Here is a 144,179-nt window from a genome sequence, read left to right on the forward strand (position 1 = left end):
TAGACCTCTCTTCCCAGCAGTTGATATTCATCCTGTGCTCAGGCTGAAGCTGACCACAGTCTTTGCTCCTGCCAAGACATAACTTACTGTTTTCCTGTGGTCCAGGCTGGCCTTGGACTGAAATTGTATAAAACTGGTTTTTTACTAAGGCAAGGCCTGGCTGGCCTGGCACCAGGCTAGTCTATGTGCCAGCATGACTGGAAAAAATAGGATCTTAAGGTATGTTACATGCATTGCAATACAAGTTCAAATAGTAAAGCACAAAGCACTGCTTATAACCTGTGTTGTGATCAACTCAGATATAAAGTCAATACTTTAAATGACTGCTGCTTATGGGAGGCAGTAGCCAGCCTGCTCATCAGTGGAGTCCACGACAGACTTAAACGAAATGAGAACATTTTTAAAGCTCAACCTGCTTTCTAGGGATGCAGTAACAAAACCAAGCTTTGAGTCTTATGATTGGAAAATTTCAGACATGATTAGATGACTTGGTCACTATAGAAGTGTATATATATAACCTTAAACTGGGTACTTTTTGACATCTGTCCATCATTGAAGTTACCATGGAAGTGTTGCTTGATTATAAGTTCTATAAACTTGATAAAATTGTATAAGTCGTTGACCTTTTAGGTTGCTGGGGTCAACAAAAAATTGCAGTACTAGAACGAAGATGTTAAGCAAAATTTAAATTTTGAAGATTGCTGATCCTCAACCTTTCAAAGTCTGGGATTGTCCCTTAAATGTGATAAAGGTGCTAGAGAAAGCCTGTAAAATTAAGATGTGCCAGACTGGTGCACATACCTTTAATCCCATCATTCAGGAGAGACAGGTGGATCTCTCTCTGAGTTCAAGGCCAGCCTGGTGGTCTATCAGAACTAGTTCCAGAACAGGGCTGTTAAACAGAGAAACCCTGTCTTGAAAACCCTCCCCCCAAAAAAAGGAAAAAAGGGGGGTTAAGATTTAGCTAGATGGTGATGGCACACCCCTTTAGTCCCAGCAGAGAGGCAGGTAGATCTCTTAAATTCAAGGCAGGGCTCCAACAGTTCTCGTGGATGATAGCAAAGACTTGTAAATTTCTAGAAAGCTGTGTCAAGCCAGTTGGTGGGGGTGCACACCCCCCCCCCCCCCAGACAGGGTTTCTCTGTAGCTTTGGTGCCTGTCCCGGAACTAGCTCTTGTAGACCAGTCTGGCCTCGAACTCAGATCCGTCTGCCTCCCAAGTGCTGGGATTAAAGGCGTGTGCCACCACTGCCTGGCTGGGGGTGCACACTTTTAATCCCAGCACTTGGTAGGCAGAGTCAGGTGGATCTCTTGAGTTTGAGTCCAATCTGGTCTGAGTGAATTTCGGGACAGCCAGGGAGACCCTGTCTCAAAAGCACAAGTCAAAACAAAAAGTTATACCAAAAGGTACTAAGTAACTAGCAGTTACCAGTTATAAATTTGATAAACCTCGACATAAAATACTTTGGCAAGTAGCAATTCAGGTTACAAAGACCAGAAAAAAATCCCAAAACAAATGGAACACCCAATCACAAAAATGCAACAGACAGGCCGGGCGGTGGTGGCGCACGCCTTTAATCCCAGCACTTGGGAGGCAGAGGCAGGCGGATCTCTGTGAGTTCGAGACCAGCCTGGTCTACAAGAGCTAGTTCCAGGACAGGCCCCAAAACCACAGAGAAACCCTGTCTTGAAAAACCAAAAAAAAAAAAAAAAAAAAAAAAAAATGCAACAGACACCAAGTTTAAGATTTTTCTTTTTATTCAACTTTAATTTTATATATGGAAGATAATAAATTTATTGGGTCAATAAGTGTTTAAGGTATAAGCTGTAAAAATATATATATATTTGAAACTGTAAAAGATCCAATTTGAAGGTAATAAAAGATTTTACAAATTTTCTGATAAAATTTTTACTTAACACTCAAAATTTAGACTAGAATTCTCCAAAGTCAGATTGACAACTTTTAACGTTGAAATGCTGGTACATAATTTTAAAAAGTTCCCACCACGCAGAAGAAATTTATGCTATTTATTAATGTGTACCATATTGAGGTAAGTTTATGTGTCAACTGGTTTAGTCACCTGCACTATTACTGTAAGTGCACAAATAACCACTGGCTTTCTAAACCATGCAGACAGCTAAGGCAAATTTGCTGTTCTTATGTTAATGGATGTTTTAAACAAAAAGCACAATAAATGTCAAGGTGTAGGGCATGTGAGGTCATGATTTTCTTAAACTTACTGGCAATAAGCTCAATAAGCTTTAAGGTTTTAAGACTTAATTGATTCAACCTAATAAAAACAGTATTTACAAATACACACTTATTCACAAGCATATAAATCAAAATATTGTACAAGAATAAAACTTATGTGCAGTGCAAATTCTCTGTGCCACAGGGTGTTTTTTGTTTTTTTTGTGGTACTAGGAACTAAACCTAGGTAGGGCCTTACATACTAACTAGCCAAATGCTCTTAACCACTGAACTACATTTCCAGACTTCCTTTCAACTTATTTTGAGATAGGAGTTGTTCAGGCTGGCCTTGAACTTATCCTCCTGCCTCTGCCTCCGCCTCCCAAGAAATCAGGATTATAAAAAGTAATCAATGCCAACATTTGGCCTGCCTGAATAAAGATTTCAGGGTCAAAGGCTATATATACCTTAGCATTTTAAGTATGTTCTGGATAATTTCGGTAGGTTACAAAGTTTAATTTCATTTTACCTATTGGATTCCAATGGAAGCATCATAGATTAATTTGGTATTGGAAGAAGATGGAAAGGAGCACCTGGATATACAAGATACAACCTACTAACAGGACAATACATAATTTAAAAGGTAAAATACAAAATTGAAGTCACAGGGAAGGCAGTTACGACTTTTAGATGCTTTTGGAACTGCTGACTACAATTTAGTAGTCACTGAGGCCTCCTTCCAGAAACTATGGCAACATGCAATCTAAGTATTTTAATAAATAGACACACACATACCTACCGCAAGCCCCACACATATACAATCATACACAGTTACTCTTATAGTTGAAATATTTCACTTGTTTTGGGGTTAGGCAAATTTAATTTGCCATTTTCCAGCTCAGCAGCTTCAATAAAACCCAGTTTCTAGAAAGATGACAATATTTCTTATACACATACTGTGAAATCCAAAAATAGTTTTGGTTGTTTTCAGCAGAGGCAGAGAAATAGGTCAGGAACTGAAAATTCCAACATCAATAAACCTCAGGGAGTTGAGTGATATTTTACATTCTGAGATGATTCAGTATGAATTACAGTTTCTTTGTATTTTTATCCCCAAGAGTTACTTCATTGCAGCTTTCACCAAGTCATGATTTGGGGAAAAACTAGAAAGTTTCCAGACAGGATCTATTTCCCCAGTACTCTACCAAAATTTGTGTCTTATTTAAATGAGAGGCGCTCCAAAACATTTCCTGCACCACTCCGCACTCATACTTGGCGGGGCATCGATTTTCTCTAACTTTTCAAGAATCTCTGAAGATAGACTTCTGTATGCAAGTCCATATTCATTGTCAAAAGCCTCTGAAAAACATTTTCAAAAATGCATTGTAATTTTTTAGTCAAAAGCTATGTACTTAAAAACATGAGTCATGTGACACAGATTATTTTTAAATTTTTTTTGGGGGGTGGAATGGAGTAGGGAATACATGTCACAGTGTATGTGTGGAGGTCAGAGGAAAAGTTGAGGGACTCAAGTTTTCTCTATCATGTGGGTCCTGGGGATAAACTTGGTTATCAGGCCTGGTGGCAGACGGCCTCTATCCACTGAGCCATCTCACCTGCTGTTGTTTTAAAACAGTTTTACAGCCCACACTGCCCTCCAACTTGTGATCCTCCAATCTTAGTCCCCACATGCACCAGGCCCAGCTAGAGAGAGTAATCTGTTTTGCTTTTTATTTTTATTTTATTTTATTTTATTTTATTTTATTTTATTTTTTTGGTTTTTCGAGACAGGGTTTCTCTGTGGTTTTGGAGCCTGTCCTGGAACTAGCTCTTGTAGACCAGGCTGGTCTCGAACTCACAGAGATCCGCCTGCCTCTGCCTCCCGAGTGCTGGGATTAAAGGCGTGCGCCACCACCGCCCGGCCCTCTGTTTTGCTTTTTAAAGAAAGGCTTTAGTTTAGCTTATTCCAGAGGGATAGTTCACAATGGTGCAGAAGGCATGGAAAGATGGCAGGGTCGGAAGCTGTCTGATCACATTTCAGCCATTCTAAAGGCAACTATTTACTCATACCAGCTTCATTTTTCTTGTCCCTGTATGCTAGGAATATGGCCTAACACTTCTACCAGCTCCATTAGAAAACAAAACCCCCCTTCAATTTAGAAAATAAAACTGAAGTCTTTTAAATAATTCCCCATTAATCAACTTACCAATATCAATATTTTCTCTTCCAAGAGACACTAATGATAAGAAAAGGATTTCTCTGTATAAACTCCTATAAAAAGAAAGAAATTTTCTGAAGTGGTCAACAACAACAAATAGGCAAATAGCAAACATTGTGCAGATGGAGATTTTGGTTTGGTGACTTTTTAAAATATTTATTATGTATACAATATTCTGTCTACATGTATACCTACAGGCCAGAAGAGAGCACCAGACCTCATTACAGATGGTTGTGAGCCACCGTGTGGTTGCTGGGAATTGAACTCAGCACCTTTGCAAGAGCAGGCAGTGCTCACCATCTCTCCAGCCTTTGGTGATTTCTTTGTGACTAGAGTTTCACTATAGCCCAGGGTGTCCTGAACTCACTTTGCAGTGGAGACTGGCCTCAGACTTCAAAGTGCTGAGATTACAGATACAAACCAGCACATCTGGCAGTATACAGTGAAAACATATCAATTCCATACTTGGTTAGCAGCTCTGTAATTCCTGCTTTCACGTAACACCTTGGGTATGTGTGGCATCTTTGAGGAAGCTGGTTGAAGGGTATGCTAAACTCTGTATGTAAAAAATATCCTATGAGCCACTAACTCCAATTTTAAACTTTTAAAAAGAGTTAATGAGGGTTGGGAGGTGTGACTCAATCACACAGCACTGGCTGAACATGGACAAGACTCCCTGGGTTTGAACACCAGTACCATTGCTCTAGGGCTGTGGACAAGTGGCACTGTGTTTGCCCAGCATACATGAGAGCCAAAGTCTAACCCTTACCTAGCATGGCAAACATCAAACAAATGAGGTGGACCTGTGAGATGAATTTTCTATCATGGTGGAACAAGCACTGTGAGTTCAAGGTCAACCTGGTCTACATACTGAGTTCCAGGTCAGTCATGATTACATAGGGACTTACATCCCAAAAAAGGAGAGGATGCTGGGGGTATTCATAGCGTTTGATATAATTATGCACCCCTCCCCTTTACAATGCTTCCACAACAAAATGCACTTAGTCAAGATGTGAATGTGTACAGATCACAACAACAAGGATGAGGAGAGTAGTTCCACACTTTCCTAAACTGATTCTACATCTAATCTCAAAGTATCCAACAAGAAAAAAATTGTGAGGTCATCACAGGATGGCACAAGTTGTACTTACATGTGTCAAAGTTTAAAAATTCACTGCCTCTGTGTCCCGAGTGCTGGGATTGAAGGTGTGTGTCAAAAGATTTCCAGTGAAGAGGAGAAACATTTCCAAAATGTACCATACACCTTCATCAAGGACTTACCTTGCTAAGATTTAACCTATTCTCTTTGACTGACTCACTGTCAGACATGAACGCATATATTTGAATATACTCATTTCTTTTATAATTACACACCATAAAATGTTAAATTGAGTGGCATCAAGAAAAAGATACTGAGATCATTACCTTTGTCTTTTCACATCTGGCTTCATTTGCTGGGAAAGCAGATTGATGGGTTTCAGAACGTCATTCTGCTGAATACTCTGCCTGATAGTCTCAACTAAAGCGCTGGCTGCCTGCTGCTCCTCTGATGGTTTCTTCTCAGAATCTAAAGAACAAGACATGGAGAGCAGGTTTCCCAAGCAGTAACAAGGTTTCCAGAGCTATGTCATCTTGAGGTCTTCAAAATCACCTCCTATTTGCCAGTAAAAGCATGTGATAATGTGCTTACTAAAACATGTAACCCTCTTCCCTTTTCTCAAACTTACAGCTTCTTCCCTGGGGCTGGGGTGTGCTCCACTATATTCCAGAAACTAGTAGGGAAGGAACAACCTTTATGATTGTGAGTACACCAGAAGGGAACCAGAAGAGAAAAAAATAAAAATCAGAGGCTGGGCAGTGGTGGTACACACCTTTAATCACAGTACTCTGGAGGCAGAGTCTGGTAGATCTCTGAGTTTAAGACCAGCCTGGTCTACAGAGTGAGTTCCAGGAGAGCCAGGACTACACAGAGAAAATATGTCTCAAAAAATCAAAAAGGAAACTCCAAGCTAGGCAGTGGTGGTGCATGTCTTTAATCCCAGCACTCAGGAGACAGAGGCAGGCAGATCTCTGTGAGTTCAAGGCCAGTCTGTAGTCTATGAAGATTGTTCCAGGACAGCCAGAATTATAGAATTATTACACAGAGTAACCCTGTCTCGAAAAACAAAAACAAAAACAAAAAAAAAAAAAGGAAAAAAAAACTCTGTATCTCTCAAAGACCCAGGAACATCAGTGCTGGTACCACTTTCCAGGCTCAAGCAAGCACCTACACGGGATAAATAGTTTGTCCAGCAAATGGAACCCTCCATCTTATAAGTTTTCTAGAATGTTCCAATGAAAGGCTCTGTCTCTTTTGTACAGCCAGGGCACATGTCCATTCCATTCTTACTGGCAATCTCCATTCTTTCCATGGCTAGCCCTGCTCATAGTGATATTTTATATATATATACATGTATATATAATATATATATAAATAAACCTATTTTTTTCCTCCTAGCAACTTGCCTTCTCTGCTTCCTCAAGAAACAGATTCCTGCCGGGCGGTGGTGGCGCACACCTTTAATCTCAGCACTTGGGAGGCAGAGGCAGGCGGATCTCTGTGAGTTCGAGACCAGCCTGGTCTACAAGAGCTAGTTCCAGGACAGGCTCCAAAGCCACAGAGAAACCCTGTCTCGAAAAACCAAAAAAAAAAAAAAAAAAAAAGAAACAGATTCCTGAGGTCTTCAGGATGGTAGTTAGCCAAATGCTTCTTCGGACATAACTCCCATTGAGTATGAGCCCACAGACTCTCAATTCCCCCTCCCTATGTTGTCCCATGCCAACAGGAAGTAGCCCATATATCCAAGAAAGTCGGGATGTTTAGCTGGAATCTCCAGTCCCACTCTAAAGCCTGCCCTCGCAGAAAGACCTCAACTACAGGGTATTTAAGCTGCCCCCTCCTCTAGACCTGCTTCCTTTCCCTGCCTCACCTCCGGGGGACTGGAAAGGTCACACAGGAATGCTTTGCTCAATAAACCTAGTCTTTTTAATTTGGCTTGATCTGGCTTACTGCATAGGTAGAGAAATCTATGATTGGGGGTACAGAAAACCTGTTATCTAGCCTTGACTGTCCTGAACTCACAGAAATCCACCTATCTCTGCCTCTTGAGACCTGGGATTTAAGGAATATTGCTACCAAGCCCAATCCTGTTGTGTCTTAGATTCTCTTTTACTTACTCAAGTTCCTCCATGAGACATATAGAGGTTCTCCTGGTTCCTGGTGAAGGTTGATATTATCCCATAACAGTTGTATATACACAAGTTTGCTGTCCTGGGACAAAGATGATAGAGGAAGCTAAAAGAGATTAATAAAATTAGTTTCTCAAATAAAATTTTAGCAGTAATAAAATTTAATGAGTTTTCTTTTTAACTCTAGACCCAAAATTCTAAGCAAACATTTTAATTTTTATCAATACCTGATGATAAACTGCCTTATGATTTTCTGGCATATAAGTTTAGTTTTTCTGACATTATAAATGGTACAAAGGCATAGGAGAAGTTAGCCATCATTACAACGAAGTCTAGTAAAACACAGTATGAGAGTGTCTATAACTTTACAAGGTAACTTCTTTCAATCACTACCTGCTAAACAATTCAAACTAAAATTTGTAATATTTAAGAAAGACTGTGCTATGCGCCAAGTGTGTTTGGGGCCTGGTGTCTCCCAATGTAAAGTATCATAAAAGTACGTATAAAATGCAGCTCCCTGTCAACAGTGATCCCAATAAGGGCTTTAGGTGGCAGGTCCTGGAGGTGGCCTGAGTGTGATCACTAGTGAGGCATTTACTTTACATAAATTACATAACTTCCCTAACTGTTAACTAATTCTCTGAAAGTTATGGATGAGACTTTTCAAACAAGACAGTGTGCATATTCCAGGAGAGACGATGACACCTGACGATTAAAGCTTCTGTCTAGCCAACTGTGCAGCTAGACAGAGAAACCTGAGTCCAGGCCGTATAGATATACACACGGGAACACTAGGCACAGCTCCAGGAGCTCTATAAGAGAAGATAATCTCTTGGATATCAGTTTTCTCTTCACTGCTGGCTGGGATGTGACTGATAGCCTGAACACAGAAGTCAGTCATCCTGAAGAATAAAGTCTTTTTTTTTTTTTAATATTTATTTATTATGTATACAATATTCTGTCTGTGTGTATGTCTGCAGGCCAGAAGAGGGCACCAAACCTCATTGCAGATGGTTGTGAGCCACCATGTGGTTGCTGGGAATTGAACTCAGGACCTTTGGAAGGGTAGGCAATACTCTTAACCACTGAGCCATCTCTCCAGCCCCCAGAATAGTCTTAAAAATGGAGATCCTATACAGCTTAAAAAAAAAAAAAAAAAAAAAAAAAACAAAACAAAACACATACACACACAAAACAAAACTAGAAGGCTCAGATCCCAACACTGTACCATCCCATCTCGCCTTATCTTACTCATTTTAACTACATTATGCAGTCCAAGTATATAGAAGGTGGTACCTCACCTGCACACCCTCATTACAATGCTCAGAGGTGAGGATAAGTCCTGGCAAGTTGCTAGGAAGGTCCAAACGTCTGAAATACCAAACCAGGTTCCAGAAAATGATTGGATGTTGATTGATGAAAGAGGATGTATGAATGACCTGATCACCTTCATTTTCTAGCAAAGATTCAAGTTCCTTCCGAAGTACTAAAGGACTCAAATAGGGCACAGACACAGGAGGAGGATTGGGCCTTTTTCCTAGATGGTCCTTTAAAAATATATAAAAAATGGACATTATTTAATTCTGTATGTTTGCCAGTACTCTGCAGTGAGATTATCTTTTCTATGCTGTTTAAATTGTATTTCAGGATGATTACTATCTGTAGCAAACTATGCTAATGAACGGAAGCAAACAATGTCACTAGATTATGCTTAAGCTAAATCATTACCGGAAAAAATTAATTAACATCAGTAAACTCTTTAAATAAATATAACAAAATAGTTTTGCTTTGGTTTTTCAAGATAGGGTTTCTCTGTGTAGCCCTGGCTGTCTTGGAACTAGCTTTGTAGACTAGGCTGGCCTCAAACTCAAAGATTTGCCTGCCTCTGTCTTCCAAGTATTGGGATTCAAGGCATGCACCACCACTTCCCTGCAAATGCCTTATTTATTTTTATTTTATGTGCACATTTGTCTGTGTGAAGGTATCAGATCACCTACTACTGGAATTACACACAGTTGTGAGCTATCATGTGGATGCTGAGAATTGAACTCAGGACCTCTGGAAGAGCAGCCAGTGCTCTTAACTGCTGAGCATCTCTCCAGCGCCAAAAGACTTTAAAGACTTAAAAAACAAAACAAAACTGTGACAGTTATTGTTGTGACTATGACAACTCTAAAAGATAGGATAACTGGTTTTTTTCTTTGTTAGCTAGGAGTGGTGGCTGACAAAGACAGAAGTATTGCTTCAAGTTTGAGGCCAATGCAATCAATATATTGAACTCAGGGTCAGCTTGGGCTATATAATGAAAAGTTGTTTAAAAAAAAAAAAAATCCAGGGCTGGAGAGATGGCTCAGAGGTTGAGAGCACTGACTGCTCTTCCAGAGGTCCTGAGTTCAATTCCAGCAACCACATGGTGGCTCATAACCATCTGTAATGGGGTCTAGTGCCCTCTTCGGCCTGCAGGGATACACACAGACAGAATATTGTATACATAATAAATATTTAAATCTTAAAAAAAAAAAATCCAACATGAAACCCCACAACTTCAAGATGGCTATTCCAAACACTGAGAAGTAAGTTCACTGAGATGTTAGACTGGATCTGGTTAATTTTGGTGTCTGATATTTTTTATTTCCAAGTTTTTAAAATAAAGTTAATTTAAGAAAAAAAATTAAAGCTGGGCGGTGGTGGCGCACACCTTTAATCCCAGCACTCGGGAGGCAGAGGCAGGTGGATCTCTGTGAGTTCGAGGCCAGCCTGGTCTACAAGAGCTAGTTCCAGGACAGGCACCAAAAACTACAGAGAAACCCTGTCTCGAAAATCAAAAAAAGAAAAGAAAAAAGAAAAAAAATTAAAACCAAACAAAACATACCCTACAGCTAACCAAGCTTCTAGACTGTAAAGCTCCAGACTGTGGGAACCCCCCTAGTAGTTAAGACAAAGAGTACAGCAGTTTGGGTTTTTTTGTTGTTGTTTATTTGTTTGTTTTCAAGACAGCATTTCTCTGTAGCTTTGGAGTCTGTCCTGGAAATAGCTCTTATAGACCAGGCTGGCCTTGAACTCTCAGAGATCCGCCTTTTGAGTGCTAGGATTAAAGGCCTGCGTCACCACCATCTGGCTTTTCAGCTGTTTTTTAAAAATGATTTATTTATTTTTATTGCATTGGCGTTTTGCCTGCAGGTATGTTTGTCTGTGTGAGGGTTTTGGATCCCCTGGAGGTGGAGTTACAGGCAGTTCTGAGCTGCCGTGTGGGTGCTATTAATTGAACCTAGGTCCTCTGAAAGAACAGCCTGAGCCATCTCTTCAGTCCCCAATGGATCTAGTTTTATCAACAAACAAATTATGAGAAGAAGAAAAAAGGAGTCTACAATTTAAAAACTAAGGTTTACCAACCAATTGAAAGGCATAAACTTTACTTCACCCTGATGCCTAAAAATCACACTCTACCCCCCCCACATTTGACCCTGCTATAACGGCGGAAAGTCAGAACAGAGACTGATGACTGATGACTACCTGGTTTGGGGTATGATAGTAACATTGTGATTATGTCTGTTAAAACCATTTACAGATATTTGCTGAAATAATCACACATAGCATAATGTTGTTTGAAACTGCCTTCAAAATAATCTAGGCATAGAAAAGTGAATGAAGACGTGGTGTAGGAGGGTCTTCTTTCTATGTGTTGCTTTCATTGGCTGAATAAAGAAAACTGCCTTGGCCTTTGATAGGGCAGCCCTTAGATGGGCGGAGAATACAGAACAGAATTCTGGGAGGAAGAAGGCAATGTGGCAGATGCCATGGCTCTCCTCTCCTAGATGGATGCTGGTTAGACTCATGCCGGTAAGCCACAGTCAAGTGGCAATACACATTAATGGAGATGAGTTAAACTAATATGTGAGAGTTAGCCAATAAGAGGTTAGAACTAATGGGCCAGGCAGCAATTTAAATAATACAGATCTCCGTGTGATTATTTCGGGCATAAACTAGCCGGGTGGCGAGGATGCAGCCTGCTGCTCCTCGTTACAACAAAGACGTGCATGGAAGAATGGTCGCCAGCTGGAAACAGGACTTACTTAGCGGAGCTGGGTATGGTAGTATACACACTATCACATTGTTGAGACCTTGTCATTTTTAAAAAATTTCCATATTAAAAAAATAGTTGAAGCTAGGTATGGTAGCACATGCCTGTAATCCCAGCATTTGGAGATAGAAGCCTGAGGATACCCACAAGTTTGAAGGCCACCTCATCTCACAGTGACTAGGGCAGTTGGAGCTACAAAGCAAGACTATGTCTCAAAAAGTCAGAGTGCACACACATACGCAAGTAATGTTAAGTCTTAAAAGGTTTTGGTTTCTTTATGGACTTTTTGGGACAGGCTGACCTTGAACTTGCCATCTCCTGAATATAAGTATGTAGCATCATACCTGGCAAAGGTTTATGTTCCTATGTATGTGTGCACATGGAGCCCAAAGTTTGACACTCTCTACTTTATTTGTGAGACAAAGTCTCTCACAGGTTCAGGGATCGTCCTGCCTCCATCTACAGGGTGTTTGGATTACTAGGCATGTACCATCGTATGTGGCTTTTTCCATCGGTGAGTGCAGGAGATCTGACCTCAAGTCCTCACACTTGTGCAGCAGCATTTAAATGGCTGAGCCATCATCTCCCCAGCAAGCCAGGGTCTTATATGTAGTTCTGCTGGCCTTGAACTCCCTGGGTAGCTTACTTTAATCTGTCTCAGTCTCTTGAATGCCGGAAATACAGGTGTGAGACACCAAAAATACTGTACCTATCACTTTTCACATGATATCATGAAATTATGGAGTGTTCCTTAATTACAAGAGTATACAGTATGACTACAATGATACATACCACATCTTCTTGCAGACTGTTTGGAAGACTAACTGTTGAAATGCCATGAAATGGTCGCTGGGAGAAGTCAATGTTTTGCAAAGGACCTCCAACGCTGTGACTTCGAGTCAAAGACACATTTCGTTTAGATAAACTATTAGGCACAGATGAAATTTTCGCACTTTGGACATCAACACTGGTTTTCTTTATTTCATCACTTAAAAAAAATGAAGCAATGCAGTTAAGTCATGAAAAAAAAACTGAAATATAGAGAGGTACAGTATTTTCTACAGTGAATTTAAATGTCCTGAATCACCTGAGAATTGGTATCCGTTAAGAATTAAATGTGGGGCTGGAGAGACGGCTCAGTGGTTAAGAGCACTGGCTGCTCTTCCAGAGGTCCTGAGTTCAATTCCCAGCAACCATAAGGTAACTCACAGCCATCTACAGTGGTGTCTTATGCCCTCTTCTGGCATAAAGGCATACATGCAGATAGAGCACTCATATACATAAATAAATATTTAAAAAAAGAATGAAATGGGAAGCTGGAGGTGTGGCTCAGTGGTAGAGCACTTGGCACCCATGTGAGTACGGTCATTCAATTTCCACCATGCCTCTCGCCATACAACAAATAAACATTTCCCAAGCATTTCAAATGCTGGTCAGGTAATTAACTGGAGAGGAATGTAAGAGGACATGATATAAGTTAAAAAAAAATAAGGTGCCTATTCGGTTGCTTTATTCAAACATCATTTCATCTTTATTAAACAAAATCTCAAATAAGTACTCATCAATGTATGTAAATACAAGTTTGCTGAGAGGCATTTAATTTCTACCAGGCCACGATCTAACTGAGAACAGAGACAGGATCTGATTTACATTGGCAAGGGGCAGGGACAGGACAGGGTCTCATTGATGAGCACAGATTGGCCTTGAACTTGGAAATCTCCCTCCCTCAGACAGCTAGCTGTGCATCTCCAAGCCCAGCCAGACTGTCTTTAAATATAGACTGTTTACAGGAATACCTCATTTCCGACAGTGAACTCTGTGCACCCTGTGGTACCTTGATTCGACTGTATAGCTTGCTTCTTCTATTATGGTCTGGCTGTGTTTTGAGAAATCCATAAAGCTGATCAAGTCAGGTTCTGCTGAACTGGACACAGGTTTGTGCTCTGAGGGCTCATTTGCCGATGGAATGCTGCCACTTTGCAAACTGTCACCAGACGTACTTGGTTTCAGGAAAAAGCTAAATAAGGAACGCAAAAGAAGAGGAAGAAAGAAAAAGTCTTTTAAAAAATCCCTTTCTCCATAAATGATTTATACACATAAGTTTTTTTTTTTGTTGTTGTTTTTTTTGTTTTTTTTGTTTTTTCGAGACAGGGTTTCTCTGTGGCTTTGGAGCCTGTCCTGGAACTAGCTCTGTAGACCAGGCTGGTCTCGAACTCACAGAGATCTGCCTGCCTCTGCCTCCCGAGTGCTGGGATTAAAGGCGTGCGCCACCATCGCCCGGCTTATACACATAATTTTTGAATGTGGTAAATATTTCAATATTTTTCTGTTGGTTTATGGAACTTTGAACTGTTTTTGAATAATGACAATTGAAAGATCTTCACTGAACTGTAAAAAAAGAAAATCCTTGAGCCAAGGTTAGCTCAGTGAGTAAACAGGCTTGCTATGCAAAGACTGAGTCCCTGAGTTGGATCCCTGAATCCTAAAGAAGAGAACCAACTCCAGAGGATGTTGGCCTGCGATCTCCACACACACACTTCTTTCCGCACATATAAAACATACGCCCATACCCACAATACTTATTTTTCAAAGCAGGGCCTTATTATGTAGCCCTGGCTGGTCTGGAACAGTATGTAGACCAGGCTGGCCTTCAACTCCAAATCACAATCATCTTCCAGCTTCTGCCTCCCAAATACTAGAATAAATGTGTGTGTGATCAATTCTTTTTTTTTCCCCAATCCCTAAGTCCTCAAATGATCTTACTTAGAATTACTGCTTTATAATAAAATAGCCATTAGCTGGAAATCCACAGGGATCTGTTCCCTACTCAGACACACACTCTCCACTCCTCCCACTTTTCCATCCTAAGATCTTCAAAGGAGAGGAATACTGTCCTGACTTCCAACACATGAAAGCAAACAATGAAAAAAGAAAACAAAATATTTCCTAAGTTAAATACATATAAAATAAGCAAGTCTAAAAAAATCTGTTTAAATAAAAATTTAGTAGAGGCATGCTAGCACAAGCATTTAATCTGAGAAAGTGGAGGCTGAGCCAGGGAGACCTGAGTTCAAGTTCAACTTGTGCTACCTGGATCTGACTTTAAAAACTCCCAAACCAGGGGACTGGAGAGACTTAAGAGCACTGGCTGCTCTTCCAGAGGTCCTAAGTTCAACTCCCAGGAACCACATGGTGGCTTATTACAGATAGCATAACCATCTATAATAAGATCTGCATACATGTATACAGATCTCTGTATTCATAATAAATTATATATATATATATATATATATATATATATATATATATATATATATATATATATATATATATATAAAACAAACAAACAAGGGCTGGAGAGATGGCTCAGAGGTTAAGAGCAGTGCCTGCTCTTCCAAAGGTCCTGAGTTCAATTCCCAGCAACCACATGGTGGCTCACAACCATCTGTAATGAGGTCTGGTGCCCTCTTCTGGCCAGCAGGCATACACACAGACAGAATATTGTATACATAATAAATAAGTAAATATTAAAAAAAAAAACAACAACAAACTTCCAAACCAAACCTAGGATGTGGTTGGCAGAAGCAAGCAGGCTTGAAGGCTGGCTCCAGTAGCATCATGTTTCATGCTGACCCTGTGGGGCAAGGTGCTCCACACTTCTAATACCAGGAGCTAATCTATGTTCATCTTTAATTGCTCACAATACCCCTAGACCTCCATATCTGTCCTTATTTTCATCTTCTCTTTCCTTCTTTCCCTGGTTAGGGACTCTGTGATGGTAGTGCCATGCAAAGAATATTATTATCTGAGGTAATACTGTTTTACTCTAGGTAAGGATTTGATTCCCACTAATGTAAACATTTATTCTTCGAATGATATATTTTAAATTTGCCCAGTTCATTGTATGTAATGCCGAATTGTAGTTAATGATATTCACATTTAAATTAAGAAGTACATTAACATCTTCACCTTGTTATTTGATTCAAAATATTTTAATTTTACTTATTATTAATGTGTTTATGAATGTGATGTGTGACCTTGGAGATCAAAGCTAGGTCATCAGATGTGAAACATGAAGGTCATTGTGCTCACAAATAAACACTAGGGGTACTAGAAATGTTAAACACACAGGTTTTGTCTCTTCAGAGAGAAATATAACCTGTTTCCATCCAGAAGGCTGGGAGTAGATGTAGTCAACAGTCTGGTGACCTCTGTGCTATTTGTCAGGCCATACCAGATTCAGACCCTTAGAGTAAGCTTGTCAATCTATAGACCCATCTTTATCGAATATGTCACATGTACTTTACAGAGTTTGAATATACTCATGTCTTAAGCTTTATTGTATACACAGAACTGAGTTATTTATCAACAGGAAAAATTTCAACAAATTTATATTATATATACCTAAAAAAAACCCTACTTTGGGGTAGAGTCCCAAGGTCTGACTCAACAATGACTACTTAGAACTCTGCTGGCTATAGCGGTCACAGAGACACCTACACTTGGGGCTTCAAAAACATTAGTGGCTCAGGCTTTCCAGATACAAAAAACAGTGTGGAGAAAATATAAACATGATGCTCTCTGCACAAGTGGCTTTCAATGCTTGCAGAACCCTTCTAAGTCCATCCCTTAGTATTTGATTCCAAAGAGACAAGCCCTATTGAACTAGGCAGGCTTGGGCAACAGCACTCTGAGTAGCAAGGCAGTATTGAGGAATAAGCAGCATCATACTTAGTGCAGAAGCTGGCCAGTAGGCATAAACAACAGCAGACATCAAGGAATTTCCAGGAAAAGTCAGTGGAGTAACTACTCTCAACCTGTCTAAATCCAAGTTTTCACTGATCAGGGTCTCAGAAGGTATCCCTTTTAGTTTATGAGGGAAGATGGTCAAGGTCCAGACAACAAGAATGCTGAAGGAGAGGATGCTGATAAAGCTACCTCCAACAGTCCTACTGAGATGAAGCTAAGACGCAACTTCATCACTTAGTTTTGGGGGTTTACTTCACTTGTTGACAATTTCCACATTCATCCTGCCAACATCTGAAGTCCCTGGCATGGGATCCAACACCCTCTTTTGCCTTGAGTACACATGAACACACAGACACAACTTAAAAAAAAAAAAAAAAAAACAAACACAAAGCAAGTAACAACACTAAAAGCTGTAAAGAAAAATCATTAGTTAATAGCTATAGGCAGACACATCAGAATAACAAATTTGTCACCAGCACCCCTAAAAGTCAGGAAAACAAGGAAAAATATATTCCAACCCTTGGAAGTAAATACTTGTCAACCAAGAGTTCTTTTCCCTGCCCTAAACCAACCAAACAATAAAGCCAACAACAACATGGAGAAGTAAGAACATTTCAAGACGGAGCTGGCTCAGTAGTTAAGAGCACTGGATGCTCTTCCAGAAGACCCAGGTTTGATTCCCAGCATCCATATGGTGGCTTGACAACCATAACTCCAATTCCAGAGGATCCAATGCCCTCTTCCAGCATTGGAGGACACCAGGCACACATGTATGCACAGACATATATACAACCAAAACATTCATATACATAAAAATTAATTAATTAAAAAGGAGAATATCACAAGACAAACACAAGTCAAGGCAATTCATGACAATTAAGCCAGCACTGCAGAAAATTCTTAAGGTAGTGAAGGAAGACAGTTTCACACACAAGAATACAGGATAGAACACACTCCATGAATGCAACAGAACAGAAGAGAACAGCATAGCAAACCAGTGACCATCCAACACTAACAGAAGTGGAAGAATTACCAAGTGACCAGCCAACCAGAACAACAAACATAACCATAAAGAGCAACAAGCCCTTCTCAAATATAACCTTGAGTGCAAATGGTCATAAGTCACCAATTAAAAGACACAGACCAACAGACTGAGTAAAAATCATGATCCAGAGCCAGCAAGATGCCTCAGTGAGAAAAACTGCTAGCTGTAGAGGTCTAAACAATCTGAGTCTGATTCCAGGAACCCACATAAAGAGATATGTGCCCTTCCATGGAAGAATGGATAAAGAAAGTGTGGAATATATACACATTAGAGTACTACTCAGAGGTAAAAAACAATGACTTCTTGAATTTTACATGCAAATGGATGGAAATAGAAAACATTATCCTGAGTGAGAACCTTCATCAGGCAGTGGATGGAGATAGAGACAGAGACCCACATTGGAGCAATGGACTGAGCTCCCAAGGTCCAAATGAGGAACAGAAGGAGAGAGAACATGAGCAAAGAAGTCAAGACCGCAAGGGGGGTACCCACCCACTGAGACGGTGGGGCTGATCTATTAGGAGATCACCAAGGCCAGCTGGACTGGGACTGAAAATGCATGGGATAAAACTGGACTCACTGAATATGGTGGACAATGAGGGCTGCTGAGAAGCCAAGGACAATGGCGCTGAGTTTTGACCCTACTGCGTGTACTGGCTTTGCGGGAGCCTAGCCTGTTTGGATGCTCACCTTCCTAGACCTGGATGGAGCGGGGAGGACCTTGGACTGCCCACAGGGCAGGGAACCCTGACTGCTCTTTGGACTGGAGAGGGAGGGGGGAGGGGGACATGGGGAGGGGGGGAGGGGGAGGGAAAAGGGAGGTGGGGAGGAGGCGGAAATTTTTAATTAAAAAAAAAAATTAATAAAAAAAAAAAAAGAAAGCCGGGCAGTGGTGGCGCACGCCTTTAATCCCAGCACTAGGGAGGCAGAGGCAGGCGGATCTCTGTGAGTTCGAAACCAGCCTGGTCTACAAGAGCTAGTTCCAGGACAGGCTTCAAAACCACAGAGAAACCCTGTCTCGAAAAACCAAAAAGAAAAAAAGAAATTAAAAAAAAAAAAAGAAATATCTTACACACACACACACACACAAATGTAGTGGTGTAAATGAAGGCAGACAGAAATTTTAATAATACATTCAGCTTTAATTGGGAAAGAGACTTACAGAACCCGAGGTTCCAGCGGAGAACAGGAAAGCAGAAGGGGCGGGGGAGAGCACACCAGCAATATTTATTAGTAAAAAATATCCTCAGGCGACCCCGCCCTACAAGCAAGGTGATTGGCTGGGGCTACCCCTACATCTCCCCCTTTTGTCTAAATAAGATAGAGCCAAACCAAATACAACTATATACAATAGAAACAAATAATAAATACACTAAACATTCTATTCCAAGGAGTCTAAATAATGTAGAGAGTAACTACAATTATCTAATCTTCAACTCCGTCAAAGATATGAGAAGGGAATTAATATTATTTAACAAACGAGGGATATTCCAAATGTGCAACAAATGACAGAGACAACTGACTACCTGGGCAATCACCCAAAGTCTCGTTTGCAATGTTGAGTCAACCAACTTTGGCTAAGGCCTAACATAACTGACATACCATTATTAAAGGCAAGAAACTTTCTTAGAACTATCCTACCCTATCTTGGCAAGATAAGACAATCCTGTTTCATCCACTTATGGATATTCTGTATCAGCCCGCTGCTCATATTACAACACACACACAAAAAAAGAGATATGTGTAACCCTACTCCTAAGGCAGGAAGGGAGGTGAAGGTAGGAGGAATCGCCCCCAGAAGTCAGCTAGCCTGGAGTACTCAATTAAGCAACAGAAACTGCCTCAACAAGGTAGACGGTAACAACAAACTCCTTTCTATAAGATGTCCTGTGACCTCGATATGTGCACCATGGCATACATGTACCCATACTCATACACATATAATATTAAAAATACAATTAATAAATAAAAAATAAGGAAAAGAGGGCCTTTGCCAGGCCAATGAGGATATTATGTCAGGAGTATGATCCAGTATCATGCCTGAAGATAATAGGAAAAGTAGAGAGGAAACACTTCTAAACTCGAGATTAAACAAACATCATCATCATCAACAACAAAACAGACTCTAAGGGAGCTAAGAATGCAGCTCAGAGCATATGCTAATATCATGTGCATGAATGCCTGGGTTAGATTCACAACAATCAAAACAATATAAACAACACCAAAGCAAATAAAATATTAAGGCCATTGATTAGGTCCGCATACTTCTTAATTACCAATTCAATTGATTACAAACTGATTAGCCCATTTCTTAAGTTTACAAGGCTAGGTAGGGCCTCATGCATGCTAGGCCAAGCGATCTACCACTGAGTCACACCCCAGCCTCTTAATTAGTGGTATTTCTATTACCTAGAATTTGTTCATCTCCCTGTACCAGACAGAGGCAACAAGATGTGTTAAAGACTTAATTTAGGTCACCAAGGCGTAAGTTTGTGTAGCTATGTGCACATGTGTATATAAGAGTGTAGTAGATGTAGGATGTGGAAGCCAGAGGTCAACGTTCCATGTCCACTTCAATCACTCGCCATACCTGTATTCTCTCTCTCTCTCTCTCTCTCTCTCTCTCTCTCTCTCTCTCTCTCTCTCCCCCCCCCCTCCCCCCACTTCCTTTTCTTTTATTTCAGTGTCTCTCACTGAACCTGGAGCTCACTGATTTGCTGAGGTTCACTGGCCAGTGAGTTTCTGGGACCTACCTGTCCCTACCTCCCCAGTGCTGGGATTTCAGATGGGTGCTCAGCTTTTCCCTAGGTGCTAGGAATCATGTTTTCTCAGGAAGCACTTTCAAAACCAAGTCACATCTCCCCAGCCCAAACATTAGTATTGAATCATCTATAAGCAGAGTCTAATTTCAAGAATCTACTCCTGGTAACCATACATTAAATAAAACAGAAAAGCAGCCCAGAGAAACAAGATGTGCTTGGACCCAGCTGTGAATGCTTTACCCTAGCCCAAAGAGCCATGGCTTCAGGGCACTTACCACCTGAGGGAGCTCACACAATACTAACCTGGCAGAGCCTCTTAGGTCTTTAAATTCTACATTGAGAAGAGGCAAGAAGTTGCTTTTACAGAATGGGCAGGTTGTATTCAAATTTGAATCATCTGCAGTCCATCCAGCCATTATTTCTTCATCATAAACCAGAGCTCCACAAGCTCTACACTGTGAGCAACTTGACATCAAAACCTAAAGGGAAAATAGAACACTGAGAGTCTCTATGGTGGAAATGAACCTGAATGGTCCACTCTAGTGAAATAAAATGAAATTTTTATTCTATTGGTTTCAACTGGAGTTAACAGCTTTTGTATATTAAGGACAAAGCTACCAGTTCATTGCCTCAAAGGTCTCAAGCATTCATATGAGTATCCACATGGATCCCACTGAGTCCTGTCAAGTGCTCGCATGAGATAAGAATATGTCTAGTCACTTTACCACAGGTACAATGAGTACAGAATCTTTACCTCCATCGCACAGTTTTGATAGATGCTGGACATACTGGTATTCTGTGAAGAACCATGGTCTGATTTTTCAAAGTCCTGCCCTTTGATGTTCCTTGAAAATGGAATTTCACCTAAATAGAACACATAATTTAGAAGAATGTTCTTGATGCTTTGGAAATATATACTGAAGTATTAAGGAGGGTAGTACCATGAAATCTGGTATTTACAGACGGTTCACTATATAAGTGTGTATGAATATAAACATTGATAAAATTAATAAAAGTTGATTACATCTAGGTAGAAGATATATAATTGCTTATTATATAATTCTCTCAACTTTTCCAAATGACAACTTGGATGATTAAAGGTGTATACCTAAAAAGCCAGTACGTAAAGAGGGGAATTATGGGTGCAAGCCTGTGCTATGTGATAAGGTTCTGTCTCAAAGAATCAGAAAAAAGGAGAACAGTTGTTTTTAATTAAAAAGGTAAAAATTTTCCCTCTCTTGAAATTGCAATTGTATTCCTTAAAATCCTTCAATCACTGATTTACCCACAGAACTAGTTAAAGAAATACATATTTCCAAGACCCCATTTCATAAATTCAGTCATAAAGGCTTTAGCTAAAGGCGGAGGAGAGGGAAAGAGAGGGGGGAGATATTCCCTGACTGATTCGGTAGACAATACATGGTAACAGTACTTAGATACATAAAATCAGAGCAGAATGGATGTGTGGGGATGAAGGGTTATAGGCATTTAAATTAAAACTGAATTCGAGTGGTAGAACTGCCGCCAGTATGCAGAGGCCCTGATTCAATCTTCAGCACCACAAAGAAGCAAAAGCAAGCAAAAGACCAGGCACAAAGGACACTTTTCCCCATACCTGTTGGACACTGCAGTTTCCCAGCATCTCCACTGCTGCTGCTACTGCCGAGGCTTGTGTTGCTCTGGGTGAGTTCGCTGGGAACCAGCCCTGAGATACTTGTATTAGGCGATACATTCTCTCCCAGTATATGATCTTCTAGGCCGGCTGGGAAACTATAATCTTTATTAGTTTCTTCCTTTAAAAAGAATAAAACCCCACATACATAAATATCTTCTGCAATGGAAATATACTCACTTTTACTCCTTTTAGAATCAAACTTCACATCTTAAAGCAAATAACCACTATGTTTTTTTTTCAAAACTTTAAAGTTATCTCACTGACTTTTAAAACTTACATAGTTTAAGATATTTAAAAAAAGACCTACCCCAGATGGGGTGTCCAAAAACTGTCCCCTCACCAAGTGACATACTTCAAAAAAGACTGGGTTATACCCTAGGTGAACTAATTACTCACTTATGTCCTATAACCTAATGAGTAAATCTCTAGCCCTGTGACTCTACTAGAATCTACACTAACAGAGTCCGAGTCTAAATGACCATGTAAAAATCTTTTCTAAATAATTTCGGAGAACATTTCAGAAATAAAATGGTTCATTATGTTCTTTCTCATAATGCTCAGCTAACATCCGTCCCCCCCTCCAAAAAAACAAAAAACACACACCCTGAAGGATAAGCCAAGGGCTAGTTCTATGTTCTAGGCTGGCACTCTACCAAGTCAGCCAGGTTAACACCCTTTTAAAGTTATTCGGTGTTGTGTGAACTGATCTTGTGAAGTTCTCCAAAAACAAAGGCTGAGAAGGAAGCTAGATGCTTTAATGCTAAGCTTGCATGTACAAAGGCTCTGGTACCACACAGACAAAAAGGAGTTTGTTGTCCTAATCCTGTAGTTTTTATTCAGTTAGCACTTTTCCTAGATGCTTTCCCTCAATAAGCCTTCTTTGTCCAGTTCCTTTCCTCGCTTCTTTCTTTGTTACTGCCTAGAGCTTTAGCAATCTGGAATTATCTTAAAGTACTCAAGTATCATACAATTCTGTGTACATGAAGGAGAAACTACAGCTTTTTTTCTATAAGTAGTTTTTTTTTCTATTTCCATTTTTACAAAAAGAAAATCTAATGATTAAGTTTATTCACAACAATGTTTTAAGGACAATCATGCTGTATGAAATCTATGGAATAACCTACAGGGTGATTTCATGTATATTAAGGGGATAACACATGTAAAAGCCATGTAAAAATGAAAGTGCCCACTGAAAGTGGGGTGGTAAATACAAGCAAAAGTAACACTGAAGAGGCTGAGGCAGGAGGAGAATAAGTCTGGAGTCTGCCTGGCCTGCACAATGATGCTCCCATCTCCAAAACCCAAAGAGAAACAAAGTAAAATGTTATGCAAATATAACAATGATGCTATTATAATTTCAAACACTGTAAGTGCTTTCAAAAGTTTTAATTTAGACTTCTTTATGGAGTTATAAAGTGATTCTAATGTTATTTTTGTTAGTTTTTAAATTTTTAAAAATTTTATGTGCATGGGTATTTTGCTTCCATGTATGTCTGTACTGCTTGTGTACAATAAATGTGGCGATCAGGAGATGGTATAAGATGCTCCGGAACTGAAGTTACAGACAGCTGTGAGCTACCATGTGGTACCAGGAACTGAATCCAGGTTCTCTGGAAGAGCAGCCAGTACTCTTCATCATTGAGCCACCTCTCCAACCTCCCATTTCCCCTTTTAAGACAGGATCTCATGTAGTCCAGACTGGTCTCAAATAACTACATATTCAAAGATGACCCCGAGCTCCTGATCTTCATGCCTCTATCTCCCAAGTGCTGAGATTATAGGTAAGTGCCAACATGTCTGGCAATTCTGACATTGTATTTTTACATCATTAATTGTCTTAAGTCACTTATAAAACAGAACACGTATAAAGTTTTAAGATATAAAAATACTCTTAGCAGAAATCTCTAGGTTATACAAACACAAATTTGTACATTAAGTAAAGGCACTACAAGCATTCCTACATCAGACTATGCAGTAGTATATTCTTACCTCATCGTCTGAGTAGCTGTAGGCAGATGCAACAGCCACCCACATCTTACTGGCTACTGTGGCTGCTTGTTTCATACTAGATTTTAGGACATCTATCTTGGGCCCTGAGAGTATATTGTCCAACTTTAGACCTGATAAAGAATTTACTACAGAACCCAGAGAGCTATTTGGTGAAGAACGTACTAACGCTGATAAAGAAGTAGACCGGTCTTTGTAAGTACGGTAAGGAGTTTGTGGCTTGAAACGCCCAGTCAGAGTCTTAGACCTGGACACTGCAGGGGAGCTTTTCTCAATGTCTGGACTGTCTTGGACTGGTGGACCGCGGTCTAAAGGTAGACTTGATCTCCTTTCTAAACGGTGAGCAAATGAAGCAGGGGAGCCAGGCTCTTGGTTTCCCTCTCCATGCAATTCCATACTAGAAGATTTACTACCCAGAGGACTTTTTAGGTTCATGTAACTTTCAATTTCATCAGCCAAATTACGTGAAATTACTGGAGAAAACTTCTCTTCAGAATCAGAAGTTTTTTCTACACATTCCGTGGCTAAAAGAGACAAAGGATCTAGTCCAGTTTCAACACCTTTCCTCTCAATGGTTTTTCCAACAGCACATGAACTACTTCTCTTATTCACGGTATCTTTGGATCCCGCTTTCCTGTCTCTGGACAGGCTGCTATTACTCTCATTCTGTAGACTGTCACGTGTAACCTTTGCTGTAGTCTCTGCAGCAGTATCATCAACCACAGATTCCAGGAGTTCTTGGCTTTCCTCCAACATCTCCAGCACAGGAGATGCTTTGTGCTCAAAATCCCAAGTGCCCTCCGACATGCGAGTCCTAGTATCAGTTGGATGACAATTAACATTGTCAACGCTATGAGTTCTTGAGACATGAAGTGGAGAAGTCTTAGGACACGTCAGTGCTGCTGTGAGGATCTTGGCATCTGCTCCCATCATGACAGCCATTTCACTTGAGTTCAGATCCAAACTGCTCTTCTTAAGCAGCATCCCTGCCCGACTTTCAGAACTAAAGCTACAGCTCCTCTCTGGGAAATGCTTCTGTCTTTTTTCTCCTCTATCACCATTCTTCTTAAAGTTAGTAACCTCACTAAAGACGGCATCTTCAACTGGAGCTTGAGCAGAAAATAGCACATTTGATGTACTACCTAAAGGGGGCAATAATATAGTAAAGTGAAATATCAGTATTTTCTAAAGTAACAAATAGAATGATTATTGTTCTGATTATGCCCAGAGTAAAGCTACAGAGAACCTGGAAGGTGTTAAGCAGCAGCATCTCCCGTGGGGTCTAGCAGTTAGGATGCCTGGTTTCATTGAGAAGCTATAAAAAGGTGTGCAGGAAAAGTACACCCCAAACCTATCCAAGCCTGACTCTCACAGGTAACCCTCCTCTATGTACAGACATATCTGTGAAAACATGCAGTCTATGCTGGATATACCTGCATTGCTCACCCTTATCAACAAACATATGCCTCTGCTTCTTAAAGAGTCAATTTAGGAAAAATATTCTGAGTTAAACAGCAGACTCCAAAAGAAATAATCTCTTCTAATTTAACTTTCACATATCCAAGTCAGCAAATACTTGCCAGGAAGCTTGGGATATAGCTGAGTGGTAGAACATTTACTCAGCATAAAAAAAGGATTGGGCTTACCAACACACATGTGCTCACGCACACACACACGCACACACAGAGGGGTAGGGGGATTTACTCTATACAAAACAAGTTTGTAATTATGGAGAAATCACATATTCGTTACAGCCAAAGCATTACTATATCAAAGTAAAAAGAACTGCTTTAAAGTTAAAAATTAGAAAATTCTACTAAGAAGGCTGGTGAAATCTTGAGTGAATTTTATATTTGATTCTTCAACAAATGTGAATGCCTACTAGTTATTAACTATATGAGGTGCTGAAAACAATGGCAAACAAAAGAGACTGAGTCATTAGAGCAGAGAAAAACATGCCAGAAGCTTGAAAAACCAACAAATGCTTTATAAAAGCAAATGGTCTTTTTTTTTTTTTTTTTTGTGCCAGGTAGTGGTGATACACAATTTACTCTCAGCACTTGAGAGGCAGAGGCAGGTGGATCTCTCTGAGTTCGAGGCCAGCCTGCTCTACAGAGTGAGTTCTGGACAGGTTCCAAAAAGCTACAGAGAAATCCTGTCTCGAAAAACCAAAAAACAAAGACAACAAAAGCTGGGCAGCGGTGGCACATGCCTTTAATCCCAGCACTCAAAAGCCTGAGGCAGGTGGATCTCTGTGAATTCGAGGCTAGCCTGGTCTACAAGAGCTAGTTCCAGGACAGGCTCCAAAGCTACAGAGAAACTCTGTCTCAAATAACCTCCCTCGCCCCAAAAAAAGGAAAAAAATTATTAGGTTCATTTTGTGTCTTTGAGTGTTTTGCTTAAGTTTTACTCTTTCAAACTGACTTTATTAACTACCAATTGTGAACTATTTCTTTTTAAAATAATTTATACTAAATTGTTCTTTAAAAAACTAAAAAAAAAATGTTGATTAGTTAGCCACAAGCACTGAGAAAAGTTTCAAAAGGTTTTAGGGGAATTAAAGTGACCTGCTATACTAAAATTATACTGCTTTGACGCCTTTCTCAACACATGAGGAACAGGTCTTCACAATTACTCAGGCTCTCTAGTCTTACAATAACCTGTTATGCCATGTTTGGTTGATATCCCTGGAAGGCCCACTTTTTTTTCTTTAAGGGAAACTGATAAGGAGTGGATTGGGGGAGTGGGGAGATGCAAAGAAAGGGAGAATGAGGAGTGGAGGGAAGGAAACTACAGTTGGGATGTAATGTATAAGAATTAAAAATGTATTCAGTCTCTCATTGTAGTTCCACAGCTTATTAGCACAGTTTATTTTCAATTTTAAAATGAAACTAATACAGTATCAAAAGTCCCATTACCACCTCTTCCTTTCTTTATGGAATAGATCTTATAAGAACAAGATACAGCATATCAAGTCAGGCATGGTAGTTGGTCCATGCTTGTAAATTACTGTGGCAAAGGATGAAAGCTAAAGGATCACTGCTAGTTCAATGCCAGCCCTGGGCTCTATATCAAGACTCTGCCTCTGCCTCAATTTCTTTATTTATTTACCTGTTTGTTTATTTACTTATACCAAGACTCTGCCTCAATCCCATTCATTCATTCATTCATTCATTCATTCATTCATTCATACATACATACATACATACATACATTCGAGACAGGGTCTCTCTGTGTAGTCCTAGCTATGTTGGAACTCACTATGTAGACCAAACTGGCCTCAAATTAAGAGCTCTGCCTGCCTCTGCCTCCCCAGTGCTGGAGTCTGTTCACATCACTGCCTCTGTTCTTGACAAGCGCAGGAGACTTTATAGCAATCCCATCATCTATAATGAGAAAGAATGACCAAAAAGACCAGGCAGCACAGCAAGAAAAGCACACCGAGTCAACAAGCACACTGCACACCTGTCCTTCAAAGTCAAAACAGGAGACAGCTAAGACACGCCAAGGTTCAATTCCCCATATAACATTTTCATGTAACTTACATATTTTCTCATATCTACTTTAAATTATCACTCCATATTACTTTTGTGCATGTGTGCCACCATGCAATGCTCTCAACTGTTCCTTTGAGTCACAGATTTTAACTTTAATTTTAGCCCACTTACAGAATTCAGGCTCATTAATGGCTTCCTAGTGTGCCCAACAACCAAAATTATTATCATTAAAGACATTGTAGCTGAGCATGGTGGAGAAACTCATCTTGACTGCAAGGTGAGACTCCGTCTCCCAAGTGGTGGAGGTCACTTTCTACTTACCATTACTACTTGTCCTGATGTTGGTGTCAAATAACCCAGATGGAACTTTCACAATACTGCTGCCCCATGCAGGAGGCTCAGTAGGACTCTGAGGTTCTGGACTAGGCTGTGATTGTTTTGAGACAATGTCAGACACATCACACACCTCTGGAAAAATAAAATATTTCAATGTTACCATGCCTACTCTGACAATAATTATCAGAAACCAAAGATTTTTATAAATGGATGTAGTCTCTCTTCAAGTAGGATGAATACATCACTATTCTTCACTGACTTACTCTATCTGGCTTCTTTTATGCCATAAATACTAGGAGTACTGACCGACTGTTTACTCAGTAATAGGGACTAAATAAAGTAAGTAAGCCCTTGGCCTTGACTTCTTTCTTCCACTGTCAAGTAGCTTATTTATAACTCTAGAGCACAAAATAACTGCTACAGCTGGATGCTATGGCACATGACTTTAATCCCAGCACTTGGGAGGCTGAGGCAGGTCGATCTCTTGTGAGTTCAAGGCCAGCCTGGTCTATAAAGTGAGTTCTAGGAAAGCCAGGGCTGTTACACAGAGAAACTCTGTCTGGGGTGGGGAGGTAGTGGGGATGCGGAATTCAAAGGAACCCATGGCCTGAGAATGCAAAGGGTTTGCCTTCTAAGACTGGGAATAACCCTCAGTTCCAGAGCTGGGAAGGAAAAGAACAGGAAGCATCAGTTTTGACAGCTCAGAAGTTTGGTCTCATTGCTTGATGGGCATATTGACTGGCATATGCATGTTGTCCCAGCACTCTGAAGACAGACAGAGGAAGGAGAAACAGCAGCTCAAGATCAAAACAGGACAAAATTTAGTCCTAGTTTTGCCAAAAATTACCCAACAGATGGCACTTTTTGCAAAATTAAGGATGATCTACAAACTTTCTGAAGTCTGCTAAAATCTAAACCTTAGAGATTATCAAAGTCTACTTTAGGAAGTGGGTATTAAGTTCCTAAGAATTACTGCTGAAATTATCAAGTATGATAAAACAATCTGAGCGTGCTTCTACACAAAGCTCACAAGCATCAGCACGTGCCTTTGATGTGCAGCTCTGTGGCAGCCAGTTCTTGTGGCACATGCTCTTCGGGTGCATGAACCTCTGCATCTTCCTTTACTAGCTCATCCTTGGACCCATAGCCTTGATCAGACTGACCGCCTGTTTAAAAGATGTTTAAAAGACAGCTATAAAGAGAAAATGGCACAGATCTATACAATTAAACTCAACAGAAAAAATAAATAAATAAAAATAACTCTCACAAGACACATTTCAAAAATAATGATAAACAATGCTGAGAAGAGCAGGACATACTGAAGACAGTTCTACAGTTGAAAGTACCAGACCTTCTCTTCCTCACCTAAAAATTAAAAGCAATTTGGACAAGCAGTTTGACTCTCTTATGAAGAGGTCTATAGCATATTGTCTTCTTTATTTTATTTATTTACTTTTTGGTAAGACAAAAAAAAAAGAACTGAGCTACTTCTGCAAAAGAAATGTAGGAAAGACAATAAAATCTTTACTTTAAGAAAACAATAAAAGTTTATCTACAAAGGGTAGAGAAAAAGATTTTTTTAACAAAGAGAAAACTTTCTCAAGTATGGTTTCCTGAGCTGATTTTATTTTTAATACATTTCTACATATTCGAAAAGTTAAATCAACAAAATTGGGGGGGACTCTAAAACTGATGCAAATAAAAACTGATACAGCCAACTAATATTATACCTGAAATAACATAAACCTACTATATGGGTCAAAAGGGGAACTACATAACTTTTGAACTGAAGGTTTTAAAATTACATTTCTTTTAATATGCATTGGGGGTAGTGCATATGTGGGCATCAGGACAACAATTGGGAAGTTGATTCTTTCTACCATATGGTCCCAAAGATTGAACTCAGGTCATAAGACTTAGCAGCAAGTATCTCTTTACCCAGTGTGCCACCTTGCCATTCCCTGTATTGAACTTTGTGTCTTTTGACAGTGTCTCCTACAGCCCACGTTAGCCTCAAATTCCGTATGTAGCTGAGCCTTGCCTTGAACTCCTGATCCTTCTGCTGCCATCTGGCCTACAGGTGTCACCTGTACCTAACTTCAAATTTAGCCTTTAAAAACTATACTTGGAGTCCATTCACACTCTAAATATGGAAAAGCTAAGTTGTAGGCTTGTTTCCTACCAGTGTATGTGTGTGGGGAGGGGTTGTAGAGTGAATGTGAAAAATCATTTGACATTTTAAAATCTATTCTTTGACAACTTCATACTTGTGAACAATGTATCTTTATCACACCCAACCCCTCCCCCATCCTTGAAGCTGCTTTATGAATGCTATAGGACTGAGCAAACAACTAGATGTAATGAATCAGGAGACAAGGATTTCAGCATTGGAGAACATAGGAGGTCTTCTGTGTGTGATACTGGGAGCTAAATTCAGAGCACAGTATATGTGAAGCAAACACTCGACCACTACCCGCCCCCACCAATTAAAAAAGAAAGAAAAAAAATAACCGAAGGTTAAAAAAAAAAATCCTGGGCTGGAGAGATGGCTCAGAGGTTAAGAGCATTGTCTGCTCTTCCAAAGGTCCTGAGTTCAATTCCCAGCAACCACATGGTGGCTCACAACCATCTGTAGAGGGGTCTGGTGCCCTCTTCTGGCCTGCAGGCATACTCACAGACAGAATATTGTATACATAATAAATAAATAAATATTTAAAAAAATCCTGTGGCACTGATTTGGAATCAGAGACATTTGTAAAACCTCTGCATATGATGTTTGCAGTCCTGGGCTGGAAAGTCTAAAAGCAGCGCCACAACACCTGGTGCAGCAGCAAGCCAACTGAGATCCAGACTTGGACTTCTAAAATCTAGTCTCCATTAAACACAACTTGGGGGTTGCTGGGGCAGGGCAGAGAAGAATAATTCCTGAGCTGAGCAAGGGAGGTACAAAAATGAGGCAGGGGGTTTGTTGCCCCAGAAAGAACTATAACACACACCTAATAGGCATAATAACCAAATCTAAAGGAACACCCACTGGGCCAACCCTGAGGTGATCTGAGAATGGGTAATACAGCAATCAATAAACCCAGGCTGATGATAAGAAAAAAGGAGTACAGACTGTCCTGAAAATATTAGAATGTCATCTTCTAAACACAGGGGTAAAATCACCAAGTTGTAACTACCATAGTAAAGACCGGTTCAGAGAACATCATCAATGGATGCTAATTTTAAAAAGTATGATTAAAAAAATAAGATATTACTACATGGTCTCATAGTTTACCCAGTCCCCTTAAAATAGCTTATGGTCTAAATGAGGTAAGATATTTACACACAGAGAAACCAGACCACACGGATATCAAGGGACCAAGGGATATGAAGGGCAGATAGGCACAAAACCTCACATATGCAGCATACGAATGGATACTGAGAACCTAAGCTAACCAAAAGGAAATATAAAACACCAACTATAGAACATTCTACAAAACAAAATGGATATTCCAACAAGGTTAACAAGTCACAACCAATAAATACTGATCATCCAAGTATGGTGATCACCTTTAATCCCAGCACTAGGGGGCAGAGACAGGTAGATCTCTGAGTTCCAGACTAGCTGGAGCTACATGAGATTGTCAGAAAGAAATACCAAGGAACTGTGTCAGGTAAAAGGTGACTAAGGAGAAGGGACTGGGTATTGGAGTCCTTAATCACTGCTATTGAGAATCACTAACTTCAGAGCTGACAAAAGAGTTCAGCAGGTAATGCCCCAAGCCTGTCAACTACGGGACTCACATGGTGGAAGAAGAGAATCAACACACACAAGTTGTCCTCTAACCTCCACACTAGTGCGATGGCACACCGCCTATATCCACCCATCCCCACCCAACCCCAGACCAAACAAACAATATTTTTTTTGGTTGGCTTCCTTAGAAAGTCTGTTGTTGAAATATGGTGTCATGAATTGAACAGACTAGGAAAGAGTAAAACTAGGAGTCCTGAGAAGCTCAGTGCCTCTGTGTGGGCACAAAGTGGAAAGATTTCACAAGATAATGCTTAAAGAAATAAGTGCAGGCAACAGGCTGCTGAAGACTCCAAACGTTCTATGGCTCCACTAGAAACCCTAGGACACATGGCCACTGGCCATTTAGTATCTACTGTTTAGTCATTAGAAATTCAGCTAAGGGCTGAGAGAGACAGCTTGGCAGTAAAGAGCACTGTTGTTCTTTTACAAGACCCAGTTTTAATTCCCAGTGTCAGGAAATTTGATGCCTCTTTTGGCCTCGGGGGTGCAGGAATACATGTGATGCACAGACAAACATGCAGAAAACATCTACACATACAAAATAAAACAAAAAAGCTAAAAATGTATGAAAAGGTTTTATAGCACCATCTTAACTACTGTAATTGCTAGAGAAAATACTAGGATATTGTTTGTGTTTCTGTTTTCAGTAAAAGATTAAGTTGCCTTTATAATTTTAAAAACCTGAGGAATTAGGAAAGATGAAGATGTATCTCCTTTCATTAGTATTCCTCATAAACTGAATTTATATCAAAATTACATACTTAGCCTTCTTTATAAATAAAGCTAACTTTAAAATAACTTTATATATTCATATGAAGATACATGAGAAACATTATTTTGTCCAAATAATATACACAATAAAATAACAAATGAAAATTTAATATAACAAAGTATCAGGAAAAATAAAAGATGAAACAAGATAGCTTTAAAACGAAAGTCACAGGGGGAGGTAGGCAAGAAAGAGATCAGCAGTTGAGAGCACTTCCTGATCTTGCCGAAGATCCAGCACCTACAGAGTAGCTCAGTAACTCCAGACTCTCTTCTGCCTCCTCAAGACACCAGGCACACACACAGTGCACACATAAAACACGCAGACAAACACCCATGTACATAAAATAAAACAAAATCTTTAAAAAAAAAAGTTCTATAAAAGTTTCTTGTTAAGTTACAAGTAGAGTTGAGAAGGTTGATTACTAACAGGATGGCAATGTCCAGACACACGCATGTTGTCTTCAGTGGTGCACATGCACTTCTGTGATTGTAGCAAGGCAGTTTCAGGCACAAAAGCTAAGCAGACTTGTGGAAAGAAGTAAGTGCCTCAAACAACTGAAAAATGGATTCTTTCAAACCCATGATACCATTTCATGCAACGATACTTAAACAAATTTTAAAATTATCATTACAGCAAAACATACTTTATTTTCAAATAAGATAACAAATGTTTGTAAACTGGTCAAAAATTGTTACATGGAGATTTTTGAAAGCCTATATATGGCTACCATTATCTAAAGAAAAGCCAAGAAACTGAAAACTGTCCCTTAAAATATAAACTTAAAAAATACAATCAAGTATCTTTCCCCCACCCTTGAATGTCAGCAAACTTTAACCTAATAAATGGGAAATTACCTGAAGTGGTTAACATTCAAGGGTAGAATTAAAGCACACGTGTATCCATAGCTTCAGTTCACAAAAGTCTGTCTGCCCCACACCTTGACAGCCCAGGACAAATGCAGCACCAAGAAACAGCACAGAGTAAAAAGCAGAGCAACAAAGAGCAGAGAAAAGGAAACTTCAGTCATTGAGACAAGGTCATCAGAGGGAGCACAGGAATGAGACTGGACTCTTAGGAGGCCTGGGATACCAGCACCCAGACACACACACAGGAGGATGTGCATCACACACACCGCCCAGTGGGCTCTCAATACAGCCACTCTGACTTCAACACAGAGGTTGTGCCTGTGACTACACACATGTAAGCTGCTTCTACTTCTACAAACAGAAGACCTAAATGCACACATCCTTTTTCAAAATGACTTATTTTCTTCCCTTTTCAGGCACCCATAATTTCAAAAATATAAGTTAAAATTTCAACTTAATGAAAAAGGGATTTATAAATTGTGTGAGTAATGTTCACATTTACTAAGTTGTGATCCCTGTCAACTGTCTCAGACAATTTCATAAACTTAGGATGAACAAATATAAGCATACCATGCTAGCGCAATGTACACTGCACCCCAAAGTCAGTTTGAAACTGCAGGAAGTAAGTGCAGAAGGGTAAGCCTCTCAGCAATACATACTACTTTCAAAGCATTCCCTTTATGAAAATAGTTTGGGGTTTTTTTTTTTAAAAGAAACATTTACACAGTAGTAAATGAAAGGTTAGTAAAATACAGATTTTAGTACCTGTGCTAGAGTGATTGTCAATGGAATCAAGGCTGATTAAGTCTTTGACAAAGACTGTGTGCTCCCCACTGTTAGCATCGTTACAACTATCCACACTGCCATGGCTCACTGTGTCCCCATCACTTCCACCTGCAGCATTCTGGGGAGCTAAAGATAAGGACAATGTAGTTCAATAATTCATGTACTGGTACTGCTGAAACTAAACACGAATGGGCCAAGTTAATTTATAATTACACAACACTTTGCAGGTTTCTGTGACCAAAACATAAGGAAATCTATTTTTAGTTATAATGAAAATATCAAACAGAATTGAGCTTTCTACTTCATAAAATTAAAACTTCATGTCTGTAAACCTATAGTTAAAAACATCTTTCCAATCACATGTGTTACCTGATATTGAAAAGACCTGTGATTTTTGCCCAGTCTTTTTAAGTGGCTGCCTAAATTGGGCCAAACCATGTACAACATTCCGTACTTTCGTCCATAAGAAAATACCACTGCGAGTACTGCTGGGCCATGGGCTCTCCAAAACTACCTAAAGGTAAAAGAAAAGTTAAAATTAAAAAAAAAAAAAAAAAAAAAAAAAAGTTATTTAGGGCCAGTGAGCTGCCACAGTGGGCACAAGCATACTCTGTACGTGCCTCATGCCTGATAACCCAGAACCCTAAGTCAGAGGAAAGAACCAAAAGTTGTCTTCTGACCACCACACAAGTAAATATTAAAAATTTAAAATAAATTAAAGTTTTTTAAAAAATTAAGTTTAAGAGAAGGACTATGTGGAGAAAAGAGAACGTTGCACCATGGGAGTATCAATTAGTAAACCCAGAAAGGAAAACAATATGAGAGTTCCTTAAAAGCTAAAAACTGGCCAAGTGGTGGTGGCGCACGCCTTTAATCCCAGCACTTGAGAGGCAGAGGCACACGGATCTCCATGAGTGTGAGGCCAGCCTGGTCTACAAGAGCTAGTTCCAGGACAGGCTCCAAAGCTACACAGAGAAACCCTGTCTTGAAAAATACTAAACCAAACAACAACAACAACAACAACCCACTTAAGCTACTGAGTATATATCCACAGGAAGTGAAATCAGTATTTCACATAGGCAGCCGTACTCCCAAGTTCACTGTAGCCAAGAAATGGAACCAACCTAATGTCCAGGAATGGATAAAGAGAATGTGGCATATATACGCAATTAAACACTAAGCTTAAAAAAAAGAAAAAGAAAAAACCCTAATCTTTTCACAATAACCTGAGGACATTATATTAGGTAAAACAGGATCTTGCCTTTCACACAGAATCAAAGAGGATAACTCAGAAGTAGTGATGAACACGGGGCAGGGGTGGGGAGCAGTAAAGAGATACTGGGCCACGGTTAGACAGGAGGGATAAATTTAAGAGACCTATTGTCAACATGGCAACTATAGTTAATAATATATTCATTTTGAAAGTTGGTAAGAATAGATTTTAAGTGTTCTCATCACAAAATTAGTAAATGATATATAAGCACAGCTTCCTAGGCCTGGATGTAGGGGGGAGGCCCTTGGACTTCCCACAGGGCAGGTGTTCCTGCCCTCTCTTAAGCAGTGAGGGGTAGGGGGAGGGGAGAGCAGGAGGGGAATGGGAGGAGGGAAGTGTAAATTTTTGAATGAAAAAATACAAATTAAAAAATAAATAAATAAAATATAGTGCCCTGCCTAGCATTACTACAACTTACCTTATTATAATAGCCATAAGTAATAGCATTTGGTTTTATTCTAGCAGTTTTCATTTCAAATAAGACTCTCACTGCTAACACAGGATGAACCCAAAGTCCGCAAAGCTGCATCACCACTCGATAGCACACCTACCAAGAGGAACAGCAAAGCATTAGTCCTCAGCATTATTTGTTTACTTAGGACGTACAGAGAACTTAAAGACACTACGTAACCAGGTGTGGTGGTTATGTGGGAGGAGTTCAGGGCCATTCTCCCATAAATAGGGACTTCCAGGATAGCCTGGGCTACAAAATACTCCTTAGAAAACAAACAAATAAATAAAATAAAATAACAAATCCTATTCAACCTAACAGATAATAATTAACAGTATTAACTATTTCAGGCACATCTCATCTTTTGGAGAAAATAAATCTATGAAAAAAAATGATTACTATTCTCCATAATGTAAAAAAAATTCATTTCTAAAACCAAATATATGGTTTGTTAGGAATATTTCCTAAGCGAGCTCTCTGACGACGCAAAAATTCCCAATCAAGCCAAATCAAAACAAGCCAAATTAAGAAATATCCAGGTTTAATGGGAGATCTGCGCTCTCGGGTGGCCCCGAGGGGGAAACGGGAAGCCGCAAAAAAGCGACCCCCCTGAGGGAACCTGAAATGACCCTATCCTATACTGATAAATATCTTACATATCACCTTAGAACCTTCATCTGGCGATGGATCGAGGTAGAGACAGAGACTCAATTTGGAGCAACGGTCTGAGCTCTTAAGGTCCAAATGAGGAGCAGAAGGAGGGAGAACATGAGCAAGGAAATCAGGACCATGAGGGATGCACCCACCCACTGTGACAGTGGAACTGATTTATTGTGAGCCCACCAAGGCCAGCTGGTCTGGGACTGAATAAGCATGGGTTGAAACTGGACTCTCTGAGCATGGCAGACAATGAAGGCTGATGAGAAGCCAAGGACAATGGCACTAGGTTTCGATCCTAATACATGAACTGGCTTTGTGGGAGCTTAGCCTGTTTAGACGCTCACCTTCCTGGACATAGATAGAAGACCTTCGTCTTCCCGCAGGGCAGAGAATTTGGACTGCTCTCCAGTATCGAAAGGGAGGGGGAATGGTGTGGGGGGAGGAAAAGAGGAGTGGGGATAGGGGGAGGGGACTGGGGGGAGGGGGCAATATTTGGGAGGAGGGGAGGGAAATGGGAAACGGGGAGCAGGTGGAAATTTTAATTAAAAAAGAATAAAAAAAATAAAATAAAATAAAAAAAAAGCGACCCCCGGGGAGGAAGAAAGGGGGACCACGTGTTCTTCTTTTGGGGGATCACTTAAGTACCCTTGGGAGTGGTCCTGACCCCACCTGCTGGGATCTGAAGTCCAGACCAGGCCTGGGGGCTGGGACCTAAGCTCCCAACCTAACATGGTTAAAATATCTTTTGCCCCAATCAGTATGCTTTATGCTCTATGCTAAAGGAACAGGAGTTTCAGGATGGCTGTTTAGCAGGAGGGGTTTGTAAACTAATGTCAAAAGACTGACAGAAGCATAGGAAAGGATTTCAGTAACAAATATTCTGAACAAACAATTTGTATTAGCACCATGAAACAGAATGATAGTTTTTATCATAACTGCTTCATGAAAATGATTGGGCATGTCTTAAAATGACTAAGAGCTAATTTTTTCTTTGTTTTCTCATTTTTCAAGTCAGGGTTTCTCTGTGTAACAGTCCTAGCTGGCCTGGAACTTACTCTGCAGACCAGGCTGGTCTGGAACTCACAGAGACCCATCTGCTCTGCCTCCCGAGTGCTGGGATTAAAAGCGTGTGTCACCATGCCTGGCTGACTAAGAACTAAATTAACTAACTTTCCTACCTTCCTTTTTGTTTTTTATTTTTAAGATTGGATGTTGCTCCGTAGTCCGGGATATGCCAGCCTGAGAACTGGGACAATCTCTTGCCTCAGCCTCACAGGTGCTAGGATTATAATTGTGTATCACCATAACTGGCAGACTCAAACACTTAAAATTACCAAACAACATGTATCAGCATGGGCAAGGGATATATCACACTTGCCAAGCACAAGCAAGGCCCTCAATTCATCCACTACACTGCAAAAAAAAGAAAAAAGGTAACACAGCTTATCTTGTACTTGCCTCATCCAGTGGATCCACGTCTGTCTTCCTCATCTTTATAAGCACATCGTATGCCTGCTGGAGCGCTCTGACCTTAGGGTGAGAAACTCTAACATAGGCAGGGAGACAGATAAACCACAAGCTGTAACAGTGACTGAAAAGACACTTGGCCCACTGTGGTGGATTCATATAACATCTCTTCGCCAACTTATGAGCTGTTTTTATCTCCTATAAAGAGAATAAATATCACTGTATTCATCAAAACCCATTATATGAATGAAGAAGAAAAAAGGGAAAATTTTAATGTAAACTTAGATTTTAAAAATGAAGCATTTTATAGTTTTAGTTCTGTACCATATGATTCCATGAACTGAGGACATAACCCTAAATGGGAGTTGTGTAAGTAAATCTGAGAGACATGAAAACCACGGCAATGGTAAACTGTCTGGGTACACAATGACCAAAGAGTAATTCAAAATCAGATTATAAAGATTCCATGTCTCCATCATGTGTCTGCACCAGACATGCTATCACATCAAAAATGCCAACAGGTGTGTCTAAAATGCCTTTACTCTTTATTCAGTACAGTTTAATGTTAGGAATCTAGTATTTTTATAACACACGTAGTTCCTTGCTCTTACAAAAATACAATGGCCCAATTGCAGAAAGAAAAAAAACTTACTATTTCCCTATGACAATTCCTCAGTATGTAAACATCAAGCAAGAATTTTTTTTTTTGGACACATGTTCATATTTGTGTGCACATGTCTGTGAAGGCCAGAGGTCAACCTCCGGTATCACTTCTCATGTATCATCCACCCTGCTTTTTATTGTTTGGTACTTTTCCCCTTAGCCTGGGCCTCTCTGATTAGACAAGGATGGCTGACCAGTAAGCTCCAGGGATTCTCTTGTCTTTACCTCCCCAGTAATGAGATTACAAGGGTACACCACCCCATCTGGCTCTTCACGTGGGCTCTGAGGCCAGAACTCGGGTCCTCATGCTTGCAGACTGAGCGTTTCACCAACTGAGCTACATCCAGTTTTACTTTTGGACTGTATTGCATCAGAATGTTTTACTTTTAAAAACTGTTGTATGGGCTGCTGATCTGAGTTTTATTTTAAAAACAAAAAGTCACTGCTTGACTTGGCTTAGGATTAGGACAGAATTTCCAATAACTTCTAGACTGGTCCTAAACATATTTTTGTTATTTTGTACTATATATTTATGTAAAATGGCATTTTCAATACTGAAGTATAAAATCAAAGTACTGATCAACTTTGAAAAACACTGAACATGCTGTATATCCTGCAACATTAAATAATCTGTCTAGATTTGATTCTGCATGTAAAAATGGACAAGGACATTCGTCTCATTCGCATGCAAATTACATATATAATTATATTATTATTTTTAAAAAATTTATGCTGCCTGGAATCACATAAAAAATTCTCAGGTAAAAAGGGATCATAAGTGAAAAAAGTTTAAGAAACTTGAGCTCACAGTAACATTTTACACTATTTAAAAGTTTAAGAAACTTGAGTTCACAGTAACATTTTACACTATTTAAAAGTTTAAGAAACTTGAGCTCACAGTAACATTTTACACTATTTATTTATTTTATTTATTTATTTATTTATTTATTTATTTATTTATTTATTTATTTATTTTTTATGGTTTTTTGAGACAGGGTTTTTCTGTGGTTTTGGAGCCTGTCCTGGAACTAGCTCTTGTAGACTATTTTTTTTAAAATATTTATTTATTATGTATACAATATTCTGTGTGTATGCCTGCTGGCCAGAAGAGGGCACCAGACCTCATTACAGATGGTTGTGAGCCACCATGTGGTTGCTGGGAATTGAACTCAGGACCTTTGGAAGAGCAGGCAATGCTCTTAACATCTGAGCCATCTCTCCAGCCCCATTTTACACTATTTAAAAGTCTAAGAAACTTGAGTTCACAGTAACATTTTACACTATTTAAAAGTCTAAGAAACTTGAGCTCACAGTAACATTTTACACTATTTATAAGTTTAAGAAACTGAGCTCACAGTAGCAGTTTACACTATTTAAAAGTTTAAGAAACGTGAGCTCACAGTAACAGTTTACACTATTTAAAAGTTTAAGAAACTTGAGCTCACAGTAACATTTTACACTACTTAAAAGCTTAAGAAACTTGAGCTCACAGTAACATTTTACACTATTCTCCACTGCCTGCTGGCAACTGTATGACATCCATCTTAACTCCTTATCTTCCTGCTTCCAAATGCTGGGGTTACAGGCGTGCACCACGGTGTCTGGTTCTATACTCCTGACTTTTTAGTGCACACCGTGCATGCGTGCGTGCGTGCGCGTGTGTGTGTGTGTGTGTGTGTGTGTGTACGGGCTATGCTCACATGCAGGGATCAGAGAACAACGCTGTAGAACCATTCCTTCTTTCCGCCTTTAGATGGGCTATGGGACAAGCTCAGGCACTCAGGCTTGCACAGCAGGTACCTTCCTTTTCTCAGGCCTTCTTGAGTCTGAAGCAATATTTTTCTCATTCTGCCCACTACTAACAATTAAGATGCCCTAGAGTATTTCTTGTCGGATTTCCACTTAATTCTCCCTTCTGAGTTTATTGTCTACATTGATTCTCTCATGGAGTAGGTTTAAAAATAACTGGTCCAAGGCCAGACACTGTGGTTTATACCTGTAGTCCCAATACTCAGGAGGCCGAGGCAGAAGAATTGTCATAATTTCAACTTATTCTCAAGAACCTCAAAATATCAGTTTATAAAGGACATTATTTTAATGCATCTCATCATAGCTTAATCCCTTATTTCTAGATCAGATGCTGCAGTAAAGTAAGATATCTATCTAGACTGTCCTGTGTTTAACTCCCTTTTGCTGTACTGTACATAAAACACAAAGGAAATACAAATCAAAGCTACAGTGAAATCACTTCATATTCACCAGATGGCAGTAATTGTTAAAAGGCAGAAAATAAGAACTAAAAATGAAACGGTAATATCAGAACCCTTGAACAATGTTAATGAAAATGTAAAATAGTGTAGTCATTCTGGAAAACAGCTTAGCATTTCCTCAAAAGATTCAACAGAGAATTATCATTTAATAAATATAGCAGCTCTACTATTAGATAGACTAGAAAGACAGGAAAACAAACATCAACTTGGTAACCACATACATATGCTTACATCAACATTATTCACAGTAGCCAACAATAAGAACTGTTGCATGCGTATGAACAGATAAACTACTATATGCATGCAATGGAATATTATTCAGTCAAAATGAAGCACTAATGCATGTTGGAGGATGAAAAGATGATACTAAGTTAAAGAAGATAATCACAACATAATACTGCATTATTCTACTTTATGAAATGCCTAGAATAAAGAAATTGCACCTGTAGGAGCAGAAAACAGACTAATGATTACAGAGGGTTTTACGAGAAAGGTTGCAGTGGCTAATGGCTAAAGGATGTGGGCTTTTCTTCTGGAGTTATGAGTTATTTGCATCTCTAAAATTAACTGATGTGGTGGCTGCACAACCTTGAATTCCAGAGTGGAAAAGAAGCTACTGAATTATATACCCTTTAAGTGGGTAAATTGTGAGGTATATGGATTATATCACAATAAAGGTGTGTGTGTGGAGGGGGGGGGGGTGCTGGAACTCAGATATCTACCTGTCTCTGCCTCCCAGAACTGAGATTAAAGGCATGTGCCACCACTGCCAGGCTGTTATATACCTTCCATTTTATTTCTTTTAATTTTTGAGACAGGGTCTCACTATGTAGTGCTGGCTGGCCTGGAACTCACTGTATAGACCAGGCTGACCTCAAACTCATAGTGACCCTCCAGTCTTGGCTTCCTGAGTGCTGGGATTCAAAGTGTGTGCTACCATGTCCAGAAAAGTTATATTGTTTTCTTAAGTCAAGTTTGGTTCCCAAGACTACTCTTAAATATAAACGGGTGCTTTAAACTTCAGCTTTAATTTCAAGTAGAATACAAGAAATAGAGTTTAACTCATGACAGCCACAGGGGGCCTTCCAAGGGCTGCTGAGGATTCTATACCACAAGCTGCATGTCACACACACGTTTTACATTTTCACTGAACAAGGAAGGGGTGGGTAGGGAGGATCTGACCTGTTTGGTTCTTTTAGCCATAAGAGCAGGACTGTTTGTGATGCTGCTCCCAGGAGGATGTCTACTGAAGCACAGTTTCAGCTCCTGTGGGCTGTCAAAAAGCTTACGATCCAATATTGGAAAGCACGTGTAACTAAAATAAAAATCAAAAACAGAACTGCTGATTTAAAATCCACCAATTTCAGTATTTGGATAAGATTTTCTAAACCTCAAATATCCAATAATATTCTTGAAAACTCCTTACAATTTGTTTCAAAATATGAGAAACGACAGCTAGAAGCTACAGAATGTTCTATATGGAACTCTAGCTGCTCCCACCTGTTTGTTATTTTCAACCAGTTTCTGAAAAGAAATATCTCTGACTCCTTCCTTAAAAAGAGAAATTCGTAACTCTTTAAATAAAATCCATATGCTCAAGTTTAATTATATTTGAAATACCAGCTAGTATATTTTATAATCAAGGTTGTCTTTAAGATATTAGTTTATGTCAATATTTTAAAAATTAGTCTTTTTATTTTTTATTATGATTTAACCAGTTCTTTACATTGCTGGATATTATTCAGTTATTTTAGAATACCATCAATTAATTTCCTTTGTATGTGTATCTTTGTTAATACTTTTGCTTAATTCCTTAAAATGAATACTAAATTTAATCAATGTTTCTCAAGAGAACTGGACTTATCTGTCCAATTCTGTCCACCCCCAATTCATCCAATTCATTCCCCCCTCTACCCTCTCACTCCCAGGCCCCAAGTAAGGGTTTTTAATGTGTTGCCCTAGCTGCTATGGAACTCACACTGTAGTCCAGGCTGGCCTCGAACTCACAGAGATCTGCCTGCCTCTGCATCCTGTGTGCTGGGGTTAAAGGTGTGCGCCACCACGTCCGGAAAAAATGAACTTATTCTAATCACTACCAGCTGTCATCAAAATGGGTACACTAACAAATACTCCAGCAGTGCAGCTCAGCCTCCAGTGGGTAAGTTAAAATGCTTCTGTTCAACACTATGGTGTGCGGTTTTCTGAATGCTAAAAATGCTAAGTGGTTTTGGGGTTTTTTTGTTTTTTGTTTTTTCTTGTATGACTGAATCTCCTTGGAAACTGTTTGATTTACTTTGGCAAATTTTCTTCTAGGAAAGATTACCTTTCCCTACTTGATTGTGCCTTATGTGTCAGAACTAAAAGCCTCAACCACACAAGTCAAAATAAAAATGAATTCTTTTTTGGCATCAAATCAAACTAGCATTTGATTAACACACTCAATTATAGGTATAACTCAGTCTCACTTAGCCCTATTGAGATTACAGTCTATTTACAAAGGTCCCTGACTTTTCTTTAGAGAATTATTATAGAAATATAGCCTCAAACAAAAAAAAAACATGTCTGCAAAGATACAAAGAACTATGAACAAATCCACAGGAAACAAGGTAAATTCATTACAGTAACTGCATACAATGATGTCATTAAAATCATAAAGCAGGAAAAAATTTGATAGCACAGAATAATGTTCAGACCTGTCATTAAAGGCCTGAATTACAAAGAAAAGGAATTCATCTTTACAATATACACACATATCTAAAGTTAATAATAAAACAAAGATTATTACAAAAACCACGTTAGATTTCTCATTTCATTTAAGTTTATTAAACTATGTTCCATGATGATTATAAAATGAAAACAAATTCATTGTAAGTTCTGAAGAGACTCTCATCTAAATCCTATCTGTTAGGTTTTCCTTAAACACAGAACGACCCCTAGCCCTCTACTTTCATGTTTTCTTTATCTCACTACCTCAAAGATTTGACAAGTTTAAAACTAAAGTTAGTAGAGGAATCTCAAAAACAAACAAAAAACCCAAACTAAACCAAAACTTTTTCTTCAGAAACTCTAAAGACTAAAATATGGTGAAACATTTAAGTGAATGATATTAACCTCTGACTTCCCTTCCGAGAGGACGCTCGTCCTATGCTGTAATGCCTGGTGGCAACTCCATAGAATGTTAGAGAATCCACATAGAAATTCCCTACACACATTACTAAGTGCATCTCTTAGTAATGGCAAAAACTAAAATTAACTAACTATGTCCAAGTAGCTCTTAAAAAGTTCATGCTACCTGTATTGAGGTGACAAGTGACTTCCATCATCAGGAGGTGGCTCCGGTGGCATTATAAATACAGTGTGTTCACTTTTCTGTGAATCATCTAGCTCTATCAATCTGGTATCTTCTGCTGAATCCAAATCAACCTGAAAATAAGTATGTTCTCCAATTAATGTGCATATAAGCAATATCTAATTCTGAAACTTGACATTTCAATATAAGAAAAAAAAATCATACCTTGTCTGTTTTCTCTACACCTTTATCTGGAAACAACTGAAAGAAGAAAAGAAAAATTCTTAGTGAAAACCTCTACTGAGTTCAATAGTTTTTTTTAAATAATTTATTTAACTTTATTTCATGTGCATTGGTATGAAGGTGTCAGATTCCCCGTGACTGGAGTTACAGTTGTGAGCTGCCATATGGGTGCTGGGAATTGAACCCAGATCCTCTGAAAGAGGAGCCAGTGCTCTTAACCTCTGAGTCATCTCTCCAGCCCTGAATTCAATAGTTTTTAAAAATGTTTAATCCTGATAGTAGTAGCAGTAGTAGTAGTAGTAGTAGTAGTAGTAGTAGTAGTAGTAGTAGTAGAAGAAGAAGAAGAAGAAGAAGAAGAAGAAGAAGAAGAAGAAGAAGAAGAAGAAGAAGAAGAAGAAGAAGAATTATTATTATTATTATTATTATTATTCAGGGCTGAAGAAATGGTTTACTTGTTAGGAATACTCGACTGAAAAAAAAAAAAGAAGAAACTCAGGGCTGAAGCAGGGATTCAACGGTTAAGAGCACTGGTTAGACAAGCACAAAGACCTGAGTTTGGATCCCAGCACCCACATAAGAAGCAGGGCAGCTACACATGCCTGTTACCCCAGTGCAGTGGGGGAGGAGGATAGCAGAGACACCAGCCCAGCACCAGGTTCAGTGAGGGACCCTATGTCAAAGGAACATGGTGGAGTGGTATAGGAGGACACCCAACATCCCTCTCTGGCCTCTGCACATGTGTACCACCACACGTGTGCATACAACTGACACATACAAACATAAACCTTTTTTTCCAATATCAGGGGTACACAAAGACATTTCAGAATGTATTTTACGTCCCATATGCTTAGATTAAAGCATATTTGTCTTGTGGCTTACACAACAGGTTATTCCTTTTCATTAGTTTTCTTTCCTTTGTTTCCTTCCTCTCTTCCACTCTTTGAGACAGGTCTTACTGTGTAGCCACAGCTGGTCTTGTACACTAAGTACACAGAACTTCCTGTATAGTGTAGTGTAGGCTGGCTCTGAACTTTCCATCTTCCTTCCTTAACCTCTAGCAGCGGGACTGCAGGTATGTGTCATCATACTTGACTTTAATAGATTATTTCACAAATAAACCTTAGCAAACATGGTTTCTAAGGCGTATGAGTCACTAAAGGTCAATAAAAATTAAAACATAATATTCAACCATTTATGGATACAATCTCAAATCTTATATGATTTGTATAAACAAATAAGCTCCAAAATCTATTTAGAAAAACTGTGAAATCACTTGGAATGTGGAGGCAGGAAGATAAGGAGTTCAAGTCATTCTTAGTTATGCAGTAAATTCAAAGCTAATCCAGTCACAAGGGACTGGCTCAAAAGAAACCTTGAACAATAACAGAAAGCTCTACAGGTATTAGCAAGTGTTCAGAAAGACAGTAAAGAAGGCACAGTGCACCATTATGCATGAATCCATAGCTTTTTAATAAAACCCATCGCTTCCTGTTCATTTAGCTAAAACTAAATGTTTTAGCTGTTGTGGAACTGCTCTTTACACTGTGTGAAGATGTGTCACCATTTAATAAAAAGCTAAATGGACAATAGCTAGGAATGAGGTATAGGCAGGATTTCTGGACAGAGAGAGCTTTGGGAAGGAGAAATTGCCAGCCAGTCACAGAGTGAACAGACATTCAGGAGAGGTAAAGTCATGAGTCACTTGGCAACGTGTAGATGAATAGAAATGGGCTAATTTAAGTTATAAGAGCTAGGGAACAAACCTAAGCTATAGACCAAGCTTTCATAATTAGTAAGTCTCTGTCATTTTTCATGAGCTGGTGGCCCAAAGAAAAATCCATCTATAATAAACAAAAAAAAAAAACCCAGCAAGAGTTAGAAAGGTGAAGATACATTCTTAACACTGAACAAGCTCAAAGAGTTAGAAAGGTGAGGATACATTCTTAACACTGAACAAGCTCAAAGAGAAAAGTAGATCAAGTATGGTAGCAAGTAGACACCACAGAGAAAAGTTCTGTTACACATAACACACATACATCTGTCTTCATCAGATTACTTTGAGCTAAAAATCCCAATTATTATAAAGTTAAACCAAAGTGGTTTTTCTTAAAGTTAGCATATCAAAAAAATTACCTTCTCAATGCAATCATCAAAAAATGCTAATCCAGTATCTTTATCACTTACAAAACTGCATTCTTCAATGAAACGAATAAAGATCTGAGTTTTAGATAAAAGGGTATAGAATTTTGTATAGGCGCGATCCCGACTTTTTAAAAAACCTGAAAAAACAGAATTGTAACAAATTTTAAAGAGGAATCAATATATCAAATACTACTTTATACTCATCTATATTATATTCCCTATATACACAAACATGTTTATGGAAATTTCTAATAATCATGTAAAGCTCTTCCTGCCTGATCCAACTATGAAGACCACTAATACTAATCTCACTGAATTATGAATCTTCTAAGGAACCTGAGTCCCATGTCCTCATTCTCAGATGCAGTGTGGTGGGGCACGCCTTTGAACCCCATCACTCCTGAAGCAAAAGGCAGGTGGATCTCTGAATTCTGAGTTCAGGTCTACAGAGCAAGTTACTAGACAATCAGATCTCCAGAGAGAAACCTTATCTTTAAAACAAAACAAACAAACAAACAAAAATTCCTCTCTGAGACTCTGCAACCTTTAAACCAAGGGTTAATAGACATTTAAAGGGTCAGTTGTCTTCCTCTGCTATCAGACCATCATTCCTGCATGTGATGAAAATTTCTGTGCAGTTACAGTCCAACCACTGGCTAGTAGCCCACTGTTTTAATGAAGTCAGGGGCCTCTCCTTCGTTCAATGACTAAAGATCAGGGGGTCTTATCAAAGTCTCTTTATTCCTAACATCCTCATTCATCATCACTATTGTGGTCTGGACACCAAGTCTCATATGTAATAATCTCATGTCTTGAGGCCTAGTCCACAGCTGGTGGCATCACTGAGAGGTGACCAGACCATTCCCCAATGGGTTAGCCCATGTAGTTAGTTTACAGTAAACAGTATGTCAGCAGGTAGGCCCATGGGAGGAAGCAGGTGACTGAGGCAGTTCTGGAAAGATCTTGCCCACGGGCCCTTTCCCACCTCCCTCTCCCAGTGCTCTGACTGTCAAGAGCGTCGTTTTCCTCAGCTGTGTTCCTCTGCTGCAGATCTGCCTTAGCAGAGGCCCTATGCTGCTTTTCCCGAGGCTGTGGTCTCAGTGATGAAAAGGTAACTAATACGCACAAACCACAAAATATTCAGGGCTCTACATACCACGGTTCTCAGTGATCCCATTTTTTATTTCAATTTTCTATTTCTTCACAGTCATTATACTCATCAAACTTTCCTTCCTGGTTTTCAATATTATTACTAAATCTCTAATTTCCACAACACTCAGCTCACAGATATCTGTTAGGTTTACTTTTTAAAAAATTAAATTACTACTTACTACGAGTCTTTGGTTTGGTTTTGGTTTTAGTGAGGGTGGCAAATAAAGAAGGTGAGAAAATTGGCTGAAAACTGAAATCACCAATGTACCAATTTTTCTGAAAAGTTTTTAAGATGTATTTATTTGAAGTGTGTGTGTGTGTGTACACCATTTGTGCAGGCATCCCAGGAGTCCATAAGAAGGTGCTGTATTTCCCGGAACTGGAATTCTCTAACATGGGTGCTGGAAACCAAACTCAAAGCTTTTCTATAAAAGCAGTTTGTTCCGCCGGGCGGTGGTGGCGCACGCCTTTAATCCCAGCACTCGGGAGGCAGAGGCAGGCGGATCTCTGTGAGTTCGAGACCAGCCTGGTCTACAAGAGCTAGTTCCAGGACAGGCTCCAAAACCACAGAGAAACCCTGTCTTGAAAAACCAAAAAAAAAAAAAAAAAAAAAAAAAAAGCAGTTTGCTCTCTTAACTGCTAAATATCTCTGTTTTTGAGACAGGGTCTCACTATGCAGCACTGGCTGCCCTTGAACTGACAGATTTGCTTTCCTCTACCTCTTTAATGCTGGGATTAAAGGTGAGCACTACCAAGCCCAACCAATTTATTCTTAAACAGTGAAATTTTAACTATTTTAAATAATCCTCCATAATCTAACAATATTTAAAATGTTGCTTTTCCTGTGCCTTTCTTTTTTTTGATGCCTTAGGGCATTTGGCATGCTGTATTACTCATTCATCCCTACCCTCTTGAGGTACTTATCAACAAATAAATTATTAAATAAAATATAAGTAAATTATGGGGGAAGTGGGGAGAGAGGGAAGAGAAGGGAAGGGGGAAAGGAAAAAGAGATAGAGGGAAAGGGGGAAGGGTGAGAAGGAGGAAGGAGAGATTAGAATAGGCCATATTTTTAAATCTTTAATAATCAAGGTCCATATGTTTGTTCCAGTAACTAATACAGTAACACATCACCTTAAATACAACTAATGGAACTACACTGCCAATTATAACAGACACACTGCATTTCAAAGACAAGATGGAAATAAAGAATGTTAGGCTGTTTCACTAATAATTTAAAATATTTGATTATATGTTGAAATGATACTGTTTTGGACAGACTGGAGGAAATGTAGTTACAATTACTTTTTCTTAGTTGTTATACTTTCATTGTGGCTACTAGAAATTTAAAACTACATTGTAGCTCAAATGGTATTTCTACTAGGTAGAGTAGCTCTTGATACAATTAAAAGAGATGGAAATGTTGAATAACAACACAATGATATAGCAGTTCATACACGTAAATCTAGGAAATTCTAAAGGTACCAACAGTTATAGAAGAAATGATAGCCTGTTTGCATTGCACATTAAATGAAATGGAGTGGAAGGGAATGGATGGGGCAGACAAAATTATTGAACTTAAGTAACACCTATGTGAAGGTATTGTATGAATCTAACAGAGTCGCTGTATCTGGGACAAACATTAGAATAAGTAGTTTTCACTATATCTGGGGTAAACATTAGAATGAACAGTTGTTTTCTAGAAGTACTTGGACCTGAAGAATTGTGGAAAACAGTGATCATTTTCTGTGATTTGTAGAACTGTTTTTCTGAGGGGTGTCAGAGGCTTCGCATGACTTTGGTCACAACATGTTCCTGGTGCACCTAAAGCTCTTGGATTATTGCCTACTGCAAACTATATACAATAAGAACTGAAGTAGCAGGGCATTATGCCTTCCTTTAGAGAAACATATAGATTATATTAGGGGCTTTGGTATGAGGGAATAATTGACCCAAAAAACAACTTTGTGTGACAGTCAATCAATATGCTATGTATGGCTGCTTGATGTTCAGTCTATCAGAGCTGAACCTTCCTGCTGACACACAGGCCTAAACATTTCATCTGGTAGTGACCTCTTTCTTCAACCCACCCACATGACACAGAACACCCATAAACATATAGATTTTGTTTGCATAAAAAGTTAAGCTAAAGCCACTATCCAATTCTGAACGATTCTTCACTTGTTATGTCTGCAGGAAAAGATCTCTAACCAAGTTAGCACTCTCACGGTAATCAACACTGTAATCAGTATTTGTAGTGTTTTGTTGTTTAATGTCTGCTTTCCCTAGAACAAAAATGCTGTGTTGTTTATATACAACCTCAGATCAAGGTCATTCTCGGAGAGAAGGACTGGAGAGACTGTATTAGTTAATGGCCCACTACTGTCCATAGAAGTCAATATTCTATTACTTAAGGCTACCAGCAGCCTGAATATAATCTTAAATTTGATCTTCCTTTTATTCTTTTAACATTTAATTTTCTGGGGGTGGGGTATACAAGCATACTGTTATGAGATGGCCTAAAAAACAAACAAACAAACAAAAAACTGCTCATATGGTAATGTCTTACTCCTATTACTTCATATATGACAATATTTGGAAACAGAATCATTTAAAACAATTACAGGTTTAAAATGGAGTCACTGGGCGGACCTTGCTCTGATACTATTGGTGTCCTATGGAAGGAAATTTAGACACAAAGTGGTAATAAACAGCCATCTATAGGCCAAGAAGAGAGGCCTCAGAAGAAACCTTGATCTCAGCCTAGTTTCCAAACTGTAAACCAGCCTCTAGCTGGGCAGTAGTGGTGCACCCCTTTAATTCCAGCACTTGGGAGGCAGATGTAGGTGGATCTCTATGAGTTCAAATCCAGCCTGGTCTATAGAGTGAGTTCCAGGACAGGCTCCAAAGCTATAGAGATACAGCTTCAAAAAAATATGAATTAAATAAATAAATATCAGTTATTTTCCATTTTATTTATTTTTTTTTTTGGGTTTTTCGAGACAGGGTTTCTCTGTGGTTTTGGAACCTGTCCTGGAACTAGCTCTGTAGACCAGGCTGGTCTCGAACTCACAGAGATCCACCTGCCTCTGCCTCCCAAGTGCTGGGATTAAAGGCGTGCGCCACCACCGCCCGGCTATTTTCCATTTTATAATGAAGTCCTCCAAATTACTCATTTGAAAGAATGCTTCCAGGTTGGCATGGTGGTGCACACCTTTAATTACAGCATTCAGGAGGCAGAGGCAGGCAGATCTTTTGAGTTTGAAACCAGCCTGTTTCATAGAGTGAGTTCTAGGACAGCCAGAGCCACACAGAGAAACCCTGTCTCAAAAAACAAAAACAAAACAAAAAATACAATCACTAAGAAAATTATATGTTTCCTCCAGGAACAAAGTTACAGTTTTCAAAATGAATAAAAACTGGTGCTTCAGTCTGTACAATAACTGTTGAGGAGTCTTTTAACGGCGCAAATTGCAAAACTGAGGGAAGAAAGAAAGACAAGTCCCAGATGTGTCTTCCTGAGATAACGGACTATTTGGGATTGTGAATCCACATAACACATTGGACTCTTCAAATTAAACACCCTCAGGTTATTTTTAAGGGAAACCAATGAATGTAAATTTAAAAAATTCTCTACTAACAGAGGTAGGTTACAGATTATGGAAATTCCTTACAGTTGAATATTAATTTCTAAGGATGTAGTACTTCGTCTGAAATACTTTTGACTTCAGTGAAGGCAAATGTGATCTGACACTTACCCTGTCGATCAAACAATGAATCCACAGCTGTGGCTTTATTTGAAGGAGCTTCTGTGATTGGTCTGAGATATGACCTATACCCTTTTAAAATAGATGCCATAAATCGCAAAAATGTCTCTTGGATTTCCATCTCGAGTTGTGTCATCTTTTTTTGCCAAGAGAAATCTGCTTCAATTGGAGTCATCTCAATTGCTGAACTTTCTTGAGTCTTCCGGTAAACTGACAACAGAAGTAGAAACAAAACAAGGCATTCATATATGATATCTATTTGTATAATGATTGAATGATAATAGTCAAAATAAGGCCCAAACTTCCTTTTTCTTTCTTTTTTCTTTTCTTCTTCGAGATAGTCTTTCTGTATTTTAGCTACGTAGCTATGTATCTGGCTTCACACTCAACATCATCCCTAAGTGCTGGGGTAACTCAACTACACAAGCTGGAACCAGCCCATATAAACATGAGATTCAGTCTCAAAAAACCCTAAACAAACAACTAGGCTAGGGATATAGCTCAGACAGTAGAGTGCTTACCTAGCCCTGGGTTCATTCCCCAGAACTCCACAAACTGACCCTGTACCTCATCTGCAACTCTAACATTTGAGAGATAGAGACAAAAGGATTGGGAGTTTGAAGTCACTTTTAGCTCTCAGAACCGAGGGTAGCAAGGAGGGCAGGGTACAGAGAAAATGCTTAGAAAAAAAAAAAAAAAAACCAACTAAACATTATCTGTTATGTAATAACTAATTAAGCAGCACGCAATATTTAAATTAACAATTATCTTAATATAATCTTAGTCTCCCATTTAAAATACTGTAGGGGAGAGGTTAAAAACAAAAGAATCACAAGATCACAAGTTCCAGGCCAACTTGGGCTAGGTCGCAAAGAGCTGTCTCAAAACAGTGAAAAGGGACTAGAGAGATGGATGGGTCAGTGGTTAAGAATGCACACTGTTCTTCGTGGAACCAACCACCCATGCTGGGAAGCTTACATATCAAAGGAATCTGACACCCTATTCCGGGTACCCACCTGGGCATGCACATCTCACACACATGCGTGCACACAGAAACACTATTAGAAATAAGATACTAAACGTAAGGAAGAAAGAGAGACATCTGTGTTTGCAGCCAGTGTCCTACTCCCTCGTCGTACCCACCTGAGCAGAGCTGGGGATACAGCCTCTTCAAGGTCCCAAGCAGACTCTTACATGGCTTTTTGGGAAGCTGTTTCCAGTTTATGTTCTTCTTTTCATCAGATCTATTAAACCAGAATTTTAAAAATCTGTTATTTATAATTCATTTGTACTAAACAAAATTCTATGTCAAAGTTAAAAGGGGCACTGAAGATGGCTGCCTCCATCTAAGCCTCCAACAGCCTTCACCACCACAGTAAACAGTACAACACTGACTTGAAATCTGACTTCCAAAGGTATGTTTAAATATTATATTTTAAGGGTTGAATTAACTGACTTGAGACATTAGCCTACTCACAGAACTCTAAAATACTATATGCCCAAACCAAGAGCTGGAATTTAACTAAGAAGTAAAGTACACTTAGTTCGTCGTATTCCTCACAGAGGTGTAAGAAGAAATCAAACACATTATTTAACATAGTCTATGACCATAAAAGCATTTTAAAAAATAAAGATGCAGATGGAAGCTAAATAAAAGCTAAAATTTCCAAAATTTTTTACTTCGGAAACATAAAATACAGCAGAGACAATGGCTTTGGGAAATGCTCTTCTACAACTCAGCATGTGTGTGCCAGGCTTTCTTTTAACACTATAGCTTAGTCTTCAGTGACTGGAAACCTACAGACACACCAAAGCTTCACCTGACCTCTAAGACAGCATTGGGTTTTAAAGGCCTCTGTTTTGATCACAACCAAGTAGGGTGTGAAAAGTAAGACTCACTAGTGTTGGCTGAGCTTAGATCTCTGTGGGAAGAAGGTGTTTCCCCTTCAATTATTACAAGTCCAACCAAGTATTACCAGCATGGTCCAAGAATCTCCAAGTAGAAATTAACTTCTAATACTCCCTGGGTGGTAATACCACCAGCACAGAGGCAAATATCGTGTCCTCCCTGCAAAGATAATTGACTGAAGGCACTGTAGCAATCCCATGCTCCAGGGACTGCTAGAAGACACCTACTTTAGCTGAGTATGATGGCAGCAGGGAACAAAGCAAGGAGAATCGCCCCAGTTTAGTATGGATAGCCTGCTCTACAGCAAGTTCCAAGCCGGTCAGGGACAAAGGAAGGGCTTCCTTTTTTTTTGTTTTGTTTTTTGAGACACGGTTTCTCTGTGTTAACAATCCTGGCCATCCTGGAAGTTGTTTTGTAGACCAGGCTGGCCTCAAACTCACAGAGATCTGCCCGCCTTTGCCTCCTGAGTGCTGAGTTTAAAGGCATGTGCCACTGCCAACCTGTGCAAGATCTTTCTTATAAATAAGTAGATAAAATGTCAAATCAACTACGAAATTGTCATGTGTTTAAAACTAACGGCATGTCACATTTGTCACATTTAACTGATCAAGTATTTTTACTTGATGCAATCACATAGTACCTATAACGCTACCTTTTAAATCCCCAAATCCACACTGTCATGCCTATTTGGATTACTATTACCAGTTTGTAACCTGGTTCTAACATTTACTATCTATCTGACTTTGGAAAAAGTCATTTTGAAAGTCTGTTACTCAAATTTCTTCTAAAATTACAATGATAATATACCTAATCTACAGAAATTGCCACATGTTCACATTCTATATTCTGTCTAATCCAAGGGACCATCAACTATAAAACTTGTATTTTTATAGTCATAAGTGATATGAAGCACTGGGTGGTGGTGGCGCATACCTTTAATTCCAGCACTCGAGAGACAGAAACGGGCAGATCTCTATGAGTTTGAGGCCAGCCTGGTCTAGAGAGTGAGTTCCAGCAGGCTCCAAAGCTACACAAAGAAACCCTGTCTTGAAAAACCAAGAGAGAGAGAGAGAAAGAAAGTCTGTTGGGTTGAATGTATGGCACTTGAGGAAGGCACAAAGATCAGTTCAAGAGCACCCTTGGCTACCACAGCTAGCTCAAATTCAAGGGCCAGTCTGGGATATGTGATACTTATACAAACAAAATTTTAGAGCTACTTATGAGACCGAGTGGTAGAGATCAGGCCTAACTCACACCAGACCCTGGGTTCAGTTCCCAGGAAAGGAGGGAAGAAGAGTAGGAAATGAGGGAGGGAAGTGTAAATTCATGAAGTGATTCACTACTTCCAAGTTGTCTATAAATCTAGATATACACAATAATGAGCCACCATAGCTATACAATTTTAAAATACAGTAGTGTATCCATTTCAGCATATTTTAACTTAAATTTTTGTGGGGTTATTTGAGGCAATGTCTCACTCTGTAGCTAAGGCTGATCTGGATCTCATTATGTAGCCCAGGATCTCCAATTCCCGGTGATCTTTCTCTTTAATCTCCCAAGTGAGTTTATAAGCATAAGCTACCGTACTTAGCTTTAGTATTATTTTCTAAGCAAATGTTTTCTTCCTTCCTTTCATACAACTATTCTTCCAGTTCACATGCAGGTATCTTCTCAAACAGATGCACTGCAGTGACCACAACGGCCTGGAGAGAAAGGGTCTCAAATAGCATAGGCTGGCTCCAAACAGACCATACAGTAGAGGGTCCATGAATTTCTGATCCTGCTACCTCTGCCACTCAAGTGCAGAGATTACAGGGATATGCCACTGTAGCATGTATTCAGTACTAGAGAGGGAAAACAGGGCTTCAAGAATGCTAAGCAAGCCCTCTATCAACCAAGCTACATCCCCAACCCCCAATTTTTTTTATCTATACCATTTCCTGCTAATACATCTTATTTCTAGATGTTTCTAAATAGCTCTAATTATATATGGTGGAAACTACACATGTGAGATAATAAAGATGGATCACTTACACATATATCATATTCGTATCCAAGTCAATGCAAACAACATCTTGTGGTGGGTCATGAAGATCAAAGTACCTTGAGTCCACTCCAACTATAAATGGTAAAGGTGCACTAAGCACTCCAGCCAGTGAAAGAGGACAAAGGGGAATATATGGGCACTGCCATTGAAATGGAAAGATCATCTAGGGGAAAAGTTTTTTAAAAATTAACCAAATTCAAATTTGCAATGACAATTACACAATTAACTATTATTAAAAGGGACCGCTGAAAAGTAATAAATATGTTTTAATTTTAAATCTCATTCCAAAATAAAGTGGCTACAAATACTACTGGATTAAAATTCAAGAATAATAATGATCACGGCACACTTAAAATCCTAACAGCTCTCTGCAAGTTAATTCTTCTGATATCTAGACAAATCCCACACGCATATTTTATGGAGAACCGAAGCAAAGAGATGAAACTGCCTCCCAAATCATACAATAAACTTAGGCATTTTACCCACTAATGAGCTCTGACCAAAATTAAACTCAGCGCACAAGAAGATGGGTAGAGTCTGGGAGAGACAAACTAATGTGGGGCTAGGCTTAAGCTTGGCGGTAGAGTGTTTGCTTAGCATACTTAGCATCCTTGGGTTCGAGTTCAAGCACCACACTAAAATTTTAAGTATAACAAATAATTAAAAATTAAGAAATCTCTTGAGAATCACTTCAAGATCTAACAAAACATTTTCTACACTTCAAATAAACATTTAAAATAATTCAACTTCAGTGAAGCTTGACCTCTTTAAAATAAAGAAGATATAAAACATTCTGAGAATCTCAAACAAATAAAGAGCCAGGCATATTGAACTCATGTAATTCCAGAGCAGATACAGGCAGATCTGTATCACTAGCTATCCATCCAGGATAGCCAGTGAGAAAAATCAATCTCAAAAAAAAAAAAAAAAAAAAAAAAGTGTAATGTGGAATTTACCAAGTCTCTGATCTCCATACATACACACACCCTCATCCTCATAAACACATGAACACAAACATATGCACACACAAAAAATTAATAGGAGTTTTAATTTACAAACTGCTACCTTAATTGGTGTATGTGTATGTTGGGATTTTGTTTGTTTTGTTTCTGTTTTTTTTTTTTTTTTTTTTTTTTAAACACCTACTCCAATTCATTTGTTTCTGTTTTTAAGAACAGCTTCTGATAGGTTGAAAGAATGGGCTCAGGGTCTGGAGAGATGGCTCGATGTCTAAGAGCATCTGCTGCTCTTGCAGAACACCTGGGTTCAGTTCCTAGAACCTATACTGAGAGGCTCCAGCTCCAGGGGATCTGACACCCTCCTCTGGCCTTCATGAGTACTAGTCCATATACACATAGACACAAACACATAAAACAACAAACTGTACTGCAGGGACTACAGAGACTCACTTAAAAACATACTTTTCTATGGGACAGAGCACTGCACAGTTTGCTGACTTCAAACTCACTATGCTGTGGAGAATGACCATGAATTTCTAGTCTTCCTGCCTCTGCCACCTGGATGCTCGGTAACACTGCAACATGATGAGATCTGCTCCAAGGTAAGACTCATCATTCTGTGCCTGGTTCAATTTTCACCTTCACCCATCCCAAAAAAATACTATACCGCCACCCCTGCCAGACATTACCGATTATTATTCAAGACTGGGGTTTCTGTACTCAAGAATCATACACTTAACAGACACATGAGTATTTATTAGATGCCAAGCACTCTTAGACAATGAGACCACAGTATCAAGAAAACAGACCCTAGCTTCAGTCTGAATATTAGTCTACTTTTTTCTATAAAATGCAGAGTAATTTAGGCATCACAACCTTTGTAACAACTACTTAACTCTGCTATTGTACAAGAAAACAGTAACGGGTCGTAAATCAATAGGTAGCCTATGTTTCAATAAAACTTTATTATTCGCACAACTCCTGGTAGACATGAACTGGCAGGTCAGATTTGCCCAGTCTGTTGATACCTACTCTGACAGAAAGAGGTAGAAAATAAAGAGAAGATATAATTAATTCAATATTTACTCTAGTAGAAAGTGAGTAATACTATGGAAAAAGAAAAGGACCCTCATGAACGTGGTTAAGAGTTCAGAGCAGGTTATACTAGTACAGACAACGCGAGCCTCATTGTGAAAAAGACAGCTACTTGAAACACAAACCTAAGTGTTCCAGAATAAAGCAAGAAAGCAGGGTGGCTGGGCATGGCAGCTCCCACCTCTAATTCCAACACAGGAGGCTGAGGCAGGAAAACTGCTAAAGTAAAGCCATCAACCTGGTAAGTTCCAGGTCAACTTCAGCTAAGTGTGAGCCTGTCTTTTAAAAAAAGCAAGACCAGTGGGAGGGAAGGCTTGGCATTTAAGAGTGAGTATCTTCTTGCAGACAACCTGAGTTTGGTTTCAAGCACCCATATGTAATGGCTTACAACACCTGTAACTCCAGCTCCAGGGGATCCAATGCCCTCTTCTGGCCTCCCCAGGCACCCACACTCATATCTGCGGACACACACACACATACACCACAAAATTTAAAATAGTACAATAAAATAAACAAGAGCTAGAAAGACAGCTCAGCAGTTAGAGCACTTGTATAATCATGCGTTTTGTAGTTCAGACCCCAGCAACTACACAGTAAATCTGGTATTCATGAATGCACACACACAGCAACAAAAAATTCAGCACAATCTGATTTCTAAATGCAGTAAGAAAGCTGACTTCATGACAGTGTTTTAAGTAGAACTTAACTTTATTTGTGATGTACCCAAGAGCTTAGTGTTTTATATTATCCTATTCAAAATAAAGCCATATGTATAACTAGAGAAAACAGTTAACAGTTAAAATAAGAAATTAACCATGTAATAAATTTGCAAAATTTAAAGCAAAATCAACTAGAGTTTCTTTGGTGTTCTGCTTTATTCTTTATTTGAGGCAAGGTTTTGATATATAAGTATTTCTGTCTCAGCCTCCCAAGTGCCATAATATTGTATAGCAACTTTCTTTGAATTGAAACAATCCCCCTTGAGAAAGCAGAGTCAAAAGATTAACAGGCCTGGGAAACCTGACTCAGCCTCACAAGAACTCTCCCTCTCCTAGGTCACAGGAACAGTAAACAACTGCACTAGCCCTGTAAACTGAAGAGATTCTAACCTTCTGCAGTGCCTGCCAGTCCTGAAGATGGCTAGGATTCCAGCCTGATTCATGAGTGGTCATTTAGGCTACGGGATTTCCACAATGCAGCTGCATTTGAACTTTCTCTGCTTCTGTGAGTAACCTCTCACCCACACTCCTCTGAGTAGTCCCAATAACCTGACTAGCTTTCCAAGTTGGACTCTGGTAGGTTCGTTACTTTAGTCTCTTCTTGGTTCCCTCCTAGAACGACAAGACCTTTATTTGTGTTTCCCCAGGAAGCATGGGACTAGAGGTAGGTAGCACCAGACTCCACTTATATGTTTTAATGTTATATAATAAATATTTACTCTGTGGAGAACACTAAAATACGAAAAATTAGAAATTGACTTTTTTTTCCCTCAAACAAAAGTCACTTTTGTTTTCTTCATACATACAAATTATATTCATATTAAACTGACTGGGCTGGAATTTAAAAGCTGCTTTCTTTAAAGAATACAAATCCTCTAGTAGCAATTTTGTTCTAAAAGAAAAAGTTTATACTCACAGCAACAACAGCTTCAGCTACCCCAGTCAGGACAGCTGGCCTAAGAGAATGCAGCAGAATCTTACTCTCAAGTAGAACCAGCAGCAGCAACGTTGCACAATTCTCAGGACCCAAATTCATCAGTAAGGTACTAAAGTTGGCTCCACTAGAAAACAGAAAAAGAAAGGGTTACAAACTACTTTGCTAAAATATTACCAAGATTTGCTTACTAAACAGCATAATAATCTAATGTTAATTTCAATTTGTAATTTAGCAATGAGAAATAAAATGTAGCTAAATGAGGTAGTATATGGTGCGATTCAAATGAACACATATTAAGAAAGATTTTCTGAAGCCCAGACATTTGAGCTGAGTTCAAAGGAACAGAGTCAAGGGTGTGATGGGGCTGGGCGACAGCATATGTAAAGACTCAGGAAAAAGCTAATGCCATATCCAAGAACTGCAAAACAAGCGAGCATGGGAAAAATGACAAGAGGTTAGGTTAAAGAGAAATGACTGACTAATCATTTATACTTGTATTCATAAGTGGATGCACTGGCTGTAGGGTAGATTGAAAAGGAAACTGGAGGAAGAAGAGCAAGGATTAATTAAGAGGCTACTAATGAAATAGTCCAGATAGTACCCTGGATTAGTGACACAGATGAAAAGACGCAAATAGAATAGAAGATAGCACCAGCTCACCATGAACATTACTGACTGCACATGGGAAGGAAGAATAATTCTTGGTTTTGTAGAATGTGTGCACATGCACCTGGGCACATGCAGTATGTAGGGATGCATGCAGTGGTCAGGAGACAGCCTCAGGCGCTAGTTCTCAGTACCTTCCATCTTTTCTCTGCAAAAGGGTCTATCCTTGGCCTAGAACTTCACCAAGTAGGCTACCTGGCTGGTCAGCAAGCTTCTAAAATCCACTTATCTTTGCTTCCTGTCTGGCCACTGCTGGGATTACAGGCATGTACCACCCATGCATGCTTTCCATGTGGGTTCTGTGGACCAAAATTCAGATCCTCACACTTGCATGCCAAGTGCTTCACATACTGAGTCATTTCTGGGCCTTGGAATTCTCTCAAGTGCTATACCACTTGAAATTCTCTCAAGTGCTATACCACCCACCCAGGTACCAAGGATGGCAAGACTAAGGGATGCCCTATCCTTATCTAGTTGGTCATCCTGCCTCTAAAGTACTCTATCCCTTTTGTGTTTTTTCTTTACTGGAGACTGAACTCAGGGCTTGTGTAAGCTAAGCAAGTGCTCTACCACCAAGCTGTACAGGTACTCATAGCTTTTTATTTTAAGACAGGTCTCACCAAGGTGCTAGGATTACAAGCTTATGCCACCATGCCTGACTCAGAGAAGTATTTTAAAGTATTCTGTATTCTGTTTTAAGCAAATAAATATAGCATTTAAAATACTATCAATGGGGCTGGAGAGATGGCTCATAGATTAAGAGCACTGGTTGTTCTTCCAGAGGTCTTGAGTTCAATTCCCAGCAACCACATAGTGGTTCACAACCACCTATAACAAGATCTGGTGTCCTGGCACACATGCAGGTAGAACACGTATACATAATAAATAAATAAAATCTTAAAAAATATACTATCAAATGAGGGTGTGGCTTGTAAGGTCCAACATACATAAGGTCTTAGGTTCTATCCAAAACAAACAAACAACAAGCAAACAAAGCAAGCAAATAAGCAAAGCATCATTACCTTAATGGTAAAGGTGTGGAAACTGGTTGTGATAATATTAACGCGTCGTGGACTGATAGCTTAAAAGAAACAAAAGCAGAAATTAGTCAAACCAATTTTTTAGTCTCAATATTTAGATAAGGGTAAGACTGAAAATTAATATGCAGAAAGGTATATAATTTTAATCACACTGAGATATAAATGATAGCTACAACTACTCAGAAATATTTGTATTAGCTCTTAAATTGCTGAACTTTGACCTAGTTAGTGGGTTAAATGCAGGTACATAAAAATTTGGAATAATTTTTTATAGGAACCTCAAATTTATTTACTCACCAGACTAGTTAAGCATCTGTAACTGTTTAGTACAAATTAATACTTGCTGAACTGAATACATTCAAGACCAACAGTGTCTGGCTTAATCCTGTTATAGAATGTTAACATGTAATATTAGAAGAAATATTAAATGGATCACTTCAGTAACTAGTGCTACTCAGTGTCAGTTTGTAGACTGTTATGATTCAGAAAGAGACAGTACATAAATAGAAAGCTAAATATTCAGCAACTTTGATAACAACCTACTCTCGTTCCTGTAGTCAAGCAGTCAGTAAATGTCATAAGCAATATACCTACAAGGCCTGTCACTACCTAGGCCTGGGAAGAAGCAGGTTGTTCAGCACAGTCAGAAAGCATTGTTTAAACTCTTTTCATTGTCCCCCCAAATACTCAGCATTTAAATATTAAAATACTAAATATCATCAGTTACTCTGAAACTAAGAACATGGCCACAACATAATTCTGAGGTTTACATTATTAAATTTAGCTATGCAAAGACCATGCATGGACCAATGAAAACATGTAACTTATGATGCCATGAATGATAAGTAATAATCCAGTTGTAATTCACCTGGGATCTAAAACCCAATTAGGAAAGAAATGTTCAGTAAAGCTACTAAATAATGAGATAGTCAGAATTTCATACAGACATACTGCTTCATTTCAAACTCAAAGAACCTGGCACAAACTAACATGAGAAGACTTCTTTTTCGTTACCTGTACAAGGATTCTTGGTCTTTGTGGTGAAGGAAAAGGGATGTTTTGCATAAAATGTGAGATGTGTCTAGAAAAGATGGTGAGATGAATACCACAGTTACTTTCTTTAATGCATCATAGATTTTAACAAGCCTTTCATTCTACTATATAGAACCCAATGGAAAAAGCATTTATTAAAACTGAGCTAAAGAAACAAACATCTGCCAAGCGTGGTGCATTCTTGTAATTCTGGTATTTAAAAGGCTGAAGCAGAAGGATTACTACAAGTTGAAAACTACCCTGGGCTACAGAGTGATGAGTTCTAGGCCAGCTTGCACTACAGAGTGAGTCCATGTCTAATAGAACAAAGCCCACTATTTTCATCAGGAAATCAGTAACATAAAAACAGCTCTCATAAAGTAAACAAGCTAATTAGGAACTACAGAGATTGCTCAGCAGCTAAGAATGGCTACACTCCTCAAAGAGCCCAAGTTCAGTTCATAGCCACCTGGTGGCTCACAAACACCTGGAATTCTAGCTAGCTCCAGGAGGTTCAATGTACAGCGTCTAGCCTCCACAGCAACCACACACATGTGGTACACACATGTATACACAAGCACACACACAAAAATAAATCTTTTTTTTTAAAGCTATTTGTGCCAGACAGTGATGGTGCATACCTTTCATCCAAGTACTCAGGAGGCAGAGGCAGATGGATATCTGTGAGTTCAAGGCCAGTCCTGTCTAGAGAGCTAGTTCCAGGACAGCCAGGGCTACACAAAGAACCCTGCCTCAGAAGGAAAAAAAAAGGAAAAAACAAACGAACAAACAAACAATTTTTACAACCTTGGTTATCAGTGACATTATAAGGAAGTATAAATAAGGAATTTAAACCTAGATTTATTACTAGAACTATAGACAAACAACCTAAATGCTGTTTCTCTACTTAGAAATAATGTCTTTCAAGTTTCTCCAGAGTTTTATGTTCTTGGGAGAGATAAAATGTAGAATTTACCTTAACAGAAGAACAATGATCGCATCATTGATCTTGAGTCTATTGCACAAATCACAGAATCTCAATTGCCCACAAACTTACTAACTTGTCATCAGTTAAATTTTACCTCAATTTAGTTAATCTGACAACTGAAACTTAAATGTAAAACTATAAACCACTAACTTGCATTATGGGAATAAAGTGAAAACCCTACATTTTACACCAAATGCTGATACTGTGAAGACTTTACAAAGTTCTTGACCCTTCTACCCTTCTTGTTTTGTTACTAAAGTTGAGTATTATACACAATAACAAACAAAAGCCATGTCCCACTAAAAATCAAAACAGTTTATAAATGACAGGCTTGGGGCCAGAGAGATAGCTCACTGAGTAAGCCTAATAACCTGAGTTTGATCACCCAGAGCACACATGGTGGAAGGAGAGAACTGACTCCCACAAGTTATCCTCTGACCTCTGATCCTGTGCCTTGGTGGTATGTGTGTGCATGGATTCTTACACATACATAAATGAACACAAACAGCAAGCTTTTATTTATTCATTTTCTTTGATTTACTTACTTTTTGTGTATGAGTGTTGTGTTGTGTGTATTAGTACTCGACATGTGAAGGTCAGATGGTACTGGCTATCCTGGATCTAGAGCTAGCTGTCATGAGGATGCTGGAAATCGAACCCAAGTCTTCTGCTCTTACCTGACAAGCCATCCCTCCAGCCCCAATAAATAAGTTTAAAATGACAGGATGGAGGCTGTAAACACCTATAAAGTCCCTATTCAAAAACTAAGAGGCTCAGGAGTTTGCAGTCAGTCTAGGCTACTAGTCTAAGAACTCTGTCCGAAAAAAAAAAAAAACAAAATACAGCACAAAGACTTCATTCATGGCTCTACATCTATTTTTCTTGATTACAAAACATTTCCATGACAAAAAGAAATATGGAACATTCTGCCTCGTGCTAAAACCAAAATCACATAGCAGTTAACATCAGCTAATTTACTTTTGTAATTTTCATATTAGTTTACAGATGAATATTCATTATACCTAATTCTTGTACTGGCCACTTACACAAAGTATGTGTATACATTCACTGACTTGGTTTCTGAAGAATGAATAGGAAGAAGAACACATACATCTATACAAGTTATTGTCTAATCTGAATTATCACCACAATCATAAGGCCATGTTTACCAAGACTCCAATTTCAAGTTCACGATCAATGACTCAGTGGAGAGGGAACAAGTAAAAATATGGTAACTATGATTCTCCTTCCCTTTCAATTCTGCGGCTAAGTTAGATGACAGTGAAATGACCATTATGTATCTTATTTCCACAGACATGACACCACATCATTATACATACTTTTCAATGGGAAGAGGATGTGGTCCAGACACAGAAACTTTGTAGATAAACATAAGAAATTTCTTAAAAGCATCAAAAAAAGGCCAGTGTGAAAGCAAACAAATGCACTTGTTTGAATTGATGGGTTTGGAGACCACTTTTCTCTCCACAGGGGTCAACAGGCCCAGCTGCATAAGTTGCTTCTCTGTTAGAAGTTCTCGAGGGTAAGGCTCATAAAACTGGATGGCAGCTCCATAGACCTACAGTCAAAGAATTGTTGTGAGATTTACATTTCATGCTGGAGATTAAAATCCAAACCTCAAGCATCCTAAGCAAGCATTCTACCAGGATATCTATATGCCCAATGTTCTTTTTCTCTTTAAACAAATATTTTCTGTTCATACCAAACAGATAAATGAAATATCTCACCTCAAACTCAATCAGATTTTGATGCAAATCCATCTAGATCCCCACACACATTGTGATTACACATGTAAGCATTTATTTAAAAATAATAATAAAATAAAAGAATGGAATGGGAGGGAGAGATCTTGGGAGGGAGAGAGGGAGAGAGAGAGAGAGAGAGAGAGAGAGAGAGAGAGAGAGAGAGAGAGAGAGAGAGAGAAAAGGAGAGAAAAGGAGAGAAAAGAAAAGAAAAAAGGCAACTTCATGCAGCTGAGGTGATTTAATAGGCAAAGCATTTAACCTTGCAGGCCTGACAATCCGAGTCCAAATTACAGATTCCACAGTAGGAGAGAACTGTCTCCTAAAAGCAGTCCTCTGATCTCTTTAAACATGTGCAACACACGTGTTCCTACACTCACACATGCATTTAAAAAAGGGGGAACGATTTTTTTTTTACTTGTTCTCACTTTTATCCAGTGTATTTTTTACCTACTCTGTTGAGTACTCTAATAACCTCACTCAACTTGTACTTGCTTGAACATTTTTTCGAACATGGAATATACAGAAACATAACATTGATCCCATCTGTCATTCTTTTGTATGTGTATCCATGAGAAAGTACATGTGCACACATATCAACCCTCACCTTCCACTTGACTGGGTCTCTGTTTTTTGCACTCCATGTGCCAAGCTAGCTGGCCTGTGAGCTTCAGGGACTCTACGTCTCTGCTACTCATCTTGCCAGTGGACAATAGAGTTACTGACACATGCTACCTTATCTGACTTTTACATGAGTTCTAGTGAGTCAAACTTAGGTCCTCATGCCTGCACGGTAAGCACTTTATGCACTGGGCCCACATGATTTTTTTTTCTCTTCAAATAGGGTAGTTTTTAATTCTACTTTCTGTCTCAATGAAGTTGCCTATTCTAATGATACCTACTACATGTAGAATCAGTATTTATTCTTTTTGTGTTTTGCTTATTTTACTTAGCATGTTTTCAAAGCTCATCCATGTTACAGGATGTATTTGAATTTTATCTTTTTTAAAGCTGAGTAATGTTCTATAGTGTATATACACCAAATTCCACTTTCCTCTCATTCTTCAGTGGATACCTGGGATGTCTGGTAATACTACAAGCATACTGCCATCCAAGTTCTTTTCAAGAGAGACCGTAAGCTCAGTTCTCTGGGTACAGATCTCAGAATGAAACTGCTTCATCAAATAATTAATTCTGTTTTCCTTTTGAAGGAGCTGCCAATCTGTTGTCCACAGAAGCAGGGTTAAAGGGTTCTGCTTTCTCTATATCCTTAATAATACTGATTTTCTGATTTTTGCTGTTACTTAGTAGTCAACTTAATAAATGTGAAATGCTACCTTACCATAACTTTGTATCTCCAAACTACATGAAGCTGAGCATCTTTTACAAGCTAACTGGCCATTTATGTGTCTTTAGAGAAATGTCTACTTAAGTCTGTGTGGTGGTTTGAATAAGAATGGCCCTATAGGCTCAAAGATTTGAATACTTAGTCATCAGGGAATAGCACTACTGGAGAAGGATCTATATATAAGCACTTATGAGCTAGGAGTATAAATAGATTTAAACAGAACACTTTGCCTATCATACAAAGGTCCAAGGTCAACCCCCATTAGGAAAAATAAAAAAAAAATTTTCTTTTTACAAATATATTTTCCCTTCTTGTCATTTGTATCTTACACTCTCTTAAATTGTTGGGGGTGTTTGTTTGTTTGTTTGAGATGGTCTCATGGAGCCCTGGCTAGCTTCAAACCTGAGATGCTAGTTTTCCATATGCTATGACCACAGGAGATCAGAGGACACATCCGTGGAGTCGGCTCTCTCCATCTACCTTTATCTGGGCCCCAGGGATCAAAGTCAGGACTCCAGGATCGTGAAGCAAGTGCCTTTACCTGCTGAGCTGTCTGGTCAGTCCTCTAAGAGGAATTTTCAGCCCTTAAGCCTGAGGTTGAATCTGAGTTTATTATGTGGTTATTGTTTGTCTGGTGGTGGGAATACAACTCAAGGCTGTGCACAGCAAACTCTACATCACTGAGGTATAGATGATTTTCACATCTAAACTCTTTTTTCTTCTTTGCTTTGTGTGTTTGTTTTATTTTGCTTTGTTTTGTTTGAGACAGAGTTTCATTGTAAAACGAACAGTCTTGGCTGTCCTGGAACTTGCTTTGTAGACCAGGCTGGCCTCAAACTCACAGAGATCTACTTGCCTCTGCCTCCAGAGTGCTGGGATTAAAGGTGTGTGTCATCCCCATCTGGTTCACATCTAAACTCTCAAGTGTCCTTTTCTCTCCAGTTATTTGAAGTTATGGGTCACTATGTGGCCTAAGTTATCTGCTATTATTCCTCGTCCTCCTAGTGAAGCACCTGTAGCAAGCTAAAAGCCTTGCTCACATTAGGTAACTATTTTTCACCTCAATCCATTACAGCAATTCTAAAATCAAGATTACAGGTAATAGCTGGGCATGGTGGAGCACGCCTTCAATCCCAACACTCAGGAGGCAGAAGCAGGCGGATCTCTGTGAGCTTGAGACCAGCCTAGTCTACAATGTGAGTTCCAGGACCAGCTAAGGCTGTTATACAGAGTAACCTTGTCTCCAAAAACATTAACAAAAAACAAAACAACAACAACAACAAAGACTACCAATAATTATCTAGTTGAAATACTTTCAGGGCTTTAATTCCTTTTTTCTCTGTGTAACAAAAATACAACTGACAATCCTATCTTCTTTTATCTTCAAAATCTTTATTCCTTTGGTATGTTTGACAGTAAACACTTCTCTTTATTCTGATAACTTCTTTCTTTCCCACACAAGATCCAATTCTGACCATCATTTAAATACTGCCATTTCTAAAGCTTCTTGTCTAATTCAATTGGGAAAATTTTATTCTCTAATGTTTGAACTATAATCATCTCAATAGCAGAACACCAATCTTTATGTTTTCCAGAACTCAATTCCTATTTCCAGATGACTTGGCAACATCTCTGTCTAGATAGACATCATAAGCCATTACTTTCAAAGGTGAATAGAAACTGAGGGATGGCTCAGTGAGTCAAGCACTTGTCCCACAGCATGAGGAACCAAGCTCAGATCCCCAGCACCCAAGTAAGTACTGGGCACTAAAAACATGGCCTTCCATTTTTGCTAGTCTGCCCTTTAGGAATTCATTTACTAAATGTGTTATATTTTTATCTGCTGTTTTTCGTTTGTTTCTCCATTTAAAATAGGGTCTCACTGGATGGACTAGAACCAGACTGGCCTCAAACCCAGAGATCCACCTGCCTCCCAAGTACAGGAATTAAAAAGTTCACATCACCACGCTCAGCTATTTGCTATATTTTAAAATTTCATGTTTTATCCTTTTCTGTGCTACATTTTAGAAAATCTACCATTCCCTTCATTAATTCTTCCTTTGGGTATTGACTTGTGTGTTGTTGAAACCATTCGTGAAGGCTGGGCATGTGGAACATGCCTATAATTCAACACAAGAGGCTGAAGCAAGAAGATTCATGTAAATGAGATCAGCCTGGGTCACATAGAGAGTCCCTATCTCCAAGAAAACAAACAAAGTCACGGAATTTTAATTGTATTTATTTATATACTTTAATTTTAAAGATCATATTTCTAATTTCTAGTCTTCTGAATTTTTTATCTATTTGTTTTGTTTCTTTTGAGATAAGATCTCTCTATGTAGCTCTGGATATCCTGGAACTCACTAGGTAGACCAGGCTGGCCTCAAACTCACAGATCTCTCTCAGCTTGCCTCTCTAGCCTTCCAAGTGCTGGGATAAGAGGACATATTTAATTACTTATTTAATTCATAATGGCTTTTTTTCCTTCAATCATTTCAATGTCTTGTCATCCAGTTGTTTTATGAAACCCTGACTCTTCCCAAACCTGTATCTTTAAATCATTACCATAATCTTATTTTGAGACCTGTGCTTGGGGATAGCTCTCTCAAAACACTTTATTTTGATATATAAGATTCAGGAATATCAGCATATTATATAATCACAAGTATCATGTTGACTTTGAAAATTTTTATGCATTATTGTTTTAAAAAACTTGGAAGTAAATAAAAAACACATACTAAAATTAACCAGACCCAAAATCTGCCAATTCTAACTGTACAGAAGTTCACTGAGTTGTACAGACTTTGGGTCTGGTTACTCCTGACTTCTTATGATGGGTGTTATAGTATAAATGAAAATGTCTTTTATCCAAATTATCCTAGCATTCAAATAAAACATAAAGTAACCACTTTACAACATTAAAATATGAACAAAACAGGCTTCATCAATAAGGTACAAAATATACCTTTTCGGCTGAAGAACCTGTCAAGACAAATGTTGAGAAAACAGGAAGTGGGTATTTGGTTTGAGGATCCCAGCATTCAATAGTGGCTCCCATAGGAAGGCAGAAGAGAGGCACGGATTCTGAGAGCGGAAAAGACTCATAATCTTCTTCTGGATATCGAAAAATCAAACCTTTCAGAAAAAGGATAACATTTCATTTAAAAAAAAATCACTTTTATATAAATTATTCATGATACATACTTAGTAGCACATTATAATATCAAATTGCTTAGAAATATGTGTAAAATTTCAAAATTAGTTTTACAATAACAGAAACCAAGATCCCCAATCTATCCTCTATATGTTATCCCTGAACTTATATTTAATTACAACATGAAAATGTATTAAGAATATTACTAAAAACTGAAGTCAGCCAATCTTGATCACCAATCAACACATTTTTTTAACCTACATATGTCATCACCTTAGCACCTTGTGAAGAATGGTAAGAAAGTTAGAAAGAAAATTTACTAATTATTTCAGTTAGTCTTTAGAAAAAAATTCAGAGAAGGGATAAATGTTATTTAAAAGTGCAAGACAAGAGAAGTGATCCTAGCCCCTATACCAGTGCTGAAAGCTGCAGTGTAAACGGCACTCAACGTGAGCCCAAGACAGAATATGTGAGACCCAGGAAGGAGGGGCAGGTAGCAGCACTGAGGGCCCTGACGGAGCCCTTCAGAACAAAGGAGCTGTATACCATCAATTAATTAGCCTGTAATGTCACCAATATACAGCCCACTTCCAAGCTAAGAACTTGAAAGTAAGAATTTAATTAAGTTCAGTCTCCAAAGCGCTGCATTCTAAAATATGTGTCTTATAATAAGAATCTAAAATTTCGATTTAAATACTTTAACAATCTTTCTGCAAATGTTTTAAGTTTGAGCACTTTTTGTCAATTCCTTCTCCCTTCCAAAGAAAAGAAAAGACTTGTATTCTGTATTAAGGACATATTACAGCAATGTCATATTCTAAAATAATTCGGAATCTCTTATTAGTTGTTGCTTTTGTTTTATATAAAGTAAATGGTTTAATTCATTAGTATGAGTGGTTTTATGAGGGCAATCAAAGAGTTTTCAGATATGGATTTGCCTAATTTCCCTAAAATAAAATTTGAATTCGAAAACTGCATAAGCAAAAAGTAATTGGCACTGCTTCTCTTCACAAAGAAGCATTCCAGTATCTTTTATTTACAGCTGGAGCATACCTGTATTGCCAGATTTTATCCCACCATACCAGTGGGATGAAGAAGTCACACTTAAATCTTTACAGCCCTTGACACTTTAGTGTGCAGTTAGAGTATGGCGAGAGATTTCCCAAAAACTTCATGGCAGAAAAGTTTCTCAGGCCCTCCTCTCCTCCACATAGCTGATTCTTTGCAACAAGAGAGAAAGGAAGCAAGTCCACCTTTCATGGCAAGTAACATGTGGTTCAAATCAGACACACAAAGATAAGAGAAGGAAATATAAGAAGTAAAGATGCAGTTTGACACCTTTATGATTGTCCAAACACAAAGATCAAAGAAAGAAATTTCCATTGAATTATTAAATCTATTTTATTAGTGTAAACCAAAGCTTGGAGGCTTATGCCTCATATGCTCGCTTGGACAAAAATTTAAATTAAATAACATATAGAGGGTGGTTTTAGTAAATCTTACAGCATATAATGCATTTAAGAAAACTTTAGCCTTTACATGCTAAAACTTATAGATAATTAACAAATAAACCAATTCCACAAAGTATATAAGGGAACATATATTATCTTTTCTAGCCAGCCCAATGATAGCATCCACTAGTTTGTCAACTGGGACAGATCTTCACTTCACTTACCAGCCTTATATGCTATTGCGTTTGAAGCAGGCACAGACTTCTTATAACACAGAAACACATTGGAACCCCACTGTAAAAGACAAATTGAGTTTTCAGAAACAAAGTGAAAAGAAGAAACTGATGATTTTGAATGTAATCTAGAGACTATTTATCCAAACAAGTCATTTAAAACTCTGAGTTAGCCAGGAGTTGTAATATCTGCCTGTAATCCCTGCATTCAGGACGAGGAAGCAGAGGGCAGTGAATCTGAAGCCACTCTGGGTTACAAAAACATGTCTTTAATAACAAAAAGAGCTCGGTGTCTTAGTTAGTACCTGTCTAGTATTTGTGAAACCTGGGCATGATCCCCAGTGCCAGATAAAATTAGGCATGGTGGTGCACATCTGTTATCTTGGCACTAGGGAGAAGTCAGGACATTGTAGTTCAAGGTCACCTACACAGCCATTTCCAGACCAGACTGGGATGGATACATGAGACCCTGTCTCTATATTTATAAGGGTAGGAATGTATCTCAGTGGTAGAGACCAATTCCAGTATCCATAAGAAAATCAAAACACTCTGTTAAACAGTTGCTATGGAATAAAGTAAAAATACAGTTGACAACGCAAAAGGAAAAGAAACAAAGACAGGCAGTGGTGATGCACACCTTTAATCCCAGCACTCAGGAGGCAGAGGCAGGTGGATCTCTGTGAGTGTGAAGCCAGACTGGTCTACAAGAGCTAGTTCTTGGACAGGCTCCAAAGCTATAGAAAATCCCTGTCTCAAAAAACAAAAACAAAAAAAGAAAAGAGAAAAAGAAAAGAAACAAGTCTGTTTTTTGTTTTTTTTTTAAAGACAGTTTCAAAAACTTTAGAGTTGATGAGGCCAGTGGGATGATGGCTCAGCAGGCAAAGATGCTCACTGTTAATCCTGACAAAATGAATTCAATCATTGGGATCCTCATGCTGAAAAGAGACTTAATTCCCAAAAGTGATCTTCTGTCTTCCATGTGTGCACAAATGCATGGCTGCATACTCACGCACACACACACAGTAAAATATGGTTTTCAAAAGCTTACAGTTCTGTGCTCACTCAGACACTACTAAGTGCTTGAAAGAACAGATATTGGAGCCCAAAGCAGGAAAGGTTGAGTCTCCAGGAGACTATGAAGCCATCACTCCCACCAACAGTTACAAATACATACATCTCTGCCTATCTTCAAGATAAACCTAACCCAAAAATAAGTGTTAGTCTTATAAAACTATAAACCAAATGTGTATGCCCAATTTCCTTCTCCACAACTCTGTGCTTATTTGAAAAAGGGTCTGATTTGTGGCCTATACTGGCCTGGGAAAACCCTATTCAGCCAAAGTTGGTTTTGAACTCCTGAGTCCTGGGATTACAGTCATGTCTGAGTTTTGTTAACCCTTTCAAAAAGTAAGCATATAAAACCACATTAGTTAAAATAAAAACTCTAAGGAGAGTTTCCACCCAATCTATCTGCAACTGTCCTTAAAGCTACTATTGAAATCCAGAAGTTAAAAAATCTCTGTGTTGACATAACAGACAATATTAAGATATACACAGACATACATAAAATTCTAAGCATAAATTATACTTTGTCTATGTGTATCAGAATATTAAAAACGATGATTTATGCACATTAGGAAGAAACAGCTAGGACTCCATAACAAAGGAGCTAGTCTAGCATGCACAAAGCCCTGACTTGATTCCCAGCTTCACAGGTCTTTTTCAAATTAAAAAAATAGAGAAAAACATAAACAAGAATCATAAAAATGTGAAAATAAACTATAGAACCAATATTAACATTTTTGGATTATTCCCAAACCGAAGTTTGAAAAGGAAGCAACTCTGTCTTACCATGCCACAGTTTAAATTCTTATCAACTTTGCAGAAAGTATGAGGAGGGGTTTCCCCTTTACTGGTGATTATAACACAGATGTCAGTTACAGCCAAGGAATTCTGGGACCGAGCTGGAGGAGCCCTGCGATAGGTGATAAAAATTCTTTGTGAAGTAGTTGAACTATTGTTGACATTGGCACAGCGACCATAGGGCGTGGCTTGGATCACTTCACATCCTGGAATAAGCCTTTCTTTCCCTTCATATAGCACTCTGCATGGCAGGGAGAAAAGGGAGAGAAGGGATTTAAGATTAATGCTGTTTTCTTCTTGAAATGAGCAAAGAAAACTTTGGTCATTCCTGTTCCTCTCCAAACTTCAACCAGAAACCAAAACTAAAATTACTACTTTAGGAATTATAAATCCTGGATTGTTTTTCAAAAGCTAGAACACGATTTAAGAAACAAAATTGGACTGAGCAATTCAATTTTTCATGACAAGAAACCTAAGCAAGACAATGGAACACCACAGACATCCTCTGGTCAGGCTTCAGAAATTCAATGGAGTACTCAATCCAGGTGGTTTCAGGAAAATGTCCTTCCCAATTCCTGTCAAAGTTTTATCTTTGAAAGTCCTGAGACCAAGTGAGTTCCACTCACTAGGGAGGCAGAGGCAGGAGGACCTCTGTGAGTTCAAGGTCAGTCTGTTCTACAGAGATAGTTCCAGGCCAGGGAAATAAAGCAAGTCACAAATCCATCCATTCATAAATGATTCCTACCATCAAGTAAGTAAAATGTGCCAAGTATTCCCACTGATGCACAAGACCGACAAAGTCCAAGACCTGCCTCGGACACACAGCCTGGGTAACAAAGCAAGATCCTATCTCAAAAAACCAAAACACTCTAGCTTGAGAGGTGGCCCAGTGGGCAAGAGCACTTACTGTCAAGCTCAACCTCAGCTCTCATCGCCGAGACCCACATGGTGGAAACTGAGTCCTGTAGGTTGAACTCCACATGTACCCACACACACATATTTGCACGCATGTGAGCACACACACACACACAAAATATTTTTTAAAATGTAATTTCAAAAGAAGTAAAAAATATATATGAAATGTGAGAAAAACTGCAAGTCACATAAGATAACACAATTTTTAAATGGTCACACAACATGACAGAGGCACACACTTTTTAGTTCCAGCATTTATAAGGCTGAGGTCACAGAAATACATAATTAAACTTTCTCAGGAAAACAAAAGGGGGCAGGTGTGGTGATGCATACCTTTAATCCCAGCACTAAGGAAGCAGAGGCAAACAGATCTCTACTTAATGTACATGAATTCCAGGCCAGTCAGAGCTACATAGTGAGACCCTGTCTCAAAAAAATAAGTAAGTGGGGCCAGAGAGATTGGGTCAGTGGTTAAGAGCTCTGCTACTCTTCCAATAGATTCAGGTTCAATTCTCAGCACCTACAAGGTGGATCACAATCACCTGTAACTCTAGCTCTGGGAGATCTGATGCCCTCTTCTGGTCTCAAAGGGCACTAAGCACATATATAGTGCCCAGACACACATGACACAAAGCACCCCACACATAAAATAAACAAACAAACAAATAAGAAAAAATAAGTAAATTTTTAAATAAAACATATAAACAAAATGGCACAAAGCTAGGTGAAGGTGTATGAGAACTCTGTTACCCTTATAGTTTCTGAGTCAGGTTAAAACTATTTTAAACTAAACTTTTTTTGCCAGGACTTGGAACAACTAGGCAGAACTAAAAGCTCTAGATCAGACTGGACTGTGCAGCTAGACCATGTCTCCAGAAACAAAGTATACACAATTTTTTAAAAATGCTTAAAATGAAATGTCCCTATTTTTTTTAATCAGGCAAAGCCATTTAAAGACATGCAAGTGGCCAAAACACATGGAAGTAGAAATTATGAGCTATTATTTCATGTTCTATGAGAAGAAAATCATCAGAAAGGTAAGAGGTCAGGGCATGGTAGCATTCGCCTTTCGTCAGAGCACTCAGGAGGCAGGGGCAGGTAGAGTCTTGTGAATTTGGGTCAATCTGATTTACACAGTAAGTCCTAGACAGCCAGGAATAGAGAGTCTGTCTCAAGAACAAAACAGAAAGACAAATAAGAGGGCTAGAGAGATGGCTCTGCAGGTAAGAGCACTTGCTACTCAGATCCCAGCAATCATGTCAGATAATCACTACCACTAAAACTCAAGCTCCAGATCTGACGCCTCCTCCTGGCCCCCAAGAGCATCTAAACACATACAGATACACACACACACACACACACACACACACACACACACACACACAGAGAGAGAGAGAGAGCGAGAGCGAGAGAGGCACATTTTTAAAAAAAAATATTTATTTATTTATTTATTATGTATACAATATTCTTTCTGCATGTATGCCTACAGGCCAGAAGAGGGCACCATACATCATTACAGATGGTTGTGAGTCACCATGTGGATGCTGGGAATTGAACTCAGGACCTTTGGAAGAACAGGCAATGCTCTTAACCACTGAGCCATCTCTCCAGCCCCGAAATACACATTTTTTAAAAGACAAATAGGTATTGGTGAGGATGTAGAAAAAAATGAATCCTCATATACTACTGATGAAAAGTACTTGATTTAGAAAACAGTTTGATGTGTCTTCAAACACTTCCACAGAAGCAAGCAGTCTACTATGGGTATACAACCAAGACAAATAAAAACACAAATGCTTGTAAAATCATTACAGTAGCCAAAATGTGGAGGGGGGATATCAAATGCCCACTAACTATTGAAGAACGTTCACAAGAAACTACTACTGTTCAGCAATTAAAACAATGGACTACCAGCACTTGGGAGGCAGAGGCAGGTGGATCTCTGTGAGTTCGAGACCAGCCTGGTCTACAAGAGCTAGTTCCAGGACAGGCTCCAAAGCGACAGAGAAACTCTGTCTCGAAAAACCAAAAAAAAAAAAAAAAAACAATGGACTATATGGAAAAGCCCACCCTTGTTAAGTGAAGGAAGGCAATTTAGAAAAGCATGCCTAGTAGGACTGCATTTATATGATGTGCCCAGAAGAGGTAGGTGTTCAGAGACAGAAAGCAGAATAGTAACTTCCTAAGAGTAGAGGGGAATCAGAACATTAGCAAGTGCCTGCCAATTAGGTACAGGGTTTCTTTTGGGGGAGATAAAAATATTCTAAAATGGATTATAGTGACTGCTGCACAATTCTCTAGATACACTTAAACTGAGTAAATGGGTGAGTAATCTGTCAACATTAGTTACACAAAGCTCTTAAAAGGTCAACCAAATATTAACATCTATTCTAAAGGCCTAGCAATTTAAATCAAGACTGTATCAGCAACTAAGTGAAGAGAAACAACAATGAGGGGCTGGAGAGTAGGCTCAGAGGTTAAAAGCATGTACTGCTCTTTCAGAGGACCCATTAGGTTCCCAGATCTACATCAGATCACAACTACCTGAAACCCAACTCCAGGATTTCCAACACTCTTCTAGCCCCGTCAGGCACCTACATGCACATGGCAGATGCAGACAGACAGATTAAAAAAGATAAGTCTTAAATTTAAAACTCAAAATAAATATGCAGAAGCTTATGGATCACAGCCGTGTAGGGCTGTAAGTCTACCCATTTTTCTGATTTACTTATTTTCACTTTATGTGGATGAGTGTTTTGCCTGCAAGTATGTCTGTGCACCATGCATATTCAGTACCCTCGGAAGCCAGAAGAGGGCATCAGATCCCTTGGGACTGGAGTTACAAACAGCTGTTCAGACTAAGGCAATTAATTCACTATTCCTGCATTCATAAAACATTAAGCAAAAAAATACATGAGAATTAAGAAAACAGCAAGGTGGTGGTGGTGCATGTCTTTACTTCCAGCACTTGGGAGGCAGGCAGATCTCTGCGTTCAAGGCCATACTGGTCTACAATGGCTGAGGGCATTAAAAATAAGAGTCAACGGTTTGTTGTATGCAAAACACTCAAAAACACACAGATGGAAAGTGGAATAATATAAAGCAATACTCCAAGAAAAGAGAATCTGAAAGCAAGCAGGACTACCTATATTCATTCAGACTTCAAGTTGAAATTATTTAGAAAATATCAAGTCCTTACACACTATCAGAAAGAACGAGCTACCAAATTACAATTAAAGTTGGGGGCTGGAGAGACAGCATAGCGGCTAAGAGTGCTTCCTTCACAACAATCCTTAGGACTAGAGTTCCGATCCCAGTATCAATGCAAGAGCCAGCATCCTCACGCCTGTAACCGCAGCTCAGAGGTAGACAGACTGAAAGATCATCAGGGCTTCCTGGGGCCATCCCCAGGAAAACACAAGTTCCAGGTTCAGGGAGAGACCCTGCTTCTCAAAAGAATTGGAGGAAACTGAGTAAGCTACCCTACACCCTATTCTAGCCTCCATTATGTGAACAGGAGCATACAAGTATCCAACAAACACAGACACATTGTACACACACAGAGAAATAGAAAAACAAATGAGAAATAGTCATAAATACCCCAACACTACTGAACACAAGGGATAGATAAGACCAGATACAAAAATATGGGGTACTGAAATACTGTTCTTTCATCAGCAGATACACCAAATCAACAAACTTCAGATTTAAACTGTACCATAAATCAAACAGAAAAATTCTGTAGAATGTCATCTAACAGCTGTATAATATTCACCTCAGCATCCTGTGAACTTTGTTTCTATTATGTATCTCTGGCTGCCCTGAAACTCACTCTGTAGACCAGGATGGCCTCAGACTCACAGAAATCTACCTTTCACCTGCCTCTGCAAGTGGGATTAAAGGCATGTGTTGTGGAATAATCTTTTTGTACACTGTGAATATGTGTCATCCAGACTGGTTTAATAAATTGTCAATAGCTAGGCAGGGTTTTCGGAGCAGAGAAAACACTGGGAAGAGGGCGGAGCTGCCAGTCAGGCATGGAGGAAGCAGCATAGACAGTACAGCATAAAGATCATAAAGCCACAAGGCAGAAAGCAAATTAACAGAAATAAGTTAATGTAAGTTATAAGAGCTAGTTAAAAACAAGTCTAAGCTGTCAGTCAAGCTTTCATTAATAAGAAGTCTCCACATTGATGTGGGATTCCCCTCTATATGCAGTGAATGCCACTTAATAAAGAAGCTACTTTGGACCTACTGCAGCACAGAATAGGGCAAGGCGGGAATTCCAAGCAGATAGAGGAGAGAGTAGGCGGAGTCAGGAGAAGCCGTGTAGCCTCCACAGGAGACAGATGCCAGATGGAACCTTACTGGTAGGCCACAACCATGTGGAAATATACAGATTAATAGAAATGGGTTAATTTAAGATGTAAGAGTTAGCTAGAAATATGCATAAGCTAATAGGCCAAGCAATGTTTTAATTAATACAGTTTCTGTATGGTTATTTTGGGTCTGGGCAGTCTCCGACTACACCGTGTAGTTATTTGGGAGTTGGCAAGTGGGACAGAAAAGTCCACCTACAGGCATGCACCACAATACCTAATTCTATTTTTTTAGCCAAGTTTTAACAAAACAAAAATTGAAATAATTTTCTAGTATATTATCAGACTATACCAGAAGAAAAGGGAAAAATTAATACCAATAGACTGGCAGTAATTCAAGAATTCAGGAGGCCAAAGTAAGAGGGATTGGGTCATCACAGCAAGTTCCAGACCAGCCTGATCTACATAGTGAGGCCCTGTCTCAAAAGAACAGGGGCTGTATATGTAGCTCACTCAGTATTAGAGCACATGTCATCATGTATACTGCTTTGGATTTAATCCTCAGCAACCCAGAAAATGAAACAAAAAGGAAATATCAATAGCAATATAAACTACAAACACAGGGATAATGCTCTTGTACACTGTAAATATTTGTCACTCATACTGACTTAATAAAACACAGATTGGCCAGTAGGTAGGCAGGAAGTATAAGTGGGGCAATCAGACTAAGCAAATTCTGGGAAGAGGAAAGGTGGAGAGTCAGTTACCAGCCAGACACAGAGGAAGCAAGATGAGAATGCCTTTCTGAGAAAAGGTATCAAGTCACATGGTTAAACATAGACAAGAATTATGGGTTAATTTAAATTCTAAGAGCTAGTTAATAATAAGATTGAGCTAATAGGCCAACAGTTTATAATTAATATAAGTCTTGTGTGGGGATGGGGGTAGGAAGTAGTTCATATAATTTACCAGACCTTTGGAATATAGCAAAGGTAGTTCTAAAAGAAAGATAATAATAAAAAAAATCAAGGGTAGCAACATAGTTCAGTGACCTCCAGATGCACATTGTTAAGTTTCAAACCCAGAACAAATGGCTAGGGTGCTTATTTAACATATCAAGACAGACCTGGCAGTCAGCTTCTCCCAGCAGCCATCAGTCCCTACCTGTTACTGGGTATAGATGGGAGGATACCCCAGCCTCTACCCTGAACTCTCCAGCCCAGGGGCTGGGCTGCCCCTCCTCAGAGGCTCTTCCCTATATAATCCAGACATTTTGGTTTCCTGCCCCCTTTTGTACCTTTGGCCTCCTGGCTGCTGCACCTGGTTCCCCTCTTTCTCCTCTCCCTCTCCTCACATGGCCCAGCTCAGTCTGGTCATGTCCATTCCAGACTCTCCCTGTGTCCCTGCCTCTGACTATGCTTTCCCACATATCTGTAATAAACTCTCACTTCCACCACACCTAGGAGCAGTCATGCCCTTTCCTTTTTTATTTTTTCATTCACATACCACTAATATGTGTCCACTCTCACACACACACAGATATACACAGCACTGGATGGATGGGCAGATGGACAGACAGACAGATGAACGTATGGATGGAGTTAAAAAACAGAGTCAGAGAGAGATCTCAAATCAATGGTGTGCCCCAGTCTTAGATAAGCAAGAACAAGATAGATATGGTGGTGCACACTGTAATCACACTCTTAAATGTCAGAAGCAGTATCATGAGTTCAAGGCCAACCTGGGCCACAGAGTGGGTTTCAAACCTGAGCTACCAATTAAAATCAGTTGAATCTCTGTAATCCATGGTGGAAGGAGAGGACCAACTCTGGAATGTTGTGTGACCACCCACAAGCTCACTGCAGCACATGAGCAGTGCTTGCATATGGACAAGCATACAATATACACACAAAAGTAACAACAACAAAAAAACACAATCAACTTGATTTCATTACAGAAAGGAATGAATGGTTCAACATATGCAAGTCAATAAACATGATGTAGGACATAAATAAAGCACAAAATCAAATGATCATCACAATGGGTTAAAAAAAAAAAAAGGCCTTTGCCCAAACTCAACATCCCTTCATAATAAAAGCCCTGAAGAAGGTGGGCATAGTGACATGCACCTTTAATTCTAGCACTCCTGAAGCAGAGGCAAGTGGATCATTGTGAATTCCAGGTCAGACAAGGTAACCTAGTAAGACCCTATCTCAAAAAATAAACAAACAAATAAATGGGTGGGTGGATTAATAAGTTAATGAAAGAAATAAAAAGAAAAAATTGTAATAGCAAAAATCTAAGAATAAATGATAGTAGGTACTCTTTATATAAACCAAGAGCTAATATTACATCGGGGAAAAATACGAGAAGACTTTCCTGTAAAGCCAGACAATGGACATGAATGTCAACTCTTTTTTTCTCAATCATACAATTAAGTGCTAAACTTATTATTACCCAAAGCAATAATTTAAGAAAATAATGTAAATTAAAAGGAATACAAATAGAAAAGAAAGAATTCAAATTACCCCTATTTGCAGACCATATGATCTGTGCTTATACTTTGCCACAAAAGCAGATACTAGAATAGTGGAATACAGGGCTGGAGAGATGGCTCAGCAGTTAGGAGCACTGATAGTTCTTCCAGCGGACCCGAGCTCAATTCCCAGCACCCACATGAAAATTCACAACTGTCTCTAACTACAGTTCCCAACACCCTCGCACAGGCAAAATACCAATGAACATAAAAATAAAAATAAGTAATTTAAGAAAAGAAAGAATACAAGACCTAGAAATGAACCCATACAGCTTCAACTCCCTGATGCCTGACAAAGATGTCAAAAACACACACCAGGAAAAAAGAAAACTTCTTCAATAAATGCTACCAATAAAAATGCAAAACCATACACAGAGGAACGAAATTTCTTACCCTGTGCAAAAATCAATTTAAAATATATTACATTTTAAAATATAAGATATTAAACACTGAAAGTACTAAATGAAACCACTTGGGGACACACAGTTAATGATCTTCTCAATAAGACCCAATAGCTCAAAAAATAATAGTAGGAATTGACAACCATGACTGCATGAAATTAAAAGTGGTATAACAAAGAAAATGCTTGGTGTAATGAACCAAGAGCCAATTAATGGTCCAGTACATGCCACCAAGCCTGACGACCTAAGCTTGATAGCCAGGATCTACATGGAAGAAGAGAACTGACTTACACACGTCCTCTCACTCTGCGTGTACACTGTGGCACCCCCCCAACACACACACAAACACAAATAAAATCTAATAATCTTTTTTAAAGTTTCCATTTCACGCCAGTAAAAATGATTATAGTCAAGAAAACTTAAATAATGCAAGAATAAGGGGGAAAGAAATCTTCTTAAGCTGTTAGTGGTAATATAAGTTATTCCCACCACTATGGAAATCAATATGGAAGTTGCTCAAAAAATTAAAAACAGAACTAGTACATTACCTAGTTAGCCCCCTCCTGGGTGTATACCCAAAGGAATCAAAGCAGGCATACTACAGCGACACGCTGCATACTCGTACTTATCACAGCACTACTCACAACAGTCAACAGGTGACAAAAGGCTAGGTGCCCATCAACAAATGCATGGATAAAATGAAAAAATGCAGTATAGAAACACAACGGAATTTTATTCTGCCATGATGAATGAAATTATCTCATTTGTAGAGTATTGCATACAAGTGGCCATTATCTACCAGAATTGGAGCCAGAATCAGAAAAACAAATGTCACTCATTTTCTCACACATGCATAATCTAAATTTATATGCAGAAGTGTGTGTATGTGCAAGTCACACACAAGTTCAATCTTAACACTGGGGAGGTAGAGGCAGAAGAATCTGGAGTCTAAGACCATTTTCAGCTATACAGCAAGTTTGAAGTCAGCCTGGTATACACAAGATCCTGTCTCAAAACTTAAGTCTCAGCAGGTAAAGACCCCTGCCATTAATCCTAACAAACTGAGTTCAATCATTAAGTCATGACAGAAAGAGAAAGCTGACTCTCTCAAGTTATTTTTTGACCTCTGTGTGTATGTACATGCACACAAAATGAACAAACACATAATACAAAACAAAATGGCATATAGTAGTACATCCCAGAGCTCAGGAGGCAGAGGCAGCAAATCTTTATGAGTTTGAGGTCAGCCTGGTCTATACACCATATTCCAGGCCAGTCATACTGAAATCCTGGCTTGGGGGGAGGGGCAGGAGAGTCATGAGAGCCAGTGATATGTATACCTGCTTGCAAGTCCAACAACTTGAGTTTGATCCCTGGAACCTACAATGGTGGAAGAAGTGGGTTGCTCCATGACCCCACCATGACCCCATGTGCACACCATATGTGTGAACACATACATAAAACACATACATGCATGCATACACACACACACACACACACACCTTGGATACACTAGGATAGAACAGAACAATGACATGAAAGTAGACAGACTATTTGTGAATAACAGCAGGATCACTGGGGAGGGGTACAGAGGCAAATGAGCCAAGTACACTATATACAAGTGTAGAAATGTCATAAATGCAAACAAAAAGACCAAAATGGTATTTATGAAAAACTTAGAGTTAATATTTTCAATGATAAAACCTTAAAACTTTTTCCTTAGAATCAGGATTGAGACCAAATGGCTACTATGACTAGTGCTGCTTAGCACTGCAGCAGAAGGTCTAGCCACAGGGACTGAACAAGAAATAAAACTATCCAAACTGCACAGGAAGGTGAAACTATGTACATTTCCAGGTGACATCATCTTGTATTTTCCAACAAAGCATAACAAAGCACAAGCAAGCAGAAGGCTAATGAACCCACAGAAGCTGGGGAGTACACTACTTACATATGCGCCCCCAAACTGTTTAATGTAATCTCCGTGAAAATTGCATGTTTTGTATAAAGAGACAAACTAAACCTATAAATACTCGTCAGGGTGCTCTCAAATAGCTAAATATCTACAATCCTTTTATGTATGGTGTTGGGGGTGGGGAGTGGTTCTGAGACAGGCCTTCATGTAATCCATCAAACCAGATATGTAGCCAAAACAGCCCTGAGTCCTGTGCCTACCAGAATCACATGCAAGTACCTCTAAGGCCACCTGGCTCTACCATCAGTTTTTACTAGGGGTAGTTTTATAATAAACACAACACTTCAATATAATATCCACACATGATAAATCACAGGGGATTATAAAGCAGCATAATTTTCATAGCAAAGTATCAACACAAATTTCTGAAATAAAGTCTTTGTAGCAGTAACAGTAACAAAGAAATCTTCACTGACTATTGACAAAATATTTCATGACTGTGATGTATTTATTTTTACTTATGTCTGTATGAGGGTATCAGAATCCCCTGTTACTGACAGGTGTGAGTGGCCATGTGGGTGCTGGGTATAAGCCAGAACCTCTTGAAGAGCAGAGCTATCTCTCCAGCACCCTAATAGCTTTTGGGAAAGAAAAAAAAAAAAGGACCATTTTTTCACTTTTTTCTTTCTTCCTTTTAAAGCAGTCCTGAGAATTGAACATAGGAACTCATATGCATTGGGCAAACCAGGAGCCTAGGCAGTTTGGATGCTCACCTTACTAGACCTGGATGGAGGTGGGTGGTCCTTGGACTTCCCACAGGGCAGGGAACCCGGATTACTCTTAGAGATGATGAGGGAGGGGAACTTGTTGGGGGAGGGGGAGGGAAATGGGAGGTGGTGGCAGGGAGAAGGCAGAAATCTTTAATAAATAAATAAAAAAAAGTGATAAAAAAAAACAAAAAACAAACAAAAAAAAAAAAACAAAAAAAAAGAAAGGAAGAGAGGAGAAATGAGTTCCCCTAACAGCAATATTTGAGACAGGATCTCTTGTAGCCTAGACTGGCCTTGAACCTAGTATACAGACAAGGATGGCCTCCAATTTCTAATCTTGTCTCTACCTTCTAAGTGCTTTGGAGTACATGTACAGGCCACCACACTTGGCTTCCAAATATATATACAGTGTCTTATATCATAGCACTTCACATTTATATATCTAATCAAGAGTATGTATAGATATGCAATATATCCTTGAACTTAATCTTGAAATAAAAAATAACAAAACTACCAGAAAGTTCAAATTTCTACTAATATGTACCTTCTTATTTTTAAACAAATTTAATTCCCTTTTCCATTGCAAAAGAAAGTAATCATACCCAATATCTGTAAGGGGAGGTTTATCTCTCCCTCTCTTATAACACAGGAAAAGCTCTGGGCTTTTCAGACTTCCATAGTTCAAGTTTGCTTGGAGTGCTGATGGAGTGGCTTCAACACAGGTGTACCCTTCAGGTACAGCTTCCCCCGCTGACTTGATAATAACTGCAATGTCTGTGATTGGAGCTTTAGGGCCAGTTGATTTAGTATCTATACGGTTTACTTCTTGATCTAGAAGAGTTGATGTATCCGTGAGACCTGCCACAACAAAGTAGTCTGTCACTCTTGGTCCTTTGTCTTCTAGCATGACTGCTGTTCTGTTTCCTAAAACAGAAAAGAAATGGTACCAATGGTTGGAAATACTTTATACTGATCAAAATTAAGGCATCCTTAAATTAGGAATAACCAACTACCATACTTCTCAGATTTACAATCAAACCTCAATCTGTAATGTTTTTTATCATCTTATCAGCTTTTACCTAAATTTAAAAAAAAAAAAAAAAAGTAGGTCTGGTACATTCGCAACACAACCACGGTCATGTCATGCCCTACAGCTCTTATTCACCACAACAGCTGCCTCACTCTGTAATACTAGCACTTGGAAGGCTAAAGCAGGAGGACTTTTTTTTTTGTTTTTTTTTTGTTTTTTTTTTGTTTTTCAAGACAGGGTTTCTCTGTGGCTTTGGAGCCTGTCCTGGAACTAGCTCTGTAGACCAGGCTGGTCTCGAACTCACAGAGATCCGCCTGCCTCTGCCTCCCGAGTGCTGGGATTAAAGGCGTGCGCCACCACCGCCCGGCAAGCAGGAGGACTTTAAGGCTAGCACTACACAATAAGACCCTGTTCCAAAACCCGGAAAAGGGGGCCATCGAGATGGCTCAAGAGGTAAAACATCTGCCTCAAAATCCTAACGACCTCAGCTGGATACCTGAAATCCACAGCAGGAGAAAGTCAACTCCCCTGCAAGCTGTCCTCTGATCTCCACACTCACAATATGGCATGCACTCATACACACACCTACCCACAAACATGCACACATACACACTACTATTCATTAAAGATGTAAGAGCTGTTGATCTAGGTAATAATATGGATGAGTAATAAAACGATGTGACAGCAACCAGAAAAAAGAGAAAGAAAGAGAGAGAGAATGCATATATGCATATACGATTCTGTTATTATAGCCTGACTGGCATAGAATTCATGTATGCCAGGCTAGTCTCGAAGTCACAGAGATCCATCAGCATCTACCTCCCCAGTGGTGGGATTAAAAGTGTGCACCACCATGCCTGGCCCCATATAAATTTTAGAAACTTGTTGGAAAGATGTCCCAGTGGTTAAAAACACTAGCTGCTCTTCCAGAGGTCCTGGATTCAGTTCCCAGCATCCCACATGGTGGCTCAAAATCATCTATAACTCACATCTCAGGGAATCTGACGCCTTCTTCTGGCCTTTGAGGGTACTGCATGAATGTAGAGCAAAGACATACTTATAAGAAAAACACACGCACACACATTTTTAAAAATCTCATATATAATATATATGTGTATATATATGTATATATATATTTATATATGTGCCTGGCATGGTAGTATAAATCTTTAATCCAACCATTTGGGAAGAAGAGAGAGTGGATCTCTGAGTTCAAGGACAGACTGGCATACAGAAGGAGTTCCAGGACAGCCAGGGCTATACAGAGAAACCCTGTATAGGGTTTTCTCAATTAACTAATTTATTTATTAATTTTAGAGGTTATATGATAGAAGACAATATCAGGAGAAAACAGTGAGGAAGGAGGAAACTTGGGACATTGATGGATATCTTCACTACCTTGATTTTGCAATGATTTCCCAAGTGTATATATTTGCGTCTTTGAGGATATTTGCTTTCATTATTTCAGAATATCATACAATATAGTTTGATCATATTTAACCCCAGCTGTTGATTTGACTCCTCCCAGATCTACCCTGAATTTCCTTCCCACCACCTGACTTGGTGTCTTCTCTCTCCAATTTGTGCTGCCCACATACTCAGGGATGGAGGCCATCCACTGCAGTGCGTTATCCTGCCAGGAGCTACAACCCTTAGAAGAAAATTAACTCTGTCTGCCAGCGGTCATCAGTTGTCAATAGCTCCTCAGTTAAGGGTAAGGACTCTTTTTTTTTTTTGGTTTTTCGAGACAGGTTTCTCTGTGGTTTTGGAGCCTGTCCTGGAACTAGCTCTTGTAGACCAGGCTGGTCTCGAACTCACAGAGATCCACCTGCCTCTGCCTCCCAAGTGCTGGGATTAAAGGCGTGCGCCACCACCGCCCGGCCAGGGTAAGGACTCTTGAGTCTCTGTCCCCCTCCAAGATTTATACATTTTTAAGTAGGAGCTATACATTTTATCTGTATTATTGTCCTTTCTATGTTTTTATTAGCATGTATCAATTATTCACAAAAGAGGCTTCATTATGGCATTTTCATACATGTGTATAGTGTATTTTGATTATATTCAAAACAACTTGCTGGGCATAAGGGTACAGAACTTTTTAATGGAGTAATTTAATAACAGATACACTATTTCTCTGCTGCTTTACATGCACTTAGAGTCTATCATGTTTTATCTTCATTTTTGGACTATCCCAAATGTCTTCTAAATTACTTTTTGATCCTCTCAATAAACCCCACTTTGTTTAAAAATTCCTTATTTCTAATCATGTACGTCTTTTATATATGCCATTTCATTTTTATGTCCAATTTAAGACAAATATTCTTGCATAATGGAATTTCTTCAAATTATTGAATTTCCTCAAATTACATATATTTTGCATTCAACACCAAACATATAATAACATATTAAAAATAACAAGTTCTACTTCTAATCAACTAGTCAGAGTAAAACTGCTATCTTGTGACGATTGCCCTAAACCCCAAGGAATCATTTTAGCATTATGATAGCAGCATAAGGAGTAGGGGCGGTTGGAGCAACAGCTCAGTGGTTAAGAGCACTTACTGTTCTTACGAAGGACCCGGATTTGGTTCCCAGTTCCAGGAGACCTGATACCTTCTGATCTCTGCAGGGACTAGGCACACACATGGTGCATATTAATACAGGCACTCAAACACACAAAATAAATAGGTCTTTAAAAAAGACAAAATAAGACGGGAGGTGATAGCACCCGTCTTTAATCTCAGCATTCAGGAGACAAAGTCAGGTGGATCTCTGTGAGTTCGAGGCCAGTCTAGTCTGGTCTACAAGAGCTAGTTCCAGATCAGGCTCCAAAGCTACAAAGGGAAACTCTGTCTTGAAAAACAAAAACAAGCAAAAAGACAAAATAAAAGAGTTGCTAATTTGGAAGAAGGGTGTCAGAACACAGTCCAAGAATGTGAGAATTCTGAGCACTTGTGAGAAAAGTCAAAAAAAAAAAAAAAAAAAAAAAAAACAAAGACAGAGTCTTGTGATCTCAATTTCTTTAAAACACAGAATTGTTCTTGGAATGTGTTTTCGTGTTCCTCCCAAGTATGGGGGATAGGAGTGAGTTTACTTCACCTGTTACTATTCATATGCCTCTCCTGAAAAAACATGTACAGCTGCTCTTCTGATTATATGCTTTATTCGGGTAATTCTTCTTAACTCTCTGAGCATAAATTGTCTGATGCACTGAATAAAGCTGGCTACTTCAAGAGACTTGAGTCAGCCCCATTTTAGACGCTCTCTCCCAGGTTCACCTGCCAACTAGAGCAGTAAACAAAAGGGATCAGTAGGAGTGAGAGGGAGACAGGAGAGGATAATGAAAGGTTAAAGAAGTTGTGTTGTTGTTGTTGTTGTTTGAAACAGAGTGGTATTATGTAACCCTAGCTGCACAGAACTTTGTAGCAGACCAAGCTGACTTGCTGGAGATTGACTTGCCTCTGCCTCTTTTATTTTTTAAAGATTTATTGGGGGGCTGGTGTGATAGCTCAGAGGTCAAGAGCACTGGCTGCTCTTGCAGAGGACCTGGGTTCATTCCTAGCATACCCAGGGCAACTTAGAACTGTCTGTAGTTCCAGCTTCAAAAAATCTGACATCCTCACCTGAATCATCAATGGGGCAAGGGAGAAATTAAAGAATTCCTAAACTTCAATGAAAATGACCACACAACATACCCAAATTTATGGGACACAATGAAAAAACTTTCCTCTTAGGAAAGTTAATAGCATTAAATGCCTACATAAAGAAGCTGAAAAAAATCCCACGCTAGTGAATTTACAGAACATTTGAAAACTTTAGAACAAAAAGAAGCAAACTCACCTAATAGAACTAGATGGCAGGAAATAAAGTGAGAGGTGAAGTCAACAAAATAGAAACAAACAAAACAATACAAAGAATCAATGAGACAAAGAGTTGGTTGTTCTGACAAAATCAACAAACAAGACAAAGCTCTATCCAAACTAACCAAAAGGCAGAGAGAGAATATCCACATTAACAAAACAAGAAATGAAAAGGAGGACATAACAACAGACACGGAGGAAATCGAGAGGATCACCAGGTCATATCTGAAAAATCTGTATTCCACAAAATTAGAAAACTTAAAAGAAATGGACAACTTTCTGGATAAATATCACTTACCAAAATTAAATCAAGACCAGATAAGCAAATTAAACTGAGATATAACTGCTAAAGAAATAGAAACAGGGCCGGGCGGAGGTGGCGCACGCCTTTAATCCCAGCACTCGGGAGGCAGAGGCAGGAGGATCTCTGTGAGTTCGAGGCCAGCCTGGTCTACAAGAGCTAGTTCCAGGACAGGCACCAAAAACTACAGAGAAACCCTGTCTCGAAAATCAAAAAAAAAAAAAAAAAAAAAAAAGAAATAGAAACAGTCACCAAAACAGCCCAAGACCAGATGGTTTCAGCTCAGAATTCTGTAAGATTTTCAAGGAAGAACTAGTACCAATACTCCTCAAATAGTTCCACACAATAGAAACAGAAGGCACATTTTCAAATTCTTTTTATGAGGCTACAATTACCCTGATACCCAAACCACATAAAGACATTACTAAAAAAGAGAATCACAGATCAATCTCACTCATGAACATTGATGCAAAAATAGTAAATAAAATACTGGCAAATCGAATCCAAGAACACATCAGAACCATCATCCACCATGATCAAGTCAGCTTCATCCCAGACATACAGGGATGGTTCAACATACAAAAATCTGTCAACGTAATCCACCATATATAAACAAACTAAAAAATAAAAACCACATGATCATCTCATTAGATGCCGAAAAAGTTTTCGACAAAATACAACATCCCTTCATGATAAAGATCTTGGAGAGAGCAGGGATACAAGGAACATATCTAAACATAATAAAGAGCAAGCCAACAGCCAACACCAAACTAAATGGAAACTTCCAGCAATCCCACTGAAATCAGGAACAAGACAAGGTTGTCCACTCTTTCCATATCTATTCAATATAGTTCTTGAGGTTCTAGCTAGAGCAATAGGACAACAAAAGGAGATCAAGGGGACACAAATCGGAAAAGAAAAAGTCAAACTCTCACTGATCACTGATGATATGATAGTTTACATAAGCAACCCCAAAAATTCTACCAAGGAACTTCTATAACTCATAAACACCTTCAGTAATGTAGCAGGATACAAGATTAACTCAAAAAAATCAGTAGCCCTCCTGTACACAGACGATAAAGGGCTGGGGAAGAAATCAGAGAATCAACACCCTTTACAATAGCCACAAATAGCATAAAATATCTCAGAATAACTCTAACCAAACAAGTGGAAGACTTGTATGACAAGAAATTTAAATGTCTGAAGAAAGAAATTGAAGAAGACACCAGAAAGTGGGGAGATATCCAATGCTCCTGGGTAGGCAGAATTAACATAGTAAAAATGGCAATCTTACCAAAAGCAATCTACAGAATCAATACAATGCCCATCAAAATCCCAGCAAAATTCTTCAAAGACCTCAAAAGAATGGTACTCAACTTTATATGGAAAAGCAAAAAACCCAGGATAGCCAAAACAATCCTGTACAATAAAAGAACTTCTGGAGGCATCACAATTCCTGACTTCAAACTCTACTACAGAGCTACAGTACTGAAAACAGCCTGGTACTGGCATAAGAACAGACAGGAAGACCAATGGAACCAAATAGAAGACCCGGATAACAATCCACACATCTTCGAACACCTGATCTTTGATAAAGAAGCAAAAAAATATCAAATGAAAAAAAGAAAGCATATTTAACAAATGGTGCTGGAATAACTGGATATCAACATGTAGAAGAATGAAAATAGATCCATATCTATCGCCATGCACAAAACTCAAATCCAAATGGATCAAAGACCTCAACATAAAACCAACCACAATGAGCCTCACAGAAGAAAAGTAAAAAGTACACTTGAACGCATTGGCACAGGAGACCACTTTCTAAATATAAGCCCAGTATCACAGATACTGAGAGAAACAATTAATAAATCAGACCTCCTGAAACTGAAAAGATTCTGTAAAGCAAAGGACACAGTCAACAAGACAAAACGACAGCCTACAGAATGGGAAAAGATCTTCACCAACCCCACATCAGACAGAGGTCTCGTTTCCAAAATATACAAAGAACTCAAGAAATTGGACAACAAAAGATCACATAATCCAATAAAAATAAAAAAGTACAGACCTAAATAGAGAACTCTCAACAGAGGAATCTAAAATGGCAGAAAGTCACTTAAGGAAATGTTCAACATCCTTAGTCATCAGAGAAATGCAAATCAAACCAACTCTGAGATTCCATCTTACACCTGTAAGAATGGCCAAGATCAAAAACACTGATGACAACTTATGCTGGAGAGGTTATGGGGTAAAGGGAACACTCCTGCATTGCTGGTGGGAGTGCAAACTGGTACAGCCCCTTTGGATATCAGTGTGATGATTTCTCAGAAAATTAGAAAACAACCTTCCTCAAGACCCAGTAATACCACTTTTGGGTATATATTCAAAGGATGCTCAATCGTGCCATAAGGACATGTGCTCAACTATGTTCAAAGCAGCATGGCCAGAACCTGGAAACAACCTAAATGCCCCTTGACCTAAGAATGGATAAGGAGTATGTGGTTCATTTACACAATGGAGGACTACCAAGTAGAAAAAAATAATCTTGAAATTTGCAAGAAAATGGATGGATCTAGAAAACATCATATTGAGTGAGGTAACCCAGACTCAGAAAGACAATTATCATATGTACTCAGTCATAAGTGGTTTTTAAACATAAAGCAAAGAAAACCAGTCCACAATTCACAATCCCAGAAAACCTAGACAACAACGAGGACCTTAATACATGGATCAATCTACATGGGAAGTAGAAAAGGACAAGAACTCCTGAGTAAATTGGGAGCATGGGGACCATGGGAGAGGGGTGAAGGGGAGAGGAGAGGCCAGCGAGGGAGCAGAGAAAAGTGTAGAGTTCAAAAAAAAAAAAAAAAAAATCTAGCCGGGCGGTGGTGGCGCACGCCTTTAATCCCAGCACTCGGGAGGCAGAGGTAGGCGGATCTCTGTGAGTTCGAGACCAGCCTGGCCTACAAGAGCTAGTTCCAGGACAGGCTCCAAAACCACAGAGAAACCCTGTCTCGAAAAAAAAAAAATCTGACATCTTCTTCTGGCCTCCAAAGGCACTGCATGTATGTAGAGCACAAATATACAAGCAGGTGTATTATCCATACATATAAAAATAAGTAAAAATTTAAAAATCACATTATGTTGGGGGGGGTGAGTATGTGCACAAGAAAAGCCAAATTCCCAGGTATTTGGATTCCCCTGAAGCTGGAGTTATGGGCTATTTTGAGATGCCTGGTGTGGGTGCTGGGAATTGAACTCAGGTCCTCTGAAGTGCCATTAGTGCTCTTAACTGCTGAGCCACCTCTCCAGGCCTATACTTTATTTTTATATATTTTTGGTTTTGTTTTGTGTTGACGAGTGGAACTCAGTCACAGGAGTCCTTTTATCCTTTGCCTTGTCCTCTGAAAAGCCCAAATACTACACATTTAACTCTCTCTACCACAGTCACTTCAGACTACTCCTACTTTACAGTTGAACATTATTCCTCTGCATGTGCACCTCACATTTTTATTCCTTCATCTACTTAAGGATACTGAGTTGTCTCCACATCCTGCTGCTATCTTAATGCTAAAATGAGCCTGGGGGTGTGGAGTGGGTGCAGGTATGGCCTCAAGAGAGCAATTCTGGCTAAATAACTACAAGTTTGATTGCCAGTCAATACAGTGATTCTAAATATAATTTTTTAGTAATATCCCACATTTGTAGATAGTGTTGATTCCCTTTCCTCTTAACCCTGCTACGGCTCTGTGGAGCAAAAGCTTTTCTGTTTGGTTTTAAGAGACAGGGTCTCACTCTGAAACCCAGGTTATCTATAACTGTGGCCCAGGCAAGCCTCAAATTCATCCTCCTGCTTCAGCCTCCCATGCCACTTAGCTTCAACAAAGCTTTATTTTGGGGGAGGTTGGGGGTTCGAGACAGAGTTTCTCTGTAGCTTTGGGGCCTGTCCTGGAACTAGCTCTTGTAGTCCAGGATAACCTCCAAATCACAGAGATCTGCCTGCCTCTGCCTCCCAGAGTGCTGGGATTAAAGGTGGGAGCCACCACCACCCAGTTTAACAAAGCTTTTTAAAAAGGTGCAAAAATCAGTTTATAAGGCTTAATATTCATTCTCCAATACAACAAAGATAATCTTTTATAACTTAATTTCATACTTCTTACTGACTAGCACCCCCCCCCCCCAGCCCCAGACAGGTTTCTGTGTTGCCCTGGCTGTCCTGAAATTCCCTTTGTAGACCAGGTTAGCCTTGAAATCAGAGACCCTCCTGCCTCTGCCGCCCTAGTGCTGGGATTAAAGGCAGGTACCACCGCACACATACCCAAAACATTCATTAATGTAAACAAAACACCATTAGCTTCAACATACACAACTAAATATCATCCACACAATTTTTCTCACTGAAATAAAAAGGTTTCTTCCAGAGTTTCAAAATTTATCTGTATGTTCCCACACCATGCAAAATGAATAAGTTTTCTAAATCAAAGAAAACAAGGAAAGTACCATTTTATCAGTTATTGGCTACATTTAAGCAATGTAAAACAGGGATTTAGTGGTTTTCTTCAGACAGCTCTATCAAGACCAGTTATGCCTCCTATATCAGAGAACTATAAAACTGAAGTCCTTTCAAATAAAATCAGCTGACAAAACAATGATATTCTCCACTGTTGTATTTGCGGTTCCGAGTTTTATACAAAAGTAATGTAAAGAGAGGGCTTGAGCTAGATTGTGAGTTTCATCCAGGTCAGCCAAGGCTAAAAGATGAGGTCCTATCTCAAAAGAGCTAGAGGGAGGGAGAGAGAAACAGGGAGGGAAAAAAAGAAAGTCAGATAAGATAAAAGAGCCCTGGAAAGTAGAGAAGACAGCAGCCACTACTAATTAAATAAATCCAGTTGTTATCCACCAAATCCCCTTGGGAAAACTAGAACTTCCCTTTTTGAATGTTATGCAAAGTTAAGATGGCCAGGTGTGGTGGCAAGGGCAGAAGGAGCACCAGGAGTCTGAGGTTGGCCTGGTCTACACAGTGAGTTCTAAATCAGCCAGGACTGCTGAATGAGATCATGTCTCAAAGAAAGGAGGCAGGGAGCCTGGGCTTGGTGGCACTACCTGTAAATCCAGAATTTAGGAGGTAGCAGCAGAAAGATGAGGAGTTCATGGCCAATCTCGTGGAGGGATTCAGAGGTCAACCTGGGCTTCAGGAGACCCCATCAAGGCAAGGAAAAAGGAGTAAAAGAGAGGGAGGCAATTAGCTTTACCACCGAGATTTATAAGGTAATGGACCTATGTATCAAATTGATAATATAACATGTCTGGGAATTTTAAAAAGGACAACTTGAGTCTGCTTAATTTTGGTGTATGATTTTTTTTTATTTGCAAGGTTTTTTAAATATATAATAAACCTTATTCTTTTAAAAAATGACTGAATTCCACTAGCATTTGAACACAGTATTTTGAAAAAAAGAACTAAAAAAGAAATTTTGACCCTTTCTTTTTTGTTTTTAGAAGGATTTTCATGGTGGTCTTGGTGTAACAATTTTGCATTTATCTGTACCTACTCTGTAAGTGAACAATTGCTGGAAGTCAGAATTCCTGCTGTAAGAAAATGAATACAAATCTGGAGAATATGAAGAAAAGAGCCAGTGTACTAGAATGGAATTAGAAGCATCGGTGTGAATACATAACTTTAGCACATGTGTGCTAAGGCAATTCTGTGTCCTTCAATGACTCCTAGAACAGGAAAAGCATATTAAACTAGATGCGGTGGCACTAGTCTAGCCTGTAATCCCAGCACTCAGGAAGCTGAGACAGGGGGATTTCCAACTCCAGGCCAGCCTGGGTTAAGCAGCCAGGTTCTGGCTCAAGAAATCCTAGCAAGCCAAAATGAAGCAACCGCAGAGTGCTCGGGCATTTAGAAACAGGTCATCTACACCAACGACTCCAGGGCTAGGAACCAGGAAAGAGGGGGGAGAAAGACACTCTGAGGCAGCACTGGGGTGGAATGTTGTGAAGGCTGTCACCCAGTTATGCATGAAGCCTCAGAAGATGGGATTCCCAGAACAGCAGACCTACCAACAACCTGTATGAAGGGCCAACCCACTCCACAGGAGCTGTAGACAGTTGCTGGGGAAAGACACTTCCTTCAGTGTTGCTCCTATGATTAACCTGTCACCTATGTTCCTGTGAACAACCCCAATTAAACTCATTAGGTCACTAAAAAGACAGGAGCAGATGCAGGGCTAGGAGGAGGAAGAAGATCATGGGAATAGTAGGGGTACGAGAAAGTAATGGGGTTGAATAGGATTAAAATACACTATATACAGATATGAGGATGTCATAATGAAACATATTATTATGTATAAATAATATATGCCAATAAAAACATTAAAACCAAATAAATAAATGTGTATTCATGTAAAACCAAAGTCCATACTTTGGTTAATGCCAATGTAGGACAATTATGCCATAGTAATATAAAATGTTTTATTTTGGAATTATGTGGCTTTTTTGAGACAGAGTCTCATTTTGTAATTTACTATGTTGCCCAATCTGGTATGGAAAGCACGGCAACCCTCCTGCCTCAGCCTCATGAGTGCTGGGAGCTACTATGCCCAACTCGAAACATAAAATGTTAACAGGAAGGAGAGAAACACTATCTTTTCAACTTTTCTATAAATCTAAAATTATTCAGAAATTAACATTTTAAGGGTGGAGATATATCTCAATGATAGATCACTTGCCTAGCATAAGAGAAGTCCTGAGTTCAATCTACAGCATCACTAGAGCTTGATTTTATTCTTTAATGCGGGAAAGAGAGTGTCCGTGAGAATGTAAACACGTTTGTGGAGACCAGAGGTGGATCTTGGGTTTCTTCCTCAAGTGTTTTTTTTTTTTTGTTTTTTGTTTTTTTTTTTTTTGGTTTTTCGAGACAGGGTTTCTCTGTGGCTTTGGAGCCTGTCCTGAAACTAGCTCTTGTAGACCAGGCTGGTCTCGAACTCACAGAGATCCGCCTGCCTCTGCCTCCTGAGTGCTGGGATTAAAGGCGTGCGCCACCACCGCCCGGCTGCCTTATTCTTGAGAAAAGATCGGTCACTGAACCTAGAGCTCACCAACTGAGAAGACTGACAGCAAGACCCCACAGGGATCCTCCTGATTTACCTTCTTTCTCAGTTTGGGGATTATGGGAGCACAATGCGACACCTGGCTAAAATGTGGGTACTCACGTCCTCTTATTTGTACAGCAAATACTTTAACAACTGTAAACTTTAACAACTTTAAGGTTTTCCCTGTCCCAATAATTTAAGCATATGTAAATTTTATTAATTTATTATATATGCAAGTCAACAGAACTGACAGCAGTAATATAAACAAGCAAATCAAGGAAACAACACACATGTCCATCAATTGATGGACAGTCAAAAAGTGGTACCTACACATAATTATTTATACAATGGAGTGTCACTCAACAATAAAAAAGAAATGAAGTACCAACACATGGTCCCACAAAGATGAACCTTGAAAACACTTCACTAAGTGGAAGAAGCTAGTCACAGACACCATATGCAGATCGGTTCCACTTCACTAAAATGCTCAGAACAGCAAATCTAGAGAAACAGGAGTAGATAAATATCAGACTCAGGCAGGCAGGGACTCAAGAAAACTGCAGAAGGACTGCTAATGGACAGGAGGTTCCTGTTCAAAATGCTTCCACAAGAGCCAGGCCTGGGAACACAGAGAAGAGAGAAAAAGACAGGATGGTTGGAGATGTAGAGCCCAGCCTGGGCAAAAAGAGATCCTGTCTCCAAATTACAGGTGCTAGAGCAGGGGTTATAACATGTGGGTCGAGACCCCTGGGCTCGACTGGCTCTTTCATGGGGGTCTCTTGAGAACATCAGAAAACCCAGGTATTTACATTATGATTCATAACTGTATTCAAAATTAGCTATGAAGTAGCAAAAATAATTTTATGGTTGGGGCCAGCACAACATGAGGAACTGTATTAAGCGCTGCAGCATTAGGAACGCTGTGCTAGAGATGGCTCAGCAGTTCAAAGTGCTAGCAACTCTTCCAGAGAACTGAACCCAATTTCCAGAGCCCTCATGGGGAGATTCACAACCATTTGTAACTCCAGCTCCAAGGGATCCAACATCCTCTCATGGCCTCTGTGGGTACCTACATTCACCCACATAACCAAATGCAGGTACACATAAGAAAAAAGAAATAAAAAAATGATATGGGTTTCCCTCCTAGTTCTGATTGCTTAAAAACACATCCAGAAGCAGTGTCACCAAAACAACAAACAATACCTAATCCACCCCTTCAGTAACACACCAGAGCAGGGTCCCCTGGAGAAATGATGAGGGCTGAAGTGAATCAAGAAAAACATACGCTACACCTAGAATGCCAAGCACAAAGGACAAAAGGCACGTCTAAGATTAACAGTCACAGGGACTAGCTTAAAGAGTCTCCCATGGTCAAACTGTGGGTGATCTCTGAGTCATAACAAGTGGCAGGAACTGGGACTATGACTCCGGAGTAAAATGCATGCTGAGCATACAAAAAGACAGAATGGTAGCAACGGATTATAATACATTAAGTTTCTGGGCCTTGAGTGCATTCTGGTCCTACAAAATGAAGGCAAGAAAACTTTTACAAAAGAATGACAACGGATACTTTGAGAAGGAATAGTAGAAAATAACCATGGTTTTCTCTGTCCCTACCTGTTACAGGGTCCTCCTGGCTAGCATACCTCACCCGCTACCCTAAACTTCTCCAACCCTGGGACTCCCTTATCCCAATTGCTGTTCCCTATATAATCCAGCTATTTTGGTTACCCCTTCTCTTTTGGACCTCCTAGCTGCACCTGGAACTCAAATGCTGAGACAGGAGGATCTTGAGTTTGAGGCTGGCTTGGACTAGATATGGAGCTCCAGGCCAAACTGGACTACAAAGAAAGATCAGGTCTCAAAAATCAAAACAGACGGGCCAGTGAGGTGCCTCAGCAGATAACAGCATTTATCAGGATACCTGACAAGCAGGGTCTCCAGTTCTCATGTGGTCTAAAGAGAGAACTAATTCTGGCAAGTTGTCCTCTGACAATCACACACACACACACCTTTCTCTAAAATGTTAAAATGTTAGGGGAAAGAAAGGGAGGTCAGTGATTAATAAAGTTCTTATCCCACAGGCAAGAGTCTGATCCCCAGAGCCCATGTAAATTCTGAGTAGGCTTGGCAGTGTTCCTGTGATTCCAACCTCTGAAGGCAGAGACGGGATCCCCACAGTAAGCTGGCTACTGAGACTAGCTGTGGAAGAGTGACTGAGAAAGATTCCAAATATCAGCCTCGGCCCTCTATATTCACACTCACTCACACACTTGAACTCACACCTGTACATACATGTGCTGCACACAAGTAAACACATACACCCACACACACAAGCACATGAAAAAGTTTTAAAATAATGACGTCAATAAACAAAACAAACAAAAAAGAGCCAGGCTTGGTGGTGCATATCTTTAATCTCAGCACTCCAAAGTGTGTGTGTGTGGGGGGGGGAGATATGATATTGATCTCTGTAAATTCAAGGACAGCCTGGTCTACTGAGTTCCCACCTAGTCAGATCTAGAGCGAGACCCTGTCTGAGGGAAGGAAATCTCCAAATAAATGATAATTACACTTCTAGCCAGGTATCTGGCTAAGGCAGGAGGATTTTTACAAGTTTAAAACTAGTCTAGACTTCAAAGCAAGACCCTGTTTCAAAAAGAAAAGCATAGGAGCTGAAGAGAGGGCTCTGTGCTTAAAAGTTTAAGAGCACCAATTGTTCTTCCAGAGGACCTGTGTTCAATTCCCAGTACCACATAGCAGCTCACAACCACCTGTAATTACAGCTCAGGGAATATACACTCAGGCAAAAGACCATGCACATAAAATAAAAAAAAAAAAAAAATTAAAGAAAATGCTGAGGATAATAGGTGAGAATATAGTCTTTCAGGACAAAAAAAGAACAGTCATGTAATAAGGGAAATACTTTATAAGAAAAAGCCACGGGGCGGTGGTGGCACACGCCTTTAATCCCAGCACTTGGGAAGCAGAGGCAGGTGGATCTCTGTGAGTTCGAGGCCAGCCTGGTCTACAAGAGCTAGTTCCAGGACAGGCTCCAAAGCTACAGAGAAATCTTGTCTCGAAAAACCAAAAAAAAAAAAGAAAGCCTAAGGCCAAGATAACTACGTCTCTGCCTGAAAAGAACCCCACACGCCTCAAATATGACTTACGGTTACCACTGTGTTATAGTCTACAGAATAAAGAGTGCAATCATGTCATTCCATTAATTATAGAAAGACTAAATTACTGAATAATTCTTTTTTAAAAAATTAGCACTTATTTATTTTGTTTGGGAAGGGAAGTACAAACTTGCCACAGCATCCATGTGGAGGTCAGATGGCAACTTTTCAGATGTTGTCTCCTACCATGAGGGAACCAGGGATCAAAGGCAGGTTGGCAGGCTTGGCAGCAAATAACTTTATCCACTGAGCCATCTAACCAGCCTCTGAATAATTCACCTTCCTGTATATTAAAATCTCCTACGTAGAGCTGGGAATCTAGCTAAATGCTGAAATACATGATTATCATGTAAAAGCTGGCTCCAAATTCAATGTACAGCACCCTTTAAAACAAACAAACAAACAAAAAAATCACATATAACCTTGGGGGTGGTGGTGTCTACCTTCTGTTTTGTTCCATTAGCCAATTCCCAAGCAACATTCAGTTAATTGTCATGGGTCTATGTTTGATCTAAATTCCTCTCTTCACTCTTACCCCCCTCAAAACAAATACCAAAAACAACAAACAAACAAACCTTTTCAAGTTTATTCTTTCAGGCATCTAAGTTTCCAGTGGAAAGTAGGGCTTACGTAGTGGGACACACTTCATGTAATACATACTTCATGCAATCGTGGCACTCAAAAGGCTAAAGAAAGAGAATTGCCTGAGTTTGAGGCCCATCCATGTCATACTGTGAATTGCAGGTCAGCTTGGGATAAAAATCTCATTCAATAAACGAATAACAAGAACAAAAGGTTTTAGAGAGAGGCAAATGGAGATTTTTTTGTTCCTAACTACTTTTTAAAAGCTTTCCTTTATGTAATGTGTATATGTACATGTACCACAGGCATTCTGTGCCTGTGGAGGTCAGAGAAGTCAGAAGAGCTGGACTAGAGTTACAGATGTCTGGGAACCACCATGTGGATGCTGGGAGTTGAACTCAGGTCCTTTGCAAGAACAAGTGTTCTTATCTGTTGAGCCACTTCTCAAGCCTCAGAACTACTTTAAAGCACAGCACAGGGGCATGAGTAGGTGGTGCAGCAGATAAAGAAGCTTACTGGCAAACTTTGTTCACGATGTTAGGAATGAGAGCGATGAACACACTGAATGCACACAGGCATACAGATCCATCACTTGGGAATCACAAGCAGGACAGCTAAGCTAATACATGAGTGTGAGGACTGATTAGAGAGGGGGACATTCCTCTGGCCTCTGCAGGTACCTGCACTCACATACAAATACCTACACACAGGCACACATATACATGATCAAAAATAATAAAAACATCCAGGCAGTGGTGGCACACAACTATAATCCCAGCACTTGGAAAGCAGAGGCAGGTGGATCTCCACGAATTTGAGGTCAGCCTGGTCTACAAAGCAAGTTCCAGGACAGTCAGAGCTGTTACACAGAAAAACCCTGTCTCGAAAAAAAACAAATAATAATAATAATTTTTTTTTTTTTTTTGGCTTTTCGAGACAGGTTTTCTCTGTGGCTTTGGAGCCTGTCCTGGAACTAGCTCTTGTAGACCAGGCTGGCCTCGAACTCACAGAGATCCGCCTGCCTCTGTCTCCCGAGTGCTGGGAATAAAGGCGCCCGGCACAATAAATCTTTTAAAAAAGAAAAGCAAGCTGGGCGGTGGTGGCGCACGCCTTTAATCCCAGCACTCGGGAGGCAGAGGCAGGCGGATCTCTGTGAGTTCGAGACCAGCCTGGTCTACAGAGCTAGTTTCAGGACAGGCTCCAAAACCACAGAGAAACCCTGTCTCGAAAAACCGAAAAAAAAAAAAATTGAAAAGCAAGTTTAACCATTAGGAAGCAGGAAGGGAAGTGACATAAAGAGGCTGGAGAGGTGGCTCAGCAGTTAAAACGTGCCACTTTCCAAAGGACCCAAGTTCAGTTTCCAGCACATCCTTCAGTTACAACCACTGGTGATTACAGCTTAAGGTGGTCTCATCTTTCAACCCATGCACTACTAAATATATAAGCACTTGCAATTGAGAACAATCTAGATCAATAAAAAATCAAGAGCCAATATGGTGGCACACACCTGTAATCCTAAAACTCTGGAGTCAGAGGCAGGAAGACCTCAAATCCCAGACTAGACTGAGATAATAATGAACACAGCCATACACACTATAGCCCCACCTAATCTCACCAGTGCATGGCGTGCAGGGCCACCTCCACAGGGCACTATCTGTATTAATTCATAACTGATCAATCTGCTGCGTTCACACACAGTCATCGCCCAGAGTCTCTAGTTTATATTAGGGCCCCCTTTGGGTAGTAGACAGTCTATGGCTTTGAACAAATGAATAGTGTATTAATCTACTACTATAGCTTCACATTTAATTTTAGTGCCTTAAAATTGTTCTATGCTTTGCCTTCCCCCTCCCCCATTCTTATTTTTTTTCTTTTCCTTACTGCTTTTTTGATACAGGGTCTCATAGCCCAGGCTGGCTTTGAACTCATAATCCTCCCACTTCAGTCTCCCAAATATCTCCCAAATGGCACGCCCAGCTTTTTTGCCATTACTGGGGTTTTGACTTTTTTTTCCATTTACCTAACTTTTATTGACTTCTTTGTGTATGTGGGTAGATGTGCGTAGTGCAGCACGTGCATGAAGATCGGAGAACAACTTGCAGGAGTCACTTTGCTCTTCTAACAAGCGGGACCTAGGGGTCAAACCTGGGTCAGGTGACAAGTGCCTTACTTTCTCGGCCATCTCACTGGCCCTGATTGTGTGGTGAGACAGGATCTTGAATAGCCAGGCTGTCTGCAACCTCATTCTGAAACTGAGGCTAGTCTTGATCCGCCTGCTTCCATCTCCCAACTACTGGGATTACAAGCATGTGCCATCACCCTATTTATTGTTACATGCTTTACTGTAGGGCCACGAAAATGTCTAAACTACGTGTGTGAGCTGGAGGTGTGATTTGGTGGTAGAGGAAGTGTTCAGTATGCCTAAGTTTCTGGTTCCACCTAAAAACCACAGTAGCACGAAGAAGTCGTGCATGAGAATTGTACTGTATTCCCTCCACAGCAATGATCTGAGCAGCAGTAGGAAAAAGCCATACCAATTTGAAAGGAGGAAGTGTTACCAGCTTTCTTAGCAAACACTATGAATGTGACGGGGAAATAAAGAAAAAAGACATCCAAGAGCAACTGGAAGTCAAGTGTGAGTCTGAGCAGTGATGAAGACTTGCAATCCCTGAACCTGAGGAGGCAGGAGCGTTTAAGGGTGTCCTCAGCTGTGTACGTTTACCTTTCCCAGAATTTAAGAGGCCCAGGTAGGAAGGCACAGCAAGTGCCTAGACTATACATACAGCAGGACTTGTAATAAAAAAAAAAAAAAAAAGTACTTTTCAAACTGGGCATGATGTCTTTAGTGCCCAGACTGAGGCAAAAGCAAGACGATTATAAAAAATTCCCACAAATACTATCATCAATTTCAAATAATAAAGTATCTAAATTTGGAGTTCCTTACGAGATGATGCTAAGAAACTTCTTTTACTATGCTATAATACAACATTCTTTTCTCAATTTTCAACTATTTTTTTGGTGCTCTGTTTTGTTTTTCCTAAACATGGTCTCACCACTCAACCCAAGCTGGCATGAAACTTGTTTGCTGAGTCGTGGAGCTGGCCTCACACAATCCTCCTGCCTCCACCTTCCAAGTGGAGAGCATTAGAACTGTGCAACACTACCCCTGGCTTCCCAAACTGCACAACTTCCCATTCCACTAAGACGTCCCATTGCTCCTGTCTAGAAGACTGACAGCCTGAAAGAAGGTACCATTTGTGAGGCACCATCCCCCAAAAAGGCGCATTCAAATTTGTGTACTATGAAAACCTGTGTTGTAATTGTAACAGACATTCCGTTTTCAAATCACAACAGCCAGCCGAGACAACCCGACACTGACTCAGCTGCTTTCTTTTTCACCTTACAACCTGCACTTGAGGTGCAAGAACAAGACGAAAACACCACTTTAAAGTGAGCAGCAAAGCCATTATGGTATTTGTTTTGGCAGGAAGCACCAATGAAAATAGGAGATGCTTCAGTCTTGGCAGGCAGATAGACAAAAGCAAGGGTGCCTTGTCATTATTCACCATGCAAAATCCTCCATGCATAAGTTACACACTGCATTTCACTACAGACGCCTAACATGTGCTCCCTTTAAAGCTCACCTGCCCAAATAACCATCCGAACCTGGCACTGTGAATTGTTATAGCCTGCACAACACGGCAGTTCCTTGTAACTTAAAACATTTGCTTTTAATCCCAGCACTCGGGAGGCAGAGGCAGGCGGATCTCTGTGAGTTCGAGACCAGCCTGGTCTACAAGAGCTAGTTCCAGGACAGGCTCCAAAGCCACAGAGAAACCCTGTCTTGAAAAACAAAAAACAAAAAACAAAAAAAAAAAATTGCTTTTAAGAACAGTCTCTGCCTACAACTTTTCCACCAATTTCTTCAACTACAAGCCAAAGTTTATACTATGAAAAACTGTATTTATTCCCAGAACGCATTTACAAATTACACAGGAGTAAAGTATTAAAATACAAAAACATCAACATTTCTAACACATCTTTTCTATTATTCAAACAGCCAAACAATTATACCTCAGGCAAAGTATCATGAGCCAAAAATCAAATGACACAGGATTACTTCACTAAAACAGGTAATAGAGACGATTAGACCCCTTAATCTCAATCAATTACTTTATAAATAGTCAAAGGAGTCACCCACCATGTGGTAGGAAGTGAACTGAATAGCAGTAACTAAAAAACGATTGAATGCAATCCAGTAAGAGGCAGGTCATGTTCATGAACACAAATCTAAGTTTATTTCTGAGATTTTTGAGTTCCCAGTCGTACGTCAAGAAGGCAGTTTGCCAACTTTTTAACATTAATATGGAGAACAGAGAAGAAAATATAGCAGGTTTTTATGGTTATAATGAGTGAGATAGAAAAAAAAGATTTTTCCTTTCGCAATTCTTTTTTTCTTACAAAAAGTCACACAAAGCGTTCCAGATTTGAGGTAATATACATGGTTTCCTCAAATCAAATGTTTACTGAAAACTTGGCGACAGCACATTACACCTAAGGATCTCTTCTATCTTACTTCTCCTTGGAAACAGAGACAGGAATGGAAGACCTACTCCTAGGGTCAGCTGGAGTGTGAGAACATCTTAACTCCAGTTGCACACAATTAAGCCGACTCAGTCGGTCAACTGCTCAGGCTACGGTGCATGACAACCTCAGTAAGCACAATCGCCCAAGCTGAGCTTTCAGAACGGGGGATGACACCTTCCCTCGCATTTGCTCAAGTAACTACGGTAACTGCCCTAAATTTTCCCGTGTGAAACCAACAAAATGTGGGGGAAGAAAGGGAGAGGGACATTTTAAAAACTGGGTCATTCCTTATTTGTTCTCTCCCAGCACATTCTTCGGGAGGGAAACGGCCTTCGAAGCACAGAAAGGGGAGGGGGAAGACGTGACAGCATCTCCAACGCTTTAAAGTTACAGTTCTTCCAAGAGTCGGCACTAGGGGCTCATTAGTTGGCTTTATTTGCGTTTAGTCACTCCGGACTGAATGGAGTCTTCCTATAAGTTATCCCCAACAAAGCACCCCTAGGCATCGGCCACCGTCCGGCAGAGGAGGAAATGCCCTGAATTCACCTGCGGCACCTGCCTGCGCCCGGGCTGCCTCCACCTCCGCGGCGTCAGACGACCCCGGCTCCCTGGAGGCACCGCCACCAGCAGCGACCCGCCGGCCGGGCCAAGGGCCCCGGAGTCCGGCTCCCGCCCCACCCCGGCGGCAGAGGCCAGGCCCTGGCCCAGCACCGACGCGATCCTCACGAGGCCCTCCGGCCGCAGCCAGCAGGCTCCGGGGACCTCCCGCCCGCTGAGCGCCTAGGCCGGCCAGCCCGCCGCTCCCCACCTCCGACTCCGGTCCCACACGCTACCTGCGCGGCCCGGCGGCGCGGGAGACGTAGGCAGGGCGGCGGTGCGGACTCACCTGCGCCAGCCCCGTCAGCGACGGCCCGACACTACAAGCGGCTTCCTGGGGCGAGAAGGCGCCGGCGACGCGGCCTGGGCACCCTCAGCAGGCAGGGCCGGGACTCCGGCGGCCCCTCTGCGCCTGCGCCTCCGCGCGGCCGGGTCTCGAGGGGCACCGCCTGCAGCGAGGACAACTGCCGGCCGAGGGGCTCGCGGGCCGCGGGCGCTGCGGGAGGACCGATGTCTAGGAGCTGCCCGCGGCGAGCCCGTCCCGACCGCAGACCGCCATGTTTCTGTTCCCTTTTCTTTTTTGCCTTCCTCTCCTTCCGCCCCTTTCCACAGAACACCACTTTCCCTCCCTTCTTCCCTCTCCCTTTCCTTCTGCGGGGGCGGTGGAAAGGGCGCGGGGAGGGCGGGGTCCGAGGGCGGTCCCGCCCCGCTAGAGCCACGCCCCTATGGTTAGGCTCCGCCCAGTGACTGACCCACGCCCCCAGACTTGAACCAAGCCTTTCGCTCAGGCCACGCCCCTGCGCCTGGAGAAGACCTCCCTGGCTGCGCTGGCCGGGTTTGGGTGCCCTATTCCTCCTCCTGGCAGAGGGACCCATCGTGGCCGACCTCTGGGCGCGCTCTCAGAGTCCTGACGCTGGCCTCGGAGACCCCGAAGCAAGAGATGACTAGCGCACCGGGCGCTGCTTGCAGCCTGTTTATTGTGGTGGCCTGGAGCAGGTGACCGCTCCCTCTCCCAGCTGGGGCTTTCCAAGACGGAATAGCGAGTCTGAATAGTTCAAGGTCAATGAAAAGAGAGCTAGACGCGCAGTTAGTAGAGGCTGGAAGTGGCATTCATAACTGGGTGACTTCAAAGTCCGAGTGACACTGGAGGGCTGTTCCTTTCCAAGCGGGCCACAGACATCTAGAGAGACTTTAGCTGCGCGGAATTTCTCGTAGAACTCTTTATAAAAACAATCAGTACCCTAGTGCCTCCCAAAGGTAGCCTAGATTTGCAGGTACACCTTCTGAGTCTTTCTTGTAACACAATTTTGGCAAAATGTTTCTAACTTGTTTTGTTGAAGCGCGCGAGGTGGGGGGAGCGCGGGGGCAGGGTTCCACTGTCTAGCCCTGGCTGTCCTGCAAGTCTATTTGTAGACCAGGCTGCCCTTTTAACACTCGGAGAGCCACCGTTGCTGGAATTGAAGACGTGCGCCACCTCTCGGTAACAACAATTTAAGGTATAAACTTTTCAAGGAACAAATGGCTTAAAATAAGTCACTACTTTTTTCCTCCTGGCAAAACAGGATTGGCCAGTGACCCCGCAGTTGATTGAAATTACAACTGATAAGATTTTGGAGGGAAAGGGAGACAGCGTATAATAAATGACGTGTGTGAACACGCCTTAAGGAAACTGGTTTCTCTGTATGCAGTTAAAAATTCACTAAATTATTTTAAAGATTTGTCCACATCTGATGAGTACTCAGGCACATAATGATCATTTTGCCGCAAATTACTCTTTCTTCACTATTCTTGCTAACAAGTGCTATTAAGTCTGATTGGCCTGGATGTCAATTTATCTCTGACGTTTACTGCAGGTTTGAAATTTTTTTTGGTTTTGACTTCGGTACCAGACATTGTTTTCCTAACCACATTAGTAGTCGAAATTGATTCAAGAAGAAACACTTAGCAATATAAATACGGCTCCATTAACAATAGTTAGGCGTTAGTCTGGGGCCCTGGAAACACCCTAACACTAACAATCCAGACAGCAGAAATTATAAGGACACGTTCGTTTTTGAAAACCTAGCTTGTGGACTTCTTGTCCTTCCTTACCAATGTGAAAATTTATATTTTCAAAATATTTCAGTGGAGTTATGGGTTTAACTTAATAGGAGAGAGCTTATTTAGCCCACATGAGGCCCTAGGTTGGATCTCTAGCTCTGAAAAAAAAATGTTTCTGGGTACACATCATTAGCCCTCAGGCATAGCAAGGGCCTCCCCTTCTTTCCCAACCCTGTTCTTTGCTACCCACAAAAATGGGAGGAAAAAAAGGGTGCTGGAGAGATGTCTCTGTATTTAAGAGTACTTGCTGCTCTTCTAGAGGACCAGAATTTAATTCCCAGCACCCTGTCCAGAGGCTCACAACCACCTACAACTCCAGTTTCAGGGGATCCAACACCCTCTTCTGGCCCCCAATGTTACCCATATGTACATGTTTATACTCACACAGAGACACACAAGCATACATAAAAATAAAAGTTATAAACTAAGAAACCATCAAAAAGCAATAAAGTCAGTGTGCTAGCTAGTATTGTGTCCACTTGACACGAGCGAGAACACGCAAAGAGAGAGTTTCAATGGAGAAAATGCCTCCAAAAGATCCAGCTGTATGCAAAACACCTGTGGAAAAATTTCTTAAACAGGGATTGATGGGGGAGGGCCCAGCCAATGGAGGTAGGGCCACCCCAAGGCTTGTGGTCCTGGGTTCGAGAAAGCAGGCTGCCTTAGAGTTATCGCTGTGATGAGACACCATCTTGAGGAGAAAAGGGTTTATTTGACTTACACTTTCACATCACTGTTCATCATTGAAGGAAGTCAGGACAGAAACTCAAACAGGGCAAGAACCTGGAGGCAGAGCTGATGCAGAAGCCATGGAGGGGTGCTGCTCAACTAGCTTCCTAACGTGGCTTGTTCGGCTTCTTATAGAACCCAGGACCACCAGCCCAGAGATGGCACTACCCACAATGGGCTGAGCCCTCCCACTTCAATCATCGATTAAGAAAATGCCCTACAGACTTGCCTACAGCTCCGTCTTAAAGAGGCACTTTCTCAACCGAGGCTCTCTCCTCTCTGATGACTCTAGCTTGTGTCAAGGTGACATGAAACTAGCCAGCACACAGGTTGAGCAATCCATGAGGAGCAAGCCATTCCTCCATTGCCTCTGCATCAGTTCCTGCCTCAGGTTCCCCCCCTGCTTGAGTTCCTGTCTTGACTTCCTCCTATGATGGACAGTGATGTAGAAGCGTAAGCCAAATAAACCCTTTCCTCCCCAATTTGCTTTTGGTCATGGTGTTTCATCACAGCAATAGTGACCTTAACTAAAATAGTAAGAAATGCCAAAAGCATTTCCTACTTTTAAAAAATATGAAAATTGGAAAAGCCAAATTTTGCTGAAGCATGATTAATAAAAACCCAGAGAGAAAAATTGGAGTTCAACCTGAAGACTCAAAAAGCAAAGCAGCCAGCCACTGGTTCTTACTTCCACCTCAGTCTGAAAATGGCAATCCTGCCTCCAGGAATCTCAGAATGAGACTGAGCTTGAGAGCGGTCTCCTCCCGTTTTATACTCCTCTCTAGGGCTGGGATTAAAGGTGTGTGTCACCACTGCTGGTCTGTAAGGCTGGCTGGCCAGTGAAGCTATTCTACTCTCTGATCTTCAGCTTCAGGAAACATTTATTAAATACAAATGAAATGCCACTACATTTCCCCTTTTTGTCTAAAATAAAGAAGGCTATAACTAATATAAGAAAAACTATACACAATAAGTACAATTTCTACATACAATTATACAGGTAATAAATACATCAACAATGTCTAATCCATTTGCATTTGACAAATTCAGAGAAAATGTTCCATATCTATCCTATCTTGGTGAGTCTAAAGCCTTATACCTAATTTACTTTCTAACATAACTTGCTTTCTGCATCTGGTATACAAGAAAAACTATAACAATCTAGTCTTCAATTCCCTCAGAGATCCAGGAAGGAAATAATATTAACTGAGTAAGCAGAAAGTACAAGCAAGTGACTTCCAACAAATGTGAGTAATGACAGAAACAGCTGGCTGCCTGGACAGTCACCCAAAGTTCCTCTGCAATGGTGGGGCATTCATCTTCGGCCTACAGGCCTAGCATATTCAGCAGACCTTTCTGTGAAGCAGGATATTCTGAAAGACTGTCCCTCCTTGTCTTGATAATGCTTGGCAGTCACTGTCTTTTGTGTCCTGCTTGTCCAATAAGAACAACATACTGTTGGCTAGGGCATTTTTTTTTGCCCAGTGGCTTAATTTTGCCACAAAGGAAGTAAACTCCATGGGGAGTTTCTTCGAGGCCCATCATCTTCTCTGAAGTAGATTGGTGCTGCCAGGAGCAGACATGTCTCGTTGTCATAAAAAAAAAAAAGCCTAGGTTATTAACACATCTTAAATGCCATATTCTATAGATCTCTGAAGTGTTTGAAGATGATCTGTCTGTCTAAAATATATCTTTGTTTGGCCTTGAAAACATGCATAAAGTGACTACACGTACAATTACTCTAGGTGATTAACTACTAACTTATATTTCCCTATTATCATAAACAGTTGGCAATAACAATTTTCAAGAACTAGAGGCCGGGCGGTGGTGGCGCACACCTTTAATCCCAGCACTTGGGAGGCAGAGGTAGGCGGATCTCTGTGAGTTCGAGACCAGCCTGGTCTACAAGAGCTAGTTCCAGGACAGGCTCCAAAACCACAGAGAAACCCTGTCTCGAAAAACCAAAAAAAAAAAAAAAAAAAAAAAGAACTAGAAATTTCATTACATTGTTAAATGAGCTAAATAGATACAATACCATGAACAAGAATACAAATATAGCCGGGCGGTGGTGGCGCACGCCTTTAATCCCAGCACTTGGGAGGCAGAGGCAGGCGGATCTCTGTGAGTTCGAGACCAGCCTGGTCTACAAGAGCTAGTTCCAGGACAGGCTCCAAAGCCACAGAGAAACCCTGTCTCGAAAAACCAAAAAAAAAAAAAAAAAAAAAGAATATTCTAACAAAATTAATCTTAAATTTGTATCAATATACAAAATTTGTATTTAATATGCAAAAGTCCCATCCAATGTAAAACATTCAAAACTAGTAGTTGCTTTTTAAAAGTAGATTTGATGATCTATGTTTTTATCCTATCATATCTATATCCCCCCTTTTTTTTCAAAACAATAACCTTGAATCTAATTCCTTTTGCTTAGCTTTTTTCTTGATCATTATCCATAACAACTTGTAACCAACACACTAAACAAAGACAAACATCCATAATTCATTTTTTTGGGGAATGTGAGCATAGTTTTCTAGGTTACTTCCTGCTGATTTGGGTGCTGATAATCTTATTGGGACCCAAAGAAAAATTATGATTATTGTCAAGTCCTGACTAGAGTATTCTGCAAGACTGGATCATCTCAGCCAGCAGTCTTGAAGCTGTTCTGAATATAGAGCTCAGAAGAAACTGCAACAGAGGTGCTCTGAAATGCTGGATCATCTGGGTCATCTGCTCCTATCAGAGATTTTTTTTCAGGGGGTCTTTATCAATCAAACCTTATTTTTCTTACCCAAGAATGAATTCACAGACTCTCATTTCCTGTGGAAACAAAAGCAAAACCTCTTCTCCAAAGCAATACATCTTTTTACTTAAATTTTGAAGTCAAGGCAATTTATAGGTTGGATTAATCCAGATGCATTTATAATCAAAAGTCTTTTAACGGCTGTTTCTCTTTCCTCAGCAGTCAAACAATTCAAAGACAACACAATAACATGCAGTATCCAATTCTCTGTGTGTTTTCCATCTTTACATGGAAGCTGTACTGGGACAAAGGGGAACTGGGAGCCCTAGTTTTTCTACTGAACCCAGGTGACTAGGTTTGGGTTTGGCTGTGGCCTGAGCTAATGACTAGAAAGCTTCAAGCAAATGACTTTTTTGTAAATTTGTGCCCCAAAAGTCAGGCGTCAAATGATACATGATTAATAAAAACTCAGAGAGAGAAACTGGGGTTCAATCTGAAGACCCGAAGAGCAAAGCAGTCAGCCACTGGCTTACTTCTACCTCAGTCCGAAAAATGGCGATCCTGCCTCCAGGAATCTCAGAATGAGACTGTGTCTGAGAGCTGTCTCCTCCTGCTTTATAATTCTCTCTAGGATTCGGATTAAAGACATACATCACTCAATTTCTATGGCAACTAGTGTGGCTACTGGGATTAAAGGTGTTACCACTGCCTGGTCTGTAAGGCTGACCAGTAGGGCTGTTTCCCCCTCTGACTTTCAGGCAAGCTTTATTTACTAAATACAAATGAAATACCCCTACATTTTTCCATGTGATGGATTACAAGACTTGAGAAAATCTGTAATTTTTCTTAATATTTTCTTCATGCCTAAATTTTATCATAAAATTTTCATCTCCGTTTCCTGCCCAGTGTCTCCCAGAATAAACTCGCAAGTCTAGCTTTTCATCTGAGCCAGCCATTCTTTACTTTGTGTGTTCTTGATCACTCTTACACATCCAGGATAAATAAATTCACTTTGATGCTTAATACGGAAACGTCTGTCTACCTTGACTGAGGAACTATTTGCAGCTAATAGTTGCTCAGGGAATGAGAACTCTGTTTTGAGGATCTGGCCTGTTGTAGGAATCCCATGCTATAGTGGATTTAGAGGGTTATTAAATATACACATATAAATAAATAAATAATAATGATTATGAAGTTGGGGAGGGGATATGGCCAGAGTGAGAAGGGATGAGGGGTAGATAGGATCATATTTCATGGTGTACATGTATGACACTCTCAATAATAAAGACAAAATTTAATCCTCAATTAAAAAAAAATAGCCAGGCAGTGGTGGTGTACATCTTTAATTCCAGCAGTTGGTAGGCAAAGGCAGGTGGATCTCTGTGAGTTCAAGGGTCTACAGAGTGAGTGCCAGGACAGTCTCCAAAGTTACACACAGCAGAAACCCTGTGTTGAAAAACCAAAATAAACAAACAAACAAGCAAACAAAGAGGGCTGAACAAATGGGTCCAAGATTAAGAGTACTTATCACTCTTACAGAAAGCCTGAGTCCAGTTCCCAGCACCCACATGAGGTGTCTCACAACCACCTGCAACTCCAGTTCTGGGAGACCCAATACCCTCTTCTGGCATCTGTCATCACCTGCACAAACATGGTATATATACAAATGCTCAAATACATGCAAACATACATATAAAATTCAATAAATCTTTACAAAATCAATAATCCGTCTAAAAGGCTGAAAGAGACCTGGAGAGCCCAGCAACCACTTAACTGCTGTGATCTCTATAGCACCCCAGTTTCATCTGAGCTTATAGATACAAGAATACATACAGGCCGCGTGTGGAGGCATATGCATTTAAGCACTCAGGAGGCAGAGGCAGGTGGATCACCGTGAGTTCCAGGCCAGCCAGGACTACATAGTAAGACTCTTGTCTTTCAATAAATGCATACATCATGGATAAGGGTGTATATCAGCTGCAGCCCTCTTGCCTCGCATGTGTGAGAAGCCAGGTGTGATCATACCCAACTTTCCTAAAAGAGGAGGGGCGGGAGTGCATAGGAACAATCAGGCCAACCATTTGCAAAAGGAAATGACTTTCCAGCAGAAAGCGCCTTCTCACTCCGTGTGACCCTGGCCATTGTGCATTGCTGCGGATTTGCAATGCAAAGGAAATGTTACTTCTCTTCAAACGGGCAGGAGGTTTCGGTGGCCCTCTGTACTGCTTCATCTCACAAGTGTCATTTTCCTCATTCTACTTAATCTCTTCAAAATCTTCTGAGCCTCTGCCCTGTGGGGACAAGGTCACATGGTGCTCCTATGACCTTTTTTTTTCCCAGGTGCACAGAGCTTATCATAGTAGCACAGGTATAGCAGTCTTAAAAACTAGCGAATGTGGATGAGGGGAGAGGATGTAGTTCCGAGGTAAAGAGGAATGCCTTAGCCCGGGGTTCACTCCCCAGTGCCACAAACACAGCAAAAACAGAAAAGAAGAAGGAGTCGGGGAGTGTAAAAAGAAGGATAGATGGAGGTCGAGAAGGAAAAAGAAAATCATGGATTACACAAGTAAGCCTACGCTTCCCTCACGTTCTCTCCCTCTGTGGGCTATTTGCTTAACTTCTCCTCACCCATTAAGTGAGTAGAATGATTTCCCTAATGAACTAAAATAATGTATTCATTTGTAATATTGTCTTAGTTAAGGTTTCTGTTGCTGTGATGAAACACCATAACTAAAAAGCTGGTGAGGAAAGGGTTGGTTTGACTTACTCTTCCACATTGCTATTCACTGAAGGAAGCTGAAACAGGAACTCAGACAGGACAGGAGCCTGGAGGCTGGAGCTGATACAGAGGCCGAGGACCAGCTGGGTAAACTATATGCAGATGTATTCAGCAGGCTCTTTTCTCTCCAACAGGCCCTGCCTTCCAGGTAGTTCCTTGCCTTTGTGTGTAGGGTAGAATTACTCGTAACCCAAAGAAAAACATATAAGCATCCCCCTGAATATTAACCTTCATCAGGCGATGAAAGAAGACAGAGACAGAGACCAACATTGGAGCACTGGACTGAAGTCTCACGATCCAAAGGAGGAGCAGAAGGAGAGTGAGCACGAAAAAGGAACTCAGGACTGTGAGGGGTGCACCCACACACTGAGGCAATGGGGATGTTCCATCGGGAACTCACCAAGGCCAGCTGGCCGGGGACTGAAAAAGCATGGGACAAAACCGGTCTCGCTGAACATAATGGACAATGAGGACTACTGAGAACTGAAGAACAATGGCAATGGGTTCTTGATCCTATTGCACGTAATGGCTTTGTGGGAGCCCAGGTAGTTTGGATGCTCACCTTAATAGACCTGGATGGAGGTGGGTGGTCCTTGGACCTCCCACAGGGCAGAGAAACCTGCTTGCTCTTTGGGCTGAGGAGGAAGGAAGACTTGATTGGGGGAGGGGGAGGGAATGGGAGGTGGTGGCGGGGAAGAGGCAGAAATCTTTAATAATTAAATAAATTAATTAATAAAATAAATAAATAAATAAATAAATAAATAAAAGAATACACACACTGTTAGGATGATGGTGCATACACCTCCATACTCATAAGGTAAAGGCAGAAGAATCTGGAATTCAAAGACGACCTTTGCTACATATCTAGTTCTAAGCCAGCCTTGGATTCATGAGACCCTGTCTCAGGAAAGAGAATGGAAAAGAAGAGAGCAGAGGGAAGAGAAAGTGAGGGGAAGGAAGGTAACATGGACAGGGAGGAGAGGAAGCAGAGCAGGACTGCGGCCATGGGCTGGAGCGTGTCTTCTGCGGCTATGTTTGGAGTCTTGGAAGCCTGACTAGCTTGACAACCCTATATCCTCCCTCCTAGAAGTGGAACTTGAGAGCCTGTTGGCAAGTTTTAGCAGGACAGCAAAGTCACTCTGCGTACCTTTGATAGAAGGACAGAGCTCATCAACCCAGCAAGGTTAAGGGCGTGGCTTCCGGAGGGACACAGATAAAACAGTAAGGGAAGAAGAACTTGCCCACCTCACCAGCCAGATCAGCTGAATCAATTCTAGTGATCACTGAATAAATCAATACTAGTGAATACTGGAGCTTCCAGGGTTGCAGCCATACTTTCGTTTGTGGGTGTTTGTTTGTTTTGTTTGGATTTTGGGTGTTTTTTAACATTTGTTTATTTACTTACTTTGTGGTGGTGGGGGTTAGAGATCAGAGAATAACTTTCCACAGTTGTTTCTGTCTCTTCACCATGTAGTGCTAGAGATTAAACGCAAGTTTGATGGTGAATACTGTTACCCACTAAGCCGTCCTGCCACCATATTATGTTTTTTGAGACAGTGTTGTGAGATATTTGTACACTATGTGAAGATGTGGCACTGTGGTCAGTTTAATAAAGAGCCAAATGGCAAATAGCTAGGCAGGAAGAGGTTAGATGGGACTCCCGGGCACAGAAGGACTCTGGGAAAAAGAAAGGCAGAGACGTCAATGAGACACAGAGGGAGTCCGACATACAGAAGCAAAGAAAGGTAAAAAGCCATGAAGCAAAACATAGATGAATATAAATGGGTTGATTTAAGTTATAAGAGCTAGTGGGACAAGCCTAAGATAAGGCCAAGCTTTCATAATTAACAATAAGTCTCTGTGTCATTATTTGGGAGCTGGCTGATGGGACAGAAAAAGACTTGTTTCAAAACAGGGTTTTGTGTAGCCCAGGCTATTCTCCAACTTGCTCTGTAGCTAAGGATAGCCTTGAACTAATTCTTCTGCCTCTGTTTCCCAAGAGCTGAGCCTGAGCCAACTTTTTTTATTTTTTGGACAGTCTTGTTGTATAGTCCTGGCTGGCCTGGCCTGGAACTCATTATATAGATCAGTCTGAGTCCAAGCTTGCAACAAGCCTCCCGAGCCTCAGGACCACAAAGCACATGGTAGCCCATCTGGCTTTGACAGACACTATGTTAAAAATCAAAGAGATGTACCAGGTGAGGTGGCGCATACGTGAAAATGTGGGACTCCAGAGGCAGGAGGATCACAGCAAGTGTGAGGGCAGCCTGGTCTGCATAGTGAGTTTGGAGCATGCTTCATGAGACCCTATTTCAAGAGGAAGGAAGAGAGAGAGAAGAGTAAAAACTGGGAAGTTAGGGAAAAGCATTTGCTCTTAGGCTGTGTTTCTCAGTGTTACAGCTTAAATATGAGAGGTCAATGCTGAAGGCTTAGTACTCAGATAGGCACAGTTCTTGGGGATATTCTGAAAAGCTGACTGAGGGCTAGGGTGTAACTCAGTGCTGGAACACTTGCCTAGCATATAAGAGGTTCAATCGCCAGTCCCATTAATTAACAAACTAATTAATTAATTTCATCCTGCTGTGATGACACATGCCTATAACCCCAAGAACTCAAGAAACTGAGGAAGAAGATTGCCAAAAGGTTTGAGGGCAGCCTGGCTACATAGTGAGTACCAACTCATCCAGGGCTACATAGCAAGATCCTGTCTCAAAAACCCAAAATAAAAAGAAGAAAACTCTACTGACACACTCAACTTCTGGAATTGTTGCTTGCTCTTGAGAAGAAAAACAGCTACTATGTGAATTCATCCCCCTGAATCCTCACCATAGCTCCTGAGCAAGAACCCCAGCTGTGTCATTCCAGAATGTTTTACTCACAGAGATAATGTTTCTTCTTTCTAGACCAAATTTTGGAAGTAGTTTGTTACACAGCAATAGCTGACTAATCTAATTCAGTAGTGCATGGTAGGTAGCAAGAACACATTGATGGTAGCACTTGTTACATAGAGTATTATTCTGGCTTCTGCAGGTACCTGCACATATATACACACATATACACATTTTTAAAAAGAGTACTGAAGGCAGAGACAGGTGAGTCTCTGGAGTTCAAGGCCACCTGGTCAACAGAGGACAGTCAGGGCAATTTAGAAAGATTTTTGTCTCCAAAAACAAACAAATAAGAAAAAGGTGTTGAAGTGGTTTCATTGGTACTTGATAATTCTTTTTAGTACTTAAAAAAAGTCTTTCATAATTGAAAAAAAAACATGTTTTCCTTATTTCATGGAGCTTTAAGTTTAATGCTTAAGGGAATGTTTAGAGAATACATATTCTAACAAATTTATTTGGAAAATGAAGTAATTAGGTTTTCTATAGCCAGAGTCTCTCTCTGTCTATCTGTCTCTCTCTCTTTTTTCTATTTGTCTGTTTAAAACAGCATCTCAGATAGTATAGCTGGCCATTGATCTGCTATGGAGCCAAGAATGGCTTTGAGCTCTTCCTGTCTCCTCCTCCCAAGTACTGGGATAACAGACATCCCATCAAACCAGACATTGTGTGTGTATGTGTTGCAGGGGGGAGGAACCTAGGTCATGCATACACTAAGCACATGTTCCACTAAGCTCTACCTCCAGCAATCTGCTTTACTCTTATGATACCTTACAGTTGTTGTTATCGTTGTTTTTACTCTTTATTCTTTGGGGGACCCACCACCCAGCTCCCAAATAATCACACAGAAACTTATTCTTTCTTATGAATGGCCCAGCATTAGCTTGGCTTCTTTCTAGCCAGCTTTTCTTAACTTAAATTATCCCATCTACCTTTTGTCTCTGGACTTTTACCTTTCTCTATTTCTGTATAGCTTTTCTTTCTTTCTCTCTTTCTTTCTTTCTTCCTTCCTTCCTTCCTTCCTTCCTTCCTTCCTTTCTTTCTTTCTTTCTTTCTTTCTTTCTTTCTTTCTTTCTTATTCCTTGTCTGGCTGTGTGACTGGTTCCCAGCATCCTCCTCACCTTCTCATTTTCTCAATCCTCTCTCTTGTAGAAGGAGCTGCGGGCCGCTTCCAGCCGCCCGGCTCCCGGCCACCGGCTAGCTTTACCCAAAATAATTACACGGAAACTGTATTCATTTAAACACTGCTTGGCCCATTAATTTCAGCCTCTTATTGGCTAATTCTCACATCTTGATTAACCCATTTCTAATAATCTGTGTAGCACCTCGTGGTGGCTTACCGAGAAAGATCTTAACCTGTGTCCGTCTCAGAGAGGAGAGGCATGGCAACTGCCTCATTGCCTTCTTCCCAGCATTCTGTTCTGTCTACTCCACCCACCTACGTTCTGACCTATCAGGCCAAGCAGTTTCTTTATTAATTAACCAATGAAATCAACACATAAAAAGAAGATCCACCTATATCACTCTCTTCTGTTTTTTCTCCTTCTGGTTATTCTCTCTGACCGGCATCCCCACCTAGCCCTCTCCTGCCTAGTTATTGGGCATTAAGCTCTTTATTAGACCAATCAGGTGTTTTAGACAGGCAAAGTAACACAGCTTCACAGAGTTAAATAAATGCAACATAAAAGAATGCAACACTTCTTTGCATCATTAAACATATGTTCCACAGCATAAAAGAATGCAATATATCTTTCACTAATATTGTACAGCAATACCTAAGTGACCCAGAGGGCTGGCAGGCTCCACGTCTCTCATCCCACACCTTATCTGCACAGACTCTATCCCTGCATTATCAGGATGGGCTCATGTGAGAATCTGGAGGTTACTCAGTACATTCTCTATTCAGCCTCCTGTGTGAGGCCTCTCCAGCAAGCTTGGCTAGGCACAAATGAGAGGAAGTGATCCAGAGAATAGTGTGCTAACATCACTAAGAGTAAAGGGGAGGGCTAGAGAGACGACTCAGGAGTTAAGAGCACTTGCTGCTCTTGCAAAGAACTGAGTTCAGTTTCTAGAACCCACATTGAATGGCTCACGACCTTCTGTAACTCCAGCTCCAGGGGATCATCAGGTGCCCCCCACTGTCTTCCTTGGGCACCTATACGCATGTGGCATACACTCACACAGACACATAGACATAAATAAAACTAAAATCTAAAGATTAAGGGAAAAGTCAGATGTGGTATAACCCTTGCACTTGGGAACCAGAGGCAGGGGAATTATAAGTTCAAGACTAGTCTAGACTGGACAAGCAGTACAAGTAGATTGTACAGTGAAATCTTCTAGAGCTAGAAGTGATGGAACACTTGTGTAGTGTGTACAAGGCCCCAGACCTGATGTCCTGCACTAGAAATAAAATAGTTTCTGCATCCACTGTCCAGCTTTATCAGTTAACTAATGTTAATCTTATTATTCTGTATGTCTCTACCCACTTCCCATCCTTTCCTGGGTATTTTGAAGCAAATAACCTATCATTCCCTGCATAAGCATCTCAGTGTCTCTCTAAAAGACAAAGACTGTTGATGTGCTTGATGGCACACACCTTTAATCCCAGCACTCAGGAGACAGAAGCAGGTAGATCTCTGTGAGTTCGAGGCCAGCCTGGTCTACATAGTGAGACCCTTTCTTGAATTTCTAAAAGAAAATTAAGTGAAATTAAATATAATGAGTCAGTAGAAAAAAGGACTACTGTGACCAGGAATGAATAGTCAGCAGAATATAGTTTAGGAGAATGCTTACCCAACATGTGCAGAATCCCTAGGAACCCAAGGCAGAGAGATCAGAAAGAAGTTTAAGATTATCTTCAGTTGAGCAAGAGAGAGAGAGAGAGAGAGAGAGAGAGAGAGAGAGAGAGAGAGAGAGAGAGAGAGAGAGAGAGAGAGAGAGAAGGTAAGATGGGCTAGCCTGATTACCTAAGTTAGCTCTCTCCTTCCACCATATGGATTCCAGGGATTGAACTAGGTCATGTGTCTTGGTAACAAGCACTTTTACTCAATGAGTCATTTTGTCAGGGCCCACTTTAACCTCTCATTATTGTTGTAGGCTCAACTTCTTTACCTTTGAGTGAGTGAGTTCATCTCAATAGTATCAATTCTGTCCATGAATTGTTCACTCATAAATGAATTTTTCAAACTCCAAATTTCCTTCAACTATAGAGTCAATTGTCCAACTGCCTCTCTTGTCTGATCTCATACTTTACATCCAGGACTATATGTTGAGAGTCTGTCTCAAAATTCATTAATTAAAAATAAGTAAGCCAAACTGGATATGGTGGTGTATGCCTGTAATCCCATGCAGAAAGCAGAGGCAAACTGGATGTGGTAGCACAAGCCTTTAACCCCAGCATTGGGGAGGCAGAGGCAATTTGCTGCAAGTTAGAATACAGTTTGATCTGTATCATGGAAACCTGTCTCAAATATACAATAAATAAATAAACAATCAGACAAATAAATAATTGAGTGTTGCATCACATCAATGAGTAAATAAGAGGGACTTCTAGGGGTCTGTTATTTCCACAAATACTTAGCATCCGGATTTCTTTCATTCTTTTTTTTTTTAAGCTCAAGAACAATTTCATTAGAATACCCCCAGAACAGATAAGCTGTAGAACCTCAGCAGCTGCCAGAGGAGGAGAATGGAGAAGATCCAGATGTTTTATCATTGTTCATTCCTGGCATCAGCTCGCATTTCATGCAGGCAACCTGGCATGTGGCCGTCTCTGCCTTTGGCTATTAGTTCACTCTGGGTCTCTTATTTCCATATTTCTTTCAAGCAGTTTCTTCTCTATTGGAGAATGTTCTTATCAGCATGGAGGTTCATAGCTGTAACCCCAGAACTCAGGAGACTGAGGCAGGAGGATCACAAGTTCAAAGCCAGTCTTTGCTGCATCATGAGTTTGATAACAGCTTGTGCTAAATGAAACTCTGTCCAAAAAGAAAAAAGAAAAAAGGCTGAAGGTTCTTTGAGTTGGCCCCCACAGCATTGAATGCGACTGTGAACATTTGTATGCTAACAGTCACCACAAGGACCTAAATGAGAATAAGTGGCTGAATTCTGTCTTATCAAACTTCAGTGTTGTTCAGTTAATGTTCAATTAATCGATGTTGTCCAATTTCAACTCTGTGGTTTATAGACTCTTGCCTGCCACCTACATTAAGTATTATTAGAATATTTTTTGAGCTTGTCAAAGGAAAAAATGTATTTCTGTTTAGTCACCAAATGCAATTGCTATTTTAAACACTCATTTAGCTAAAAAAAAAAAAAAAAAATTAGCCAAGAAACTAAAAGAAGACAAGCTTCTGCAGACATTCTAAACCCATTCTGGCCCTAAACTCCAGATCTGTATATCCTGGTATTTACTCATTTATACTGGCTTTTTCTACAGTTTGATATAACAAATATTGCTGCTTATGGAACAAATATAATGAGCTTTTGAATCTCTTGGTAGTTTTTAGTTGTTATTGGACTAGTTACTTGATATTTCCGAGTCCCTGTTTTCTTATCCCGCATAAGCCATTTAAAGGAATAGAGGACCCAGAAACAGCCCACACAGCGACAGCCATCTGATTCTCAACAGGTACAGGGGATCAAGTACACATTGAAGAAAAAGTAGCCTCTTTAGCGAGTAGTACTGGACAAACTGGATATCTTCATGCTGAAGAACGAAACTATGTCCCTATATCTCACCCTGTATAAAAATCAACTCAAAGTGGACAAAAAGTCTGAAATTTTTGGATCAGTGCTGCAACATGCATGGCGTGAAATTTACTAACTGGGGGAGGGGGTTTGGGGGGAACAGGGGATGAAAAATGACAGACACACATACAGAAAAGCTGGAATCTGGGTGGGACAGTATGCTCTAATGGAGACACACCAGCAACCTGGAAACCCAGCAAGTTGATTATATACTGCTGAACAAGGAAGTGTGTTCATTATAGACAGTTGAACAAGGTGGCAGGTTTATGGTACGTATCTGAAGAAGGCGGTGGGTTTATGGTATGTATCTGAACAAGGATGCGGGTTTGCGGGTTTAGCTGATCTTAGCAGGAGTCTCTACAGGGCTGCAGTCTCAGGCTGCAGTCATCCAAGAGGAGGAAGCTGTGGTTGATTCTTTAAATATACATGTTAGCATTCAATACTCAGACCAGGGGACTCAACTTGCCATTCCCCCTGAGCCTGATTTGGGCAAGGACTTGCTATTCCCCTGAGCCTGATTTGGGGATGGACTTGCCATTCTCATGAATCTGAGGCATTGGGGTCCTTGCTATGGTTGTGCCCATGCCAACAGTATACATTCAGTCAGGACTTCATTTGCTCCTCAAAGGCCAATGAGGTGGCTCCGTGGGTCCAGGTATCTGCTGTTGAGCCCGATGACTTCAGGCCTACCCATGGTGCCCACATGGGAGAAGAACTAACCCCTGAAAGCTGGCCTCACACCTCCACCTGTGCACTGGTGCAAATGAAGAAAGCAGAGTAATTTTTTTTTCAAGATCTGGTTTTGAAACAACTGTGGAGAAAACGCTGCAAGAAATAGAAATGGGCCATGACTTTCTAAATAGGACTCCAACAGCTTAGGTCATAACAGCCAGAGTTTACAAATGAGAGTATATGAAATGAAACGTTTATACAGCAAAGGAGCAGCACAGTGAAGAGAAACCTCAGGAGAAGACATCGATCTGCCACAGGAGATTAATAACCAGAGTGTATAATGAACTCAGAAATTAAAACACCAAGCCAGACTCTCTCTCTCTCTCTCTCTCTCTCTCTCTCTCTCTCTCTCTCTCTCTCTCTCGACAGGGTTCCTCTGTAGCTTTGGAGCCTGTCTTTGAACTAGCTCTAGCATGTCAGGCTGACCTCAAACTCACAGAGATCCGCCTGCCTCTGCCTCCCGAGTGCTGGGATTAAAGGAGTGTGCAACCACCACCTGACTTCCAAGGCAGACGTGAAGGTTCGTGCCTATTATCAAAACACTTGGAAAGAGGAGGCAAGAGGATCAGAACTTCAGGGTCATCCTTGGCTACAGGGTGAGTTTGAGATAGCTCAGTAGGTAACAGTCCCTGCTATGAATGCTGAGGATCAGAGTCTGATTCCCAGGACCCACAAAGTGGAAGGAGAGATCTGACCTCAGCAAGCTGTCTGTGACCTCTACACGTGTGCGTGACAGTCACCAAAAGAACAAATAATGAGAGGCAGAAATCTTTAATAATTAAATAAATTAATTAATAAAATTAAATAAATATGAAAAAAAGAATAATGCAATGTGTAATGGTAAAAGTAAAATGCTGCAGGCAGTGAGTCCCACAAGGAGACACAGACTGATGGGCACACCACGAGACCACGCCACAGGTCTCTGAAACTGACTGGTCCCAGGTACACAGTGGGAGAGAGACAGAGACATGGATAGGCACGTCATGCAGAGTGAGGTTGGATATTTATTTAGTGGGTTATGAAAGGGAAGGGGAGGGGGGTAAGAGTAGAAGGGGGAAGAGTAGAGAGAGGCAGAGAGAGACAGAGACAGAGAGGGGGAAGGAGAGAAGTGGGGAGAAGGGAGAGACAGAAGCTCCTCTTTGAGAGAGAGACAGGAAAGGAAAGGACTCAGGCTGGAAGCCAAAGATCAGCTTGCCTCAGAGGTCAAGGAGGGAGTGGGCGTGGCTTGTCTCTTAAAGGGACAGAGTAGACCATTACACCACCACCATTTGGGAATTTTTAAATTTTTTAAAAAGAACTAAATATGATCTAATTGTATCATTCCTTGATATTTACTCAAAAAAACCTAAGTCAGTATACAAATCTCTGCACACCCATGTTTCTCAAAGCCGAGCTATTCACAATGGCCAAGCTATGGAGTCATCTTAAGTGCTTGTTACTGGATGAATGAATGGAAGAGATATGGTTTATATGATCAATGGAGTATTATTCTGCTGTAAGGAAGAATAAGCTAGAAGTGATGACTCACAACCTTCAATCCTAGGAAGCTAAGGAGATGTTCTGTGAGTTGGAAGCCAGCATGGGAGACATAGTGAGTTCCAGGTCAGTCTGGGCTGCAGAGTGAGATCCTGTCTCCAGCCCCAAAATAGAAGAACGATAAATCAGCTGGGCACGGTGTCACAGGCCTGTAACCCTAGCACTTTTGAGGCTAAAGAAAGAATACTGCCTCAAGTTCAAGGTCACTTTAGTGAGTTCCTGGCCAACCTGAACTACAGGGAAGACCCTGTCTCAAAAATAAATGAATAAAAATCAAGTGACTCCCTCCAGGAGCTCACACCCATGTTCTCACTCATGTCTTGGTTTCTTCCAGAACGCCCTTCTTAATTTTCCTCCTTAAAATCCATGTTCAAAACATCCTTCAACAAACTCCAACTCTGCCTTTTAGAGAAGCTTATAAGAAATAGGCTGCCGGGCGGTGTTGGCACACGCCTTTAATCCCAGCACTTGGGAGGCAGAGGCAGGCGGATCTCTGTGAGTTCGAGACCAGCCTGGTCTACAGAGCTAGTTCCAGGACAGGCTCCAAAACCACAGAGAAACCCTGTCTCGATAAACCAAAAAAAAAAAAAAAAAAAAAAAATAGGCTGAAGGCAAGGAGGCAAACAGAGATGGCCTAGTGTTTGTTGATAAGGAAGGTTTGCGTTTTTTTTTTTGTTTTGTTTTGTTTTTTTTTTTTTGGAGAAAAGACTGGGTTGTGAATGCAAAGCTTTCTCTGCCAACATAGATGTATTTTGTGACTACAATATCTTTATTCTTATGCCAAGTGGAAAGAGAGCAAAGCAGCCAGAAGCTGACAAGGATCCCACCTGTTTGGGGAGTCAATTAAAAATTCAAAGCTAAATTAATTCTTGATGTTGTTGTATATTACCAGAAAACAGTCTAATCTTATTAAGACGCAGGGAAAACTTTATTGTGCTCCTCTTACCAAAGGGATATTTTTTATGTATATCATTTTTTGGTTTGTTTGTTTGTTTGTTTTTTCCAGAAGAGGGGGACCTTGAATTCCTGCCCTCATTTCCCTGGTTGAGGAACACAAACTATGAGATGAAGTAAACCCTTTCCTCCTTAAGCTGCTGTTATCACAGAGATAGAAACCCTAATTGAGACTGATAGAAACACCACATGTGGTAGTTTGAATAAGAATGCCCCCCATTGACTCTTCTTTTGAATGCTTAGTCGGCAGGGAGTGGCACTACTTAGAAGGATTAAGAGGTGTGCTCTTGTTGGGTAGGTGTGGCCTTGCTGGGTAGGTGTGGCCTTGCTGGAGGAAGTGTCCTTTGAGGTTTTAAAATCCTAAATCAAGGCCCAGAGTCGTTTTCTCTCTCTTCCTGCTGCCTACAAATCTGGACATAGAACTTTCAGCTCCTTCTCCGGCACCATGTCTGCTGCTATGCTTCCCAACATGATAATATTGGACTAAACCTCTGAACTGTAAGCAAGCCCCAATTAAATGCTTTCTTTCCTAAGAGTTGCCATGGTTTTGGTGTCTCTTCACAACAATAAACATTGACTACGGTACCATATAAACGTGGTTGTAAGCAATCACCCTCTATTTTCGTACGAGGAAGAAGAGGAAGGCACTAATGTTTTGATCTTGGTCTTGACCAACAGTTAGGACTCCTAAAGTAAAGTTGTTTGTGCCCTGTAGTCCTATTAACAGTAAACACAACTTATAAACTCAAAGAAATAAAGGATCGCCAGAACCCTGAACGAACTTGGAATCTAAAGCTACAACCAACTCAAATCAGCAAAACTGCTAAGCACAGAGGAAACAACCAAGTGACTTTTGTAAGCTGAATCATTATCATTAGGTGTTTTACCCTGATTTTTAAGTTTATTATTATTGTATGTGTGTGTGTACACGCACATGGGTTATGCATGGGTGTGATGTGGGGGTGTTGTAAGGAGTCTTTCTCTGCCCCACCCACCAGTCAGTTCTCAAATGGCTTATTATTTATCATGATAGCTCAGCTTAACCCATTTCTATTCATCTATGTTTTGCCTCATGACCTTTTACCTTTCTTTCATTCTGTGTGTCTGACTCCCGCCATGTCTGGTTGTCATTTCCCTGAACCTCGATTATCTCCTCCTACTTCCTCTCTGTGCCCAGAAATCCTGCCTATATCTCCTGATTAGCTATTGACTATTCAGCTTTTTATGACACCAATCACAGCGATACATTTTTACACAGTGTACAAATATGATATAGATATTAAAAATTTGTATTGGTATGGATTTTAAGGTCAATTTTGTTATATGTATATGTATTTTTGATATTGATTAAGGTATTGTGATTATGTAGTTTATTTAAAAATGTATAATAGAAAATATAGGTTGTTGATGGATAATCATCAATAATAGTAAAGCTTGTAGTCATGTTAGTTAGATTTTCTAGATATATAAAGATATATTTTAGTTGGATAGGCATTTTTATATCTCTCAAAGACTACAAAATATGGCATTTTAAATGTTTTAATAACTTAGGGTTTTTTATAACAATGAGACACATCTGCTCTTGGCAGCACCAATCTACTTTAAGAGGAATATGGGCATTAAAGAGGCTCCTTATGGAGTTTGATAGCCATTTGGGCAAGAAACTGCTCTTGCCTGGACTGTTGCATAAACTGGACACAAAGAACCCGCAGAGAGAGGACTGCTGAACTTGCCTAAAGGTGAGATGGTCTTTCTGGGTTTCTGATTCATAAAAGAGTCTGTGAGACATTCTACAGGACACAACAGATAGTGACTGTCTTTGAAATTTCCTGCTTCATGGAAATATCTGCTGGAAACTATGGGCCTATAGACCAAAGATGAATGCCTCAACGGTACAGAGGAACTTTGGGTGACTGTCCAAGCAGCTAGATGTCTCTGTCATTTCTAGAGTTTTCTTATTTCTTGTTTGCTTAGGTAATATTATATACTTCTGGAGTCTTTGATGGAGTTAAAGAATGGATACATAGTTGTAGTTTTCCTTAGTTATGATAAAAGATAAAATAGATATAAATATTATAACTGTAATTCTTGCTTGATAACTGTTTTGCTATATGTAATTTTACTATGTTAAAATGAAAGCCTTCTTTTTTGTTTAAACAGAAAAAGGGGAAATGATGTGGGAGTGATTTCTTTCTAATCTGTTGCTTTCATTGGTTAGTTAATAAAGAAACTGCCTAGGCCCATTTGATAGGCCAACCCTTAGGTGGGTGGAGTAAACAGAACAGAATGCTGGGAGAAAGAAGCTGAGTCAAGTAGTCGCCATGATTCTCCCACTCCAGACAGACGCAGGCTAAGATCTCCCTGGTAAGCCACCTCGTGGGGCTACACAGAATATCAAAAATGGGTTAGATCAATATGTAAGAGCTAGCCAATAAGAGGTTAAAACTAATGGGCCAAGCAGTGTTTAAAAGAATACAGTTTCCATGTAATTAATTCGGGTAAAGCTAGCCGGGTGGCGGGAAGCAGCCCTGTCGCTCCCACTACTACACAAATATCCCACGACAGGGGCACTTGTGGGTCACAGAGCTATATGGGAGTCAGAGGACGACAGTTTTGGGAAGTTGGGTCTCTTTTCACCATGGGTTCCTGGGATCAAACTCAGGATGTCAGTCCTGCTTAATAAATGCTTCTCCCCACTGAGCTATGTGACCAGCCCTACTGTTAGATTTTGGCAATAGCTTTTTGGAGCTTGCAATTTTAATTTCAAACATGATTTTGGCAATAGCTTTCTGTAGCATACAAATAATAATTTCAAAAATATATTTTATTTTATGTATATGAGTGTTTTATCTGTTTGTATGCCAGTGCACCATACTCTACCTGTGGAGACCAGAGAAGAGCATCCGAGCCCCTGAAACCAGAGTAACTGATGGTTATGAAACAACGTGTGGGTGCTGGAAACTGAACTCTGATCCTCTGCAAGACAGCAAGTGCAGCTGGGTGGGTGTGTTGGCACACGCCTTTAATCCCAGCCCTCGGGAGACAGAGGCAGGTGGACCTCTGTGAGTTCCAGGCCAGCCTAGTCTATAAGTTAGTTTCAGCAGGACAGCCAGAACTACACAGAGAAAACCTTGTCTCCAAAAAAAAAAAGAAAGAAAGAAAGAAAGAAAGAAAGAAAGAAAGAAAGAAAGAAAGAAAGAAAGAAAGAGCGAGCAGCAAGTGCTCTTAAACTTGCTGTTTTTTCCAGCCCACAAATGGTGATTTTTTTATCTGATAATTTGTATATGATGTTGTTTCCACGAAACAACATAGTGTTTTCTAACTGCAAACCTCATAACTGAAAATTAATTCTCAGAAATTCTTCCTAACTATAACAGTGCAAACAGCCATAAGGCACACTAAATTCATTTACTCACTGTTGTTGGCTAAATGCCTGTATGGGCTGATTTAACACGCACTCAGTGCAGTCAGGTATCAGACACAAACCCGTGGTCTAGTGAGGGATACAGTGCTCTCAGCTCACAGCCGGCCTGTCAGAACCATTCATACGGCAGCAGTTTATGGTTTTCGGTTCTCTCAGCATACAGAAGCTTTACAACTTGACCCCTGTCTTCCCATATTCTCTTCCTATTCTGAATCTTATCTTCTACTTTCCCTGCTTTATTGCTAATTTGTGAGCTTTGGCTTGGATCCTGGCTTATCTATTAGTTTCCTCATGTTTTAGAACCTACTTGTGGAATGCTTTTCTACTTTTGTTCCATCCAGGGTTTGTATCTACTACTAAATCCTGCAATTGACATGCCCGAACTCCAACACCATCACCGCCCCCACTACATAGCTTTTAAACTCAAATCTAGAGCCTAATATCACAGAGGAAATATCAATAGCTAGAAAAGTTTCATTCTTTTTGTTTGTTTGATTGTTTGGTGTTTGTTTTTTGTTTCAAGATAGGGTTTCTCTGCATAGCCCTGGCTGTTCTGGAACTCACTCTGTAGACCAGTCTGGCCTCAAACTCAGAAAATCTGCCTGCCTCTGTCTTCTGAGTGCTGAGATCAAAGATGTGCGCTACCACCACCATGGCTAAAGCTTCATACTTTATATCTGCATAAGATCTGTGGGCCATCCAGATGGCTCAAGTGGTAACGACATTTTGCCAACAAGCCTGACAACCTGAATTAGATCCCTAGGCCTTACATCGTGAAGAAAGAGAAGCAACTCTCATACAAGCTGTCCTCCAATTTCCACAAGCTCACTGTGTGCCCCCCAAACAATAAGCAAGCAAGCAAACAAAACAAAACAGCTAAGATCTTTTACTAGGTGAAATGTTCTCCAGCATCCCAAGTCTGGAGCAGATGTGGTGGCGCTTTCCTGGACCGCAGCCACTCGGGAGGTTCAGGTGAAAGGATTGAGAGTCCAACGCTAACCTGAACATCTTAACAAAACCCTAAAATTCAGGGCTGGAGATGGCCAGGAGTCAAGAGCACTTGCTTGTTCTTCCTCAGGACCCAGGTTCAATCCCCAGCACCCACAGAGCTGCTTACAACCATCTGTACCTGCAATTTCAGGCCATCAGACACCCTTTTCTGGTCTCCGCAGGCACAAGGTACACAGGAGACACACATACACACACACACACACACACAGAGGCAAAACACTCATACAAGTTAAATAAAAATAAGTAAGTCCAATATTTTTTTAAATCACCACCACCACCACCAAACCCTAAACATATTTATGGAAAAGCCATTGCGAGGCTGACGAGATGGCTCATCTCCAAGGTACTTGCCACATCAGCCTGACAGCCTGGCTCCATCCCCATAGCCCACAGGCGAAGGAGAGAACCCCACTTCTGAAAGCTGTCTTCTAACCTCCACACAAGGGCTGTGGTACAGCTGTGCCCCAAAACACACATCTACACACACAGTAATCCTAAGTGAAAGTTTTAAAAAATTAAAAAGTCATTGTGTAAGAGTTATGGGTTTGCACAGGCTTTCCCCACCGAAGGGACACCAAGAACCTGTTAGACTTGTCACTGCTGAGTTGAGAAAAGATCCATGGGATTCCCAGTTGAAACCTGTTTTTCAATTATCACTCACCCTCATATTTGCAGGTGCAGGCTCACTTGCCTCAACAGCTTCGTCTCGATCAGGAATAGTGTGGTAGCAAGACCAAGGTTTCCTAATGTTGTCGCTACCCGTCAGTCCAGATACAGGCTTCCAAAGGAGGGTTTGGATGCCAAGAGCAGCGGGAGCAGGCTTAGTACGAATTTGGCCAAATCTACTCTTTGAGTTTGATACCTATTTGTTTTCGTTACATTGTTAAATTATGAACACTCGCCATGGTGTGGAGGTGTTTGAGCCTCTTAATTTCTGGGAATCAGAAATTTAATGCATCATCACTTTAATGCCTTATGTTGGAAAATATAAACATTGCAAATAGAGACAGACTTAATCCTAAATGTAGCAACAGCCTGCCTATATGTCTGAAATTCCTGCTATGGGAGGTTCATATATTTTCTTTTTTAATTTTAAGATTATTATTTTAGGTTTTTTTTATTTATTTTATATATATGTTTTTCAACCACATGCATGTCTCGGGCCCATGGAGGTCAGAAGAGGGTGTCAGATATTCTAGAACTAGAGTTAGAGATGGTTGTAGGTTGCCATGTGGGTTCTAGGAATGAAACCTGGGTCTTCCGCAAGAGCAACATGTCCTCTACACTGCTGACGCCTCTCCCTGCCCTGATGTCATTTGATATAGGCTTTCACTGTGTAGTGCTGGCTGGCCTAGGACTCACTGTGTAGACCAGACTGGCCTCAAACTCGCAGAGATCTATCTGCCTGCTTCTACTTCCTGAGTGCCATGATTAAAAATGTATGGTATGTCACCACGGCCAGTTATTTTTATGATTTTAAATTTTGTGTATGTGTGTGTGTCCATGTGTGTTCACGCACCTGTGTTGGATCCTTCTGGAGCCGGAGCTACAGGCAGTATGGGTGCTGGGAGCTGAACTCCAGTCCTCACAGGGGCAGCCAGTGCTCTTAGCCTTTGAACCAACCATCTCTCATCCCCCAAGCTTTCTATCTTCAAAGAACTCAGAGCAGCTAATAATGGCTGGGCTTGGGGGCTCATGCCTGTAATTCCAGCATCGAAGAGGCCGATGCGGAGGATGGTCAGGCGTTTAAGGGCAGTAGGAGTTACACAGTGAGTTTGAAGGCAGCCTGGACTACACATAGAGACCCTATCTCAAAACAACAGCGAAAATTGTAGGGGTGACTCAAAGGTGACTCAAGACACCCCCCCCCAAAACCAAGTTCTCAGCACAAAGGAGATATATTTGCCCCAGAGGAACAGAGGGCAGGGATAAAGACCAAAGCAGGAGATAGATGAAGTGGGAGAGGGAAGGGGAGAAGGGAGAAAGGAGCAAGGGGGAGGGGGAAGGGGTATATGTCCAGGGCCAAGGGAGGAAAACAGAGGACTGACCGCCTCAGATAGAGGAGACAAAGGGGCCCATAGGCAAATGGTGGTTTATGAAAGCAAAGGAGGGAAACCCCTGGGTCAGGATGAGATGTTTAATCTTTGTTGTTGTTGTTGCTGTTGTTGTTTTGTTTTTTAAGACAGGCTTTGGAGCTTGTCCTGGAACTAGCTCTTGTAGACCAGGCTGGCCTCGAACTCACAGAGATCTGCCTGCCTCTGCCTCCCAAGTGCTGGGGTTAAAGGTGTGTGCCACCACTGCCCGGCAACATGTTTAATCTTAATTAGGTGAGCCAAGGGGGCTTTTGATCGCTGGACTTCAATACTTTGATAGCTAGACCTTAGTAGTCAATTTCAGGAGTAAGAAGTAGCCAAATAAGGGAATAGACCTTGGTGCTAGCTCTAGGAATGCAATCTGTTTTTAGCAAGACAGAGAAAATGGGAGAGACGGGCAGGGCTACAGCTGAAGGGCTGGGTAGAGTCCCTTCAGTTACGGTAAAACTATCATGTTTCACGGTGTTAGTTAGTTCAAAACATAGCCTCTGCCTCCCGAATGCTGAGGTTAAAGTGTGCCACATCCTATCCAGCTATGTTCCATTTTAATGTTAAGTAAATTTGCCCTTCTGATCATGAGAATTTAGGGATTAAAGAACGGCAGGTTCGGCCGGGCGGTGGTGGCGCACGCCTTTAATCCCAGCACTTGGGAGGCAGAGGCAGGCGGATCTCTGTGAGTTCGAGGCCAGCCTGGTCTACAAGAGCTAGTTCCAGGACAGGCACCAAAGCTACAGAGAAACCCTGTCTCGAAAAAAAACAACAACAACAAAAAGAACGGCAGGTTCATAGCCAATCTCTACGCCATTTTCAATATGATCATAGAAAACTACCTGTCTTTCAGTTTCTTATGAATCCATTCATTACTTAAATATTCCCCTATTCATATGTCACATATTCCTCCGGCTATTGAAAAACTCTAGGACAACTCTGAGGCCATTTCTGAGACCTCTCAGCAGTAATGCCCCCCTTCCCTGGGAACCCAGGACCTAACAACTACACAAACATGTACTGAAATGTTGGGAATTTTCCATCTCCCTGAGTCCTTGTGTATCTTCTCCAAATAGAACTCAGTTATCGAAATTTGGGCAAGATAACCCTTAGATACTGACTCAGTTCCTTGGATATGGTTAGGATGACTCACAGATGTTTCCTCCTTACCCCACCTGATCTAGCAACCACTCTCTCACCACGGCTCAGACCAATCATTGCTAGTAGCCCTTTGAATCAGCCAATCCTAATAGTTGGAAAAACAACCCCCAGACTCCCTCCTTGTTTCTATGGCTTTTTACTTTAAAAAGTAGCTTGTGACAGTCATTCAGGGCCTCTCGAATGCTGAAAGACCCTGTTGTGACAGAATTAAATCCTCTTGCTTTTACATCAACTGCGGTATGAGAGTGGTCTCTTGGGGCGACTCCTCCTCGGTGATTGGACTTCAGGGTCCAACACCATATGCTCAGTGTCTGTTGAACTGGGGATTGTAGGGACTGCGTGAATTCCTGGGTGAACGTGTGCTGTTGACATGAGCATGGCCATGTCAACTACCCCACCCCCGCAAAGCCTCAGTCCCATGGAAGTGGCATAGCCTTCCCAGAATAAAGCTCAGATGATGGCAAAGCCTTCCTCTGGTTCATGTATGGATATTGATGGTGTGGGCAGATAATGCCCATTGTGCTTTCTCTCCCCCTCCCCAGATGTTTACAGCCTGAAGACTGTTCCCCTATAAAAATCACTCCTGCTGATAGTAGCTAAAACTGTCTCCTTGATTTACCTGTATGCAGTAACCTGCCATCCTGTTCAAACACATATAATAAATGCACTAAGCTTCTGGGATGCTATGGTCCTCCATCAGATGCCCCAGTCCAGTCAATCCCAGTTTTTCTTTGTCCATTTTTTCTCTTCATTCCTTTCCTGCCCCAATAAAGTCAGTCCCTGGAGCCACACAGCAAGCATCAGGGTGTGGTGGTTTGAATGAGAATGGCCCCCACAGGCTCATAGTTTTAATGCTTGGTCATCAGGGAGTGGCACTATTTGAAAGGATTAGGAGGTATGACTTTGCTGGAGGAAGTGTGTCACTGGGGGGGTGGACTTTGAGGTTTCAAAAGCCCATACTAAGTCCAGAGACTCTCACTTCCTGCTGCCTGCATATCCAGATGTGGAACTCTCAGCTATTTCTCCAGCACTAGACTTGCCTGTGTGCCGCCATGCTTCCCACAATGATGATAACGAACCAAACCTTTGAATTTGTAGGGAAGCCCCAGTTAAGTGTTCTCTTCACAGCAATAGAATACTGACAAAGGCACAAGGGATATTTTGATAAATAAACGTGAGGTAGTCTTGGCCCAGAAGTTGCTCACAACCTAGCATAATACAGCATCTTCCTCTTACCAATTGTATCTGTTTTGCTATCTTTACAGTAATAAAGGCAGACAGTGAGCTGTTGAGGTCCCTTAGCAGGTAAAGACACTTGCTGCCAAGTCTGATGACTTGAATTCCATACCCTGGATCTTGTCTAATGACAAAGGAGCAAGTGACTGCCCCACCCACACATCAAATGAATGAATATGCAGAGAAGTGAAAGAGTCAACTGGACGAGCTGGGCGGTGGTGGCGCATGCCTTTAGTCCCAGCACTCGGGAGGCAGAGCAGGCAGATCTCTGTGAGTTCGAGGCCAGCCTGGTCTACAGGAGCTAGTTCCAGGACAGACACCAAAGCCACAGAGAAACCCTGCCTCAAAAGAAGAAGAAGAAGGAGAAGGAGAAGGAGAAGGAGAAGGAGAAGGAGAAGGAGAAGGAGAAGGAGAAGGAGAAGGAGAAGGAGAAGGAGAAGAAGAAGAAGAAGAAGAAGAAGAAGAAGAAGAAGAAGAAGAAGAAGAAGAAGAAGAAGAAGAAGAGAAAGAAAAGGAAGAAGAAAGAAAGAAATAGATTTAAAAATAAAAGATATCACTGGGCAGTGGTGGTGCATGACTTTAATCCTAACACTCAGGAAGCAGAGGCAGGAGAATCTCTGTGAGTTCAATGCTTCAGGACAGTCCGAGCCTACACAAAGAGACCCTATCTCAAATATCCAAACAAACAAACAAATCATTGGCACTGTTCACATGCCAGTTGGGCTTAGTGATGTATGCTTGTAATCCCAGCACTCAAGAGATGGACGTAAGAGGACTAGGAGTTCAAGACCAGGCTCTACAACACAGCAAGATGGATGCCAGCCTGAGCTACATTAGACACTTCCAAACAAACAAAGTGAGGAAGGAAGGAAGACTTGAATCTATTTTATTTTATGTATTTATTTTTATAGTATTAAAGATGAAACCCAGGGCCTCGAACATACTAAGCCAATGTTCTCTATTCCCACCTATTTATCAAGTATTGATTATATGTAATGCACTGTATTACATAAATGAAATAGACATGGAGCCAATCTTAGCGAATGTTATGGATGAGATTTATCACACAGCAAGAACGTTAGATTTCGGCTTCTTGTACTGGGAAGGTTGCTCAGTATGGAGAAGGAACTGTCAATCTGTCAAGCCTGTCCATGTCTGGGCCGGGTGAGGTTTCCTGGGCTCTGGTTCAATCTCTACTATGGACAGTGGAATGACGAACTGAGCTTTTTCATCTCCATGGGCTAACCTGGTGCTATCTTCACTTGAAATGTACCAAGATTGATTAGAATCAATCTATACTTATATGGACTTCTCCCAGGATTAAAAATAAGGCTATTTTTTCTTTCTTCCTTCTTTCCTTCCTTCTTTCCTTCCTTCTTTCCTTCCTTCTTTCCTTCCTTCTTTCCTTCCTTCCTTCCTTCCTTCCTTCCTTCCTTCCTTCCTCCAAATGAAATTATTTTTGTAAGAGTTGATCTCTTGTTTAAGACTTTGGGTGCAGATTTCCTATGCTGTCCTGATACGCAGATCTCTATTTGTTAGATTTGCTTGAACCTGAGAGTCTGCCTTTCCAGTGAACTCAAAACCTCCTGGCCTGACTTTCTACTGTGTCTTCAGAACGGCGCCTGCTAAAATAAAATGCCTTTAGCTGAGAAGGCGACTCGCCCTTCTCCCCCTCTGGTTTTCCTCTGTGAAGGCTGCCTGCCTCGTGCCTCCTTAGGCTCCCCTCACTTCACTAGCACCCTGGTCTGACCGAGAGAGCAGGGCGACACCTCTCCCACGCCATCCCAGCGGTCCAGCTGGTCTCTCTCTTGTACAGAGTGCCCAGTGGCGCACTTCTCTGCAGCTCCCAGGGAGCTCGTCTGTTTCTGGGTTCTAACTAGACGCGCTGTGTTTATGGTTCATTAATAGCCGTTTATCTAGGAGATAAGATGGCTAAGTGCAGCCAGCTGGCCTTTGTTCAGCTCATTTCGCTTTGATGTAAACCTTAGCTTACTCTGCACTTTCTCCCCAAGTTTGCTGTTTGTTTTGTAGGTAGGTAAAAGTGGAGAGAGGCCAGGGCTTGTTTGATCTTTGATACAATGTCTTCAGCTCTGGGATGGCGGGTAAACATTTTATAAGCTATTGGCTGCTAGCCTTTCTTTAGCGTCTACCGAGACTCCCAGAATTGTAGCTTTTTGACAGTACTAAGGGGCTTCAAGGAGTTTTATTTAGTTCAACCTCTTTATCTGACTGATAGGAAACAGGTCCAGTGAGTTTGTGGTTCTTGCCAAAGACTACAAGGGACCATTCTGGTATGGTGAGTTACCCATATCCTTCAAACTGTGCTCTAAAAGGAAAAATATTGAAGGCTCCCTAAATAGTCAAGGCTAGCCTCTAACTCTCAGTTCTCTTGCTTACACTGCGCAGTGCTGGGATTAGATATGAACTTCCCACTGAGCAGTTAGGGCTAATTCTATGTTTCATTTATTATTTATGTTTTGAGTCCTAGTCGGCTGCAACTCAAGCTACCCTTGAACTTTCTATTTCTCACTCTCCTGCCTCCATATCCTGACGATTACAGATATGTGCCTCTGTTCTAGGTTATCTATGTGTTCCTGAGAGAACCGCAAAACTCTTCCAGAGGTGGTACCACATTACACAGTAGTGGCAGTGCAAATGAGCCCAGATTTGGGGGCCAGAGAGATGGTTTGTCAGGTGTGATGGTCTGAAAGAAAATGCCCCCCATTGGCTCACAGAAAGTAGCACTCTTGGGAGGTGTGGTCTTTTTTTTTTTTTTTTTTTTTTTTTGGTTTTTCGAGACAGGGTTTCTCTGTGGTTTTGGAGCCTGTCCTGGAACTAGCTCTTGTAGACCAGGCTGGTCTCGAACTCACAAAGATCCGCCTGCCTCTGCCTCCCGAGTGCTGGGATTAAAGGCGTGTGTCACCACTGCCCGGCTGGGAGTTGTGGTCTTGTTGGAATAAGTGTGGCTTTATTGGAGGAAGTGTGTCTCTTGGAGGGGCTTTGCCATCTCAGATGCTCAAGCCTGGCCAGTGTGTCTCCACATCTGCCAGCATGTTGCCGTGCTTCCCAACATGATATTAACGAATTAAACCTCTGAAACTGTAAGCCAGCACCAATTAAATGCTATCTTTTATAAGAGTTGCCATGGTCATGGTATCTCTTCACAGCCACAGAAACTCTAACTAAGACAGTGAGTAAGGGTGCTTGCCATCAAGCCTGGCAACCTGAATATAATCTCTAGGACCCACATGATAGGAGAACAGATCCCCACAAGTTGTATTCTGACCTCCACACACATGCTGTGGCCCATCACACACACACACACTAAATAAATAAATAAATAAATAAATAAATAGGTATTTTTAAAAGATCTTCAATTTTCCTTGACATTCTTGACAAATATCTAGAATATATAAAAACCACCAAAAAAGATATTTGCTTTGTATATATTTTCTCTCATTCTTTGGCTTGTCTTTGTATTTTGTTTCTTTGAGTTTGTTTAGAGTCTTGCTATACACCCCCAGACTGGCTGTAAATTTCCTGCAATTATCCCTCACCTTCCACAAATCCTGGGATTCCTGGCGCAGCCCACCACGTTCAGCTGCTTTTGTTCTTTCAGAGAATCTGATGCTGTAGCCCAGGCTGCCCTCAAGGTCGCTTGACACCAGTTTACTCAATTCTGGGGACCAAACCAAGGGTTTCATGCATCCAGATAAGCATGGAATTACATCCTCAGTCTTCTCTTTTTTTTTCCTTCCTTCCTTTCTTTCTTTCTTTCTTTCTTTCTTTCTTTCTTTCTTTCTTTCTTTCCTTTTTTTTCTTTCTTTCCTTCTTTCTTTCCTTCTTTCTTTCTTTTCTTTCTTTCTTTTAAAAAGAGGCCCTCGCCGGGCGGTGGTGGCGCACGCCTTTAATCCCAGCACTTGGGAGGCAGAGGCAGGCGGATCTCTGTGAGTTCGAGACCAGCCTGGTCTACAAGAGCTAGTTCCAGGACAGGCTCCAAAACCACAGAGAAACCCTGTCTCGAAAAACCAAAAAAAAAAAAAAAAAAAAAGAAAAAACAAAAAGAGGCCCTGTGTAGCCCTGGCTAGTCTGGAACTTGCTATGTTGGACTGACTAGCCTAGAAACTGTAGTGATCCCCTACCTCTGACTCCTCCGTGTTAAGATCAGCTACCCAACCAAGCCATAATTTTTACCTAATTTTTTTGCCGTTTATTATTTTTATTTCTGAGACAGGATCTTTAATTAGATATGTAGCCAAGGGTGATCTTTAACACCTAATCTTCCTGTCTCTACCTCCCGAGTGCTAGATCACACCACACCTGGCTTTTGGTCAGTTGTTTAAGATGAAGACACGCAACACTTTGAAACTGCTGTGTTAAATGTTGGTGTCCTGCATGAACTCGAAAATTTCTGAAGAACAGGAATTTTGTCAAAGTTACCCTTCCTCTCTAAGTACGTCACACAAGGCAACCACACGGTGACTTTGGTTGTAGGTAAACAATGATAAGGATCAAATAGGTTAAAAAAAAGTATGGTAGCTCAAGCCTATAATCCCAGCACTGGGGGGGGAGGGGGAGGAAGCAGAGGCTGAGGCCTTATCTAGAGTTCAAGGCCAGTGAATTAAGGTGCAGCCTGAGTCACTGTGTGAGACTTTAATCACACAAGAAAAAAAAAGCCAAAACAAACAATGACAAAAATTAGGTATCAGGTTGCATTGCATTGGTAAATGCCTATAGTTCTAGCAATTGCGAGGCTGGAGCAGGAAAACTATTATGAATTTGAGGTCAGCTTGGATACATATTGAGTACCAGACAATCCAAGACTACACAGCAAGACACTGTTTTGTTTTAAAAAATAAAATAAAAAACAGCCAAGAGAGATAAAGAAAACACGCAAGAAAGAAAGACAGAAAGGAGAGAAAGGAAGGAAGGAAGGAAGGAAGGAAGGAAGGAAGGAAGGAAGAAGAAAGAAAGAAAGAAAGAAAGAAAGAAAGAAAGAAAGAAAGAGTTACTTGAATGTAGTCTTAGAGAGTGAACAAGAGAGTTAGGCAGGAGTGTGGAAGAGGACAGGAAGGAAGGAGATTGTTCTGGGGAGAAAGTGTATGGTGCCATGGAATGTAATGATGTAATGATGACCTATAACAAATGCTAAGGAGAGCTGCTGGAGAAGAGTGGATGTCCACACAGAGACACTAGATGCTTGTCTCACCCTGTGGGGCTGGTCATTTAGCTTGTCTAGCAAGCACAAGGTGTTGTGCTTGTCCCCCAGAACGGTGTAAAACCAGACATAGAGGTGCACATCTGTAATTCCAGCACTGAGAGATTATAGCACTGAGCAGGATTAGGGATTCAATTTCACCTTTGCATATTCAATTCAAGGGGCTACACAAGACTGTCTCAAACAGGTGCACACATGCAATTTTTAAGAAGAAATTGTAGCCGGGCGGTGGTGGCGCACGCCTTTAATCCCAGCACTCAGGAGGCAGAGGTAGGCGGATCTCTGTGAGTTCGAGACCAGCCTGGTCTACAAGAGCTAGTTCCAGGACAGGCTCCAAAACCACAGAGAAACCCTGTCTCGAAAAATCAAAAAAAAAAAAAAGAAGAAGAAGAAGAAGAAGAAGAAGAAGAAGAAGAAGAAGAAGAAGAAGAAGAAGAAGAAGAAGAAGAAATTGCATAGTTATCCTTTCCTATCTCAGGGGTTTTCATCACTTGTTTTTAATATGCCTTCATTCACTCTTCCATAAAAGAAAAAAATAATACTAGAGCACAAGATAGGCGTGAATGGGAGAGGGAGACACGGGAAGGGGGAGAAGCCAGTGAGCATCAGAACTGCAAGGTCAGTTTGTTCTGCTTTGGGATGGTTGGGGTTGAACCCCAGTCTTTGAACTTGCTTAGTAAGTGCTTGGCCCTTCAGCTACACCCAGCCCTTTAATGTGAGGGGATTTTGTTTGTCATTATTTTGTGAGACAGGATCTCAAGTAACCCAGGCTGGCTTCCAACTCCCTGTGACAGATAGTGACCTGGAAATCCTGATCCCTCTGCTTCTACCGACTCAATGCTGGGATCACAAGCGAGGGCCACTCCCCGGCTTTAATGCCAGTTTTTAACATTTTTGTAGTTCAATTCTTTCAGTGAAAAATGTTTCTTAAGTTTGCCGTATACAGAGAAGTATGAAATCAAACTCTGTGCTCAGGAAATCAAATCAAGGGAGCCAGAGAACTGTCAGTAGTTGAGTGTTATTTGCAACAATAAAATGAGGAAGAAGAAAGAGTCATGCTACTTTGATGTCAGATGTAATCATTTCTCCTTGTAACACTTCGACCAAAGTTCAAGAACTGGCTATCTTTATAGAAACACTGCTCTCATTTTAAAAGTTTTATCACATTTATTTATTACTGTGTGTGTGTGTGTGTGTGTGTCACATGTTCAACTCTCATATGCCAGAGTAAATGTGGAGGTCAGAGAACAACCTTTTATTTATTTGTTTGTTTTTACTGTTTTTATTGACAGAGGACAACTTCTGAGAGTCAGTTCTCTCCTGTACAGAGTGGACTGTAAGGGATCAGACTCAGGTCATCAGCCTTGGCACCAAGCACCTTTACCCCCTGGGCCACCTTACTGACTCTGCTTTTGTTGAAAGTTCCTCACAGCAGCTGTAAGATTATTGGGGTCCTGGGTTTACGTTTGGATGCCAGAAGTTACCTTTTTATCCGGTCTTACTACAGACAATCTGCAGCAAGGTCTTGCTGTTTTGCAGAGCTACCTCTAGATTGCTGTCCTCTTGGCCCAGCCTCTTAGATGCTAAGGTTACAGATGTGTGGCATTATACCTGCCTAAAATCAACTTTTTAAATTGGAAATGTGTTTGCGCCCATTTACTTAAGAATTTTGAGCCAAGTAGGATGAGACAAAGACAGGCAGACCTCTGTGAGTTGGAGGTCAGCGTCCTCTACAGGAAGGGTTCCAGGCCAGTCAAAGTAAATAGCAAGACCCTGTGTTTGAAAAAGGGAAAAGAAAAGGAAAAAGAAAGAAGGAAAAAAGGAAGGAAAAGAGAAGGCCCCACATTAACTGTTATTACGATATCACAATAGGTACTTGCTGTTGGTGCTACCTGCCTGCTTCATTTTTTTTTTGTTGTTGTTTGTTTATTTATTTATTTATTTATTTATTTTTGTTTTGAGTCAGGGTATTATGTAGTCCAGGCCTTGAAGTTCTTGTATAGCCAGGAGTGGCCTTGCACTGACGGCCTTGTCTCTGTGTACCCAGTGTCAGCGTTGCTAGCGTGTACTAGCATGTCTGCCCTTCTGTCCCACTTTCTTGTGACCCTCATTTGCTGTTTCTCATTCCCTAAATGATCTTCCCACACCTACTACATTGTTTTCTCACCACAAGGACCCAGACCAAAACTCTGTGATCCCATCAAAAGAAAGTGCAGCCGGGCGGTGGTGGCGCACGCCTTTAATCCCAGCACTTGGGAGGCAGAGGCAGGCGGATCTCTGTGAGTTCGAGACCAGCCTGGTCTACAGAGCTAGTTCCAGGACAGGCTCCAAAAACCACAGAGAAACCCTGTCTCGAAAAACCGAAAAAAAAAAATTACATTTTCCAATGTTCCTCTGTATGTCTCACAGTAAACCACTGCAGAGGAGTGTGCCTGATTCTACAGAAACGGTGGAAGAACCAGTCTTACAATGTGGAAATTTTATAGGTGCACACTATCATGTGCCTTAGAAATGATCTCATCCGCTGCTACTGCTTACAGAGGAAGCCACAGAGCAAAAAGGCCACCCTGTGACTGTGCAACCTTGAGCAATTTTCTTATCTCCTTACTTTCTTAATCGCTTGAGTTGATCTCACTATTTCCTACCTCTCCAAGGGGTATTGCCAGGAATGAATGAGATAACGCAAGTGAAACAGAGAGCCTAGTTTAGCCCAGAGAAGTCATCAGGGAAATATACGGTAGCTTTAAAGAAATGATTTGACTATTAGCTTTCTCTTTTTTATTTTATTATTATTTTATGTATATGAGTGCTTGCCTGCATGTATGTCAGTGCACCTCGTGTACGGTTAGTGCCCGCAGAGGCCAGGAGAGGGTGTTGGGGCGCCTTAGGCATAGAGTTACAGTGGTTGTAAGGTGCCACTTAGGGTCCTCTGGAAGAGCAGCCTGTGCTCTTAAATGCTGAGCCATCTCTGAGTGTTCCCTGTTGTGTTGCGCTGGATCAAACACGGGACCCCGCGCATGCTGAGCAGACAAACGCAGAGCTACGAGTCAGTCATCCGATGCTCTCGTTCCTCTCCCCAGCTCCTCTCAACAAGGCAGAGTTTTACTGAATTACCTAATCTGGATTGGAACACTCGATCCTTCCGCCTGAGTTGCTAGAATTACAGGCCTCTGACACAGGTCCAGTTCTCAGTTTGACTACTCTGTGAGCTGGGAAGACTGAAACAAGTCAGTGAAACACCGCAGGGCCGGAGCATTCCCCAGAGGAGTGCGGGAACAGGATGAGAGGTACGCCAGTCAGGCTAAACACCCGCCCTCCTTTAAGGGAAGCTGGGCACTTCTCATTTCCTTTCCTTATTTTGTTTAAAAGGATTTATTCATTTTGCCTGGTGTTGCACACCTTTAATCCCAGCTCTTGGGAGGCAGAGGCAGGTGGATCTCTGAGTTTGAGGCCACCCTAGTTCATAGAGGGAGTTTCAGGACAGCCAGGGCTACACAAAAAAACCCTTGGAAAGAAAGAAAGAAAGAAAGAAAGAAAGAAAGAAAGAAAGAAAGAAAGAAAGAAAGAAAGAAAGAAAGAAAGAAAGAAAGAAAGAAAGAAAGAAAGAAAGAAAGAAAGAAGAGAGAGAGAGAGAGAGAGAGAGAGAGAGAGAGAGAGAGAAAGAAAAGAAAGGGATTTGTTTATTTATTTATTTATTTATTTAGTGTTTGTGTCCCTGAATGTGTCTGTGGACACCATATGGATGCCAGAGGGCACTGGATGCCCAAGCACTGGAGTTACAGAAGGTTGACTCCTAATGTAGATTCTGGGAATCCAACCCAAGTCTTCTGAAAGTGCTCAACCGCTGAGCCATCTCTTCAGCTCTGGATTTCATTTTCTTAAATTTTTGTTTCCATTACAGCTCTGCCAAAGAGAGTGGAGTGATGACTCGGTGGTTAAGAGCACCCACTGCTCTTCCAGAGGACCCAGGTTAGGTTTAATGCCCAAGTCAGGTGACTCATCATTGTCTGTAACTGTATTTCCAGGCAATCCAACAGTCCCTGGCCTCAGCTGGCATGTGCATGGAGGTGAACAGAAACTCATGCAGGCATACACACATACACACACACACACACACAAATAATAAATAAATGTTTACCAAAAAAACAGAGTTCTGCTCAATAAATAACAAGTCTAGTTACCAAAACTCTCTTCAAGGTTCTTTCAGCTCAAGATCTTTGCGACAATCGCACTGTCTCTGTTGTTATGGTTTCAAAACAAAGCCAAAGCTTTTAAAGTTTTCTGGATAAAATCAACTCATGACTGTAGGCAGAGAGCCAGGACAGAACCCTAGGTCTCCTGACACTAAGGAAGAGATAGGATGATCTTTCTGGGCTAATGGAAGTGGATCAAATGATTTTTATTTGGTAACGGCTGTGGAAATTCCTGTGTTCTGCTTGTGGGGAAACACATTCTGCATTTTTGCTTCTTAGTTTTTATTTTTCTCTTAGTGTGAGATCAAACTGAACCTAGGACTTCAGAGAAAAGAGCTCTACCACTGCCTTAATCCCCAAACCTCCTCTTAAGTATAAGGAGTGAGTGCTCATTTAGCATACTGGTCTGTGAGTAGCATTTATTATCCAATACTTCCCTGAATACTGAAGCTTTGTGTTCGCTTAGTGATACTTGATGGATAAAGGGGACGTTAAGGAGAGATTTCACCATCTCTTCTACTCCTATGGCTTTATCAACTGTGTTATTATTTGTTACTGAATATTATACTTTCTAAACCGGGCGGTGGTGGCTCACGCCTTTAATCCCAGCGCTCAAGAGGCAGAGGCAGCGGATCTCTGTGAATTCGATGCCAGCCTGGTCTACAAGAGCTAGTTCCAGGACTGGCTCCAAAACAACACAGAGAAACCCTGTCTTGAGAAAGAAAAAAAAAAAGGAAATAAAAAGGAATATTATACTTTCTGTGGTATGCATGTGTATGTATTGTGTATGTATTCATGTGTGAGTACGAGGGTGTGTGCACTCACGCTTGAGTATGGGGGGGTTAGATATCAAAGTTGGTGTCTTTCTCAATCTCTCACCACCTTATTCTTTTTGAAACAGGTTCGGCTGAACTGAAGATCATCATTTTGCTAGGCTTACTGACCAGGGAGCCCCAAGTTCCTCTTGCCTCTTAATCCCCAGCAAAAGGATTAAGAACTTTTGTGTAAGTTTGTATCTTCAAACTCAGGTCCTCATGTTTGCTTTTCTCACTGACCTATCTCCCTAGCTCCATTTTATTATTATTTATTTTATTTTATATATGGGTATTTTGCATACATTTGTATCTATGTACCACGTGTGTGCTTGGTGGGTGATGCGGGATTTCCCTCTGAATGCCAAGAGTATGTTTTAATATCATTGGTTACTAAATAAGCTACTTTGGCCTATGGTGGGGCAGAATATATCTAGGTGGAAAAACTAAACTGAATGCAGAGAGAAAGAGGGCGGAGTCAGGCAGATGCCATGTAACCACTCAAGAGGCAAGATGTGAGATAACAAGCCGCGAGCCTCATGGTAGAATATAAAATACTAGAAATGGGTTAATTTAAGATATAAGAGCTAGCTTGAGCTGTTGGCCAAACAGTGTTGTAATTAATATAGTTTTTGCGTGATTGTCCAGGTCTGGGTGGTTACAGGTGCCCAAGATGGCCTGGTGGGTTCCCTGGAACTGGAGTTACAGATGGTTGTGAGACAGCATGTAGGTGCTAGGAACCAAATCCAGGATCTCTTTGAAAGCAACAAGTGCTGTTAACTGAGCTATCTCTTCTGTCTTTAGTTTTACTTTTTAAATTAGATTACAAAATAATGGTCCCCATGTAGGCATTCCATATATATTTTTTGGTTGAGCCTTCTCCCCTATTTCCGTCACCTCCCTGCCCCGACTCTTTCTTTATTGTTCTCAGTGGCCCCTCTACTCCTCCTTCCCCTTTGCCCTATTGTGCTTGTCACCCCTTTCCCTTAAAGTCTGTTTTCCGGAGCAATGGGCCCCTTTCAAGATTCTTGGCTTTTCCCCATATTTACTCCCATCAAGATACACATATCTTTTTTTAAAAAATATTTTTGAGATTTTTTTTTTATTTTCTTTGTATTGCTGTTTTGCCAGCGTGTATGTCTGTGTGTGCGCAGTAC

General features: G+C 40.5%; 1 protein-coding gene across 4 annotated transcripts; it reads right to left on the reverse strand.

Moving 5' to 3' along the window:
- Positions 1-1,758: 1,758 nt before the first annotated feature.
- On the reverse strand, positions 1,759-105,308 carry Dennd4c (DENN domain containing 4C). 4 transcript variants are annotated; one of them, XM_057783802.1, is made up of 33 exons: positions 104,916-105,307; positions 84,052-84,373; positions 72,582-72,834; positions 70,722-70,791; positions 68,858-69,027; positions 64,122-64,360; positions 61,776-61,842; positions 60,744-60,802; positions 59,035-59,179; positions 55,333-55,508; positions 52,533-52,633; positions 51,381-51,599; positions 46,462-46,607; positions 44,311-44,346; positions 44,089-44,219; positions 41,979-42,111; positions 37,855-38,061; positions 35,704-35,832; positions 34,382-34,526; positions 33,992-34,138; positions 28,836-28,955; positions 27,775-27,921; positions 23,939-25,098; positions 21,890-22,067; positions 21,029-21,138; positions 20,578-20,753; positions 13,553-13,735; positions 12,511-12,706; positions 8,939-9,184; positions 7,626-7,743; positions 5,835-5,976; positions 4,398-4,462; positions 1,759-3,549 (listed from the first exon to the last, which is right to left on the reverse strand). In XM_057783802.1, exons 2-33 carry the CDS (start codon positions 84,354-84,356, stop codon positions 3,413-3,415), a joined length of 5,856 nt encoding a protein of 1,951 aa, XP_057639785.1. In that variant the 5' UTR covers positions 84,357-84,373; positions 104,916-105,307; the 3' UTR covers positions 1,759-3,412. The 4 variants fall into 4 exon arrangements, with proteins under 4 accessions (XP_057639785.1, XP_057639784.1, XP_057639787.1 ...); XM_057783801.1 differs by having other exon boundaries at positions 104,969-105,306; XM_057783804.1 differs by lacking the exon at positions 8,939-9,184 and having other exon boundaries at positions 104,969-105,308.
- Between the last annotated feature and the right edge of the window lie 38,871 nt (positions 105,309-144,179).

Source organism: Chionomys nivalis, chromosome 11, assembly GCF_950005125.1.
Source record: "Chionomys nivalis chromosome 11, mChiNiv1.1, whole genome shotgun sequence".
Classification (NCBI taxonomy): Eukaryota; Metazoa; Chordata; class Mammalia; order Rodentia; family Cricetidae; genus Chionomys; species Chionomys nivalis.

Excerpts from the sequence above, each read along its gene's own strand:
- Dennd4c (XM_057783802.1), bottom strand. The coding sequence starts at position 84,356 with ATGCTAGAAGACAAAGGACCAAGAGTGACAGACTACTTTGTTGTGGCA. Across the intron at positions 72,835-84,051 it reads CCTCCCCTTACAGATATTGG|AGTGCTATATGAAGGGAAAG; the intron begins GTATGATTACTT and ends CCTGCCATGCAG. Across the intron at positions 7,744-8,938 it reads ATTGTAATGAGGGTGTGCAG|CTTCCTCTATCATCTTTGTC; the intron begins GTGAGGTACCAC and ends AATCTCTTTTAG.